The sequence below is a fragment of the Monodelphis domestica genome, chromosome 5 (assembly GCF_027887165.1).
Source record: "Monodelphis domestica isolate mMonDom1 chromosome 5, mMonDom1.pri, whole genome shotgun sequence".
NCBI lineage: Eukaryota > Metazoa > Chordata > Mammalia > Didelphimorphia > Didelphidae > Monodelphis > Monodelphis domestica.
The window spans coordinates 292,635,538-292,764,791 of NC_077231.1; the positions used below are offsets into that span (position 1 = coordinate 292,635,538).

The 129,254-nt window shown below is 38.4% G+C and overlaps 1 protein-coding gene, 1 long non-coding RNA gene and 1 other non-coding gene across 9 annotated transcripts; 2 read left to right on the forward strand and 1 right to left on the reverse strand.

The window, feature by feature from the left end:
* Positions 1 to 5,337: 5,337 nt before the first annotated feature.
* EFHB (EF-hand domain family member B) lies at positions 5,338 to 112,942 on the reverse strand. 7 transcript variants are annotated; one of them, XR_008912478.1, is made up of 15 exons: positions 112,073 to 112,942; positions 110,513 to 110,575; positions 105,597 to 105,737; positions 103,278 to 103,458; positions 102,272 to 102,382; positions 97,991 to 98,120; positions 86,596 to 86,679; positions 84,893 to 84,960; positions 82,848 to 83,002; positions 78,550 to 78,757; positions 77,197 to 77,412; positions 73,408 to 73,589; positions 7,845 to 7,986; positions 6,648 to 6,786; positions 5,338 to 5,565 (listed from the first exon to the last, which is right to left on the reverse strand). XR_008912478.1 is itself a non-coding variant. In XM_056800309.1 (14 exons), exons 1-13 carry the CDS (start codon positions 112,868 to 112,870, stop codon positions 7,876 to 7,878), a joined length of 2,448 nt encoding a protein of 815 aa, XP_056656287.1. In that variant the 5' UTR covers positions 112,871 to 112,942; the 3' UTR covers positions 5,338 to 5,565; positions 7,845 to 7,875. The 7 variants fall into 7 exon arrangements, 4 of the variants coding, with proteins under 4 accessions (XP_056656287.1, XP_007505212.1, XP_007505214.1 ...); XR_473577.3 differs by having other exon boundaries at positions 6,709 to 6,786; positions 7,845 to 7,990; XR_473576.3 differs by having other exon boundaries at positions 7,845 to 7,990.
* LOC103097932 (uncharacterized) lies at positions 8,390 to 28,717 on the forward strand. The gene is made up of 4 exons (XR_473578.3): positions 8,390 to 8,700; positions 9,304 to 9,462; positions 24,840 to 25,038; positions 28,237 to 28,717. It is a non-coding gene; the product is annotated as an uncharacterized LOC103097932 (long non-coding RNA).
* LOC130454812 (U6 spliceosomal RNA) lies at positions 45,913 to 46,016 on the forward strand. Its single transcript, XR_008912611.1, has one exon. It is a non-coding gene; the product is annotated as a U6 spliceosomal RNA (small nuclear RNA).
* Positions 112,943 to 129,254: the final 16,312 nt, after the last annotated feature.

Sequence of the window (129,254 nt, forward strand, 5' to 3'; positions counted from 1 at the left end):
ACTTCTTTCACTCAAAGATCATATTTTATGCTTCTGGTATATTCTCCTAAGTATATTCACTAACAATGAGAGATTGATGGACAGGTAATTATAACAACAATTATGACTCATGCTAACATTTAAATAGGGATTTGATGTTTGCAAAGCATTCTACATACTTTCTGATTTGATCTTCCCAACAAATCCTGGATGTAGGTATTTTTATTATCCTGATTTTTCAGATGAGGAAACTAAAACTGTGAAGAGCTAAATGATTTGTCCAGGGTCATATAACTCATAAGTTTCTGAGCAAGATTCCTCACTCTACCCCTAGTTCTTTGTCCCCAATACTATCTAGTCTTTTTAAATCAGGAGGCTTTGATCTGGGGGTTATACATTTGTAGATATATAGAAACATACATACATACATATACATAAATATATTTCAATATTAGTGTTTTTCTTTGTAATATTATGTATTTTAATTTATGCATTATTGTTGTTTAGTCATTTCAGTTGTGTCCAACTCTTTATGACCCCATTTGAGATTTTCTTGGCAAAGATACTAGAATAGTTTGTCATTTCCTTCTCCAGGTCATTTTACAGATGAAGAAACTGAGGCAACAGAATTAAGTGACTTGCCCAGGGTCATGCAGTTATGTGTCTGAGACCAGATTTGAACTTGGGAAGATGAATCTTTCTGACTTCTGGCTCAGCACTCTATCCAATGCACCAACTAGCTGCCCTGTTTTATGCTTTAAAAGACATTATCCTGAGAAGGGGTCTACAGGCCTCATTAAACTATGGTGAAGAAGCCCATAATATAAAAAAAGATCAAGAATCTCTGCTCTACGTGATGGTTATAGAGAGCATGAATTTACAAAGCACTTAATATGTTTTGATTCATCTGATCACAAGCAGCCTATTTGTAATTTAGGTATGATTATCTCCATTTACAGATGAGGAAACTGAGACTCAGAAAGATATTGTGACTTGTCCATAGTCACATAATTAGTAGAGGTAAAAAGCAGGATTCAAACCTAAGTGTTTCTTCACTCCAAATCAGTGAGCTTTCCACTCCACCCAATTGCCATACAAAGAGCAGGCATTTCATAAATACATTTGATTGTTATTAACCTCTCTTGATCCTATGTTTCCTACAAGAGATTGTTTTTGAAGCAGTGTGGAGTGTATGGTAGGATGAGCCTAATCCAAAGCTCATGAATCAGTGGATTTGGGTTTGAATCCTTCATCTTCCACTTCCTACTAGTGTGACTTTTGGCAAGTCATTTCAACTATCTGGGCGTTATAAAGTGTCAGGGTCAAACTAGATGCTAAAAGATCTCTGAGACCCTTCCCATCTCCAGACCTGAGATTCAATGCTCTTTTCTCTTTGAATTCAAGAAGCCCATTATCTTAGTCTATTGTTAAGTGCTTGTCAACTGACTGACTTTTATATTTGCCAACTTGTAGGGCAATTTGATCTTGACCATGTTGTTGCTAAAAGAAACATCAGGGGTTGGGGTTAGGGTCTACTGATAATCACAACATCGTTACATCTCCCTCAGGGGGCTTGATTAGGTTGGGCTGTGGTGACAGCTCACAGAATGTCATTTGACTCCAGGCTCACTGACAAGGCTGCTGCCAAAGGCCACTGCTGCCATACTGGCAGCACAAATGTTGACAAAGCCATGGAAATGAGATGGCAGCTGGAGGTACTCAGAGGTGACTCTCTAAATGATGGATAACCTATTTGCAAGGCTTCATTACAACAAGGTTTTGTTCATTACCTGAAGCAGATACCTTTGGGTGCTTATGATTTAATGCCAGAGAAAGATAATATACTTGAAAGGAAAAAAAAACTAAAGTATAATACATGAGACGTCTCTGCTTCCTTCAAGAGAGTTCCTGCATGGGAGAAAAAGTTATAGTTTCTCTTGATCTCATTTATCCAAGTTAAAATCTCTACAATTGAATTATGTAGCTGAACCTATGCAAAAGAAACTAATAATGGGCAACTAGGTAGCACAGTGGATAGAGCACCAGACAGCAAGTCAGGAGGACCTGGATTCATCTTTGACCTCAGACACTTCCCAGCTATGTGACTTTGAACAAGTAATTTAACTAACCCTTGCCACTCTCCTTTTTTATAATTCATACTAAGACAGAAATTAAGGATTTTTTAAAAGAAACTAAGAAATAATGTCCAGCTAAAATGTTAGTACTAACTGGAAAAGGACAGAAACTATGTAGCATTTACTCAAACTCTTCTTTTTCCATATGGTTCAAAGTGCTTATAAGGTGCTGAAGAACAGCTCCCTTCTTCATGTCTGATAATCCCTGCTTGTTTTATAGCTGGAAATACTAAAAAGATGGGTGACAAATCTGTGAGATCCTACTATCCATCATCAGCTATTCAACAAATTTTGTTATCCTGCATTCTGTGAACAATGGGTCCAGTGGCTAGAGTACTGACTCTGGAATCAGAAAAAAAAAATGAGTTTAAAGCCCACCTCTGAAGCTTACTTGCTGTATGACTCTAAGCAAATCCCTTAACCTCTCAGGTTCACTTTAGTAATTTATGAAATAGGAATAACAATTATACCTAAACCCCAGAGTTGTTGTGAGGACTAAGTAAGATAAAATATTTAAAGTATCTTGTAAACTTTAAAGCACTATTAATATGTTCTATGTCTTTAGTAAAATAGCATCTAGCATTCAGAGTGAAGCCCCACCTGAAGAATATCTGAAATTGTCAAATAAAGATTAATTATACCTAGTCATTGAACGTTGTATAGAAAGACAGATTTTGTTCTATGTGATAATCAACCTTGCTGACTTTTTCCTTTTGTTTCTTTGTTTTGGGGATTCTTTATTTTAAGGGATAGCTATCTGGGAGGGGCAAATCAAGGCAATGTGAAAACAAAAAATATCAATAAAGACATTTTAAAACAAATTTGAAAATAAATTATATTCCACATAATTTTACTATGATTGGGACTTTTAATGATGTTTTAATTCTTTAAAATATTTGCTAAAATTTTCTTCTGATGGCTCACCATTTAATCGGTCAGTAGGCATTTATAAAAACACTGACTGTGTGCTAAGCAGATAATGTAACTCTCCATTAACCAAAATAATGTTTTAATCTCATTCCATAACTACAGAAAATAATTTAATTTAAAAATTATTATAATGTATAAATGCAGAGGCATAGTGAATAAAGAGTTGGTCTATAAGTAAGACTTGACTTTAAGTCCCACCTCTGATACATTGTGATTGCATGATTCTAGGCAAGTCACTTACCCCCTTCAACATTCTTAGCAAATCTCTAACATCATAAGAACTGAGACAAGAGGGAATTAAAGGACTGATCCATGGTCATACAATTAGTTGATGTCAAATTCAAAATATACAATAGGATAATATATCAAGGCAAGAAGATATTCAAAGGATTAATTTGCTGAAAGATCACTTTAAAAAGGTACCATTGGGGGCAGCTGGGTGACTCAGTGGATTGAGTCAGTCCTAGAGATGGGAGGTCCTAGATTAAAATCTGACTTCAGACACTTCCCAGCTGTGTGGCCCTGAGCAAGTCACTTAACCCCCATTGCCAAGCCCTTACCACTCTTCTGCCTTGGAGCCAATACACAGTATTGACTCCAAGATGGAAAGTAAGGGTTGAAAAAAAAGGTACCATAGTGTTTGAAAAATGAAACATAAAAAACAATGGAAAACATTTGAAAGACAGATTCTGTTGAACATTTCCAAATCTGCAAAGTTAATAACAATGTGTTTAGAAATAAGGACTAGGGAGTCAAGAAGATCTGCTTCAAATTCCTCCTTTTGACATATAGTGACTGTAATTTTGAACCTTAACCCCTACTTGATGCAGTGGTTAGAGTGCTGAGCCTGGAGTCACATAGAACTATGTTCTAATTTGACCTCAGACAACTATTAACTGTGTGACCATAGGCAAGTCACTTAACATCTCTGTGCCTCAATTTTCTCATCTGTAAAATGGAAATAATACTAGTAGCTAGAGTTGTGAAGATCAAATGAGATAATATTTCAGAAGCATTAAACATAAGCAGCAGTTATTATAAAGACTATAAAGGTTCCCATATGCATTAGTAAGAGATAGTTTATTCACCAAGACCTCTGGGTGCAAATGAAATAAAGTATCTGGAACAAAATAATAATAGCAAACAACTACATAGCGTTTTAAGGTTCTTCATATACTTCTCATTTGACCCTCAACACAACCCTAGAAAGAAGATATGCCAAGTAGTACTGCCCTTATTGCTAAATAATCTTTATAGAGTAGGAAACTGGAACTCAAAGAGGTTAAATGACTTGCCTAGGATCATACAGCTGGTAACCGTCAGAAACTAGATTGAAATCCAGATGCTCCTGGGTTGTGTAGGTAAATGTCAAGTTCACTCCTCAGTACACAGTGTAGTACAGTACACAGAGGTAGCTCTGTGCCTTGGGGATCTAGAGTGAGAGAGGGGAAGTTCTAATATAGACAATGTGCCTTTTTCTAATCTAGGCTTTCCCACATCCTCATGCATCCAAGATTTGCAGTAAGAATATAATTGATCTATAATCTGCCTGAATGTCATCTGGCTGGATTCATTATTGTTGTTTCCTGGTTGATTCAGGTTGAAGAGTGTATCCTGTTAGGAGCTGGATGCTTGCAAAAGACAGGATAATTCAAATCTTAAGCAAATGTTTGGTTACTTCTGAATTCAGTATCTCAAGGATATACAGTATCGTTTGGACTGTGTGGGTACTCTCCAGAACATCGACTACAATCCATCTATAACTTAATAGATGCTCTTTAGGAGGGACTGAATTAGACTCCCTGAAGTTAATCAAGCTTTATTAAAAATTTGCAGCAATAGTTCACTAAGAGAGGAGCACAAGGCTGACCCCCATTTCTCAAAGGTTTCTACAGTCAAGTGCAATCATATCAAGCTGAAAAATGTATAAGAATGGACCTAGTTGGGGGGAGGGGGAGAGGGAGAGTGCAGCTAGGTGGCTCATTGAATTGAGAGTCAGGCCCAGAGAAAAGGGGGACAACTGGATGGTTCAGTGGATTGAGAGTCAGACTTAGAGATGGGAGGCCATGGTTCAAATATGACCTCAGACACTTCCTAACTGTATGACCCTGGGAAAGTCACTTTAATCCCCATTGCTTAGTCCTTTCTGCTTTTCTGCCTTGGAAACAATACACAGTATTGATTCTATTACAGAAGGTAAGGGTTTTAAAAAATGGGCCCAGGAAAGGACTGTAGCCTTGGTACCAAATTCATTTGCAAAGGTATGGTGAGCAAAAACTTGCACAATTCTTCATATCTTTATAAACATAAGTCTTTAATTCAAAAATTTTTAAAGTTCTTTTCCATTATACATGTAGAAAAAGATTTCTATGTGGAAATTATCTTAAGCTGGTTTACCACCATTAAAAACAACAAAGAAAAACTGTCATTCAAGGCTTCTTGCTATCTTCAGCTACATTTTTTTGAACGGAGTTGTAAGGATGTAACATAAAGGATTCTTTCCTGAGGAATTTTCTTCAGGCTTTCCATATTTTTAGTTGAAAATGAAAAAAAAAAGTATTATGGAATTATTTTAGAATTATGAAGAGAAATTTAATATAATAATACAATATACTATGTCTACCCAGTCCTTATTTACAAAAAAAAAAAGTATTTATAAAACTTGTGACATAGGAAGATTTGTTTTTAAAACTATCCACAACAATTATTACATGTGAATTAGACAGTTGGATGTTGTCAGATAAATTACTTGTGAAAAAGCCCAGACAAATATTTATTCAAATCTGAGAAGGAAATGAAGTGAACAACTTTATTAAGAAATGAAAAGAAATGTTTTCAGACAACTTAAGATCCTGTCTATCTTTTATATTTAAAATTCAAAGTCAGAAACAAAATTGAGGAGAGCATTATTTCCTGTATTTGACCAGGATAATCAAATAAACAACATATGCCAGTGATGGTGAGTGTTTTAGAGATGAGTGCCAGACCCCACCCTCATTACACACCACAGTTCTAGTGCTGTGCTAGCCCCACCCCAACCAAGTGCTATGCCCCTCCCTTCAACCAAGTACCAGGCATTCCCTGCCCTCCCCTTCCACCACTTGGGGCAGGGAGAAAGAGTTTCCATTGGGTTTCTGGGTAGAGGAGTGGGTGAAGTGAGGAATGTCCTCAACACATGTAAAAAGGGGGAGGGGAATGGCCCATACACTCCACTCCCTTCTAGCTCAGTCACCTGTGAGCCACCCACCTTACCCACCATGAGCTCCCATTGGACTGCTGGGCATATGGGGTGGGTGATGTTAAAAAATGTCGTCAGGCACAGTGGAGAGGGGGAGAGGAATAGGTCTGCCTGAATCCCTCTGCCTTTCTAGGAACAAACTCTGGAGTGGAGGGAGGGCAGTTTCATGCCCACAGGGAGCAATCGATGTGTCATCTCTGTCACTCCTACCATAAGTTCACCATCACTGGCATATGCTGAACTGAATTTTGGAAAAATTCTTTCAGATATTGAAGAACATAAAATACCTGACCCAGGAATGCTTGACAGAATGAAAGAAGGTAAGTCTTTTGCAATGTATAGCCTCTAACCCCTCTACTTCTTACCTGTTTCAGGTTCCTCTAACTTCTGTGAAAGAAATTGTCATATTATCATAAATATTCCTACCAGATCTGGAAACAGATTAATTGATGAAGGGGTAAAGAAGCTTGTTTCAATCTGTGCCAAACATGAGTTTTCAAAAGTCTGTAATGATCAAATTAAAGCTTCAAAGGGAGTGTAAATGGTTATGTTGAAAGACCAGAATGAGACTAACTATACAAAATTCCATATGGTAAAGCTATACTCAAGAAGGTGAAAGGGGGGGGGGGGAGATTAGTGACAGGAGTTCCCAAAATTTTTTCTCATCTACTTTTTTTTTAATTGAATGCTTTATAAATACAATTGATATTTTACAGGTCACTAAGACCAGATTATAATGTCTCTAGTTTCTTCTATTCCAAATTTTTGCCTATTGCTCATAAACTGGTGGGGAAAAGGGTAATATTAGATACAGTAGCTGGTAGCTTCAATTTTATTAAAAGTTAAAATACTTAAAAGCAAATTCAATGAGTAAACTTGGAATTATTAATTAAGCAAGCTACCTTTTAATGTAGAGGTTGATCTATGGATTCTTTCAATGTCTATTTTGCTATCTTGCTCAAGAATATCAGGGCAGTTTACTTGGATAATTTCTTGTAATATGATGTCAAGGCTTTTTTTTTTTTGTTCCAGGCTTTCAGGTAGATTGATAATTGTCAAATTGTCTCTCCTGGATCTGTTTTCCATGTCAGTTATCTTTTCAATGAGATATTTCATATTCTTTCTAATTTTTCATTCTTTTGATTTTGCTTTATTTAATTCTTGCTTTCTAGTGAGATCATTAGCTTCTACTTGCCCAATTCTAGGCTTTAAAGACTGATTTTCAGCTATGATCTTTTGATTTTCCTTTTCGGTTTGGTCTATCCTGCTTTTCATGGCTTCCAGCAGGTCAATCCTGGTCTCCAATTGCTTATTACTTCTTCATATATAATATATGCAATACTTATTGCTCTTCAGCCATGATTTTCATTGCCAAGGCCTTGTACTGCCCTCAGAGATAAGTCTGTGGTGCTTTCAGTCAGTCCCCAAGAATTTAGAGATTGCCTTGGCCCTCACTCTAAAACTCTGGTTTGGAAGGTGGTGTCAGGGAGGGGTGATCAGCTTGTATTTTAATTAATGCAGTTTTTCCCCTTATAACATGGAAATCCCCACTCACTGCCTACCTTTAACGTCGCATCCAGTTGATGAGTCCCTTTAATCTCTGGTTTTGATTTCTGCCTTTTTGAGACCCTTTGTAATACTCGATAGGAAGGAGATTGAGAAGGTTCCTGTTACCACCCCACTGTCTTGGCTCCTCTTTGCAAGCTACCTTTTAAATTAAATATATCAAACAATCATTTTATAAGCAAACCAAATAATGTGCCTAAAACTAAGTGAAGTAAGGACTGTGGAGTTTCATTCAAGAACCATTTCTTGAGTACCTACTGTGTACAGTAACCTATACTAGGTGAGAGAGAGAGAGAATATGGCTATCCTTTCTTATATGCATTATCTTCCCATATCAAAATGTAAGTTTGGTATGGGTAGAGACTATCTTTCTTGCTTGGATATATTTGTATTCCTATAGTTTATCATAGTACTTGACACTGTAAGAGAGAAGTTGCAAAAAAAGAAAAAAATCAGATCCAGCAAGGCAAAGGAACAGACCAAGCAGGGGAAGGGCAAGGAAGACTCAAGATTCCAGAAAGGAATAGAGAAGCTGAGAGGATTCAAAACTGTCAGTTCACTGCTGATCAGCTCTCTCCTGGAGTGAAGGGTCTGAGAGGAGGACCTCTGAGACGGAGGGTCTTTCTGGACATTAACTACCTTCCAGTGAACCCCTAAATCTCTCTGGTTACAACTGAAAACAAAAGTAGATTGGGACTTTATAGAAAGCCTTCTACTGGGAAGATTTCTCTTTTCCCAAATTGTCCTGAACTTCAATTCATAGTCAGATTAGCTTTGGAGGAAGGACAAACCCAACAACTGACCAAAGGAGGGACAGGCAAACAGTCTGAACCCCTCAGGATTTGGGGGAAGGTCAGTTGCTAATCTATAGGGATTTCTATCTCCCACTTTCCTCAACCAAACACCCTCATCCTCCCTTCCCTGTGTGTCCTCAAGAATAAAGTATTACCCTTTAGATAAGATCTGCCTGCTTTCTGATATCAAAGAAGGAGGCTGAAGATTTGGAGGAAATCATACCATTCTCTAAAAGGGAGAATTCAAGACCAGGGCTAAGGAATGAACTAGGTCTCAAAGGGAAAGGTGGCAGTTAGAATGTTGGGAGGATCCACAGGCAGGAAGTCTACCCTGTCTCTCAGCAACAGGTAAAATCAAGAAGGGAGGTAGTAGGTCATTTCTCTAAGACCTTCTCCTCCAATCCTTAACCTCTACCTCCCAAACCCACTCTCTGAGGAGACATATTCTGTCCCTCAGGAAGACAAATTGTGCTATCTTCCCCAAGGAGAAGAGAGGGGAGAATCAATCTCTTCCCTCTCTCCATTTCTTCGGTTCTTTCACCCTCTCTCTCCAGTTCCCCAGTGTATGAGTGTGTGACCTCCTTCTGGACATATATTACAACACATAATAATTGTTTAATATGTTTTTCATTCATTCATTCACTCTCTACTGAATTCATAGAATTTCAAGAGGCAGAGAAGAAGAAGAAGATGATTCCAGATGAAGGGTATAATCATGATGAATTGAACAAAATGGATGGAGATGCTGATGTAAGAAGGATTTGGCCCAGACTCTAACTCCAATTGACATAATTTAATAGGAAGTTCCATGCCTTGTCAGGTAAGATGGCAATCTCTTTGAGTTCTACAGTCAATTAATCAAAGTCATGGATTAGGTGTAAGCAATTCCTGTATACTTCTATTTTGCCAAATAATCAATGAGGTATAGGTGAGGTAAGATCACTGGAAATATATGGAATAATTGCTTAAGGGAAAAAGACACATCTTTACTCATAGGTATTGAGAGAAGGGGATGCAAGTAGAAGCATTCTCCACTACATCTTTTGCTCCTATATTAGAAAGCAGTAGAGAGAAGGGGAAAGATACAGATTCCCTTTCTTCCTCCCCACCAGTCCCACGAACATGTTATCACCCAGAGACTTAACCAAACATAAATAATGTATCTCACCATGATGTGCACAAAGTGCAGTTTCAGGACTCTCCAAGGGCCCTGACCCTTAGAACCCAACAGAGAACTACATATACTTCAGGGGGATATTATAAAGACTTCACAAAAGTCCTCTATTCAACTAAGAGCTTTGGGTTACCCCTTTGCTATGTGACTCTTTAAGCTTAAGCCCACTTCTCTCTGGGCACTATATGTATTTGTGGGAAATTGTTTCCTAAGTTTGTTTTTTGTCAGGGAGAATGATGAATAAGGTTGTAGGACTTAGGTCCTTCCTATACTTTTGCAGTAAATATCCTCATGATAAACTGTGGGAGTAAAAACACCGATGAAAAGCAACTGCTTGACTACAGGGGTTGAGGGGATATGACTGAGGAGAGACTCTAAATGAACACTCTAATGCAAATACCAACAACAGGGAAATGGGTTCTAATCAAGAACACATGTGATACCCAGAGGAATCACGCATAGGCTATGGGGGCTGGGGGGGTAGGGAAGAAAAGAAAATGATCTTTATTTCCAATGAATAATGTTTGGAAATGACCAAATAAAATAATGTTTAAAATAAATAAATAAATGAATGAAAAGAAAATATCTTTGTATAAAAGAGAATTTATATTAATTTACATATTGTTATTGAGGAAATAGTTAATGCTTAAATGACATTAAATAACTGATTGGAAGCATGTGAGCAATAACATTGGAAATCAACCTCCATCTCCTGCATTGTCCCCAAAACCTTGATCAAAAAAAGAAATGGCAAAGCAAAAGAAAATATTTATTAGAGACTGAAATCCAAGGTAAGATGATAGATAAAAGTTTCAATTTCTACAGTCATTGAAATAAATGAAAATAACAATATATGCATGAGAAATTAGTAAGTTGTTCAGTTGCGTCTGACTATTTGTGACCCCCAAAGACCATTGCATGATAACAAGATGGCCAGAAGTTTTTCCTTCCAAAAAGAACAACGCAGCATTTGTGGTTAAAATCCTATTAAAAGAAATCATACCTAGATTTGGAATTCCCTCAAAATTGGACTCAGACCGTGGAAGTCACTTTACTCAGTCAATATTAAATGAAATTTATAAAAATCTAGGAATACAAGCAACATACCACATACCACATCATCCCCAAAGTTCAGGGCAAGTGGAGAGATTAAATAAAGACATTAAAACATTGATAGGAAAATTTTGTGCAGAAACACCAAAAATGGACAAACATTCTGCCATTAGTTCTGTTCCATCTTAGAACACAACCCACAGCCATTGCAAAGTTTCATAGATGCTAAGCAGAAAATAAATATAATCTGGAATCATGACAAAAAAATGAGTTGTAAAGCATATACAAGAAATATGCAATCCAGGCTAGATAACCCATGGCAAGTAATTGTTTCTTTGCCGTCTTGGATCTTGAAAAGCCTTTTGCAACAGAAAAAATGTTTTTAAGTCTGGCCCTGTAAGAGTCCCCTCCTCCCTTCAGGAGGAATGGTTTATTTTGGGTGTGGTATCACTAGGCAGATTAGTTGCACTCAGCACTGCTCTCAAAATGGCTACTTTTCACAGTCACACAGGCTTTTGAAATGTATGCAGGCCCAACTTCTCTGACAACTCCAACTGACTGCTTTTTCCCAAATTCTTGACAAATGTTAGATTTAAAATGGTTGAAGGCCTTAAACTGTAACAGTTAAAAGAGTGATGTTGTAAACTGTAGTGAGTTAAAATGGTGGAAGATATAAATTGTGATAGATATAAGAGAGGGTGAGTAAATTGTGACCACAGAAAATATGTTTCACTAGAGTGTCTTGGTTTTTAAATAAAATATAAGGTGGTCGCCAGGGAAATATTCCCAATTATTCAAATACCCAAGTCAACTGGGTTTTATAGAGATTTTAATTAATACAAATGTGGAATTAAAGAAAAGAGAGAAAGAGAGAAAAAGGAAATAAGTATGAAGGGCCTTAAGCCAACATGGCCTAGACCTGAGTCTTAAGAGAGAGAGATCAGTCAGTCAGTCTTTTAACACTCACCACAAGGTCTGTCTAAGCAAGGATTCTAGTGACACCAGGCCAGCTCCATCTCAGCTGACTTCACCAGAGAGAGTTCCAGCCAGAGTTCGCCTTAAAGAGCCTTCCAGGCAGAGACTGTTCCAAAGGGCCTCTCTCCAGAGCCTCCAGAGGGACAGAGTCCCCTCAGAGGAGCTCCATCGAGACCTCCTTAGAGATTGTCCTCCAAGAGCTTCCCTTCTCCAGAGCCTCTCTCAAGAGATTCTTCCCAAGCAATCCTCATCAGAGATCCTCCAAAAGGATTTTTTTCTCAAGAGAGTCTGATTTTTCTTATATAGGGTTTTTTCCTATGTCACCTCCCCTAAGTCCTTACATCTACCAATCACTGTAGATGCTTTCCAAAGGACTGCCCATCTGAATTCCTGCTAAGTCGACTAATCTTCTCAGTAAGTCTGAACCAGAAAAAATGCTGCTGTGTCAACTAATCTCCTCAGTAAGTCTGAACCAGTGAAAACACAGCTGAGTCAACTAATCTCATTAAGAGAAAACTTGCCCGACCCTTTTAGGTACCTAGCATCTCATTGTATCAATTCTAAAAAACAGGCATGGCTCAAAGAACTCCTTGCCTTATTATAAGCATGGGTCCAAGTACTTTCATTGTTTAGCAAGGAGTTTTCTCCCCTAAAGCAGTCTTACCTACGGGTGGAGTAGAGGTCCTCCCATTTCTGATCCTGGCGAGTTCTCACATCAAAATGGGGAATGTTTCCCAGTAAGGAATTTGTTCCAATGGAGGATTCCTCAATGTGGAAATTTTTAACATTCACAAGTCTGAGAAATTTCAAGATTTACACAAAATAGGTTGGAAAACCTAGCTGGCTCTGCCAAAAACTGTAATATTTATTGGGAAAGGAAATGGGATTGGAAAAATGGGGGATAATGGGAGGCTGGTGTCCTGGTGTTGGAGGAGAGAGGAGCTTGTTCAGCCCAGTCTGGGGTGGCATGCTCTACTTGGTTCAGCCTAAAGATTCAGGCCCATTCATCTCTGAAGGTCAGACCTTGTTGCTTTCTGTGTACTGCTAAAATTCTGAATTAGAACAAGAGTAAACGGGAGTGGGACAAACTCTCCGCCAGCCTCTGGGGCCTGGCCTCAGGTCTGAAGCTGAGAAAAAACTCCAATCCCAACTAGTTATTAAACTTTATGTTATTTGAATTCGCAGTCAGATAAGTGGACTATCTTTTCTGGTCATAGAGGGAGCTGAACTTCAGTTCAGTCATCAAGGCAATAAAAGACCTTATCGGACCCCTGTTGTTTCCTCTCAGCAGGGGGCATCTCCCTCCCTTGCCTCACCAAACAGTGTTCCCTCTCTCCCCTTAACTCCTCCTTACCCCATACAAACCTCCCATTATCCCCCATTTTTCCAACCCATTTCCTTTCCCAATAAATATTACAATATCAGTACCGTCATTGAGGTTTTCCTGGCAATGATCTCGAAGTCTTTTGCCATTTTCTTCTCCAGTGGATTAAGGCGAACAGAGATTAAGTGATTTGCCCAGTGTTACACAGATAGTAAATGTCTGAGGCCTCCCATTATCCCCCATTTTTCCAATCCCATTTCCTTTCCCAATAAATATTACAGTTTTTGGCAGAGCCAGCTAGGTTTTCCAACCTATTTTGTGTAAATCTTGAAATTTCTCAGACTTGTGAATGTTAAAAATTTCCACATTGAGGAATCCTCCATTGGAACAAATTCCTTACTGGGAAACATTCCCCATTTTGATTGGAAGTCAGGTCTCCCTGACTCCAGGCTCAGCACTCCATTCCCTGAACCACTTGAAGTTTCTCACTGCTAATCTCTAAATTCATTGACCTTATTTCCATGTTTGTACTAAAGCACTTTTTTCTGCTCATACGATCATAGATCTAGAGTTGGAAGAAAATTTAGAAATCTTCTGATCCATACTCCTCATTTTAGAAATGAGGAAACTGAGACCCTCAGAAGCTAATATGATTTACTCAAGGTAACAGAGATTGTGGAAGCAACAGGATTTGAACTCAAAGTCATTGCTCTTTCCAATATACCAGACTGAATTTTCTCCACATTCTGGCCCTTCAAATATCCAATAGCAACTATGTCATTTTTCAGATTTCCTTTCTGCATTGTTGAAAGCTTCTATAAACACAACTTGATAGGAATAATGTCTTTGTGGGGAACACAAATGATCTAAATAGAGAACTGCAGAATTGGCAGGAAACTTACCTGACCATAGTCAGAGTTGACCCAGCTTTTCAATGAATACAATATTTAGAACATTCAAATGAAAAGCTCTAATCACAACTTATTCTTTTTTCTCTGACCTAAGCTGGCATACAAAATTCAGAATCATTCCATCTAAAAATAAAGTTTGATCAGTCATATTGCCCTCTTAAGCTCTTATCCCTTATCCTCAATATTCTTCTTACCTTTTCATAGTCACATTACTCAAAGGACTTAACACCTAAACCTGAACTTGGAATCAGAAGTCTTAGTTTCAATTCCTGGATCTGATAATTAGAAGCTATGTTACTCTGAGATATTATGTCTCAGAGACTCAATTTCATCATCCATAAAATGAGAATATTTATGCATGTATTCCCTACATCACAGGATCAATATTAAGGAAGCACATCATAAATGATAACATTGTTAGAAAAATGTAAATTGTTGTGGATTTCTGTGTCCTCACTTTTTAGTCTGTTGAAGTCTGGCTTCCATCCCTACCACTTTATTGAAATTGCTCTACTGAACATTCACAATCTTTTTAATGCCTGTCAATGGTATTTTCTACAGTCAAATTCTCCCAGACCAATCAAGTTTATTTGAGAGTCAACCAACTCTATCTTTGACACCAAAAGCCTCCTGAAACCAAATGCTCTTTTTATCTACTAAACTGGGTTTCTCTCTTCTTTTTCCAAAAATGTTGATGCCCCTCCATCATTTCATCTCAAACTAACATGTCCATAATTTAATCATTTTTCTACACCAAGCTCTGTTCATGTTTCTATTTCTATTAATGATACTACCTTTTTCCCAATTATTCTTGATCAGGATATAATATTAACATTGGATCATTTCCATCTTGCACTCTTCTACAACTATGCCAAAATCAGTTAGTCATTATGGTATAGAATTGAAGTTTAAATCCTCCAGTAAGAGGTAGCAAGCACTTCAACATCTCCTTTAGCAATAGAAATACCAAAAAGATGTAAACTACTAGATATCTTAAAAAACAAAACTATTTTAGGTTGGGTTAGGAAAAATGGAGAAAGAAACATGCTAAGAATTCCAGCAGAAGTATTAAGGGAAAAAATTCTAGGTTTCTTAGGACCCAGAGCCATCTTTTAGACTATAAATTCTATAAGTATAAAAGATGTAATTTAGTTAAGGGCATTTCCACCCCATCTAGTTTTGCGGAATTAAAACTTTTATTTTTTCAAAACCCTTACCTTCTATTTTAGACTTTAATGTTATGAATTGATTCTAAAGCACAAATGATAAAGGCTAGGTGAAGGGAGCAAGTGATTTGTCCAGGCTCACACAGCTAGAAATTGTCTGATGCCATATTTGAACCCAAGACCTCCCATCTCTAGACCTGCATTTCAATCTACTGAGTCACCTAGCTGCCCCCACAACTTTATTTTTGATAGCCATAACATTGAAGGGAGTATAGTACAATGGAAAAGAGCTAAATCTAGAATCACATGGGTCACATTTGAATTCTGGCCCTGCCACTTACTACTTGTATGACATTAGACATATCATTCAATCTGTCTGAGCTTTAGTCCTTCATCCATAAAATTAGTCTAGTTGACTGCCTAGGTTCCTTTTGTTTTAAATTTATGATTCTATGAGAGATACAATTCAATTATATCAATATGGTCAGATACTGACCAAGTGGCAACACTATTCCCAATCACTAGCAAAATGTTCTCTATATTGTAGGTAGGTATTCAATAATGGAATTGTAATGGAAGAAAATGAAATATAATAGAATGGAAAATAATTATGAACAGGGACCGTGACAAAGTTATCTTTGTATCTTCCTCATTACCAACACTTTATCTCAGAAACTGAAGACACCAATAAAAATTTATTAAATGATGGATAGCTGATTTCTAAGAATGCTATTTTTGTGAGTTGTGGTGGCTTCTCTTAGATGATTCTCTTTGTGTATGACATATCATTCTACATGCAATTTTTTTCTATGAATCTTTCCATTAAGATAAATCAGCAAGGGGCCTTGGTGCCTTTAAAGGCCAACTAGACAACATCTTTTCCTTACTTGATGAAATGATGTCCCTATGCCTACAGTAACCACAGTTATATTCAGGGCAGCCTCTTTTCCCTTCTGTGCTTCAGAAGATATCTGGGGTAAAAACACAGCTCTTCCAAGGATTGATTTCAAACCCTTGTCAAACCTTTGGTGTTTCAAAGGTTTTCTCTAGCAAAGAATCCCAGCAGGAACCAAGCTCAAGTTCTTAAATTCTGAAGAAATCCAATAAATCCTTTCTTTTTTACCCCTTCCTTAAATTATTTAAGACCTTTTTAGTGTAAAGGGCACTAAGCCTATACATCAAGCCACATATTATCTACAGCCAAATGAACACAGGCTAAGCATTAACAACTACAGAAAATATCCCATTTATGCGATCTTGATTGTCACTACTGGGCATTATGAGTGTTGATTTGGTACTCATACTATAAATATGAATAAGGGTGGTTTTTAGCCTTACTTTTCCTCTATGAAAAATTACTAATATTTTTATTAAAGTATCAACATGCTCACATTACTCTATACCTGATCAGAAGCCTCAACCATACTAAATATTTTTTCTGTTGTCTTATATTGGACATTAAAATGTAAGCATGTCAGGCTAGGTTGTAAATTATCCAAGGACATATGTCAAATGCTTAGATATACCCCTACCATATGATTTCACTTGTATTCTCATATTTTTAAATGCTATGCTTCACACTCAAAATATAATCAATAAAATCTTTTTGAAAAGATTGATATGTATATCAATCATATCATCATTAAAGTCTTCTTCATGATAGGGGGCATGATGGGTTCTCAGAGGCTGCACTAGAAGAGTACAACCTTGAAAGAATTCTACAAAGGTAGAAAGGTTTTAAGCTCTGTTCCTGAGATGAACTGTGTGTCTACTGTCCAAGAACCAATCTGGCTAAGTTTGGAGAGACCAATCAGTGGCATGGTCCCATAACAGTGACAGTGAAATTTTTTATCTATAGAACCTCTGAAATACTATTCATTGACTATTAAAGGGGTTATAATATGTGTCAGTAAAAGGAAATGATACAGATATAGTAAGTTTCATCCACTGCTACTACCCAGACAATTGGAATGATTGGTCAAAAATTATACAATGAAGAAAGCTAACTTTGCTTATAAAATGTTTCTCAAGATTTCTCTCTTCCTGTCTGTCAATCATGTTGGGACTCCTTGATCTCTCCCTTATATTTCCAGTGGCAGATTTCCAGGGACATAAGGAGATCTCATTCCTTTTACCTCAGCAGAAATAATAATGGCTTGCATATGGTACCAAACACAAGTGCTGGGTGAGATTAACCTGAGTCTGGGCCATAAGTCTCTGGTAGCCCCTTCTGCTATGTATTTTTTCCTCTGGGCACAGATGCCCAAATGTCAATTGTTTGCACCCTTGGCAGTCACCTCCTAGACCCAAAGAGTCTAGTCATTGTGGGGTCATAATGACTGACAGCACAAGATACTCTACAAATATACCCTTCTCAGAGAAGATTACCACTTCCAGGAGGATGATCCTAAGCCACGGTCAACCTTGCCCAAAAATATGAACCTTAAGCACCAGAACTGATTTCCAAAACTAACATCTCTAAGACAGAATGAGTTATTAGAGAATTAACACAGCAAAATTATTCAGTTCCCCAAGCTCCTGACTCTTTTTATCTACCTCAGTGTTCATCCCATTTCATAGGGTTGTATTCTGATGAACTAGTGTGTTCATGTGTCAACCTACCCAGATAAGAAATTGTATTTTTAGCAGGGTCTTGTAAAAAAATTCTTAACCCAATAAAAAGATTCTAATTATTAAATTGAAAGCTCTTTCAGAATTATACATCGGCTATGGGAAGGGGTGGGGGTAGGGGAGGGAGGGAAAGAATATGATTCTTGTAACCAAGGAATAATGTCCTAAATTGACTAAATAAAATTTCAAAAAAAAAAAAAAGAAAGAAAGCTTCAGGCCAAGGACAGGGTTTTGATTTTTTGCCTTTGAATTCCTAGTGTCTAGCTCAGTGTCAGTATGCATAGTAGGTGCTTATTTTTTTTGACTGAACCAAATTAATGGTGAATATTTTAAGCACTCTGGCAATCCATGAGATAGAATAAGGAGTAAGGGGGGTGGGAACCTAAAAGATGTCTCCATGTTTTTCAAATCCTGTGGCATCCTACACACTCTATACATAGGGCTGTCCATATCTTATATATTCTTTTGGCAATAAAATTATAGTCTTCTATAATAATTATGAAGCCATTCTTTAAAATTCTGCCTTCCAGAGTCCTAAAAGGAATTAAAAAATTAAATTAGAGAAGTGGAAGAAAAATGAGGAAAGGAAATTAAAGTAATGGAAAAAGAAAATGAGCTGAAAAAGCAAAATTGGTCAAGTGCAAAAGAAGCACAAAAATCCAATGGAAAAAAGAGTTTCTTTAAAAACGTGGGGTGGGGATGGGGCGGTTGGGGTGAGTGACACAGAAATCTAGTGTAGAAAAGAATTCCATGAAAAGTAGAATGGACCAAATGGAAAAGGAGGATGAATCATGGAAGAAAATAATTCTTTAAAAATTCGAATTGGGCAAATATAAGCTAATGACTTCATGAGACATTAAGAAACAACAAAATCAAACCAAAAGTATTTAAAAATAGAAGCAAATATGAAATATCTCAGTAAAAATAAAAGACTGACCTGGAAAAGAGATCCAAGAATGACAATCTAAGAATTACTGGAGTAACTAAAGTAATGATCAACAAAAGTCTAGATGTCACATTTTAAGAAATCATCAAATCAATGACACATGTAAAATCCAATGGAATTGCTTGTTGGATATGGGAGGGGGTGGAAAGAACAGGAAACATGTAATCATGGGGAAATATTCTAAATTAATTAAATAAAAATTTTCAAGTTAAAAAAAAAAAAGAAAAAATCTGCCTTCCATTGGTCAGCTAGGCAACACAGTGGATAGTCAGGCCTGGAGTCCAGGTTCAGATGTGACCTCAGACACTTCCTAGCTGTGTGGTCCTGGGCAAGTAGCTTAACCCCAATTGCCAACTTCTTGCTGTTCTGTCAGAGAATTGATACTAAGACAAAAAGTAAAGGTTTAAAAATAATCTACTTGCTATCAATGTGAAACTTTATACACACTCTTTTAACTGCATATGAAGAAGTCAACAGCTTAAAAAGGTTAGGAATATAAGAAGGTAATGTGTCATTATTCTGTACTTTATAGTGAATATGAAGACTAAAGAAAAGAAACCAAATTAGGAAATTGAGGCCTAGAGGAAAGAAGTGATATGCTCAAGGTCACACAAATTTGGACCTAGATCTTTTGAGTACAAAGCCACTGCTCTATAGGAAAAAGGAAAGGGAAGAAAGACAGGCAAGGTAAGGGAAAGAGTAGAAAACTTCTAATGGCTTCCACAGGAAAGAGAATTGGGCATTCTGTTTGGAGAATTTAAGAAACTGTTTCAGTATTCTTCTGACTGGGAAATAAACTCCCCCTTTCTACTCCCTCCCCATAAACTCTGTTCTAAACCATATGGGGAAAGGGCCTCCAATATTTTTCATCTCCACAAATACTGTATTTTAATGGATTTTATTATATCAATTCTTCAACATATTTATCCATCCATGGTCTTCTGCATATGGATATACTCTTCATGGTGCAGCTCAGAACCCATCCATTAATTTGTCATACTCTAGAATGTCTGCCCGTGTCTTTCTGTCCTCTTCCAGTTGTGGATACACCCAACCTCAAAGGAAAGAGGATGAGAGGGAAGGGAAGGGACAGGAAGGGAAGGGAAGGGGTTTTCACACATTTTGATGATCTCATTTAATGCTCAAAATAACTCTGAGAGATAGTGTTATTATTATCCCCAATTAAGGAAAATGAGACAGGGCTTGAATGATTTGTCTAGAGTTTCATAGCTAGTGCTTATGAGGCTAGATTTGAATTCAAGTCTTTACTCCAGACCTAGACATCTCTGAATTGTATCACCCAGCTGCCTCATTTGGAGTTCTTACCACAACTGGAAAAGTACACTGGCTTAAATCCACCCCTTTTAGGCTCAACTCATGCAGAAAAACCCATATCCAAAGAACTAAAAAGTACAACCCTGAGAAGAAATAGGAGTGGAAAAGGATTGGGAAAGCCTGTCTCAAACTTTCTTGATTATACTTATGTTGAGAGGAGACATGAAGGGGGAAGGAGGAAGCTCCAAAATGGAGCAATAATTACAGTAATAGTATTCTCTATAATTGCAATATCAAGTCATTCTTTCCTTCCTGTGCCAGAGATTTGACCTCTTCTGAGGAAGAGCAATTGTAAACATTAGGGAAGGAGGACAGATTTAAAGGTTATCTGTCTGGGGGTGGGGGAGAAAACACGTTTCATAGCTTTTCATGTCTTCATGAAAAGAGACATAAAAACACAGCTAGTGTCACCTGAAGAAATGTATGGGTGCTTACAGTTGGATGGAAGAAAAATAATTGTTTAATGTCAAGCTTCAAGTAAGATCTGAAACTTCTCTGTGGTAATAAGGTGGCATAAAAATGGCCCTATGTGTGTGCCAAAGTGCCTGATAGAAGTCAGAAGGTGATCTGAGAAATCTTCAGTGACAAAGCAGTGAAATCCAGCCCAGCACAAGGTGCCATGAACATAAAGGCAGTTTCCCCCTAAATATTAAATGAGGAGACTGGAACATCAGGGGACCTTCAAACTCCCTTTGTTCTTTGAGGAGTCTTTTTCTGATGAGATCTGGACACTAATAGTATATTTCTCTTTCTAGAGGCAGAAAGAGAAAAAAAAGCATTGCTATAGGCTCTCTTTCATGTAATATACTTGGTCATATTCTAAAAGCAATAAAAATAGGAGAAAAACTCCATTGCTATAACCCAAATGAACATATTCCCTTTCACCCCACCAAAGTCTTACCAAAGTAACGGAGAGCTAAAATGAAGCATCTGTAGCTTTAAAGGATTGGATAAACTAATTCTCTAACTCCTCCCCATCAGAATTCCAGCTAGGTTTCAGACAACTATGCAGATTTTAATAATCCAAACTTATCCACATGGCAAGGTTTCTTATATTAACCATAGATTACTGACACCTAACCCAACCAAAGTTCCAAGTGCACTGTTTTGATGAAAAATTAAATTGTGAAGCAGGATGAAATCAAGGTGAGCTTTTACAATTTTATATTTGTGTAAGTGCTTAAATGCATAGTATCATAGCCCCACAGCTAGAAGGAACCTTATAGATAACCTGGTCCATTGTCTCTTCTTTTACAAATAAGGAAACTAAGAACCAAGAGGGAGGGAGGAGGGAGGGACAGAGAGAGGGAGGAAGAGAGGAGAGGAAGGGAGAGAGAGAGAGAGAGAGACAGAGAGAGAGAGAGAGAGAGAGAGAGAGAGAGAGAGAGAGAGAGAGACAGAGAGACAGAGAGACAGAGAGAGAGAGAGACAGAGACAGAGAGACAGAGACAGAGAGAGACAGAGAGACAGAGACAGAGAGACAGAGAGAGACAGAGGGAGAGAGAAAGAGAGAGAGAGAGAGAGAGAGAGAGAGAGAGAGAGAGAGAGAGAGAGAGAGAGAGGGAGGGAGGTAGAGAGAGAGAGAGAGTTAGATAGGTAAGTGTGTGAGTAGGTAGTTTGGAGAATGAGCAATTTAAAAATATGTACAAAGTCCCAAGTACATTGATAGTAAGACAGTCCTTGTTTTCAAGTTTACATTTGAATAAAAGAAGACAGAATATAAAGTAGAACTGGAAAGATGGGAGCAATGGCCCTACCCAGAGGCATGCAAGATCAGAAGGTGACTCCAGAACCCTGTTCCATGTAAGGAAAGAGCCATAATTTAGCTCTTCTTCTACTAATCCAACTGAGAAAGAATAGTCTGATAGACCATGATGAGGTCCCCTTATCCCTAAAACTACATAAATAAGAGGTAGGACATGAAATGATTTTTTTATTCAACCTGTTTTAAAAGAACAGGAAATCTAAGTCATTGCAATTTACAGGAAATTCCATAATCAGAGTTCAATTTCAAGTTAGTCAAATTTTTTTTTTTAATGCGTTTTGCTGATGGCTTCTGTTTATATGTCACATTCATTTGTGGAAATATTCACTCTCTCCCTTTCTCTACTAACAAAAAAAAAAAAAAACACGAAAACCAAGCTTATCCTAACCAGTGACTATACCTAACAAAGTAGCCACTCTTTTGCCCAGTAGTCCCCCTGTTTCTCTGCTACAAGGGGGAAAACCTATTTCACCTTCTGTTCTCCTTGCCAGATATAGTTTTCTCTTTAAGTGCTTTATTAATGGTCTTTTTCTTTTTCTTTTTATTGATGAGCTTCCCAATTACCTGTCCCCCCCCCAACAACTCTCCTTTATAACAAATAAGTACTTTCAAAGAAAAAGCTTTATACCAGGTCTTTCAAATTTCCTGAGATTTCAATGGTGAGGTTATCCCTAGGACTCCTCCCTACCTCAGTATGGTCTCCTGAGTTGCTTCCTCAACACTTCAATGGATCCATAATCTCAAAAAGATGAGTATACTCTTCACAACCCATTCATGCTTCCTCACATTGTGCAGATCCCCCATAGAAGATCTCCTCAACACACAAAGGACTTTCATAAGTTATTTAATATTTCTTTAATACCAGTACAATGAACTAGCTATTCATCTGTCATCTCAAATTAGATAGTCATGAGATCATGAGATCAGAAATGTAAAATGTCCAACAGAGAATCTGACACATAGTGAGTGCTAGATAAATATTATTTGTCGTTGTTGTTGTTGTTCTCTCCCACTCTTACTACCTGACCAGGACGTTTCCTTTTCCAATTGGATAAATCCTTAGAGATGTCTTTCAAGACATTTCTTTCATGTAAATCATGGGGTTTTTCATGTGTCATTATTGATAGTATACTGAGGCCTGCCTACTCATACATTCTATGTCCTTATCCATTGCTTTTTGAGTTGTCTCCCATTTTTGTTCTTTACTTATCATAGTGTTCTCTGATCCAGCCACTTTGGAAAGCAATCTGGAATTATACACAAACAATTATAAAGCTGCAGATCTCTTGACCCACTGATACCAGTATTAAGTTTATTTCCTAAGGTGAACAAGGAAAAAGGAAAAGAAACTGCATGTTCTAAAATATTGATGGCAGCTCTGTTTGTGGTAGCAAAGAAATAGAAACTAAAGGAATCTCCATCAATAGGAAAGTGGCTGAACAAATTGTGGTATGTCATTTTAATGGGATACTATTATGCTATACAAAATGACAAAGAAGCTGATCACAAAAAACTCAGAAAGACTTAAATGAAGTGATCCTAAGTGAGATGAGCAGAACCAAGGATGTTGTACACAGAAACAATCATGTATCATGATCGACTGTGAAAGACTTAATTGCTATCAAAAAGGCAAGGATCCAAGATGACTCCAAGGGACTCATGATGAAAAAAGGCTATCTCCCATCACCATAGAACAGATGGAGTCTGAACATAGATTGAATCATACCATTCTTCACTTAATTACCTTCATGAATGTGTCTTCTTTCACAAAATGATGAACAGAGAAATATGTATTATATGATAATATTGTATAATTTCTGTCATATTGCCTGCCTCCTTGGAGGGAGGGAGGGGTGAGAGAACATGGATTGCAAGTATCAGAAATTTATTTAAAATATGATATCAATATGAAATCTGGAAAAATTAAAAATTTTTAAATGTTAATAACAATCATAGCATAGAGCAGCTAGGTAGTGCAGTGATTGGCCTAGAGTCAAGAAGATGTCTTCCTGCAAATCTGACCTCCAATACTTACTAGTCACATGAACCTGGGCAAGTCATTAAACCCTGTTTGCCTACATTATCTCAACTGTAAAATGAGCTGGAGAAAAAAAATAGCAAACTGCACAAGTCTCTTTGCCAAGAAAACCCAAAATAAGGTCACAAAAAGTTGGACATAACTGAAACAACCAAACAACAGAAAAATCTTAGTGTTCTTGATTCATATTTAGGTTCTAAGGAAACCTCCACAAAAGTCAATTTAACAAATATTTCAGAGGTCTAGAATTTATTTTAGAATGTGGTTATTTTTTCTCTTGACATAGATTAAAAGTCCTCCACACCTTAAAAAAATTAATCATTTCACAAGTTATTTTATGCATACAAACACACATCATCATCATCATCATCATCACAGGTGGCCAACTTTCTGAAATGATCTTCCCCGATTTAACTAGATTGGTCCATTAGATGACTAAAAGCCTGTTGCCAAAACCCATGCTCAATGCTTTTCAGATTGTTAGTATATGCCAATGTTTGGAATCTCCTGGCCTGGCTTTGAAAAACCAGTTATCTTCACAGCATGATGAGGAGAGGACTAGAGTAGAGGCTTTGGCACATAATGCAGATGTAATTGGGTAAATAGTATCCTTAAGCTCCATGTCCCCAAATCTGAATCCATTTGAGAGCCACGATGAGCACTGACTCTTGAATTTGACCCAGAACAGCAAAGAAGCAGTACTCATTTTCAACATCCAAAGCTGGGCAATCTTCCTCCTGAAAAAAATTCATGGACTAGACCCACAGATGGGAGGACAATAGACTAATAAAGATAAGCAAAGTACAAAAGTAATGTAACCAAAAGAAAGGCAAATGTGGATAACTTTTAATTTTCCAATTTTATTTCTTCTCATTTCAGCAATGTGTAGAAAATAGGGAGAAATCTGCTTGAAATAATTTTCAAAAAAAACCAGGGAGTTTCAATGTTATGGCTAAAAGATGTGGAACTTCTCTTTAAAATTCCAGGAATTCAGAAGCTTCTGGATAATATGTGTATCACAGGGACAGATAATGTCCTTTTTCAGCCCCCAAAGTTGATTCTTTAATAATGTTACAAGGTCAGTAAGTTCATAGATTTTCTATTACTTCAATATTTCAATCAGTCAATAAACATTAAGTGCCTGCTGTGGACCAGGTATTGTGCTAAGTGCTAGAAATAAAAAGAAAAGCAAAAGACAATCCTTGCTCTAAAGAAGCTCACAGTTTAATGTATAGCTATCACTTACATGATTCTTTAAGGATTAGAAAGTATTTATTACCTCATTTTTGTATTTGTGACAATACTGGGTAAGCATTATTACTGTCTGCATTCTATAGATAAGGAAACTGAGTCACTGAGTCAGATAGATGCTAGGTGACTTGCCCAGGGTCACAAAACTAGTATCTACAACCAAATTTGAACTCAATTCTTCATAACTCTAGATCTAGTGCTTTATCTACTTTACTACCTAGCTTCCAGCAATCCCCCTAGGGAGACTTCAGTGGATTTCTGGTTTCATCAGTGTTATTAATCCCTCTAAAAGTGCAGATTAAATCATAGGTCTAAAGATGGAAGTGACCTTCAAATCTATTTGTTCAAATGCTTTCATTTTAAAGATAAAGAAATTAAGATCCAATGAAGTTAAGTTCTTTCCCCAAAGTCACATCAGAAATGAGTTTGGGTTAGGTCCTCCTAGAATTGTACTCAATGCTTTAGGATTATTTTATATCCATATATATTGCCTTTTAATTCTGTGGGAATTTTGGCCTTGCCTTTCCACAGCTCCCCAAAGGACCTTCTGATTCTATAGATAGTTTATGGAATCAATGCTACACTGAGAGAGTCCATTTTTTATCCCTGACTCTTCCTAGACATTTATTTTATCTCCCTTTCTGGTCATGCAGAAGCTTGATGGAGTCTACTCCTATGCAAGTCACTATTGGTAATGTCTTTTTATTTAAACCCTTTCTTTCCATCTTAGAATCCATACTATATATTGGTTCTAAGACAAAAGAGCAGTAAGGATTAGGCAATGGGGGTTAAGTGACTTGCTCAAGATCACACAGCTAAGAGGTTTCTGGATCCAGATTTGAACCCAAGATTCCCCACCCATCTCTAGGCCTAGCTCTCAATTATTGGTGATATCTTGCACTTAACCTATGTCCATCACATTCCAGTTTTCCTTTGGAGCACTTTCAATTGTAATGGTGTTTCATAATTTGCACCTATCTACTCAGAGCACAATAATGTTATAAAAGATGGGCTTTCACCCGCCAGAAAAAAATCTTGAAATCACTGCAAATATTGCTCAACTTCCCAAATGAAATCTATCTCCTTCTATTCAGCTCTGAATGCAACTCATCTCTACAGTATCTATCCAAAACATATGTTCTAATAGGCTAATTCATTGGGCTGCCCATCTAACTATGTCACCACTTGTGTAATATACATTTTTCAGCATTTTTGTTTTTCCTGTTTGATTAACTAGATCAACCTCTAAAATGAATAGGAGTCCCAGGGAAGAGGTCCTACCTTAACCTGGCCCCTTTTAAATGATATAGTAAGTATTTCAAAGTGTTTTTAAAATTATTCTCTAGAAGCATCATTGATTGGTCAAGGAACAATCAATCTCTAACCCTTGGCTGAAAATTCTTAAATGTCAATCACTGTCTTATCTGCTCTGTTTCTGTGGAATGCTCCCAACTAAGGATCACACTAAAGTTTTCTTTTATTTCCAGTTTCTCTATTTGGCTGCTGCTTTTACTCAAGAGTCTGCTTCCACCCCAGGCATGCCTTTGTTTTCATGGCATCAGGATGTTTCATGAAGTCTCTGTTCAGATACACGAGAGGACATGTGGAAGCATCCCACAAGATGGTCAGGCTGTGATCTAGAACAAGGAGAGAGAACCTTCTAGAACTATAATTAGATAAGTTTGAATCCAGAACAAGCAGAATAACAGGTACCTATAGAGGGGAAAGGAGACAGACATCAAGACACAAGTCAAAGGAGAACCAATACACAGTATTGATTCTAAGATGGAAAGTAAGGATTTTTTTTAAAAAGAAAGAAAATTGGAATAAAAATTATAAAACCCAGTTTCTAATCCCAGTTCTGACACATACTAGCTATGAGACTTCAGGCATGTTCTTTGGCATCTTTTAGCCTCAGTTTCCTCATTAGTAAAATCGAGAAAATAATATGAGTTTTGCATACTTCATAAAGTTGTTGGACTGTTCAAATGAAGTAGTGTATGTGAAAAATGAAGAAGAGGGGACAGCTCCAGAGTGGAGTGGCTACAGAACCAGGTCTAGAGTTGGTAGGAACTGGGTTCAAATCTGGCCTCAGACACTTCCTAACTGTGAGACCTAGGCAATTGCTAGACCTTTTTGCCTAGCTCTTGGCTTCTGCCTTAGAGTTATTATTATGGCAGAAGGTGAAAATTTGAAGAAAAAAAAACAAAATTAAGGGGAGGGGAAAGAATTTTCTAGTGGAAAGAGAACTCAAGGTTGATACTAAGGAATATCCATATGATCTTGAGCAAGCTACTCAATTTTTAGAGTCTCAGCGAACTAAATTATCTCTAAGATTTCTTCCAACTCTGTATCTGTGAACCTTTAAAACACTCTATAAACTGTTAATCAGATACTTTATTCCACAGGAGAAATAGAGTTGCCTTCACTTGGTCACCCAAACAATTATTTTGTATTATAAACAGAAGAGCAAGTTTAGAAATGAAAGAAATGAAAAGCAACAAGTAAAGAGTCATTTAATGTGGGGACAAACATTTTATGCCTTGGTGGTTCCTGAAGTCATCATTATATTGCAGTCATAAAGATGACCCAGAGGCATAATTTAAATTAAATTCCACATAGTCTTTTTAAGAAGGCAGAGAAGGAGGCAGCTAGGTAGCACAGTGGATAGAGCACCAGGCCTAGAGCTGGGAAAGTCTGAGTTCAATTCAGATATTTTCTAGCTGTTTGACCCTGAGCAAGTCATTTAACCTCACTTGCCTAGCCCTTGCCACTCTTCTGGCTTATAATTGATACTAAGAAGTTAAGAGAAGAAGGAGGAGGAAGAAGAGGTGGTGGTACATGCTGTTGGTGCACAAAATACCCTTTCTATCAAACTGATCTCATTTCTGTGTCAAGACTCTGATAGGAGACACATTTCTTAGACTCTTTTATCAGTACCTATAAGAAATTAATAATTATTTTTGAGATCCTTGGTCTTTTGCAGGTGACACATTTATAGGGTAATGTTCTGGATATTTTACAGCTCCGGAGATTACAAAGTCATCACTGAAAGTGCCAAACCTAAGACTTTACTCTAAAGAAAATGAAATCTTACTACCTTGGAAGGCAAGTCACCACTAGGGAATGTGGGACACTGGAACCTATAACTCAGCTAAAAATGAAAAAATGGTAGAAAGGTTAACAGTAATTCAACTCAAATGTCACCCTGGCAAACTTGCAAACTTCAGTTGTGGTTCTTGCAGTCAGTCAGTATGAATTCAGAGATGCTAGAGTGTAAAGGACAGAGCTCTACTGTGAGAGACAAGAAAAAGCAGCAAGCATCTCAATCCTGACTATGATCAGGCATTCAAATGTCTGTGAGCCTCAGTTTCCTCTTCTGGAAAATGGAGACACTGATATTTATTGTACCTACCTTATAAAGGTTTTGGGAAGATCAAATAAAACCATAGATATAAAGCATTTGGTAAATCTTAAAGTGCCATAGGAATAGTAGCTGTTCTTATTTCAATGACCAAAGAAGCTTCAGATCATCATCAGATTAGCCACAGCTTCAAGGATGTAGGTCTAAAGTATAGGGAGAAAGGTTTGAATCCATTTCAGGGAAAATCTGAAATAGTCCTAAGAATCTTGAGCTGAACTACATGTCCAGACCCATTTTTGCATTTGGTTTTGGTCCAAATCAATTATCTCAGTATAAAGACCTCCTGGGAGAAGAAATTCCCTTCACTGATGCAGATCAACAACTTGCCTTTAATTTGTTGTTTTAGAAACTAGCCTGAGGTAGTAAGAGGTTCAGTGACTTGTCCATCATTCCTCCTAGTCAATCAATAAGCATTTATTAAGCACCTACCATGTACCAGGCATTTTGCTAAGTACTGGTGATACAAAGACAGGTAAAAGACAATCCCTGTTCTCAAGGAGCACACAATATAATAGAAGAGCAATATATAAACCACTATGTATAAACAAACCATACAGAATCCATTAGAAATAAGCACTAGAGGGGGCAGCTGGGTATCTCAGTGGATTGAAAGCCAGGCCTAGAGATGGGAGGTCCTAGGTTCAAATCTGGCCAGCTGTGTGACCCTGCCTGGGCAAGTCACTTAACCCCCATTGCCTAGCCCTTAGCACTCTTCTGTCTTGAAACCAATACACAGTATTGATTCCAAGATGGAAGGTAAGGGTTTTTAAAAAAGGAAGAAAGAAGCACTAAAGGGAAGGCACTAGAATTTAAAAGGATAAGGGGAAAGACTTTCTGTAGGTGGTGGGATTTTAGTTGGGGCTTGAAGGAAGCCAAAAAAATCAAGAGAATGAGATAGAAGGGAGAACATTCCAGCTTGAGCGACAACCAATGGTCATGCCTGGAGCTGAGAAGTGGAGTGTCTTGGTTGAGGAGGAACAAGGAGACCAGTATCACTAGATCATAGAATAAATAATGGCTAAGGTATAAGAAGACCCAAAAGGTAGGGGTCTGGCAAGGCTAGTTTAGGAGGGGTTTTAAATGCCAAATAGAGAACCTTGTACTTGCAGGTGATAGGGAGCCACTGGAGTTAGTAGAGATGGGATGAATGGTACCATGTCAGACCTGTGCTTTAGAAAAAGCCCTTTGATAGCTGAGTGGAAAATGGACTAGAATGAGAAGAGTCTTATGGCAGATTGACCCACAGAATATTAGAGTCATCTAGTTGTGAAGTGATGGAAGTCCATATGAAGGTAGGGGCAATGTCACGGGAGAGAAAGAGATATATTCTAGAGCTGTTACAGAGCTGAAATCAATGAACCTTGGTGACAGATTGAACATGATGAGCTGGAAGTCATAGTGAAGAGCTGAGGATGGCATGCATCTAGGTTGAGAAGTGAGGTGGTACCCTCAACAGTAACATGTAATTTTGGAAATCAGGAGAGTTTGGAGAGAGACATAATTCCATTTTGGACATGTTGACTTGAAGATGTCTACAGGACACCCAATTCAAAACACGACTTTAAACCGGGTCTTCCTGACTCTTGAGTCATCGCTCTATGTTGCCTCTCTATAAACATCCCTATATTAGACCTGAATATCAAGTGGGTCTATCGATAAGTCTTCCAAGTTAGGTCTAATTCTCCATTTTCTCATTCACATAAAAGTTTATGTAGAGTCTAGAACTTCAGACCTGTCATCTTCCCAACCCACTCACCCCCTAGTTCTCCTGGGAACTATTCCTTCCTTGAATTCCAGAATGGTTTCTGAATGGGCAAGGGCAAAACGTGGAAAGAGAAAGGAAGTGGGGATAGCAGGGAGTGAGAGGAGTGATTTGAACTGTGTAGCCATGGCATCTGAACACTTAATCCTTCCAATATTTCTCTCCAGGAATTTATATTTTCAATGATGCTAAAGATAATTTGACCAAATTATGATATAGCATAAACACCACTTTCAAAGTGGCAAGAGGGCCAAAAGTATTACATTCCATCAGCTCACACTTAAAGGGAATTAGCGGGATACTTGAACAGCGCTGAAATCAACTCCAGACATGCTTGATAGCAGCTGCTGGTAAATGGCTTATCACAGAAGGGCCACACTTGATCAGACCTTGTTAAGCATACTCATACCCCATCCTGAACCACTGAGATAGACTTTGCAGGCTTCTATCAGATTAAAACACGCAAAAACAAACCTCAGCCTTCCCTCCAGTCCCCTGGACCCATGTCAGAGTGAGCATAGGTGGCCAGACTGTACATTGAGAGAGTATTTGTGACTAGATTCCAGGCTCACTTTTTCAAATATATGGGAATTGGTATCATAGGATCATGGGATTTAAAGCTCGAATTTACCTTTAAAATCATCTGTTCCACTTTGCCCAAAGGGTAATAAAAGACTGGCTGCCCTTTGATCCAGCCATAGCACTGCTGGGTTTGTACCCCAAAGAGATAATAAAGAAAAAGACTTGTACAAGAATATTCATAGCTGCGCTCTTTGTGGTGGCCAAAAACTGGAAAACGAGGGGATGCCCATCAATTGGGGAATGGCTGAACAAATTGTGGTATATGTTGGTGATGGAATACTATTGTGCTCAAAGGAATAATAAAGTGGAGGAATTCCATGTGAGCTGGAACGACCTCCAGGAAGTGATGCAGAGTGAGAGGAGCAGAACCAGGAGAACATTGTACACAGAGACTGACACACTGTGGTACCATCGAGCGTAATGGACTTCTCCACTAGGGTCAATGCAATGTCTCTGAACAATCTGCAGGGACCTAAAAAACACTATCCACAAGCAGAGGATAAACTGTGGGAGTAAAAAGACATAGGCAAACATTGTAGAGTATGACAAATTAATGGATGGGTTCTGAGCTGCACCATGAAGAGTATATCCATGTGCAGAAGACCATGGATGGATAAATATGTTGAAGAATTGATATGAATAAAATCCATTAAAATACAGTATTTGTGGGATTTTTCGAAAAGCAACTGCTTGACTACAGGGGTTGAGGGGACATTACTGAGGAGAGACTCTAAATGAACACTCTAGTGCAAATACCAACAACATGGAAATGGGTTCGAATCAAGAACACATGTGATACCCAGTGGAATCGTGCATTGGCTATGGGAGGGGTGGTAAGAGAAAGGATCTTTGTTTCCAAGGAATAATGTTTGAAAATGACCAAATAAAATAATGTTTAAAAAAATCATCTGTTCCAAAACAATCAAGTCCAACAAGCATTTATTAAGTACTTATCACATGTAAAGCAACCAGGTGGTACAGTGGACAGGGCACTGACTCTGGAATCAGAAAGATCTAAATTCAAATCTGGCCTCAGACATTGTTAGCTGTGTAACCCTGAAAAAGGTCACTTAATATCTATTTGCCTCTGTTCCTCATTCTATAAAATGGGTGCCCAGTGAAGAAGGAAATGGCAAGCCACTCCAGTACTTTTGCCAAGAAAACCCCATAGACCTTGGGGTCATGTAGCGCATGCTTAAACAACAACAGCAACATGCAAGGTATTGTGCAGGCATACAAAAATAAAACAGAAAAGCAATCCTTACCCTCAAGGAGATGACATTGTTCTGGAGGAATACAAAAGGTAAACAGAGCATATTAACCTCTAGAGATAGCAGGAAAGACTAAAGAGGTTCTGCTCCTATACAACCTTTTCAGTCCTTTCTGATATCCTTCTACAGATGAGGAACTTAAGACTCAAAAGGGTCAATATTTTCTCAGTTAATACTATTCTTTCTCACTAGAACCATGACTTAATAAGAACTCCTAACAAAAAAAATTCCCTACATCCATATAAGTTAGTACCTCCTCTGTTATTCTCCTTAGAGGCCAGCCCAGGGAATATTCAGAGGTTAAATGACTTTCTTAGGGTCACACAAATAATGACATGTCAGAGGCAGGACTTGAAGCTTAGTCTCTGTTTCTCCAAGGCTAATTCCAAATCAACTAAACCCAATGCCCGTTTCTCATTGAGAACAAGGATTTTTATGACTGGAGGTGTCCCTAACACAGAGAATTCTCCTCCAAATCTATTAAGATGTACATATAGAATCCCTCGGTTTCTAGGCAGTAGCTTACTCACACTATTCCTTTTCTTGCTCAAAAACCTGAATCCACAGTCTTCTAAATAAAAAGTCTGAGGAAAATAACTAAGCTTGACTAAATTAAACTGATAAAGTAATTTCACATTTCCTAGGAAAGTTATACCAATCATCCATTCATCTGTACTGTGTTTGAAATAAGTAATGCAAGAGCCAAGTTAAAATGAAGAGTATTTTGAAGAGGTTAGAAAAGGAAGTCGCTTATATTTGTGGTGTTTGTTCATTTCTGATCTATGACTTAAAGGAAGAAAAGGTCGTTGGCTAAAATATCAGAGCTGGCTAAAGATCAAGTCCAATACACGCATCTCCCTGAGAAAAGTAAAAATCTCTCAGCCAGTCACCACCACAATATTGCAGATGCATTGTGAGTAAGATAATAAATAGCATGATAGTTGCCCTGCATCACTGGAATCATTGGCCAACTCTATCTGTGCTTCCATTATTCATTTAGATACTTTGATGGATCCATGGTAACTTTTATAGGAGGTGCTTACTTAATAATACAGATCATAAACTATTTATGTTCACTCCCCTTGGTCATTCTTACCTATTTTCTCCCATGAATGCTCCGACGCTTCCACCCTAATGTTCTTGGAACCTAGTTCCCTTGGCATGGCAAGGATGCCAATAAAGCACTGGGTGATCCCACTCTGACAATAACACCAAGAAATAATATGTGGAAAGTCATAGTCATTCATCTTCCTTGATAGCAAGATTATTAAGACTCATATCCTATAATGCTAAATTGAATTGACTCACGATCTCCCCTCCTTTTAGAACTGAATATAAATAGATTATCCACAAATCTATCTAATCCCCTTAAGAATAATTTGGATATTTTCATCCTCTCATGCCACAAGGCATGAGGAAGAAGTATAGAAAAGGGAAAAGATACATCCAGTGCTAAATCTCTAAAGAAACATCTTGGTTGTTGCTTATCTTGTACATCTTGTACAAACATTTTCTCTATTTCCCCTCTAAGAAGCCCCAAGGCTTGGCTTTCTGGCTTCCTCCTCTTTTCTTTCATTATAACAATTCTTTCTTCCTTCCTGATTTCTCCTAGCTCAACTCTCCTGCTGGAAGAGAAATAAGTTTCCAACTCCTCCATTCTGCAGTTTCAAAAATCAACTGATAGCATTCCATTATTTTCTTCTATACTTTGTAAAAGATTTTTGCTTTCACCCCTTGCCACTTTAGGCAACCATACAATTATTTAAAATCAGAAACAAAAAGGGGAAGTGACAACTCATAAGAAGTCTTACAACATAAAGTCTGGATCTACTAGATCTTCAAATTTAATGTAACTAAATCTAGGTAAGGAGTTCTTAACCTGGGAACCATAGTACTCAGATTTCAGTGAGTTCATAAACTTGGATGGGGGAAATGATATCTTTATTTTCACAATCCTCTAGCAGAAATTTAGCATCTCTTTCCATTACAAATGCAGACAATAAACCATTTTTCTGAGAAAATGATACAAAAAAGGTTAAGACCATGTGATCTGCAAAGAATGCTATCTTTCACATTCATTTAATTATTTTTTATTGGGGGTTGGGTTTTATATGAAAATTCTCTTATAAAAATGACCAATATGAAAGTATGTTTTGCATGATAGTATATGTATAACCCAAATCAAATTGCTTACCATTTCCAAGAGGGGGGAGGGATGGAAGAGAGGGAGACAATTTGCATCTTATAATTTAGAAAAACATGTTGCAAATTGATAGTACATATAATTGGGAAGATAAAATATCTTTTAAAAAAAATAAAAGCATAGTTAGAGAAAAAGACCATTTGATCTAGACCTGGATTTTGGTAGTCTTCTTTAAAATATATGTTTTATATGTTTTAATTACTGTCTGTGAACTACCACAAATGAAGCTGTGGGATAGAGGGGAAAGAAAGCATACATTTGGGGCAGCTAAGTGGATCAGTAGATAGAGAGCCTAGAGTTGAGAGATTCTGGGTTCAAATCTGATCTCAGACATTGCCTAGCTGTGTGACTCTAGGCAAGCCACTTAATGCCAATTGTCTAGCCCTTCCACACTTCTGCCTTGGAACTAACACATACTATCAATTGTAATATCAAAGGGGAAGGAAAGAAGGAAGGAAGGAAGGAAGGAAGGAAGGAAGGAAGAAAGGAAGGAAGGAAGGAAGGAAGGAAGGAAGGAAGGAAGGAAGGAAGGAAGGAAGGAAGGAAGGAAGGAAGGAAGGAAGGAAGGAAGGAAGGAAGGAAGGAAGGAAGGAAGGAAGGAAGGAAGGAAGGAAGGAAGGAAAGATCTGATGACATTCTCTGCACAAGTGTCATGTACCAAGCCATGATACAATCTCTGCAATGTAACTTTTCCCGGATTCTCAAGATCCCCAGGACCTATCTCTATCTATCTCTGTACTCATTGCTTCATCCTGAGAAAGAAATCAATAGGCTTTTTTCCTCTGTGCTACACAGTCTTAGAAACAAGGAAGGAAGGGAGGAAGGAAGGAAGGATGGATATGTATGGCATGAATCAAAGAATTATATAGCTGAACAGAACATTTGAAGGAATCTAGTCCCCTTAATTACTTTTTATTTTATTATAAACTTCATAACCATCAACAAAATCAAGCAAAAAGATATATCTGTACAAAATTAGTCATAGCAATTTCATGTTTAATAAAAGGAAGTATGAAAAATCATGGTTATCCATAGCACAATTTATTCAATCATTTGACATATATATACCTATTTTATATCCCTAGTATATGTCCAATGGATCTTTCTATTAGACTAACATATTCCTTTTACCCTCTCTAGAGTAAACCTACCAAAGATTATCTGGGTATGACATTATATCAAATGTTTATGCTACTTACATGATTCCAACCTACCAATATGTGCACAGATATATATGGTATATCTGGATAAGGAGTAAATAAAATGGATCCAGTTATTCATGTTGCTAGGCCCAGAAGTAGACTGATTATGTGGAGAGTTACAATCAAGAAGATCTAAGAATATTTTTTATAACACTAGCTTGTATCAGGAAATTGAGATAATAGAGAATGCAGAATGAGCTGATAAAAGTGAAGAGGCTGAAAAACTAGACACCTAGAAAAGCCTTAGAGAAAAGGGAAAAGTCAGGAGGTAGAATAGCTGTTGGATTCTACAGGACAGCACCCAGGGGAGAACAAGTCAATTTAGCAAGTCACCCTGGAATTTGGAGGACTGTTTTGGTGTGACAGTCTTGAGAGATCATCCAATCTAATTCATCTCATAGATAAAGGAACTGTCACCCTAAGGCAGTGGTTCTCCACCTTTCTAATGCCGTGACCCCACAATACAGTTCCTCATGTTGGGGTGACCCCAGACCAAAAATGATTTTAGTGGCTACTTCAAAACTGTAATTTTGCTACAGTTATGATTCAGAATGTAAATACCTGATATGCATTATGTATTCTCATTGCTACAAATTGAGAGGTTGAGAACCGCTGCCCTAAGGTAATAGCAGAGGATACAAGTAGCCTTTGATTCCTTTTCATACAACTTATCCAGTCATCAGCTCTAAACTTACTCATGAGATACTTCTCATGTAATAGAGAATAACAATCTAGCCTGCCAGTGTTGCATTCTTTTAACTTAACAACTTGAATGCTTACCAGGACATACTACATGAACTTGTTTAGCGGTCAGGTAGATATACAATCTAATCTCAATATAAAAGGGGAAAAAAGCATTAGAATTATTGTCTAGATATGCTTGGCAATCTGTATAGTACCTGTTCTTATCTAGAAATTCAATAAGACATTTATAATTGGCATGAGACATATATGCATCTAGAATTTAACACCATAATTACTCTGAGCAAGAAATCAATGAGACCATCCAATATCTGATCAGCTATATTCAATTTCAGCCTTTCTTTTTCTGGTGGCCTGGACTATCTCTATTATTTGCTCTCCCAGGCAGCCCCATTATTTTCCTCATACAGAGTATGTCAAGAAAAGCGACTCAGAACTGACATCACCTAGTACCATTATTTCCCACCCAAAGGAAGGTATAGTTTTAATGAATTTAACCAAGAATGGCCAGTGCATTGTTTATTTTATTTGCCCATTGTCATCCAATATCTACAGAAACCAAGTTGCCCATGTGGCAAGCTCTAAGACATTCATTTCCCCATTATTCTTTCCCTGAATTATGCATGCAAAGATGTCAACACCAAGAGGAGCAAAAGCAAAGGACAAAAGGAAGAGAGAAATTTTTGGAATCTCAAGTGAATTTGATTAATTCCCTAGTAGACTATTTTGAAAAGCCCTTTGGAGAAGATAAATTTGCTGTTGGGATAAGAATTGCAAGGCAGTGCAGGGCTGGCTTTATTTCCAGTCTTTTATTCTATCTAACAGCATTATTTCTAGAACAGAATCACTTTCAGGGAAGATTTCAGCCTTGTGATCCTTCCTCTCATTTTTATCATCCTTTTTATTTATGATGTATGCTAAGAAAAAACATAGACAATATCCCCCTGAAAGCTGTTTTTACCTTAAAGATACTTGTGTCATCTTAAAAGTGTCCTGAATATAGAAAATCAACATAATTAGCCTCAAGCTCAAAGTAAGAAGCCACACTTATTATTGTGGGTTTTTCCTATAAATGATTCAAGCCTAGAAGCATTTAATGTCCATACTCAGCATTGTGATAAACTTTGAATGCATATGTTATTGGACAGTAATTGGACTTGTTTCTCTTGAAAGTAACCAGATTAGGTAGGTAGGTAGAACAGTGGATAGAGTGCCAATCCTGGAGTCAGGAGAACCTGAGTTCAAATCTAGCCTCAGACACTTCCTAGTTATGTGATCCTGGGCAAGTCATTTAACTCTGATTGCCTAGTCCTTGCTGCTCTTCTGTCTCAGAACTGATGCCAGAGAGAAAGTAAGGGAATAAAAAGATGTTTAAAAGGAAAGTGCCCAGAGAATGCCCAGATACCCTGATTCTTTCAATAAATTCCAATGACATCAAAAATGAGTCACATAGAAATCAATGAACCCCATCATCTTAATATCTTCTTAATATCCGTATAGATAGTTGTCTCCTAATACTTAGTATTTAATAGAATTTAATTTATTATTGTCAATATGATATTATGTACCATAGTCAAAGACTACGAAAAATGGAAACTCAAATGATAAAACTGTCAATATGAGAAATTTTTTTCTCACTATAAATTGGAAAACTACAAGGCAATAAGTCACCTGTCATTCCTTCAGCTACTCACCAAATGGACTTTGGGTTCTTTCTAAGAAAGCAAAGTTTCAATGACTAAATAACCAAATTTCAAATTGATGAAGATTTTGGCTCCAACTTCCAGAAAGGTTCTCACTATTTTATGCACAATGAGGGTGTTTTGGTCCTGTCCAGTGTGCCTTAGATGAGGTATTGCACATTGAGAGAGTTCAACTACCACTAGATCTGATGGAGGAAGACAAGTTCTTTGCTGAAGGGAAAGCCTATGGTTTAGATGGTGAAAGAGAATTGAGAAAAAGAAATATTTGGAGATATCCATGGATTGATGTTCAGAAAGTTCAGATCAATTCAAATTAAGGTCCTTCTATGGGGACTCAAAGAAAAATAATGAAAGTCCATGCCCTTAAACACATACCACTTTATCCAGACCAATATAAAATATATACAAAATAATCTCCAAAGAAATTTCAGCTTAAGGGATGAGGGAAAGTATTTTGTTAAAAGTGGGCTAGGTCTTAAAAGAAGCTAGTGATTTGAATCAATCCATCAACAATTACTTATTAAATGCCTAGTATATTCCAGGTGTTATGTTCAAAGCTGGAGGACACAAATATATAGAGGAATACCATCCTAGCATGAAGAGCCACCTTGCAAAGGCAGAATTTCAGACACGCTCATTAGATTGCAAATAAGCTGAGGTAGCATTTATTAAGTGTCTACTGCATTTAATTGAATAATGCAATACATAAGAAACATGAACATTAGTCAGATTTTTGAAAATAGAAAAGCCTAGCAATGAATAATTCTCCTGGGCAATATTCATTTTTAATTCCCAAAAGAGAGTTTTTTCATACCATTCAAACCATTTCATAGTAACAATATGATCCTACCAAGCAACAGTGAAAGACTTCCTTGTGATTTTTCAGGAGAACTGAATGGTTTCCAATAGCAACCAGGGATTCTACTTGACATCAGGGACCACAAGAGCCCCAGAGTTCAGCCATATGATGAGATCAGGAGAGAAGCAGGGGTTTATAGCATTTTAATCATTTACATCTTTGGCAGTCCCCATGAGAAGACTTTTTAATGTGCGGAACTTGGCGAGGGTTCAGTACAGAACAGCCAGGATAATTAAAGCTGCATTGTGGATGGCTTTCAAAAATATGCCACTGTCAAGAAGCCTACCTGCATCCCTGACCCTGCCATTTACTAGTTATCTCTGTCTATCCATCCCACACTCTTAGCTCTCATTGAAAACATAAGCACGACAGTTACAAAAAATTATCAAGACATATGTCATTTAACAAACATTAATTAAGCGCCTGTTTGCCCAAGGCACTTTTCTGTGGTTCTCATTTCCACAGTCTTGATCTTTGCTTTCAAAATTGACAGTTCACTGATCCTAATCTCTGCCCAGGTCTCAATGACAGACAATACACTCTTTTTTAAAACCTTTACTTTTGGCCTTAGAAACAACTTCATGACAAAAGTGCAAGGACTAGGCAATTGAGGTTAAGTGACTCACCCAGGGTCACATAGGAAATTTCTGAGGCTGGGTTCAAGCCTAATTCCTACCAACTCCAGGCCTGGTGCTCAATGCACTGTGTTACCTAGTTGACCCTCAGACAGTATGCTCTTTTTGTTTTTTAAATCCTTACCTTCCATCTTAGAATCAATACTGTATGTTGGTTCTAAGGAAGAATGGTATGAGCTAGCCAATGAGGGTTAAGTGACTTGTCCAGGGTCACATAGCTAGGAAGTATCTGAGATCAGATTCAAACCCAGGACCTCCTATTTCTAGGCCTGCTCTCAGACCACTGAGCCACCTAGATGGCCCTGATAATATGTTCTTAATAAGCACTCTCTCCAAGGTATGAAAGGCAGTAGTTTAACTAAAGGGAGTGAATCTATAATAAATGAATGCAATACTATACAGTATTCCATACATAACATTCCATCTCCCTCCTCTACCTTCACAGGAGCTGTCCCCTATCCCTTGAATGATTTCCAACTTTGGGCTACTCCTTAGTATTCCTAGACCCTCAAAGCTCAGCTCAAGTGATACCACTTACAGAAGAGACTACTTGACCTCTCCATTTATTAGTGATCTCCTCTCTCCCAAAATTACTTTCTATTTACTTGAATTTTATTTTTACACTGTATAAATCGTATAGGCATACAATTATTTGCTTTTGGTCTCTCTATTAGAATTAGATCTTGAAATCAAGGACTGTATTTTTACATTTCTTTGTATTCCTGGTGCATACATATTAAGTATTTGCTGACATTCCTGTTTATATTGTTTCCTTCCAGGAAAATGTATGCTTCTTGAGGGCAGACTTTTTCTTTCTGTCCTTGTTTTTCTAGCACCTAGTACACTGCCCAGCCTATAGTATGTACTTGATAAATGCTTATCAAATTGAATTCAGTTAAATTCTGAATTGTATTTCATCTAAGTGAGACATACAGGAAAAATTTTTTTCTAGCATTACTCCCTTCATTTGTGCCAAATGAATGAACTCAGTTGACTTGACTGCCTGTCTGATATCTTTGATGCATCATTTAGTCTCCTTTCTATAAAGACTGATTTATGCAGGATGGCTTTTTGTCATCATAGATCAAAGAAAGTCTTCTCTCTTACAAGTTGTAAGGGATATAAAAAAAACACCTACCTTGACATTTACCAATTTTTTTGAATTTCAAGATATGCCTGTGGACCAGCCAGATTAAGAAAAACCAGAGCAGAAAAAAGCTCTTGCAGACAGACATGCAGAGAGAGAGTGAGTGAGAGAGAGAAAGAGAGAGAGAGAGAGAGAGAGGAGACAACCATCTGTCTAGCTGTCATCATCCCCACCCATCAAGACAGCTACTTCCAACTGCTAAAAGGAGCTGTCCAAGGCTGAAGTCCATTCAGAAGAACAGAGAATTCAGTTAGCAAAATTGGAGGTCCAAAGGTTCAAAGGTCCCCAACAAAACCACTGTACTAAATGAATCAGTATGGAAATAGATATCCATGAAAGCTCAATTTTTTATATAGCTAGATTCTTTATTTTATATCACATTTTCCTGTTTTTGTCTTTTAGATTTTGAAAATAAATACCATTTTTAGATTTTTGAGATCTGCAAAGAACTTTACATGTCTTCTTTTTTGATTCTCACAACAATCCTAATAGGACTGAGACATCATTCTCTAAACTATTTAGCCAGACTAGGTTAAGCCACTGATGGCATGGAAGATGTTCAACAATAGCCCTAGACAGTGCCGTAGGAAATGTTGTATGAACTGCTGCTCAGTAATTACACAGGAGTAATAAGAAAATCTCAAGTAGTGCTAAATTCTAAAATGTTACCACCACTTTCCCTAAGATATCTTTGGGAGTTATGAAAATGGTTTGTTTGACTGTGCAAGTATAATTTATAACAAGTTGCTTGCCTTCTCAAGAAGAGAGGAGAACAAGGAAAGAAGAGAATTTGAAACTCGATATTTTTTTTAATTGTTAAACATTTTGTTTATGTGTAATTGAGAAAAAATAAAATAAGGATGTCTTTGGGAAGAGCCCAAGTTTTTCTCTGGTTGAAAAAGATAATTCTAAAACAAAAATTTGGGAGAAAGTGACTAAGACTTTTCTTTCCCTTAGGGGTTTTATCTCCATAGAAGAAATCAAAACTGGCCCAGGGCCATTCATTTCAGTCCCAAGGCATAATATCTTGCCTAGACCTTACCTACTCACATTCATAGAAAATTTTCAAACCCTTATTAAATGGTCTTCAACTTCATTATCACATTAGAAACTATGAACACACTCATCTGTGTTTTACATGGCAAGGTATCTAGAAAGAGCTCATCAAATCAATTCCAAACAGGTGAGCATCCCAACAAAGAAGTGGTCAAGGAAATGATGAGCCATTATTTTCCCTGGTGGTTGCTAGATCAGAGATTGAACTTCTTCTGGGTCATGGAGCCCTTTGGTAGTCTGATATAGCTTATGGACCTCTGCTTAGAATAATATTTTGATGCATAAAATTAAATATATTGAATTACAAAAGACACAAAGTGGCTTGAAATAAAGATGTAAATTTCCCATCCTAATTCACTGACTTCCTTGGGTCATCTAAATAATAATAATATTTCTATAATGTCCACTATGTTCCATCCAATACTTAGCCAATGCTAAGTAATATTATCTCCTTTGTTCCTCACAACAATACTGGGAGGTAAGTGCTATTATTTTCATCCTCTTTTAACAATTGAGGAAACTGAGGCAAACAGAGGTTATGACTTGCCCAAGGTCACATAGCTAGAATATGTTTGAGAGAAGTTAAACTCAGGTATTCCTGCTCAAGGCCCAGTACTCTATCTACTACATTATCTACCTGCCTATATTAGATACTTATTTCATACAATGCTTACATAGCACCACTCAAAATATATATTTATTAAATGCCTTCAAGGATCATCTAAAATCCTTATGATTTATCCTATCCATCCCTAAATACCCACTACTGTAGTTAGTATTCATATTCTCTTCTTCTGACTTTAGGAAAAGTTATTTTTTTTTAAATCATGACCCATTTCATTAGAAAAGTCAGCAAAATTATATAGTGTAATGTCTTTTCATTTCTAAAAACTATGTGTGGGAACAGCTAGGTGGCTCAGTGGATAAAGATCCAGGCCTGGTGACAGGAGGTTCTGGTTCAAATCTGGCCCCAAACACTTCCCAACTGTGTGACCTGTCAAGATTGGATTTGGCTATCTCCTGATTCTAACAATGAAGGTACTTCATTTATTATTACTCTTCCTTTATTGGGAAGATTGAATTGTAATCCACAATCTATTTTTAGATTTTAATCCCCAAAAGGTGAAAACTCAGTATTTTAAGTAGATCTACCCATTTCAACTACAAAAAGGTGTTAACTACAAAAGGTATAACTAACCACAAAAAGGTGTGAACACCCATTTTATGCATTGAGTGGGAGGTCTGTGACCCATGTGTGAATGAGTGGGCAGTCCTGGAGAGGAGCGTCTGCTGTGATTGGTGGACATGAAATTTAGGGGAGGTGACACAAGACAAAAAGATCTTTAAATAGAGGACCACAAGAGAGATAGAGATATTAAAGATTCCAGATAGACAGAAGGACTCTGACTCAGAATTGGACTGGAGGATCAGTCTCTGGAGTTTGGAGTGAAGAAGAGTCACTTGAAGGAGAGACTGGAAGATGGGCACTTGGACTTAGCTGTGGAACTGGACCCCTCGAGGAGCTTGTGCAGGAGACCTCAGACTGCTTTCTTTTTAGACAGTCACCTTTGGTGAGTGAAAGACTGACTTAGTTACCCTGCCTTTCTGGAAGTGTAAACCTCCAGAAAGGCCCATCGTCTTGAAACTCTTTTCCCTGATTAGGACCTTAGAATTTCTACCTGGCTCTGAGGAAACCAGAACTCTCTCTCTCTTTATCTCATTCCTTAATATCTTCCCTCTATTGTAAAATAAACTACCATAAATTACATTTATAATTCATTTTGGGATTTAAAAATTAAATCCCTGGTGACCACCTATTAAATATTAAGTCCAACCACACAATAAATTTAACAGATCCCTGGCCAAGACACAACCCCCATTCCCCAACCCTTACCCTTTTCTACCTTGGAATTGATTATATCTATTCTAAGACAGAAGGTAAGGTTGTTGTTGTTGTTTTTAACTATGTGTGATGGTGATTTTGGCTTCATATTTATCAAGCACCCCCACTATCCTCAGTCTTGGCAGAGAACATTCCCCAAATTTCTCCTGGAATGACTACAACTCTTTCTGCTTTCTCCACTAACTCCAGGGGAAAAAACAACCTTGTGATCAGTCCTATTGTTCTCATAGCTAAACAACTCTACAGACAAAAACATTTCATCAACTCTGTTATCAGATTGTAAATCATGACTTCTAAAAGTCTGGGTTGCCTGCTATCAGGAAACTGAGACAGAAGAAAGTTCTGTAATTTATCCAAGGTCACACAGCAAATTAGTGACAGTGCTGAAATCCAAGCCCAGGTTTCTGACTTTCTAATTTAAATCTAGGAATCCTTGTGTAATATCATTAAGTGTTCCTTCCTTTTCTGGAGAGTAACCTTAGTTAGAAGAGATTTTCTCCCTGGGAGAAGTCAATAGTTGAACAACAAAGAACTGTTCTAACCATTCAGTCTTGCTCCAAATTTCAGCCATTAAAGGGTTTATTGCATTTCTTACAAGAACTACCCTTTGTGGGCAGAATCTGATCGTTTTAGTTTGAAGCATGCTATTAGGAAGTGTAATATGCATTCAAATGATCAAATGGAAATCCTTTTCATCTATATATAACTTAATCTAAAAAATACACATCATCTATTTCTCCAGCCATTATTTTATAGGTCATCTGTTTTTGAAAGCTTTCCAAAAAAATGCATACATCATTTCATGGGCTAAAATAACAGCTTTAGCTGACCAAAAACTCTCCTTTTTTCTCATTTTCTTTTATGCCTCCATTTTGTTGCTGAGCAATCAAAAAATTTACAAGCTGCTTTTTGCATGTGTTTTCCCCTCTTGATTTCTCACAACTCTTCTTCAGAACAAGCTTGCATTACTGTCCTTTGTTTTAAAGAAGAAAAAAATACTGCACCCCCTTCATAACTTATGTTGAAGTTCATTTTGGCTTTCTTCATTTTCTTTTTTAAAATGAGTGATCAAAAGAAAAAATGCAAAAACATTAACTGCCATGGGGGAAATGTCACTAATAATCAGAGAACAGTACATAAAAACAGTTCTGAAGTCTTGCCGCACATCCATCAAATTATCAAAGAGGATGATATGAAAATAGTTGATGTTGGAAAGACTATGGTAATTCAGACATTAATACAACACTGACTGAGCTATGAATTCCAATTCTCCTTTGATTATCCCTAATTCTTTCTATTAAACCAACTCATCTTATTCTTCTCTCATCTCTTTATGTAAATACTTTATATTACTTATTTCTGTGCAGTTGTCTCTTTTATATGTGCTATAATCCCACATTTTCTCTCAATTGTCAATTCTCTTCCAAAAGATCAGTTTTGAAGATGCCATAATCAAAAAACTCCTGTGGATCCTCATCACCCCCAAGAAAAGACTAATTTCTTTATGGTAATCCCCTTAACAATGTGAAGTGAAGCCTTTCCTCTATCTCCATAGTTACCACAGGTCCCAGGGGGACTTCAGAAACCATCTAGTCTACCTCTCCCCACTTACTTACATATGAGGAAACTGAGACTCACAGAAATGAAAGGATTAATGTAAGATTCCACAAGTAAATAAGCATGAAAGGACAAATTTGATAACAGGGCCTCTGACTCTAGAGCCCCCATTTTTCCCACCATTTGGTACCTTTAATCCCCAAGCACTCTCAGCATACTCTTTGAATACAAGGAACCTAGAATCATTGGGATCCTGCTGGAGAATAAGCAAGTTCCCAGAGAAAAGTAAACTGACATCATCACAGTGTCTTAAAGACACTGGACAGTGTACTGTCCAGTCAGAAATCATGTGAGCAAAAAAGTGACCTATAGGGAAAGTTCTTTTATTAACTAGTCATGAAAAGACCATTAAACAAGAATTTGAAATCAATCATTTAATTAAGGAAAGACAGTGGCTAGCACTTGCTTTGAGGAAAGAACAAATGGGTCCTATTACCACTTCCTATACATACTGTGTGACCCTGGACAAATTGCTTAAGTTACCACCACCCCAGGAAACTCTAAGACTATGATTCAAAGACAAGTTTCCCATCAGCATCAGCGGAGGGAATTTCCATACTGTGAATTTTCCATATTGAAAAACATCAGATACAGATTTAAATAATAAAATTTAACAAGCATTTTAATTCAATTCAGTACTCACTTCAGCAGCATGCATACAATATTGGAATCATACAATAAAAATTAGCATGGCCACTGTACAAAGATGACCCAAATTCATGAAGCATTACATTATTTTTTGGCTGAATATTTTTTTAAGATTTTGTTTCTCTTTATCTTCCACCATAAAGAAAGTAGAAGGGAAAAAAGATAAATGCCTGTTCATTGAAAAAATAAAATTTAATTTTAAAAAATCAATTCAAACATTTATTGAGTGCCTGCTATATGTCAGGTCGAGGGTAATTAGGTGTCACAGTAAATAGAATTCTGGGTCTGGAATCTGGAAGACTCGTCTTCCCAAATTCAAATATTGGCTTATTAGCTATATGACCCTGGGTATTTGACTCAATTTATTTGCCTCTAAAATGAGCTGGAGGAAGAAATGGCAAACCATTCTAGTATCTTTGCCACAAAAAAAAAAATTCCAAATGAGGTTGCTAATGAAAAATGACTGAACTACTAATTTTAAATGTCATGTGGTGTATTATGCTTTGGAGATAGAAAATCAAAAGGAAGGAAGGAAGGAAGGAAGGAAGGAAGGAAGGAAGGAAGGAAGGAAGGAAGGAAGGAAGGAAGGAAGGAAGGAAGGAAGGAAGGAAGGAAGGAAGGAAGGAAGGAAGGGAGAGAGGAAGTGAACCATGTTATCTGCTTTACAAATATCTTGTTTGATCTTGGGAGTTAGAAGCTATAATTATTATTCCATCATAAAATTGAGGAAACTGAGGCAGAAAAAAGCATGTTAATTAGGGTTATAGAATTCCATAGACCAAAACATCCATCCCTCATCACCATTTCCCTATATGTATTATTTCTCTTTTAGCACCAAAAAGCCCCTTTCTTGATCAAAACCTTTCAATAGCATCCTATTATTCCTAAGTAAGACCACCAAAATTCCTCAGCTTGGCATCTAAAGTTCTGCTCTCCAGTCAGGCTCACTGCATATGGCTCTCATTCAAGTAGTCTATATTTCATTCAAAATGGCCTGATTGTTGATCTGAAAATTTGACAATCCATCATGCCTTGCATGTGCTGACCCATCTCCTAGAAATGCATTCTATCCTCACTCTCACCCTCCTCCCTAAGTTCCTTCAAAGCTTATATAGCATAGGTAGACTCAAAACTGTCCAAGCTATATGACCCTGGGCAAGTCACTTAACCCCATATGCCTCTGTTTTCTCAATTATGAAATATATAGGGCTAATAATATTACCTATCCCCTATGTATAATTAGAATTTGAACCCCAGGACTCTAAATCCCAGCTTCCCATGTTCCTTCTCACATAAGATCTTTACTTTTTGTAGATAAAGTTTGTGTGTAACATTGCCCCTCTCTCTCTTTTCCCATGAATGCAGCTGGGAAAACTTTTCTTTACTCAGGTTTTTACTTTTATTCTTTTTATTATAAATCTTTTAAAATATAACACTTGGAGTTATTAGATATTAATCTTAATCTTACACCTTGCATTATTGTGAGGATCAAAGAGATATTTGTAAAATGCTGAGCACAGTGCACATAGTAGGTTTTTAATAAATGCTGGTTTCCTTTCTTCCTTTTTATCTTCATAAATGTCACCATGAAGACATGGTATGCTATAATCCTCTGCAACAGCCTACATGCTCCATTTTTAGGTTTTCATCATAGAGACCCTTGATACATGCATCTCCTATTCCCATAATGATTTTATAAAGTCAAATAAGAAGGCATATGAATCAGAGGTTGCTGTAATCTCCTCAGTCACCTTTTTATATTATCTATAATAGTTTCCATTTTTAATCTTCACTTTGAAATAGCTTGAAAATTGATCCCTATGAAACCTGAAATTATGTCACCCCTAGGACAGATTCCTTCTGTATGTACTCAATGGGGTATAGCAATTCTTCCTGACAGTCTTTTTAATTACTATTTCTACTTCCTCTCATGTTACATTAGGTACTGAGTTATTAGAATCCAAATATTGTGACTCTGTCATCACTGAAAATTGATCTCAAGAGAAATCTTGGCAAATCTGTTCTACTTAATGCCTATTTGTTGTCCATCCAAATTAATATATAAGTATTATTGAGGTGCACTAGCTTAATTGGAAATCATACTAGAATTTCTGAAAGCTGGTTTTCTCTTCCATTTCTTTTTTTTTATATATTTTTGAGAAGCTATTAATTGCAGTCTCCCATCATCGTCCTTTAAAATGTTTCCTAATTAAGCTTACACTATAAATGAGTGTTGCACTTGACTGCCAAGTCTCTCCAGTTGCAAGGAGAGCAAAGGTTTGCTATCTGAAGCAATTTCTGGGCTTTTTTTCTTGGCATCTTTGTCATGTCTATCTGGTTAACTTGGCATCAGTAAAAATTTTTTGATAAACGGTGATAAGTAAAGGTCTATGTGGGCTGCTAGATGGCACAGTGGATATAGTGCCAGGCCTGAAGCCAGGAAAACCCATCTTCCTGAGTTCAAATACAATCTCAGAAACTTACTGTTCTGTGGCCCTGGGCAAATCACTTTTAACCTGTTTTGCCTAGCTTCCTCATCTGTAAAATAAGCTGGAGAAAGAAAGGGCAAACCACTCCAGTATCTTTGCCAAGAAAACTCCAAAAGGGGTCACAAAGAGTCAGACATGAGCAAGCAGCAACAACCACAAAGGATCTATATGCCAGGCATTATGCTAGGTACTAAAGATATGAATACAAAAATGAGACAATCCCTACCCTCAAGAAGTTTACGTTCCTTTAAAAATTAAAGCAGGTATCATTTTTGTCCATTTGCCTATTTCCAGAGTAAGCATATTGCAAAAAAAAAAAAATGTAGTGTGGAGTAGAAAGTGAATATACAGTGGGTTCCTAAAAATGCTTGAACAATGCTTTTTTGTAAGTTAATTGCAATAAACATCACATGAACTTACTAAATTAATTGAGCAAATGATAGCGAAAAAGGCAATAAAGCCCAAAGAAATTCTATATCACTTTATCTTTCATACCAACCATTCATTACTAGTCTAAGATAATCCACACAGCTGCTCAAAGTTAATATATTCAGAGTTCCAACAAGGACACATACAATTTTCACATAAATGTGCTCCCATGTGCCAAGTCACATAAAACATACTAAGGGACCAACTACTGAGGGAATAGAAAAAGACAATATAATGGAATGGGAGAGAGGCTAAACTAGGAGTGAAGAAATCTAGGTTCTGCCACTAAGTGGCTGTGTGACTTTGGGCAAGTCAGTTAAAGGCCTTGACCTCCAAAAGAGTCCTGTCTTTTAGGAAGAAAGGCTCTCAACTCAGTAGCAAATTTTTATTAAGAGTAAATATATGAAGCAGGACCCAATACCCTTCTGGATGCTCTTTCCAGGCAAGGATTGACACAACAAACTAAAAGAGAAGAAACAAAACCCAAGTCTGAAATAACCTCTCTCTCTCTCTCTCTCTCTCTCTCTCTCTCTCTCTCTCTCTCTCTCTCTCTCTCTCTCTCTCTCTCTCTATCTCTATCTCTATCTCTCTCTCCATCTCTCTCTCTCCATCTCTCTCTCTCCATCTCTCTCTCTCCCTCTCTCCCTCTCTCTCTCCATATCTCTCTCTCTCCCTCTCTCTCTCCATCTCTCTCTCTCTCTCTCTCTCTCTCTCTCTCTCTCTCTCTATCTATCTATCTCTATCTCTATCTCTCTATCTCTCTCTCTCCCCCCTCTTTCTTTATATCTGTCCCTCTATGTCTCTAAATCGCTCTCTCTCTGTCTCCTCTCTCTCACACACATACACATACACACACCATTGACAAAATTATTTAACTTCAAGTGAGAATTTTACTAGTTAACCAGCCTTCTCTAAGATCATTCCAGTTCTACATTTTGATCTCTAACTCTAGACCCCAGTTTCCTTATCCATAAGATAAGAGTTATAAACTGACATGATAGCCAAGTTATAAGATTGTATAGTTCTAAAATTCTAAGAAAAAGAGAGGAGGAAGGAAAAGCAGAATCAGTGGAGAAAGAATGAATTCTGAGATCCAAGGAAAATTTGGGGGGAAATGGTAGTCCTATTCTCTAATTCATTGGAACATAAATCTAAAATGGCAAGCTGCTACATTGGTATAGTCATGCAGGTCTTCCTTGATAAGAAACCCTCTCTAAAGGGGCTTCATTCTTTCTCCATCTCCATCCCACCAGAATTTAGAACTCCACTCCTGACTGTCTCTCATCATAATAAGACATTTGCCTTGCTGAAAACAAAGCTTCCATGCCACTTCCTGCAGTGTCCTTGCAATGTCCCTGATGGAGTGTCCTTCACACCTGACCCTCCCTTTTTCCAATTCCTCTTTATGTATTTTCTTTTATTAGAATATTAACTCCTTGAGGAAAGATACTGACACATTTGCTTGTATAATATGTCCCTAATGCTTAACCCAGTGCTTGACATGTGGCAAATGCATAATAAATGTTTTATCCATCATCTACCTTCCTATCTATCCATCTCCTCATCCACCCATTTCTATCATCTATCCATCTATATCTATACCTATCATCCACCTATATCTACCCATTCATCCATCTATCATCCATCATCTGTCTATATCTATCCATCTATATCTCTCTAAATCCATCCATCCATCTCTCTGTCTATCTACAATACACACAAGTGGTCATCTAGCCTCTGGAGGGTGACGCCACACACATTTAAAGTAGTCAATTCCTCTTTTGGACAGCTTCAATTGTAGAAAAATTTTTCTCTTTACTACATAACTGTTTCTCCTACTCCCATCCTCTGGGGCCAACCAGAGATGGCCTAATTCTTTTTCACCATAACAGCCTTTTAGGGTATAGTTAAAGTCATGCAACCGATCGGTTTATAAGAACTCATTAGTCTTGAATCTTCAGTTTCAGGCTTTAATTATCATTAATACTCTATTATGAAAAGCTTTTGTGTTGCTTTTTTATATCAAAAAATTTATAAGAAATTTGAATATTGGGAGCAGCTGGGTGGCTCAGTGAACTGAGAGTCAGGCCCAGAGATGGGAATTGAAATCTGGGTTCAAATCTGGCCTCAGACACTTCCCAGCTGTGTGACCCTGGGCAAGTCACTTGACCCCCATTGCCTAGCCCTTACCACTCTTCTGCCTTAGAACCAATACACAGTATTAATTCTAAGATGGAAGGTAAGAGTTTAATTTTTTTTAAGAAATTTGAATATTTTACACCCACTTAGTGAATAAATTCAGAAAAAATACCCGTTATGTATGCCATTTTTAGTCCTTTAATCACATCTAGTGAGAAGTGATATCCAAACAGTTCTGATCATGGTAAGTCCACAGAAAGCCCCAAAACTCATTTTGGCCATTGGTTTCCATCTTTATTTTTTAATACAATGATAAATTAGTTCTTTTAGCTCTTTCCTCCAACCAAGTTGAGGTGCTCATGAAAAAAGAAATTTTCCAAAGGTTACCAGAAGGAATGGGGCAAGGCATAAACCCACTCTATCCTTAAGAACAATAACCAAGAAGTCATGGATCATGAGTTCATTTCCTGGCCTTGAGTCCTAGTTATGGTATTTCCTGGCTGTACTATGAGGAAGTCACTTAATCTCTGGCAGTATTTCTTCCTCATTTGTAAAAGTAGAAGAATACTTGCCTCACTGGGTTGTTGGGGAATCAAGTGAGACAATATTTATAAAGTATTTTGCAAGTTATACACATGGAAACTATTATTAAATTTTTTGTTCTAGACTAGATAACCTCCCTTTAACTCTAACGTTGATAGGATCAGAGAATCTTCGCATTAGAAGGAACCTCGCATGTCAATTAGCCCAACTTACCACCTCATACAAGATTTTCCTAGAAGTTATTTCTATTCTTAAATGTCTATGGGCTTCCCTAGAACAGAAGGTATCCATACATGACTATCAAAGGATCTCAGGAGTACTAACAGCTGAGCAAGGAGTTTAAATCTAAAAAGCCTTTACAGGAAGGCAAATAGACAGCTGGACCTAGGAGTTGTCAGCTTTAATCAAGATTCTGTCACTTTTATACCAGCTGGCTCTCCTCAGAAACAAAACCAAGAAAGTCCATGGAGTCTGGCTTGAAGAATATCTTTTAAAAATGGAAATGATTTTGGTAAGCCCAAGTAATTGATGAACCAGAGTTCAATTGTAGGAAGGAATGGGTTGGTTGGTTGTTGTCCTTCGTACTTGAAGAGGACCAAAATGACATCCTTGGTAATGAATGTCTTTCGACTCTCAATCAAATTGGATTCAAGTGAAGCAATGTTGCACAAGGTCATCAGTCTCAGTCAAGATGTCTGGTGATGACCCAAGATGCAGTAGATGACCTTGGCTTCTTCAGTGTGTAACCAAGCTCTAAGCAAAGCACAATTCCAGCTTCTACCTCCTTCATGGACCTTGGAACAAATTTTTCTCATCTGCCCATTAAGAGGGGAAGTCTTCACATCCTGGCGTATACACCAGTAGGTTTGTGGTCTGTCAGCTACCCCCAACTTTGTTTAGCCCACTTTCCAAGATGGTGCACCTGCGTGTAGCCATTGCACATATTATAGCTTCATGTAACCACAGGTGAGAGCTCAGTGTCAGGTGGGCACCAAAGGAGGAAAGCAGCCCTGAAAAGGGTTCAGCATGCCCTCACTGAACACCCCACACCCTGATACTAAAAAAGATAAGGCTCTTTTCCATTGCAAAGTGGAGCACCAGAGACATCAGCAGGAATGAAACAAAGATGACAATTCTAGGCACTTGAGAAGCAGCTCCGAGACTGGTGAGCTTTTTTCCGAGAGCAGGGTGATCCACTGCCAATTTCACAATAAGAAAACTCTTTGCTTTCCAAAGAAAATCCATTGCTGGCATACTTATTCATAGACTATGAAGATGAAACAACTATGACAAAAATAAGAATTTATGCTGTGGCAATTCCCAGCTCCATGACCAAGAGAAGCTTCTGTATATCAGTTTTCTCATCTGTAAAATGGCATGTAATTGGAAAACACTCATTATAAACCCAGTTCTGTGCAAAACATTAGATAGAAAACAAGACAGCTCCTGCTCTTAAGGAGTTCACAGGCTTATTAGGGGAGATAAAATAGAGAAGAGGGTTTACTCCAGGGCAGATGGAAAAGCCTAGGAGTGCAGAAGCCATCCCAGCAGAGCAGATGGTAAGGTCTATTGGATCTTGGGGAGAAATGGCAGAGCAGAAGATCCCCACCAATGACTGTTGGGGAGGCGGCAATGCCAAATGTCAGAAGAGAGCGTGGCTCTGGATTACCTAAAGGAGAGGTAGGGATAGTAAGAGTTCAGAATCTAGCCTGGAGAGGCTGTCTAGCACCTGGCAGAAACTGGCCCAGGAAGGGCTATAGCAAGAAAGGGAAAGGGCTTCTTGGGGTCCGCTCCAATTATGCTCTCAGTTGTACCTAAAGTAACAGATTGGGCTCGGTTGGGAAGGAGGTCTCCAGAGATAATAATCCTTATATTAACTACCTTATTGCATTCTTATTGTGGGTGAAGTAACAGCTATGTAGCATTTAAAATCATAATCAATGGAGACGAATCATGTAACCATGGAAAAATATTCTATATTAATTAATTAAATAAAATTCTTCAATATAATCAATGGAGATGGCTTAATGGAATAATGGCTAGAACACAGGACTTGGAATCAGGAAGCCCAGAGAACAAATCCTGCTTCAGACACTGACTAGCTCTATTCTTAGCCTCTGTTTTCTCATCTGTAAAATGGGTCTTATAGTAATAACACCTCCTTCAAAGGGTTGTTGTGAAGATCTTTGCAAAGCTTAAAGGGCTATAAAATGTGATCTATATATAATAATATATAAAAATAAAAATGTAAGGCATCATCATTTTGTCAGTACTAGTGTTATTAAAGCAGAATGACCCACTCATTTTCAACCAACGAAGTAGATGGCGCTTTTTGTTTTGGAGTATGTGTGTGTGTGTGTGTTAATCAAATGCACAGAAGTAGTTTATCCCTAGTATTCAAGGGGAAAATCTCAGCATTTTGAGTGATGGGAAATTGCCACTTAGCTAGTGAATGAATGAGCTTTAAATAGATCCCATTATTTTTACAAGGTTGTTATTGTAACAGTTTCATAATAAAAAATTTTTAAACCTTGCCCTTCAATTCTATCTTTATTGCAGGTTTCTGACCAGTCCATTAACCTCCAACCAGCCCCAGCTTTTCACTTCAAGACATGGTAAGTTTTCAGCTGTGGTTATGGCAAAGAATAAAATTATCCTTTATTGGCCCACATAATTTTTCTGACAAGTTCACTCTCTGAGTTTGTTAGGTAAGTCAAAGATAAAAAGCCGAAGCTGAGAAGCAAGAGCTTATTGGGATTCTTTAAGACCTTAACCTATTTCTATATGAATTCAGCCGAGTCTATGGCTATCATGGTTTAAAAATGGTCCCCATAATCAGGAAGACCTGGGTTTGAATTCTGACGCAGAGCCAGGCTGGCTATGTAACCTAGAGAAAGTCCTTTAATTTCTCCATGTTCCAGGCAACTCTCTCAGACTTTAAATTGCAGAAAATGTCTGGATCTCGACTGGTAGAAGGAATTTCCTTCCCAGGAGTTCCCTACATCAAAGAAACCACAAATCCTGGACATGAGTCAGGAAATTCTGATTCATGATTCAATAATTATATTTTAAAAGCTTAAAGAATTAAAGCTTTAAGAATTCGTGATTAATGATCTTGCTCACGGTAGGGATTTGTGACTGACAACACAGGGGTGTTTTTCTGTATCCTGCATCTCTAGTTCATTACATTCCCCTGGAGGACCTGGTATGGTGTCTGACGAATAGTAGGCACTTCATGTTTATTGACTGGTGCTTCATTCCCTATAGGCAGGGGCACAGGATCCAAACTAGTTTCTCCATTTTATTTTTCTTCTACTTAAAAGAATAATCTGAAGGTGGTTCTTTCCTTTTTTAATGATCTCCCACCAAACATTAGAAGAACAATATGTCTTTCTAGACTTCTTCATTCAGAAAAAAATGTCCCTCTAAGCACTGCATCCCCTCGGCAGAACAGCTTTAGTTCCTGTTAGGCAGCACTGGCTGGGGCAGACAATTCTTCCATATGTTTAGTCTCAGGATCTGAAAGTATTGGAGCGAGAGAAGCGAGGCTTTCTGACTATGGAAAGGCTAGGATGCCCCCTACTGTTGAAATAGGGGGAGATGGGGGGAAACGGATTTTATTTGCAGCTTCATAGATACAGTGACAGATGATCTCTCACTGCCCTCCAGGACCCCAAAGTAATATTCCAACAAAGCACAGAATGAGAGCTGGCTGCCCACATGAACCAATGAACACACACATATAGACATCGATGCACATAGAGACATAACGCCCCATCTGAATAGAATCTGAATTTTTTTTAAACCCTTACCTTCCATCTTGGAATCAATACTGTGTATTGGCTCCAAGGCAGAAGAGCGGTAAGGGCTAGGCAATGGGGGTTAAGTGACTTGCCCAGGGTCACACAGCTGGGAAGTGTCTGAGGTCAAATTTGAACTCAGGTCCTCCAGTCTCTAGGCCTGACTCTCCATCCACTGAGCTACTCAACTGCCCCCAGAATCCTAGAATTTCTTTTTAACCCTTACTTTCCATCTTGGAATCAATACTGTGTATTGGAGTGAAGGGCTAGGCAATGGGGGTTAAGTGACTTGCCCAGGGTCACACAGCTGGGAAGTGTCTGAGGCCAGATTTGAACTCAGGACCTCCGGTCTCTAGACCTGGCTCTCCATCCACTAAGCTACCCAGCTGTCCCCAGAATCATAGAATTTTAAAACCAAAATGGGCATGAGATGCGCACAGTGGAAAAAGCCCCAGACTTGGAGTGGAAGGAGCTAGGTCCAAACCCCAGCTCGGTCACAGCCTACACTTGTGTGACTTTGGTCTAGTGAGACTCTCCAGACTTTGGTTTTTTCATGTTTAAAAAAAAGGTTTATCCTAGAAGATCTCTGAAGTCCCCATGTTCACTAGTCCAGCCCTGAGAGAAGCAAGGCTATATCATAAGCTAGCATCGGAGCAGGGGCCAGCGCTACCTGGCCAGCCTGGATCCCCATCCAGGACTCTGGAGTTCCAACAAAAGAGACTGAGCTAAAGCGCAGACGTCTATTGGGAGTCAGCGAACAAAGGATGCTCCCTGATCAGATCTGAAAACTAGAAGACGCCCAAAGAGAACACTTCCTGCAACCCCCTTTGATGTACAGATGAGGAAAGTGAAATCATTTGTCCAAGATCTTACAGAAAGAGAGCGTCAAGGCAGGGAGAACCCAGGTCTTCGGGTTCCCCATCAAAGGCTCTTTTGACTGCTCCTCCCACAACTGAGTATTTATAGTAGCTGTTTAATGCAGACACTCATTCATTCAATATTTATTCTGGACCTACTAAGTTCCAGGCACAATTTCAGGTGTGAGTATGTCCTATCAAGCAGGGGGCATTTATGGAGCTCCTACTCTGTGCTGGGAATATGACCACGATGCGTGATACAATCCCAGCTTCCAAGCAGTTCACACTCCACCAGGGGAAACAAGAACATTTAGAATATGGAGCTGTAATCAATGCAAATACACAGAACTATGTAAAGAGAAAGGGAGAGAGGTCACCAGTGGCTGGGGAAACCAGGAAAGGTCTTCTTCTCTGCTAGGGGAAAAGAACATGTTCACAATTCAGCCAGTACAAAATGCATCCAAAGTAAACACAAAGCAATTTAGAAGGCAAAATGGTAGGAGGCAGCTGGGTGGCTCAGGGGATTGAGAGTCAGGCTCAGAAATGGGAGGTCCGGAGTTCAAATCTGGCCTCAGACACTTCCCAGCTGTGTGACCCTGGGCAAGTCACTTGATCCCCATTGCCTAGCCCTTACTTACCACTCTTCTGCCTTGCAACCAATTCACAATATTGATTCCAAGATGGAAGGTAAGGGTTAAGAAAATAAAAATAAAAAGAAGGCAAAATGGTGGGAGAGGGCTAAATGGGGGAATTAGAAAAGACCTTGGGTGGGTGGTGGCACCTGAGCTGACCCTTGAAGGAACCAAGGAATTTCAAGAGACAAAAAGGGAAAAAGGAAAGCCCTGGGAAACATCCTACACAAAAGCATGGGAATTGGGGATAGGGACTGCATAGAGAGGAACAAACAAATCAATCTGTGATGTAGAATAGAACATGGTAGGAAATAATGTGAGATCACGCTGGGTAGACAGAAGAGAGCCATACCAGGAGTACCTCAAAATGCCAGACAGAGCCATCTGTGGAATTCTGCCATTGGAATAATAGGGAGCCACGAAAAGTCTTTTAAGCAAGGGAATGTTTGTTTTCTTTGAGATGTCAATTTTTAGGTTTTTGAACCACATACTTGCAATAGAAGTTGACAACGATATATAGGATGGGGGCGGCTAGATGGCTTAGTGGATAGAAATCTGGGCCTGGAATTGGGAAGACTTGAATTCAAATCTGGCCTTAGATATTTCCTAGTTGTGTGACCCTGGGCAAGTCACTTAATCCCTGATTGCCTAGTCTTTATCCTTCTAGTCTTGAAGTTGTTACTAACATAGAAAGAAGGGACTCTAAAAAAATGTATATCTATGTATAGATATATAGTGTGATATCAAATAATGAAGTTCCCAGATTTTTTTTTAAAGGGAATGTTAAAGAAAATAAATGAAAATTTCTCCACAGTCTCTTCCACTATTGGTATTCATCTAAAAAAAATCACTGAATTCCTAATCCAGCCAGAAACTGGTTTTTGAATGCTCACCATGTATAAGGCACAGAGCACTGAAGGACATACTAAAACAGGGTTCCTACCCTAGAGGGATCTACAATCTCATGGATTAAACAATAAAAGACATCAATAATGTAGAAAAAATAATCTCTTCCTTTTCAGCCAAATTGATTAGAAATATATTTTTATTAAAGGTAAAAAAAAAGCATTCTTTTCGGAAAGGTCTTGTTCATTTTCTCCTTGATAGTTTCCAACACATATTTTAAAGTAATCATGAAACAAAAGATGAATAAATACAAAGGGGGGGGGGGGGACACCCTGCCTTCAAATTGCTTGCATTCTGATCATGGTTCCAGAAATTTTAGAAAGATTGTCTACATACTTTATTTCAGCCAGAGTATTATGGTAGGTGCCAATGATTAAAATAAATATGCATGGACTGAGTCAGAGTTTGATTATTAGGGCTTAGGGTTGAGTTTGCTGAATTTGGTCCATAGATCTTTCTTGTTTCCACTCCTTTCCCCTAACTGGCTCTCTCCCAAGGTTCTATCCTTGGCCATGATCTCTACTATTGATACCTTCTCCCTTGGCAATCTGATCTGCTATGATGTCAAATATCATTTTCATGTATATGATCTCTCTTCCTTAGATCTTATTTCTAATTTCTCTTAGACAAGTCAAGGTAAATGCCCCCCTACACTTAAGCTGAACATATCAAAATCACAATTAATCACTGCCCCTCCCAAAAAAAGTGCCCTTTCTCCTAATTTCTCTGTTGTTGTTGAGAGAATTACTATCATGTACCTTCTACTATCTTCATTTGGGCCAAACTGATCTACTTTCTGTTCCCTGTGTACAATATTACAGCTGCCATTTCTGTGTCTTAGAATAAGATGTCTCCCATGCCTGGACATTCCTTTCTCAATTCAGCCTCTTGGAATTCCTGGTACCAAAGGTCAAAACTTCAGAAGCATTACTCATCCTCCTGTCTCTCTCGTACATCCCCACCCAATCCAAAAAGTCACCAAGTTCTCTGTAATGTATCTTGTATCTATTCCCTCGATTACATTCCCATGACATCTCCCTTGAATAGTATTCTAATTGTTCTGGTCTTCAGTCTTAACCCTGAATAATATATTCTTTTTGTTGCTAGCAATGTAATTTTCCCAATGAATAGATCTGATCACATTATTTTCTTTCTTAAAAAACCTACTAATAGAACTGATTATTTGTTGGATAAAATATAAACATGGCAGCCTTGAGTCAAGACCTTCAATAATTTGTCTCTCTTACCTTTCAGTGTTTATTTCTCGCCACCACCACCCTCCTTCACAAGCACTATTTTCCAGAGTCTTAACTATGAATTCTTACACAGGGACAAATTTGATTTGTGGTATGGAATAGGGCATACAACTTAGAGGACAATCTGTTCACAGCATCCATTCTAAAAGGAGAAACTCTGTACCCCCCCCCCAATCTAAAACCAAGGCATGACAAAAAATTCTTGACCTTCTCCATTCCCAGAAGAAGGTAGAGTGGAAAGGGAAGGGAAGGTGCAACCCAGACAGACACCATGATAATGGACCCTATGCAGGTTAGAAACCCAGGACATGGAGGAGGATGGGAGTTGCAGCATATGACACAGGCTAATGGAACATTGCAAGACTTGGACCAGAAGAATGGCTCAGGGAGAAAGCATTTCCTCCATCTTCCAGTTTGCTGCACCATCAAGCAAAGCTCAGTTCGCTCCACCTTAAAATGGACTACAGCCAAACTGAATGACTCATCATTCCTTCTACCTCCCAATTCCACATATTCATCTTGCAGGACTGGAATGGACTTCCCCACCTCTGCCTGATGAAATCCTTCACTTCTTCCAAGCTCTAGCCAGATGCCACCTCTATGACAAAGCCTCCAGCCAAAATTAATCATCTTTGCCAGAAGATTAACTCCATTCTAGGTACACGAGAGATCCAACAATCATCTTCTAACATACACTATGTTTATTTTTGTATATGTCTCATAGCCCCCATACCAGATGGTAAGTTGCTTGAAGACATGGACTGCATCATACTAATTTTGGATGAATTGAGTTGTTTATTTCTTTGGTTGGACTAGTAGGTGCTCTTTTTACATACAAATAATATTTTATAACAACTTAAAATACATATTTTGAAACCTCAGCAGGAGCATCTCAATGGCACAGTGGATAGAGTGCCAAGCCTGGAGTTAGAACTTGGGTTCAAATCTGGTCTCATATACTTCCTAGGTCTTACACCCTAGGCAAGTCACTTAACTCCATTTGTAACCCTATTTGCCTAGGCCTTGCCCTTCGGTCTTAGAGTTGTTACTAAAACAGAAAAGGAAGGAAGGAAGGAAGGAAGGAAGGAAGGAAGGAAGGAAGGAAGGAAGGAAGGAAGGAAGGAAGGAAGGAAGGAAGGAAGGAAGGAAGGAAGGAAGGAAGGAAGGAAGGAAGGAAGGAAGGGAAAGAAGCATCATCTGGATGGTTCAGTGGATAGAGACCTATCCTAGAGATGAGAGGTCCTGGGTTCAAATCTAGCCTCAAACACTACCCCAATTGCCTAACCCTTACCACTCTTCTGTCTTAGACTGATACTTAGTATTGATTCTAAGACAGAAGGAAGGAGTTTTTAAAAAATAAAAAAGTAAAGGGAAAAAATATCAGCAAATCTATGATTTCATCAAAGTAGGTATTCCTTCCACTAGTATAGATCACAACCTCAGCATTCCTTTTCATAATCTGTAATTCTTGCACATATCTTCCCACCCACATATTCTCCATCAAGGATCTATATACAATGTCCTTGACCTGGAAAAACATGAATGCTTGTTTTTCAGGGTTTTTTAACCACTATTTTCTGTCCTAATAACAAGTGTAAGACAGAAAGGTCAGGGGAAACTAAGCAAGCAGGTTTAAGAATTGATCCAGAGTAGCACAACTAGGAAGTGTCTAAGATCAGATTTGAACTCAGATCTTCCCAGCACCAGACTTGGTGCACTACCTACTGCATTATCTAGCTGTCCCTGGACCTATACAATGTTCTACAAATGTTTCTATGGTTCTTTCTTTTTTTTTTTTTAGTAAAAATCAGTGCTACAATAGAACCAAACATCAGTTCTCTCTCATTTTCGTTACATGATGGTTCTATCACTTTTCCGTGTATATATTTTCTCAATATCTTTTATGCAACTTGTTGTATACACCATTTTAACTAATCCTAGCTAGGAATACAAATGTCTTGTCTCTCTCACCAAATGAATGAGTTTTTTTTTCTTTGAAATATATGTTAAAATGGGCTTCAATATGATTACCAGTATAGAAATGATTTTATAAGTCCAAAGCAAAAGCATATTTCTATCATAGTAAAACTGTTTCTACTTTACCAATTGTCACTATTTTGTTTCTCCATCAGATAACTCTCCTCCCAGCCATCTTCTAGTGAATAACATATTGCATATAACATGGCAGAAAGAGCAAGGAAATACTTCATGTAAAATGATTACAACCTCACCAGGAAAGTACATTATCATCCATCTTTTACTGTACTGCATGTAATCTAAGTCTATCTATTATTTTTCAGCTGTTTGAGGGACTTTCCTCCTTGTATAAAGTTGTACTCAATCACTGATATAGATAATAATCACATGCCATCAGCCACTCAAAGAGCTGATGACCCATGCCGTGAATGGACCAGGAGGCCAGACGCAGTGGACCAGAAGTCAATACACAAGTGGACATTTCTTTCTCCTTGGTCACAAAATGCTAGGAATATTTCCTTGCAGTTTTCATAGGTTTCTTTTTTTATTATGTCTTTTGAGCATTAGGAAATGGGCACAAGAAAAACAAATTAGTAGTGAGAAATAAGACTATAATAATGGTTTCCATGCTTCCTGATTTTATTATCAAACCAGTCATTTTATACTGAAACACAAACTCACTTGGGAAAAGTGGCTACTCAGGAGACAGTATGAAGATTACCTGATTTTTTTTTACCTAAAAAACATATAACTTGCCACATGGAAGACTGAATTCTTTATCAAAATAGCATGGAGAACAGAAGTCATAATCTAATTTGATTTTTTTAATTGACTGGATTTTAAATACCTGGCTAACTAAACAGATTTGAGGTTGGGTCCACTTTGCTTTGTATGCATAGGCAGTCTGACAAATGATTCCTAAAAAAATGTATATAATTATATATGCATATATTATATTTACATATTCATTCTTTGTTGATGCCTGTCTAAATGAAACATGTTCATTCCAGAGTATTGAGTCAATGATGTCAAATCATCCAAGGTGATAATTATCTTTCAAATGTGTGATCAAATTTTGACATATGTGCAATTTTGCCCTAAAATGTAGATAAGAATATGGTCATTAGATTGCATAATCACTCATTTAGAGGTGGAAAGAATCATAGAATCATTTAGTCTGGTAGCTAAGGATAAGTAATAGATAAGGAAACTGAGGCCAAGCATTAGCCAGTAGGGATCTGTACTATGTCCCCTTCTACTCTCCTTCCATACCATTTTAATCAAGGATCTCATTGATTTCCAAGGGTTCAATGTTCAGCTCTATGTAGATGATTCTGAGATTGGATAGATAGATAGATAGATAGATAGATAGATAGATAGATAGATAGATAGATAGATAGATTAGATAGATAGGCAGACACAGACAGACAGAGAGATGGATAGATAGATAGATAGATGATTGGATAGATAGACAGACAGACAGACAGACAGACAGACAGACAGATAGATAGATAGATAGATAGATAGATAGATAGATGGATAGATAGATAGATAAATAGATATAGATAGATAGATAGATAGATAGATAGATAGATAGATAGATAGATAGATAGAGATAGACAGATGGCTGGATAGATGGATCGATAGACATAGATAAATGGATGGAGAGAGAAAGAGAGAGAGAGAGAGAGAGAGAGAGAGAGAGAGAGAGAGAGAGAGAGAGAGGGAGGGAGGGAGGGAGGGAGGGAGGGAGGGAGAGGGAGAGATAGATGATTGGATAGATAGATAGATGATTAGATAGATGGATAGATAGATAGATAGATAGATAAATGTATAGATAGATGATTAGATAGATAGATAGATAGAGGTGGATAGATAGATGGATGGATGGATAGATAGATAGATAAATAGATATATAGACACAGACAGACAGATAGATAGATGGATAGATGGATGGATGGATAGATGGATAGATAGATGCAGATAGATAGATAGATAGATAGATAGATAGATAGATAGATAGATAGAGATAGGTAGGTAGATAGATAGATCGGTAGGTAGATAGATAGATAGATAGATAAATGTATAGATAGATGATTAGATAGAGAGATAGACACAGATAGATAGATAGATAGATAGATAGATAGACATAGATAGATAGGTAGATAGATAGATAGATAGATAGATAGATAGATAGATAGATAGATAGATAGATAGATAGATAGATAGATAGACAGACATAGATAGATACATAGATAGATACATAGATAGATAGATAGATAGATAGATGATTGATAGATAGATAGATGATTAGATAGATAGATGATTAGATATATAGATACAGATAGATCGATAGATAGATAGAGAGAGAGATGGATGGATAGACATAGATAGATAGATAGATAGATAGATAGATAGATAGATAGATAGATAGATAGATAGATAGATAGATACAGACAGACAGACAGACAGATAGAGAGAGATGGATAGATAGACATAGATAAATGGATGGATAGAGAGAGATAGACAGATGGCTGGATAGATGGATCAATAGACATAGATAAATGGATGGATAGATAGAGAGATAGAGATTGAGAGAGAGATAGATAGATAGAGAGATAGAGAGATATAGATAGATAGATGATTGGATGGATAGATAGATGGATGAATGGATAAATAGATGGATAAATTGATATAGATAATAGTTCTATGCAGATGACTAATAAATACCTATATTGATAGAGAGACGAATAGATAGGTAGAGATAATAGTTCTGGGCAGATGACTGATACTTATCAAAATTCTATGTACATGTGTATATACTCAGTCCTAATCCCTCTGCTGAACTAAGTTACCCACCTTCAACAGGCTCCTGACCATCTCGGACTGAATGTCCCATAAGCCTCTCAACATGTTCAAAATGGAATTCATTACCCCCCAAACTCTCCCCCTTTCTAAATTTCCTATTACTGTCAAAGGTACCACGATTCTCTAGTCTTCCAGACTTCCAAACTTGGTATAATGCTTGACATCCCATTCTCACTCACTCCAAATATGCAATCCCTCACCAAATCTCGGTGTGAAGGTTTCTGAGATTTCCCCTTCTCCCCACTCAGTGCCACAGATCTAGTTCAGGTCCTCATAACCTCTTGGCTGGACTATTGCCACAACCTTCTCTCATCTCTCTTCTCCAAAGCATTCTCTCCTCAGCTGCAGGGATAATTTTTCTAAAGTATAGGTCACCACCCTGTTCAATGAGCTCCAGTCTATCCACCTCCAGAACTGAACTGTATGGCTTCCATTCTACTAAAAGGCAGGTCTTTTATAGGTGCTTCTTCCTTAGACCTCTCTCCTCATCCTGTTTGGTGACTGGGAAATGGAATAGAATAAGAGGAACTATGGCACCAAAAGAGTTTATGTCTTGAAAACAGAGCTAGAACTAGGGGTTTAGTAGAATATAGTTCATTCAACATGCGATTCATACTTCAACTTTTGCTAAGCATCTAAGATGACAAGGCATAGGGGATAAAGCACTGGAGTTTGGGTTAAGAAGTCCTGGGTTTGTGAGGAAAGCTAATTGGCTCTGTAGATTGAGAGCCAGGCCTAGAGATGGGAGGTCCTGGGTTCAAATCTGCTCTAAGATATTTTTTAGGGGGCAGCTGGATAGCTCAGTGGATGGAGAGCCAGGCCTAGAGATGGGAGGTCCTAGGTTCAAATCTGGCCTCAGACACTTCCCAGCTGTGTGACCCTGGGCAAGTCACTTAACCCCCATTGCCTAGCCCTTACCACTCTTCTGCCTTGGAGCCAATATTGGCTCCAAGAGTTTTTTTTTTTTAAAGATATTTTTTAGCTGTGTGACCCTGGGCAAGTCACTTAACCCTCATTACATAGTCCTTACCACTTTTCTATCTTAAAACCAAGTTTTGATTTTAAGATGGAAGATAAGGATTTTTAATAAATTTTTTAAAATAAATCCTGCTTCAGAGACCAACTGTGTGAACAAGTCCTTATTAATCTCTCTGTCTCATTTTACTCATCTGTAAAATGAGGATAATAATAAATAGGACCAATTAAAAGAATTGTTGTACAAGTCAACAAGATATTTTTTAAAACCCTTACCTTCTGCCTTAGAATCAATACTGTGTATTGGTTCCAAGGCAGAAGAGTGGTAAGGGCTATGCAAGGGGGGTTAAGTGACTTGCCCAGGGTCATGAAGATAGGAAGTATCTGAGGCCAGCTTGAACCCAGGATCTCCCATCTCTGGGCCTGGCTCTCAATCCACTGAGTCACCCAGCTGCCCCCTCAACAAGATATTTTAAAGAATCAACAAGCATTTGAGTGCTTAGGAGCCAGGCACTGACTTAAGCCCTGGGGTTACAAAGAAAAAAAGCAAAAACCATCCCTGCCCTCCAGAAGCTTACATTGTAAAGGAGAGACAACACATGAATATAAAAAGGTACAAACAAGATAAGGAAAGTATGAAAGATAGATCTGAGTGGAGGAGAGATGTAGCAGTGAAATGAATTTGAGGGTAATTAGTGTCAACAAGCATTTATTAAGTTATTACCATCATCTCTACCCTCAAAAAACACTTCTAATGGGGGAAACAACTGCATACATACAAGATATATACAGAATGTATAATTGAAAATCTGTTACCCTAAAAAAGAACTACATTTCCCGGGAGCCCACTGAGTTCCATACTTCCTGTAGACAGGGGATATTAGGCAGGGAGGTGGAGGGTCCCAGTCTCTCTTTGGCTTGATGACAGCAAGCTTGGTGGTGGTAAGCAAGGGTTTGAACTGGCTGACCAGCCATGGGCACATGGTCTTTATTTTGTATCCCTTTTATTCCTTTATTTCTAATGATCATTAATAAATCTCCTAAAAATAATATTTTTATTATTGAGTTAAATTTTAATTCTTATAAGACTAACTGGGAGATAATCTTAGGGGAAGTACTAGCAGCAGGAAGAACTTAGAAAAACCACTTATGGATAGTAATATCTGAGCCAAGTCTTGATGGAAGCCTGGGAACCCAAAAAGGGAGGATCAGGGAAATCATTCTAGACATGGGAGAAAGTCAAGAGCAGTGATGGTGAACCTCTTAGAGACTGAGTGCCCAAACTGCAACCCTCACACCCCTCTCCTTATCCCAGACAGGGGAGGGAGAAAGCACTCCCATTGGGCTGCTGGGCAGAGTGGCAGGTGATGGGAGAAATGTGCTCAGGCACACTTGGAGAAGAGGAAGGGAGCAGCCCCCTCCGGCACACTGCCATAGGTTTGCCATCATGGGCCAAGGGGAAGACATAGAGTTGGGAAATGTTGGTGACTTGTAGAAGTAGAGACTATAAGATATGTCAACTGATTGAATATATGTGATGAGAATAAGAAGTTGAGGAGAATGAGACGTTCACTGAAATCATGAACTTGGGAACCTGGGAGGATGATGGTATTCTCAAAAGTAATAGAGATCAGGGCAGTGAGGTAACACAGTGGATGGAGCACCAGACCTAGAAATAGGAAAACCTGGGTTCAGATCTGGCCTCAGATACTTCCTAGTCATGAGACTCTGGGCAAGTCCCTTCATCCTGATTGCCTCACCTTTGCTACTCTTCTACCTTATAATTGATACTGAGGCAGAAGGCAAAGGTGGACACAAGGGACAAACCTGATGATTCAGGGGAATCCTAGGTCTGACACATGAATAAGCTGTGAGGAAATGTCATGAGTACCAGCCAAGACCAGAAGAGCTTCTAGACCTCCCCTATTAGTATCTAGAGTGTCCAGGGAGAACAGGGTATCCCTAATATCTCAGTAAGGACAGCAGCCAAGAGAAATAGAATAAGTTATCCATGAATGCCAGCATGGAGTGAGTATAACCAGTGTATTGATTTAGAATCTTGGAGGCACAGAGATAAAGAGCAGTCTGTTAGTCCCTGAATATCTCATGGGAGATACTGGGGCAGCAAGGCAGTACATTGGATAGAGCACCAGACTTGGCGGCAGGAAGACTCATCTTCCTGAGTTCAAATCTGTCCTCAGATCCTTACTAGCTATGTGACCCTAGGCAAGTCACTTAACATTGCCTCAGTTTCTTCATCTACAAGATAAGCTGGAGAAGGAAATGGAAAACCACTCCATTATCTTTACCAAGAAAACCCCAAATGGGGTCACAAAGAGTCAAACCCGACTGAAGCAACTGAAGAACCACAAATTTCATGGGGACAACCCATCACAGAGGACCAGGCAGGGTACCTGGGACTGGACTTCCTGGAAATAACAGCACACAGAAACTGTTTGATATAATCAATGTAGGTTTTCCCTAGTAGATTCCAAACAGGGAGGCAGTCTGGTTTAAGCTAAATTGTAAAGGAAGTCAGAGATTCTATGTTCAGGAAACCAAGACCCAGAGAATTATATAGTTAACTGACCAAGGTGGTGTGTAAAAATTAAATTAGTTTTCTACTAAAAGTATTATATTTTTAGAGGTTTATTAAAGATTATTAGAAATTATTATTAGAGAATTATCAGAGGTGGGAAGAGGAGAAAATAAGTGTATGTTAATTGAAAACAAAATATTTTTTTAATTATAGGTGAAAAGGCACATGCTTTTAAAATATATAATTTTAGAAATGTTAGTTTTAAGGAAAAATTTGGAGGGCAAAGGAATCTAATTTATTAGCCAATATATAGTAGATGAGAGATCTCTCGCAATGATTAGAGAATTCGAATATCTAGTTCCAGAATCAATCTGAATATATGTAAACGTAAATGTTTAAATCACACGTGAAGGCTCATTTTTTTCTAAGAGAATGAACTCCACAAAAACACAAGGCTCATTATATTTGATGCCTTCTGAATCTTTCAAAATGCTGCATTTCATCTAAGACGTTTCTCACAGACTCTATGCAAACTTCTCTCCTGTGATGTTTCTGAGCAGCCAAATTCCACACTTGTTCAAAGTTCTCATCAGTAAGGCTGACACCAATATTCCGTAATATCCGGGCAATCTATAAAGACATCATTTTTTAAAAAATAATAATAAAGTGTTAGGCCATGTCTATACACAATACAGAGAAAAATGGCAAGGACCCAAAGCTCAAAGACATAATGACTTTTGTGTAGGACAGTTTGAATTAATAATCATTCAGGGATAATAAGAGGGGAAAGGAAAAGTAAAAAAAGAGGGAAATAAAAAAGAAAAATGTAAGATTAAAGAAAAAGATGAGAAGCAAAATAAAAAGTCAAAGGAGGTCTACAATCCATGAAAGCATTAGGTGAAAAGAAAAAGAGCAGAGGCAAGGAACAGGGAAGAGGACAAGGAAGGGAGGACAAAAAGTTAGCAAAGGAAGGCAATCATAGACAGTATTCAAATCAATGTGAAACAAAACCAGAAAAATAAAAAGATGATTCTGGGTATCCTCTTTTTAACAAAAGGTTCATCACAAATCAGAGAAGCAGAGCAGTCTGCTTTTGCAGAACCCTACCTCACTTTCTTATTTACGCTCAGTAAGAGGTAAATAAGGTCATCATTGTTGTTGAGTCATGGACAACCCTTCATGATCCCATGGACCATAGCACATCAGGGAGGTCTGTCCAAGTTCTTGTTCATTGTTTCCATGACACCATCCATCTCATCCTCTGCCATCTCCTTCTCCTTCTGTCTTCAATCTTTCCCAACATCAGAGTCTTTCCAGTGAGTCTTGTCTTCTCATTATGTGGTCAAAGTTCAGCTTCAGGATTTGATCTTCCAGTGAATAATCTGAATTTATTTCATTAAGTATTGATTTATTTTACCTCCATAGTATCCAAAGGACTCTCAAAAGCCTTCTCCAGCTCTACATTTTGGAAGTGTTGATTCTGCAGTGCTCGGCTTTCCTTATCATCCAGCCCTCACCACCATACATTGCTAGGTCACACTGGTCAAAATAACAAAGTCTTTCAAAAAATGTATTCTATGTGCCAAGCTTCTTTTAGGACTTTCTCTCTCATCGATGGCAATCCATTCTAAAGTTTTCTATTTTTCATGTGCCAGCCTATCACTGTTGACACATTCTATGGAAATAAAATGGATTTGTACTTCAATCTCAGCTTTCCTTATCTTTTAAGGGGTGGATGTGGTACAATGAGGAAGAATTGGATTTAGAAACAGAGAACTCAGGTTCTAATTCTGATTTGCCAACCTTGGACAATCCATGTAACCTCAATATTGTCCCTTATTTATAAAGAGTAAAGATTCTCTTCCAAATCCATATGAATGCTCCTAATTATAAAATGGAAGGCTATTAGGTTATAGGAATTTTAGACATTACAAGCAGATGATATAATTGTTGTTTTAAAGATTCTCCTTGGAGTCATATTGGGTCTATTGGGATGTCACTTAAGGTAAATCTGATTAATTACTTTCAGAATAGATTGGAAAGGTTTCAGAAAGAGTGACCCATGGTCTTTTTCCTCTAGGCCAGAGATAGCTCGCACTAAGTTTCACTAACGTTCTGAGAGGCCCATTTCTGGGATATCCATGGGATTGAAGGAACCTGGATTCTTTTCCTTAACATGGATCTGTCAACAGAAAGTCTCCCTTCCCTCTCTTCCTATCCTGAGGAAACATGAACCTTCTTACTAGCTATCTTAAATATAACTTCATTCCTATCTCTTCCCCTCCAACCCCATCCTCTGAACTTATTAGGATTTCTAAATCTTACTTTACACTTGAAAATTATTTTAGTTATTATTTAACGCTAATAATAAATAGAATAATTTCCATATGTATAATTTTAATCTATAATAAATAAAATAATGAAATTATAGATATGAAGACTACAAAGAATAATGACAGTATATACGAGTTGTTGCATGAATGAAATAAATACATGTAGGAAAAAAAGGAAAACACTCATGAAATCAATCATTGTGATCAGTTTGATCCCAGTGATGTGCTCGTTTTGCTAATGCTGGTATTCGCAACTGATAAAGGCTGAGTAACAACTTGACCACTGTGGTTACCAACTGCACCAAACTTGCTATTTGCCATCAGATTTCAAACCTTATTTTGAATATAAATTTAATTATGTTTTAAGGGAATGTCCCGAATGTCTTCTCCTTTCTTTTTTAGTCTTCATTACAAAGAATAAATATTAGTGAGAATAAAGAGATATATTTGGAAATGAGTAATATCAAAACTAAATAAGTCAATATGAAATTTTTACTTTATGTTTAATGATTTTCCCAGTATAGTTCTATATACTGGGGCTCTTCTTACTGGATGACCTAGACTACATCCCCATGTTCCCTATGTTATTTATCTTTCAAATTATGAAATATCCAGATGAATGGCAATTCTGCTTTGATACCAATCACACTTCAAAATCAAAAGATATGTGATTGAGACTGCAGTTCGACCCCTGGTCTACCTTAGGAAATGATTTTGAGTTGCTGAACCCTTACACATTTAGTCTTGTAGAGGGCAGCTAGGTGGCTCAGTGGATTGAGAGCCAGGCCTAGAGATGGGAGGTCCTAGGTTCAAATCTGGTCTCAGACAACTTTCTAAGCTGAGTGACCCTGGGCAAGTCACTTAACCCCCACTGCCTAGCTCTTACTGTTCTTCTGCCTTGGAACCAACACACAATATTGGTTCTAAGATGGATGGTAAGAGTTAAAAAAAAAAATTAGTCCCTGATGGCCTCTGAACTGAGCCAGGCTGGTCCTTAGATGGAAAGGCATCATCAACTCTGTATTCCAAGCCTTTCCACCCTTGTAGAAATTGCCAGAGTATATTCCACTGGCCCAGCCCTGAGGAACCCATTGTCACCTCCACCGTTCCATGGAAAAGCATCATGGCGCACCTCAAGCAGAGGAACAGAGATTTCCTGGGACAAGAATGTAAACTTGTAAATTGTTGCTGCATTGCAGCTGGCTAAAAGCCCTAAGGAATAGGGCTTCCACACTGGAGAGAAAGCTTATAAATATAATGGATGTAGAAAGGTCTTTTGGTGGAGAAATGTCCTTGCACAACATAAAATATTCACAGTGGCGAGAAACCTAATAAATGTAATGACTGCGGAAAGGCTTTTAGCTGGACAAGTCATCTTCTTGATCATCGTAAAGTTCACCCTGGCCATAAGCATTACGAATGTTATCACTGTAGAAAAGACTATGTACAAATGTCATCTTATTGGTCACCAGAGAGCTCACACTGGAGAGAAACCTTATAAATGCAATGACCATGGAAAGATCATTAGCCAGAAAAGTAATCTAGTTCAACTTCAGAGAACTCACACCACGGAGACCTCTTATAAGTATGATGGCTGTGGAAAGGTCAATAGGCACAAAACTATGTGAATGTGATGACTGAGTAAATATTATTCCCTTTATTCTTTCTTAGTAGAAAGAGGAACCTTTGAAATAGGACAGATTTCATTTCTTTTAAAAGTATCAACACACTTTGTCCTAAGAACACATTTCCTTGTTTTTAAGTTTTCTACTTTTAATGAAAGTCACTAAATGAGCCTTTTAATATAACAAAGAATAAAAATGTTTTATATTGAAAATGTAAGAATGTCCCAAAATGTAACTTTTATTAATAAAAGGTGGAATATCCAAATTATTCTTAAAAAATACTTTGCCCAAAATGTCACATTCCTCTTCACCAACCTAACTCCCACAAGCAGAAAGAGTCTGAGCGGAAGAGAGCTGTTAAGACCACACATCACCCATGGGGATACACCCCAGTACCCCAACGAGGTAGCCACTCGGATCTTGAAGTTGCACCATACTACCTTGGGCAGAAATACCTATTCAACTAGCCATGGAGCCCCAGGTAAATTATGGAGTCTCTCTGTGCCATGGTTTCATAATCCATAAAACAGGGATAACTTCCCCCTTCCCCTTAGGGTTATTGGGAGGAAATTACTCCCTGGAGAACGGCGTTGCTTTCAAAACTGGCCAAGAAAGAGATCACACAAAGGAAAGAGCAAAGTTATTCCTCTCTTATCCAATCTGAAACTCCAAAGATGCCAGAGAAAGAGTCCTTAAGGAGAGGAATGTCTGCTCTTCTTTCTGTCTTTTTATTTTCCAGATTGTGCAGTGTTGGAAGAAGCAGAGAGCCAGGTTTAGAGATGGAAGGTCCTGGGTTCAAACCTGACCTCGAGCACTTCCTACCTGTATTATATGGCCCTGAGAAAGTCACTTAAGCCCCTCTTGCCTAGCCCTTTTAACCTCTTCTTTGAAATCAATGCAGTGTTAAAGTAAGGGTTGAACAAAAAAGAAAATAAACAAAAAAGAAAGATCATAGAACTCTGATCAACGCAATGACCTACCTAATCACAGCTTCAGAGAACTAACTATAAAGGGTGTCTCTTGCCTATAGCAGTGACCAACAAGTGTAGAATGTGGCCAACATTCTTCATAAATTGCTGGCGTGCTTGTTTGTTTTTACCTGATTGAACAATTCTCCTACAAGGCAGATGCAGTGTCCCCGGAAAGTGGTGATTTTTTTAAAGCTTCAACAAAACACTTTAAAAAAAAAGTGGAAGGAGGGAATGGCTAGATGGCTTGTTAGATAAAAAAAAAAGAAGAAGAAGAAGTGGAAGGGTCAGCTGGGTAGCACAGTGGATAGAGCACCAGGCCTGATTACTAAACCTGGATTGCCTAGCCCTTGCTATGTTTGTCTTATAATTGATACTAAAAAGGTAAGGTTTTTGGTTGTTTTTTTTTTTAACTGGATAAAAACGTTGAGCTCCATGGTGAATATGTGAGGAGAAAGAAATGTTTCCTGTCATAAGGTCAATTTGGTGTTTTTTTGTTTGTTTTTTAAAAAACCTTCACCTTCTAAGGCAGAAGAGCAGTAAGAACTAGGCAATGGGGGTTAAGTGACTTATCCAGGATCACACAACTAGGAAGTGTCTGAGTCCATATTTGAACCCAGGACCTCCCATCTCTAGACCTGGCTCTCCATCTACTGGGCCACCCAGCTGTCCCCTCAAAAGGTCAGCTTGACAAATTTGTGAATTTCTCTCTGTCAGATAACAAGAACCACATGGACACTATCCGTGACGTTGGACTTACCCATCAGTCTTATTGAAAGGACAGATGAACTATCTATGAAATGAAACCACATGCTGTTGTATCAGAAAGACCACGGCTGGATCTAGGGATCTAAGAGCTTTTCTTTCTCTTTCTGTTTTGTTTTGTTTTTACTTTTTTTTAGTTATCTTATTTAAGATACATTTTAGCTAAAAGCATGTACAAATGACTTGTAGATCCATACACATCCATTCCACATTTTTTTCTCCAACTGGGCAAAACCTTCATAACCAAATCAGTGATACTCTGCTTCAGATGTTCTGGTTAATTTTGGAGCAGAAGGTCTCAAACTTAGGGATTTTATAAACCTAAAAAGGAAGCTACATAGTGTTAATATTTACTTGATACTTTGAAGTCATATACTGTACCTCATCTTTTGATCTAGCCTTAAAGAAGTCTCTTTCAAACACTCCTTTTTCACTGAAGACAGATGGGTATAGCAATGAATAAGCATCGCCTGAATCACCATAATTGTTTCTATCACTGATGCGACGAAAACGAGGAGCACAGATGTCAGAACGAATTGTTGGGACACCACACATGGGGATACCTATAGAAAAAATTAATGAGAAAAAGAGACAAAGGTTCTTAAAATAGTAGGAAAAAAGCTAAGATCACAAGATGATAATATGTGAGTGGGGATCATTTAAATTATAATGGAAGAAGTTATGTGGAAGAATAGTACAGATTTCTTGGTCAAAAAGGAAAAAATGAATAATGAGTTTACAAAACAAATAACAAACTTGGCAAACAAGTACAATATCTTAATGATGGGGAACTTCAACTATCTGGACATATGATGGAGTGCTATCTACTCAAAGCAGAGTAGCTTATAATTTCTTGATTTGTCTTAATCTCATTCTTTTTTTTTACTTTATTTTTTAAGAATCCTTAGGACCTTCTGATTTAGAAACCAATACTGTGTATTGGTTGTAAGACAGAAGAATGCTAAGGGGTAGGCAATGGGAGGGAAGTGACTTGCCCAAGGTCACACAGCTAAAGAAGTGTTTGAGAACACATTTGAACCTAGGATTTCTCATCTCTAGGTTTGGCTCTCAATCCACTGAGCCACCCAGCTGTCCCTCATTTCATTCTTTAAGGGAAAAAAAAAGGAAACCAAAGGAAGAACAACTTTTTCATACATGATGACAAAGATGCTAATGAAGCAAAAATTCTAGCACAATCCTCCCATCTAATCTAATCTGTATCTAACCAAGAATCATTATCACTGACAACTGGTCAACCTTGGAAGCAAAAGTAAGTGGCAACTGTGGGAGAAAGAGACCCTAAGAGTTTGGGGTAGATAAGAAAGGAACCTTCTTGCCATAGGAGGATACATTCTATATTTTGAAAGAATAAATTTTGGGGAAGATTTTTCAGAGAAAGGATTGGTAGGATAATATAGCCTTAAGTTCCATAGGACATCCTAGCTCTAGAGAAGCTACAAAATACTCAGATGAAGACAAAAAAAGAAGGAACTGCATAAAGAGAGCAGGGTAAATAGAAAAATATCTCATTGGCTATGCTGGCAACCTCTTAGTGCCCCTATCAACTATCAAAGTCTTTAAGTTGAAGAGCAGGTAGAAATCTACCCTGGTGAGGCATATTTCCTGATTGAGAATTCCCTCTACTAATGAAATCATAAGCCTTACCACCATGAACAAGGAATTTGTCAAAAACAAGGGAGACCTGCAAAGTTGAAGAAAATGCTCCATTTGCCCCCTCCAGACAGATTTTCTTCAACTTTGCAGGTCTCCCTTGTTTTTGGCAAATTTCTTGTTCACACCACCACCACCACCCAAGAAAAAAAAAAACCTATTTCACTGGCCAATATAGATTTTTTAAAGTATATTTTTAAAATTGAAGTAAAGACAGCTAAGGCTGTAAACAATGGAATAATACAATCTTTGAGAGAGTAGTGTCAGGAGAAGTGCAGGTCAAAATGAGTTAGGGTTGGTGATAAACTAAAGACAAGAAGGGCAATTTTCAATGAAATCTGAGGATGTCAGAAGATGACTGAAGGGGATGGGGTGCCCCAAAAGTAACGGATGGTGGAAAGAGAAGAGAGGCTGGTAAATGGTATAGCAGAAAGCTAGACAGAATCTTCTGTCAAAGGATCTGGGTTTGAATCCTTGCACTGCTGCCTTCTTACTTGTGTGACTTGGGCCCCAGGTTCTTTACCTGTAAAATGGGAGGAGTAGAGTGGATCACCTTTAAGGTCCCTTTCAGGTCAAAATCTATAAACTATTCAACTCCTATTTTACTTGTATTGTTTCTGCTAAGGACTAGGAAGGACAATGAAAATGGTTAGCAGAGTTGGCACTAAAGATAAATGAAGAGATGATGAGAACACTTCTCTGTTCTCCAAAAGTCCCAGGCATCAGATCTATGTGAGCTTCATCCCAGAGTCTGGAAAGAACTTTTTAAAGTGATTACTGTGACACAATCAATGATCTTGATGGGATTTTTTTTCCAAGGGAGGAATTTCACCATCTCTTGTGTTATCTTTGTGCACTAGATGGAGATGTGGAGTCCAGATAGTAGTATAGTCAAATGGCTATGAAACTTGTAGAGGAAAGAGGAATGCCCTGGCATGACTGAATCTGAACATAAGTAGTTTGCCTGAAAGCCTCCATCACACAATGAAAATGAAGGATGGTGAACTCTGAAGATGTGATCCTGAGACCTCCCTGTCCACCAGAGGAGCTTCCCTGATGTCTAATCCCATCCTGCATCCTGACTCAGCAGCAAACCTCCAATGAACAGCCTGGACCGAAGAATCCTTCCCTTCCCCCGGCTTTTTTCTGGGGTCTGTTCCCCATCGCAGCCTTCTCCTTTTCCTAGCCTGTGCTTTCCCCAGGCATGGAAAGTCCTAGTTACCATTCTATGGATCTTCAAATATTAAGTATATTAATTTCATCCTAATCTGGATAGATTTAAGCTGAAGCACAGATCTGCTCCTTGTTCTTTACTCCTCGGTGGCTAGATGAGGACTTCTCCTGTCTAGGGATATGCATACATACACATACACACACATATGTGGCCATTTCAACACATTTTTGTGATAGCAAACATAGTGAGGACCATATGAAAGTCATAAAATCTTATTTAGGACATAACAAACAGCAAATATAAGGAACTCAGAAAAACAAAGAAATAATAATAATAGCTAGCAACCAAGTAACAATTTAAGGTTTACAAAAAAGAACATGCTAATGTATTCAATAACAATGACTGAGACAGATGCTCTTATTACCCCCATTTCCCAGATAATTAAACTGAGATGCAAAGAGGTCAAACAACTTGCCTAGAGCCACACAGCCACTAAAGATCTGGGACAACATTGGAACCCAAGGCTTCTTATGCTCTATCTACTGTTTCACTTGTTTATGTGGAGGGGAACTCACAGCTTCCTAAGATATCCGGTTCCACCTCTGGCTAGCTCTTAAATCAAACTTAAATTTACCTTTTCCCAACTCCTCTTCCTCCTTCCCACCTCCAATGCCACTATAATGGGGTATATGAACCAACAGAGAGAAGCAAACCAAGCCAGAAGCTCAAACTCTCCAAAGACTGCAACAATATAATTTTGAGGGCACCAGAACGAAGCCAAACTCCAAGCAATCATAAAGACCAATCTTGGGTCCAAAGTTGAGGAAATGCCCCTTTGTCCTATCAGGAAAGAACTGGTAAAGGACTATGAGTGTGTCATATTGCATATACTTCCAATTGTCAGCACTGTCAGCTGGCTTTTGAATGACTCATCATGAGTGACATATCTGTAAATTACTCTGATGTAATGAACAAAAGGAAAAAGAGAAGGAGGGAGGGAAGGAGGAGAGGGAGGAGGAGAGATTGAGGAAGGAGGAAGAGATGGAAAAAGGAGGAAGCTGAGATGCCACACATCTGGGAAGGAATATAAGAAGTCACTTAATCCTCCCCTTGCTGGAGTGATGTAGACTCTATTTAAAGAATTCTGGGATGGATGAGTATCCTAAGGAACTGATTGCAGTGGAAATTAAATTTTTGTGAAATGTTCATTGTGTTTAACTCTTGTTTTACCATTGTTTCTTTCAGTCTAGCTAAAATACAAAGAATGTTTTCTTGATGTCTCCACATGTTTCTCGGTTCTTTAAAAAAAAAAGTCTAATACTCACACATTGGAGAAATGCCTCCTACAACTGAATTAATCTGAGAAGAAGATGTTTTATAATCAGCAAATACTTTATCTGTTGGTCGTGAGAGAGTGTGAGGGCTCTTCATTTCACTTCCAGGTTCTTCTTTTACAATATCTTCCGGATTGATCAAAGGATTAGACTTGTCCCCTCCAGTAGCAATAGTGAGACATGGAGGATTTTCAGATACTTTTTTCCCTTTAAGAAATTAGCAAAAAAATATATACTGTGATCAGCACCAAGCACTTCCTGCTACCATAAACATAGAGTTGCATGATAAGCTTTCCTACTTATTGCCAAAGTCAGTAAGTCATTATTTATTAAGGCTTACTGTGTGCCAGGCACTGTGCTAATCTCTGACAAAAACATAGTCCCTGCCCTGAAACAGCTTACATCTTTATTTTTCTTGGGCTTTTTGGTTTTGTTTTTGAGACTGACTCTAACTTACCAGGATGGAAGTACAATGACTTCTCATGAGCAAATCCCAGTACTGGCCATCACAGAAGCTTTAGCTGGCTCCATTTTGCCAACTTGACCCATGTGCCTCCCCTAAGGCATCTTGGTAGCCCTCCAATCCTGAGCCATACTCAGTGTGGACACCCAATCAGCATAGCCCTCTATAGCTCCGAACTGCCAAACTCAAGTGATCCACCAACCCCAGCCTCCCCAGCAGCAGGAACTATGGCTGTGACCCATCACTCCTGGCTAAGTCCACTTTAATGACAACATGTAAATAACTTGGTACACATACATACAAGACATATACTGAGCAAAAATGAATAATATGGAAATAGGTATCAAGTGACAACATGTGTTTAACATAATGGAATTGCTTGTCAGTTCTAGGAGCAGGGAGGGAAGATGGGAGGGAAAGAGAATAAATGATGTAAATGTGGAAAAATATTTTTAATTTTTTTTATTTAAAAGACATATACTAAGTAGAGAGAAAGTAACCTCAGAAGGGAAGGCATGAGGCATGGGTTACTAGGATAGACCTCTTCTAGAAGGCATAACCTCCCCATCTTTGCCCAGGGTAGAACTCAGGGGCTACTATCCCTATCCCTATCGTATCACTGATCAACCCTGGGAGCTTTAATCTGCCTTGTTTCCAACCTTCTCTAGGGAACCAAAGGGCCCTCTGTTCCCAGGGGCTCACCACCCTGATGCTGTACTTAATGAAGACACCCAATTGACATAGCCCTCTTTAGTCCAGAGCTCTGGAGCTCAAAAGATGGACTAGACTCAGCCCTGTTAGAAATGGGGAGCACAGGCTCTCACCAACAAGCCAAGGTATACATATATTCATATGTCCAAACTATTTTAAAAATCACATACCTTTCTTAAGGATCTTTTCTTCAAATTCTTGAATGGGCATTTTGCCTTTCCAGTTCAGAAAATTGGTAAATTCTAGATAGTTAATCCTGCCATCCTCATCCAGATCACAGTAATCAAATAGTTCATCCAGGAGCATCTGGTCTAGTTGCAGGTTCATCTGGAAGCAGGCTCTCTGGAACTCTGGTTTGTCTATGAACCCATCTCCATTCTGTTAGAAGTAAGGATGAAGGGGGGAAAAAATAAAGATTGAAGGACAAAAGTGATGTAAGTCAATCTACTGAGCTACCCAGCTGCCCTCCCTGGGCAAGTCTCTTAACCCCCATTGCCAACCCTTTTTGTTCTCCTGCCTTGGAACCAATAGACAGTATTTATTCTAATCCAGAAGGTCAGAGTTTAAAAAACAAACAAACATTTTTTAATCTCCTACTGAACCATGTGCCAGAAACTAGGCTAGATACAAAGACAAAATGAAACAGTCCCTGCCCTCCAGAAGCTTACATTCAAATGGGGAGGAAGAACATCCATCCAGATAAGGCAACCCAAAATAACTCAAGGGGAAAAAAGAACACATCTAGGGGGAAAGAACACATCTGGGGGGAAAGAACACATCTAGGGGGAAAGAACACATCTGGGGGGAAAGAACACATCTAGGGGAAAAGAAAGACTTCCCAAGGAAGTGACACCTGAGTGGAGCCTTGGAAGAATATAAATATTCTAAAGTAGAAATTCCAAATCTTATGCAAGTGTCCTAAACCCCTTTGGATGTCTGTGGAAGCCTACCAAGCCCTTTTCAGAGTCAAGCATTTGTATGTCCAAAATGAAAGAGGATTACCAAGGAAACCCATTATATTGCAATGTCTTTATCAAAATTCTTATTTTGAGAAAAGTAAATGCACTGATCCCAGGTTAAAAAGCCCTGCTCTAAAGGGCAAGGAAGGAGAGTATTCATAGCATAGAGATGGCCCAGAGAGACAAAAGCCAGAGTACAGCTTTGCCACTCCCTAGGATCATGGACAAATCACTTCCCCTTCTCTCATCCTCAGTTTCCCCTTCTGTAAAATGAGATCACCACATCTGTTCTCCTGCCTGTTCTTTTTCAGATGACCTCAACAATCCCTTCACCTCTGTATCTATGACCAAGAAAATCATGAATGACTGCAATGATTGTGTCTATAGCTAAATAAACATTACTTAGCCAGGTTTTAGATATATCAGAATCACCACTTAGAATGGCAAGATATACAAAGTAGGTATTAAAAGACAACTAATAAAAAAGAGCCAGAAATTAAATAGATGGAGAAACTCCAGCCAAGGAATAGACATTCTTATTATGTCCCAATGTGCTTTGATGACCTGGTGATTATGGGTTGGGTTAGCTAGCTGAAAGGAACAAAAACTCAAAGGAAGACAACTAGATGAAGAGGGAAAAAAAAAGGCATCAAATTCTTTTTCTGTGTAGTCATTGTCTATGCCCAGTGAAATGCCCTAAGTAACATGACAAAAAGAAGTTATGTATGTAAGCAGATGTTTTCTGTTTGGGATCTGGGCTCTAACTTTATAACATTAAAGGAGTCCAAAACTATTCTGCAGCGATCTAGGTGATTTTAACCTCTCTTAAAAACTAAACAAGGGGACACAGCTACAACCCCAGGAACGGGAACCACTTGCCATAATAGCAAATGCTTTGTCATTGAAAGCCCTGCATAACCTAGAATCCTCCTATTCCTCCAGTCTTCACTCCCCAAAATAAAACTCTTTAATCCAATGATATTGGCTTCCTGGCTGCTCCATGAATAACATACTCCATCTCTTGACTCCAGGTATTTTATCTGGCTCCCAAGCCTGGAATCCTCTCACTCCTCCATTCAGACTACTGATTTCCCTAGCTTCCTTTAAGTCCCCACTAAAATCCAACTTTCTTCAGGAACCCTTCCTAACTCCTCTTAATTCCAGTGTTTCCCCTCATTTAATTATTTCCTATTTATTTGAATATAGCTTGCTTTGTATACATTGTTTTAGGTGTTCTTCTTTATTAGTTCCTTGAAGACAGAGATTGTCTTTAGTCTCTTTTTTGTATCTATCCTCCAGTACCTAGAACATAGACTCTCAATAAATGTTTATTGATTGATAAGAGAAATATAAATAGTAATTAATAAATGTGCACACTATCATTTCCATCAGAGTTTTACATTTCATCAATTCCCATATATATTTTTTCTGAATTAATCTTTGAAATTGAGCTAGATTTGAATAAGGAAAAAAATGTCCTTCTTTCGGGTGACATATCCAATTTTAGTTTGTTGCTAATTTTCAAAATAGCCAGCATCTAGTCTGTAATTTTATGTGCTCAAAATCACATATAAAATGTTTTGTGTCAGGCAAGATTCTATGCAAGCAAATTGGGTAGTTAGATATTCTCTAACCACTAATTTGTGAGAGAGTGGAGTTGTGCTTATAAAGATATTCTTATAAAATCAGTTCCATTTAAATAATATGTATTAAACTATTCCTAGAAAACAGGCACATTAATGTACAATTGGCGAAACCATGAATTGATCCAACCATTTTCAAAAGCAATTATGCCTCAAAAGTTGCTAAGATATCTATTTACTTTGACCCAGCAATATCACTACTAGCCCTATAACCCAAAGAGGTCAAAAAAGAGGCAAATGAACCAAATGCACAAATACTTATAAAAGTTCTTTTTACAGTGGAAAAGAACAGAAAGGTATTGGGTCATCCATTAATTGGAGGAGAACTAAACAAATTATAGTAAATGTCTGTAATAAAATACTAATTGCAACCTAAGAAATAACGGAGAAACCTGGAAAGACTTGAATGAACTAATGAACAGAGAAGTGAGAGAGAAAAACAAAACAATTAGAATAACAGCATTGTAGAGGCAAACAACTAGGAAAGACTTAAGGTCTCTGATTAATTCAATGACCAAAAATAGCAGTATATACAGTGCTTTATAGCTTGAAGGCCAATGATAAAGGATGCCATCCACCTCCTCTCAGACAGACAATAGATTCAAGATCTCATTCTGAGATACACATTTTTGGATGTGGCCAAAGCAAAATATTTGACTGTGTGTATTTGCACCAGGGATTTTTGCTTTGTTTTTTGTTGAGGTTGTGGTTGTCTTCTAATGGATGGGTGGAAGAGAAATTCTTGTTCATCAAAAAGAAAATAAGGTAATTTTAAAAATAAAACTATTGCTTTTTCATTCCAGTAGAGGTATATAGCCAGAGACCTCGAAAGGAAACAAAAAGGGCTGCAATAAAACAGGTAGTGGAAAATTTAAGATGATAATAAAAATAAGAAAAACAAATTTAAGCATTATATTCAACATTTGAAGGCAAGTGGGATGTCATTTTTACTTTTAGGAGAAATTGGAATTCTCTTCATATCAAGCACTGCAATATCGATCATCCCGGGTAAAAACAATGCATAAATCATTTTGTTTCTCTTTTTCCTCCCACCTTCAAATTGAATGACTAGTAGAATCTTAACTAAGAATGCTGATGCCTGAGGGAAAAAAAACTAATCAGGGAAAGAGCCTCCCTAGGATGTAGGGAAGACTTGAGTTCCAACACATATAGACATGGGAAATGAGAAGGTTAAACTAGAGAACTCTGCAGTCCCCTAAAGTTCATAATTCCATTTCATCCAGCCCAACTGTTTAACTGAAAATGAATTTTATTGCAGTAGAGAACTCATGGCAGAAACACTCTCTATAATTCACATAGGCACTTGTCTTATAGCCTGAGTCTCAAGTAATTCCCATCCATGAAAGGTCCCATAAGCCCAACATGCATTCCCATCAGGAAAAGACACGGTTTGTACCCCAGAAGCTGTAACCTTGTACTCCTTCCCCATGGCTGAGTCCCCAACCAGCACCAAGGATGACTGATAAGAAGAGAGACAGCAAACAAAAGGCACCAAAGGAGGTGATGGCAGAATCCAGGAGAAGAACCACAAAATCCTGTGGATGGTAGCACACAACTTCCCCCAGATGTCAGCAAAACCTGATGCAAAGCCCTAATCATCCCCGCCTCAATCATGGCTCTAATAATTAGTCAATCTCCAGAGTTTGGGATGAAGTCTTTTGGCCCAAGTCATGTAGTTTCTCCTCCACATTGCTTGAGTGCATCAGTAATTCTTTACCTCCCTATCTAGACCTACTCACACATTTTCTGGTTAAAAAAAAAAATCTATTTTACAGAATTCTTTGTGTTATCTCCACAAGATCGATTTGTTTGGAAAAACCAATAATGTGCTATTGCACCACTGACCCTGTCGAAATGCCTGAATGCTAACAGCAAAGAATCAAAGTTGTGGTAGTTCACTTTCTTCAGCTGCTGCCGGACAGCTGAAAGGACAGCCCACTCTCGATCTTTGCCACGACGGTACTCGCTTGGTAATCGGTTGTAGATTAAGTCAGCAGCCCCTGTTGGGAACCAAATAATAGCATCTTCTTGTCTTTGTGCTATGTACATAGAATATTGTAAAAAATTTTCATCCTCCCCCCCAAAAAAAATTTAATCCCATTTTCAATTACACAGTTGGGCTAAATGGAACAGAATTGTGGACTTTAGAGGACCGTAGAAGGCTCTAGTCTGACCTCATTTTCCAAGGTGGTGCCTAAAGCCCAAAGAAGCTATGGTTTGGCCAGGGTTGGCAGAATCAAAACTTGAATCCAGGCTCTCTAACTCCAAATGAAGCATTGTTTCCCCTGTGCCAAGAAGTCTTACACTGACAAATTATTTAATGTGTAAAGTAGAATTAATTCCCCAAAAGTCCCCCATTTTTAGTGAATGGGCTGATCATCTGTCTCCTGAAAGAAAGCTTTTTCTTTTCAATACTGAGAAGGTTCCTACTCATTCATTTGGATGATTAAGGAAGTATCTCATGTTTCCATTAATCAAATTAGTAGGTTCGAACCACTGATTGGCCAATTTGTGGTCAGAGCTAATTGTTGAATTATCTAATTTGCCATCATTTTGATGTATTTAAGAGCACCTAGAAGGGCAGAAACCCTCAGTTAAAGAAACAAACCATCAGGGTGAAAACAGAATTGTCAGTAAGGCATGGATTCGCCGCGAGCTGAAGAGACGGCATATCATAGTTCAAACCCAGCAAATTCCTCTTGATGTGATGAAATATAATTTCAAGCCTAATAAAACTCAGCATTTGTTTTCTTAAGGCACTCAGTATACAGGGTGTTTAGTGGACTAAGTGGAGAATGTGCGGATTGAAGAGTACTTGGAGGGGAGTAAGGCACAAGGAGGCTGGAAAGGTAGGAAGGCATCAGGTTCAGAAGGGATTGGAATGACAAACAGGATTTTATATTTCATTCCAGAGGTGATGCAAAGCCAACTCCTGAATGGAGTGAGAGTGACAGACATGGTCAGAGCTGGTCTTTACAAAGATCTCTTTGAAAGTTGAGTGGAGGATGAGCTGGAGGGGAGATTTAAGGTAGGGTTATAGCAGAACCTACCTAGTCCTGCCCATCCTGTTCTGTCCTAGTCCTCCATCCAATCCACTACAGGGCATCCACCCAACGTGCCAGGGGATTTCTTCACATCTTCTGTGGCATCTTGAGGATGGCCAGCAGACCAGACGAGCCATCCACTCTCCCCCTACCACCATCCTTTTGTTTTGAACACACACATTCTCCACATGTTCAACTTGACAGTCCCAGCATAAGGTACTAACTGTAATAATCTCCTAACTGTAGATCTTCACTCATTTCGACCTCCTGACTTCCCAGGCTTCTTTCTAGTGTCAGCCAAAATCCCAGCTTTCCAGGTTATCCTGAATGCTGGTGTCTTCCCTCTGCCAATCAACTCCCATTTATTCTATATATTCCTCATTGCATCCCCCAATAGATTGTGAGCTCCTTGAGAGCAAGAGCTATCTTTTACCTTTATTAAGTATCTGATCTATGCCAGGCACTGTGCTAGGGGAAGCAGATAACAACAAGAAAAAAATGCATGATTACATTTTCTCTTTTGGTTATATAAAGAGGTCGTATTTGTGTAATAAAATCCAATTTTTTCAATTTTAAAGGAATACACTGACCAAGGAATAAAGTTCCTTGGATATAATATATTCAATCTTCAATAATAATAAATAATTCAATATTTATTGAAATAAATAATAATAAAATTTAATCTTCAAATAAAATGACACAAAATGAATATCTTTTCTTCCCTTCGTTTTGTTTCAGTAACAAAAACACAACTTTATGGGGGGGAGTGAATGTAAGACTTGTAAAAGAAAGCAATATTTAATTGCATTCTATGGCTATTTACACTTTGGAAGAAAAAATATTTACCATAGTCTTCTGGTTCCAGTAATATCCCAAAGGTGTGGTCTGGTGGGACAGTCATTGTTTCTGCAATGCTATCATTGAAAACAAATGCTATCATTAAAATATTCATTGCATAGTAGCCCCAGAATTTTAAATATTTCCCTCCATATATTATTAGGTGAAGGATGAAGGAAAATGTGGGCAAGACACTCAAAGGGGAGTCTCTGTCTCTATTGAGAGGAAGGAATCCTCAAACCAATACATTAAGAATTCCAATAAGGGGGAAGAAAATGGAAATGGCAATAGTAATATTTTGAGAAATTTTATTTAAATCTCATCATTTGGTTGAACTAGGAGGTGCTGATGAAAAAGACGTTGATCTTGTAATTTATCAAAAAGAGATGATATATGTAAAGTGCCTTACAGACTATAGCCCTTAGTACAAGTATGAGCTATTACTATTCTTCTCCTCATTCTTCTCATTTAGTACCATGGAATTTATTTGTTCTTTTCTTTAAAAAAACCTCCTGGGGTAGATTCCCCTATCTTGCTATTATTTTTTCATGGTGAACATAGAATTCTTTTCCTTTTTCTAGTTTAAGGTAAAGAAAGTTATACTAAATACTGTCCCAGGGTCATGAACAAAGCAGGTAAAAAGAATAAAATAATACTTCCCAAAATTATGTAAAATGGCGTTTTACAGTTTATAAAGAACTTTACATATATCATCTCATTTGATAAATTGAAAGCTTGTCAAACACATCAGCTGTTTCTTTCTTTTAATAGCACGTCTCTTCTACTTAAACTGCAACCAAATAATTAAGTAAATCTACCTAAACTGAAACTTGTCCTCACATGCCCCTGGCTGTAATTAAGGGTGAGTAGCATAGTATACCAGATTTTAAAAACCAGAAATTCCAAATAGAAACCATTTCACATAGAACTGAGAAAGATCAATGTATTTGGGGGCCATGGAGATAAAGTTTTTGTTTTTGTTTTTCAGTTTGGTTTGGTTTGGTTTGAAACTAGCCTTCCCTATCTCTTTCTGGCAGGAAATGCAATCAATAACTACTCATAGGTCTAACTCATGAGCATCTTTGGAAACTTTGAAAGACCTGCTCTAATTCTGATCTAGGCTACTCTACCTCTCCTTAGGTAACTCATAACCCCCTCCCCCCCCCAAGGACTTGCCATATGGGTGGTGAACTGAGGACACTTGACCAGCTTTTAGCTACTGGAGTTCAAAAATGCAACACAAAAGCAACCCACCAGGTTCAGTCTTCCAAGTACCACGGAGTATTATTGCCTATGCCTGGCTGCAAGATGACTTCTTAAGGAATATAAACCATCCCTTTTGGAGCCATCAAAGAATTAAAATGTTGCCCAGGGCTGGGTAGCTCAGTGGATTGAGAATCAGGACTAGAGATGGGAGGTCCTAGGTTCAAATCTGACCTCAGATACTTCCCAGCTGTGGGACCCTGGGCAAGTCACTTAACTCCCATTGCCTAGCCCTTACCACTCTTCTGCCTTGGAGCCAATACACAGTATTGATTCCAAGACGGAAGGTAAGGATTTTAAAAAAAAAATGTTGCCCAGGGTCAAAAATTTAAAGAATTCTTCTTTAATTTAACAGAAAGCTATATATAAAAAGAAAATCAGGCTGAGCATGGTATTTTTCTAAAATAGTGAACAAAATCTATCAGTTGTAAGCTTTATCTTTAACTTACGGATCCCAGGGTTTTCCAAGTTGGTGCTGATGCTTTTCTTTGAAATCATTGACTCTTTTAGAAATTATTTTACTGCCCTTCTTCCTGTAAAATTAGGGGGAAAATCAGATATTCCTGTTACCAAAGTCTTTTTAACCTCCAACTATGCATATGGTAAAGAGTATAGTAGTACATTTTGGACATAAGAGAGAGAACCTATTTCAAAAGTAACACCATATCAAAAAGAAAATATTATTTGTTCATTTTAGGATTGTCTGATATCTGGTGGAATATCGTGCTAAACTATGACATAATTACTAAATAGAATAACCTTGTTTTATTATTAGATTTTTTTTTAACGCATCGGATATTTGAAGCTAGAGTTTGCTTAAAAAGAAAATGTGTGCATTTCCAGTCCTATACAGATATTGCCAAGCTGAATGAGTTTCTAGGGAAGAGTGACACTCTGTGGAGAAAGAAAAGAATAGACCAAAATTATAAATTATTTCCATTTTTTTATTTCTTCTTCTCCTTCCTAATCTTTGGGTTCTCCATAGTTTTTCTGAGTTCTCACATACAACAGCATCATAGAATCTTAGATTGAGATGGGTCCTCAAGGATAACCTATTCCAAAATTCATTTCTGTCTAAGAATTCCTCTGCTATATCCCTTGGAAGTATTCTTCTGGATTCTGAACAAAGACCTCCAAGGATAAGGGAACCCATTCTTTCCCAGGGAAATTCATTTCTCTTCGGGAAAGCTCTTGATGCTATACAATGTTTCTTTACTACCAAGCCTAAATCTGCCTCTACAATTTGTTCTTTAAGCTCTATTCCCTGTAGTTCAGCAGAGTAAATCTAACCCCCCTTCCCTATCATAGCTTTTCAAACATTTGAAGACAGATAGCTCACCTCTACCCCCTGAGCATCCCCAGTTTCTTCAAAGAAGCTTTGTATGTTCTCCAAGTCTTTTGCCAGTCTGACCTCTATCTTTTGAATACATTCTAACCTGTTTTTATCCTTCTTCCTAAAATATGGCTAGCAGAATTTAACCCAGTACCTCAGATGTGTTCTGCTGAGATGGTATATAAGGAGGGACTAGAAATGTAGCCTCTTTCATTTTTGCATTAAGTCAATATTTAAAATCTTGAGATCTTGCATCTTCTGCTTAGGTACCCAATCAGAATTTTCTAGCATCATTATCATTTAACCAAGTAGATTTTTTTTCCCAACATCTCTTTTTTTTCCACTTAATTCATAGACTTCTACCAGAATTCATTTTAAAATATCTCTACATTGGAGGATGGGATGTGTGAGAAGAGGGGAGAAAAAGCAACTCTTTTAGTCAGTTTATCCAGTGGTTGGAAAAGAAAACGGAAAACATATTACATAACATGAGGAATTCTATCAAGATGCTCCAATTTATCCATTTTATCCACAATCTTAAATGAGAACCACAGGATTTCCCCCTGAAATATTTCTATATCACTGAATCAATGCTTATGAAAATTATGCTTTTAGAACTTTATGAAGGTAGCAAGATGGCTCAGAAGATTGAGGTGGTCCTGGGTTCAAATCTGACCTCAGACATTTCCTAGCTGTGTGATCCTTGGCAAGTTAATTAATCCCCATTGCCTACTGCTCTTCTGCCTTGGAATAAATATACAATATTCGTTCTATGACAGAAGATAAGGGTTTAAAAAAAAAAAGAACTTTATATCCTGCATGAACTTTGGCTTCTCACTGCAAGCAAGAATACCATTAAGTGATTTGACTGTTCTGTTACACTGAGACTGACATGAAATTTGCTGTCTCCTATAACCCTCCAATCTTGTTTAGAGGGGACTGTTTGTCTAGCCGCAGTTCCCTTACTGTGTACTTAGTAAAGCAGATGTTCTGAACTCAAGCATAGAACATAATATTTATCCTATTAAATCCTGTCTTATTCATTTCAGCTCATCATCCCAGTTTGTCAGCTCTTTTGGGACCCAGACTCTGTCATCCAAAGCACTATCTATCCCTCTCCACTCTGTTTCATCTGCAAATTTGACAAGCATGTCTTCTATGGCTTCATTCAAGTCATTGATAAAAGTGTTGGTGAATCCCTGGGACTCCACTTTTTGTTTCAAACCAGACCAAAAGGAGATCTTATAATTTATGTTTCAAAGGTTACCTTCTAGGAGAAGCAGAACCAAAATAACAGAGGACAGGCTGAAACCCCACTGAATTCTCCAAACAACTTTAAAATAATGCCTCAGACTTGGAATTATGCCCAAAGGCTATAAAAGAAGGTATGTCCTTTGATCCAAAATACCACTACTAAGTTTGTATCTCAAAAAGATTAAAAAAAAGGGGGGGGGGTCTCTTTGTGTAAAAAACATTTATTACTGCACCTTTTGTGGTGGCAAAAAAAATTGGAAAACAAAAGGATGTCCCTCAATTGGGGAATGGCTGAACAAATTGTAGTAGATGATGGTGATGGAATACTATTGTGCTATAAGAAATGATTAACTGCCTGATTTCTATAAGAATTGGAAAGACCTCCATGAACTGATGCAGAGTGAAACAAGCAGAACCAGGAGCACTGTACACTGAGACTGAAACATTTTAAGACAATCAAATGTAATTGACTTTGCTGCTAAAAGCAATCAAAAACAATTCTGAGGGACTGATAAGAAAAAATGCTATCCACACTAAGAAAAAGAACTGTGGGAGTAGAAATGCAGAAGAAAACATGTGATTTATCGCTTGTTTATATGGATATAGAACTTAGGGTTTGGGTTTTAAAAGATGACTATTACAAAAATCAATAATACGGAAATAGTGATAATATATGTATAACCCACTGAAATTGCTCGTCCGTTCTGGGAGGGAGGTGGGAAGAGGGAAGGGAAACAACAAGAATCATTTAACCATGGAAAATTTTTTAAAAATAAATAAATAATACTTTAGGATGTCCATAAAATGGGAAATGGCTGAACAAATTGTGGTATGTGTTGGTAATGGGATACTATTGTTCTATAAGAAATGATAAGCAAGATGATTTCAGGAAAAAAAAAACTAGAAAGATATACAGGAACTGATGCAAAGCAAAATAAGCAGAACTGGGAGAACATTGTGCACAATAACAGAAATATTGTTGAAATATGTAACCTGAAATAATATTTATAAATATAACTAAAATAATAATCTTCTGCCTTGCAGGATCTCCTGTTCCTGCTTTCCTTATAATAGTGTACAGTGATTATCTGTGACAACTTGGCTACTCTCAGCAATGCAATAAGCTGGAGAAATCCTGAAAGACTTATGACAGGGAAAGCTATCCACCTTCAGAGAAAGAACTATTGGCATCTTCTTTCACATCAGTGTAATTACATTTTTATTTTGGAGTTTGGGTTATGTATGAGTGTACCTTATAACAATGACCAATATGGAAGTATGTTTTGCATGACATCAAAAATAAAATTTTAATAATTATTATACCTCAAATTAAATTTTAAAGTGACAGAGCCAACAATAGTCAAAGTGAAATATTTTTCCTGCCTAAAACAACTTAGGAGGTTGGCAGGAAATATCTGTAACACTGGGGTGGAGGCCTGTCTGCTGCACACACAACAGCACCTTAAGGACCTCTCAGTCCAGAGATGATAAGGGGATTGGGCACTTGGTCAAGAAAAGATTATAGGAGGGGGCAGCTGAGTAACTCAATGGATTGAAAGCCAGGCCTGGAGATGGGACGTCCTGGATTCAAATTTAACCTCAGATATTTCCTAGCTGGGAGGGAGGAAGAAAAAGAATGAGGAAGAGGGGAAGGAAGGAAGGAAGGAAGGAAGGAAGGAAGGAAGGAAGGAAGGAAGGAAGGAAGGAAGGAAGGAAGGAAGGAAGGAAGGAAGGAAGGAAGGAAGGAAGGAAGGAAGGAAGGAAGGAAGGAAGGAAGGAAGGAAGGAAGGAAGGAAGGAAGGAAGGAAGGAAGGAAAAAAAAGAAAAGATTATAGGAGACTCTTTATTGGCACTGGGTGTAACTCTATTAACCATACTTAGTTATGGGTCACAGTTCCAGGGCAAAGAAGAATGCTAGTAGTGACACAAGGGAGCAAGGGACCTGGTCACAGTTCTGAGACAGAGAGGAGTACTAGTCCTTGTGGCTACAGGAGAGCCAGTGGCCTAGTTACAGATCCAGGGACAAGAAAAACACTAGAGCTTATAGCTACAATGGAGGAGGAGTTTCCTGGGTAAAGACCAGAACACAGATGAAGAAAGCACTGTTTATACCCATCTGTGCATCACATCACCTTGAAAGTATCAAAAACTTGCTGACCCCCAGAACTAACTTTGGAAAAAGTATCATGAAAAGGCCAGAAGTTTGGAATGGTGTCTCCCCACCCCCAGGGGAGCAGAATCTAATTTTAACAGAAAGGTCAAACCCAAAAAATAGACTAGAAAAATGAGCATATACCAAAAATAAATAAATAAATAAAATAATAGACCATAAAAATACACTGTGAAGACAACATGAAAACAGATACCAAAAAAGTCTCCTAATTACCTATACCCAACAAGTCTTTCTGGAAGTGTTAAAGAGAGATAAAAGTAGGAGAGGAAAAATTGAGAACAGAAATGAGAGTGATGCAAGAAAATTAAGAAAAAATAATTAACATTTAGGTAAAAAAAGGCAAAATACTGAAGAAAATAATATTTAAAAAAACAAAATTGGACTAATGTTTTAAAAGGCACAAAAATTACTGAAGTAAGGAACTTGTTAAAAAGAAGTCCAATGGAAAAGGAAGTACAAAAATTAATTGAAGAAAAGAATCACTTAAAAAGACAATAAGCCAAGTGAAAAAAGTATTAAAGCTCACTGAAGAAAATAATTTCCTGAAGCTTATGGATGGACAAATAAGAGTTAATGATTCCACAAAATATCAAGAATCACACACATACAAAAAAATCAAATAGTGAAGAAAAAGTAGAAAATGTGAAATATCTCAGAAAAACAACTAGGAAAAGAGATCAAGGTAAGATAATTTAAGAATTATTGAACTGCCTAAAAGTCATAATCAAAGAAAGATATCACACTTCAAGAAATTACCAAAGGAAACTATCCCAATATCTTGGATTCAGAGAGAAAAATAGAAATTGAAAGAATCCATAGATCACCTCTTGAAAGATATCCCAAGATGAAAACTCTCAGGAACATTATATCCAAATTCCAGAGCTCCCAGGTCAAGGAAAAAATATTATTAAATAAATTAATAAAATAAATTAATCCAATATCATAGAACCATATTCAGTATTGCACAAGGTTCAGTAGCTTCCATATTATAGGACCAGATAGCTTAGAATATGATATTCCTGAAGACAAAGGAACTAGGATTCTTTTTTATAAGTTTTTAATTAATCATTTTGGCTTTTTTACATTGCCACATTTTTTCTTAGTATTCTTCCCTCTTCCCTTCTCAGGGACCCTTCTCATAGAACAAACAGTAGAGAACCAAAAAAAAAAAATTTGTAAATCAATAAAGTGAAAAAAATACAAAAATTCATGCAGTGTACAACCTTTGTGGACTTTCCACCTTTGCAAAAGTATAGGGTGATAGTAGTGTCTCCTCATATTTTTTCTTCTGAGTTTAGTTATAATTTTTCACCATTTACTTTTTTTAACATGAACTTTCTACCTTAAAAAATTACTTCAATTTTCTACTCGCTAGAAATCACTGTGCAGTTTAACAGAAAAAATTGAGGAGCTAAGATTTCTAATCAAGAATAACCTACCCTAAAAAACTGAGTATTGATTCCTCTGAAGAAAGGATGGATATTTAATCCAATAGAGGGTTTTTTCAAGAATTCCTGGTGAAAAGACCAGAGCCAAAAAGAAAATTTGACATAACAAACACAAGACTCAAAAGAGGCATAAAAAGGTAAACATGAAAGAAAAATCATAAGAGACTTAAAATGTGTAAACTGTTTATGTTTCTACATGGGAAGGGGATACTTGTAATTCCTAAGAACTATGTCATTATTAAGTGAGAAGGAGTCTACATAAACAGAAAGATGCACTGGAATAAGGAAAATTTTTCTCACTTCAAAAAGGACTGCAAAGAAGAGCTTCTATAGTGAAGGGAGAAATGGGAGGATGGGGCAGTGCTTGAACTTTACTCTCATCAGAATTGGTTCAAAGAGGGAGGAATATATAGTCACACTCAATTGGGTATAGAAATGTATCTGAATCAGTAGGGAAATAGGAAGGAAAGGGGATGAGATATAGGATTGATGATGAAAGGGAAGGTGGATTAAGGTAGACAATAGTTAGAAGAATGGAATTTTGAATAGGGACAAGATAAAAAGAGAGAAGGATAAACATAAGAAAATGGGATGGAGGGAAGCACTCAGTAATGACAAATGTGAATATGAATAGGATTAACTCATGAATAAAACAGAAGAGGGTGGCAGAAGAGACTGGAAACCTAAAATCAACAATATGACGTTTATAAATAGAGACACACTTGAAATAGAAAGATAGACACAGTTAAAATAAAGGGCTAGAGAAGAATCTATTATGCTTCAACCAAAGTGGGGGAAAAAAGTATGCATAGCACTCATAATTGCAGACAAAAATAAAGCAAAAATAATTAAATTAATTTTAAAAATTAAATTAATTTTTAAAAAATAATTAATTAATTAATTAAAAAATAAAACTAATTTAAAAAGATAATCAGGGAGACTATTTTTTGCTAAAAGGTACCATAGAGAATAAAGTCTGATCAAAAAATGTATACCAAATTTATCTGATAACAGTCTCATTTCTCAAATATATAGGGGATTGGATCAAATATAAAATTAGGAGCTATTCCACTTTTGATAAATGTTTAAAGGATGTGAAGAAATAAAAGCTAGGTAAAGTCATATAAAAAACAGTCTACATCACTATTGATTTTTGTTGTTCATCCAGTCATGTCCGATTCTATGATATTATCCATGGGTTTTTCCTGTTCAAAGATACTGGAGTGGTTTGCCATTTCCTTCTCCACTGAATAGAGAAAAGAAAATCAAGATAGCTCTGGGGTACCAATTCACACCTATCATAATGAAAGATGCTGAAAAGGGCAAGGGGAAAAATAAGTACATTAATGTACTGTTACAGGAGCAGTGTACTGATCCAACCATTCTAGAGAACAATTTGGAACTAAACCCAAAGGACTATAAAACTGTGGGTACTATTTAACCTAGAAATACCATGACTAGGTCTATACCCTAAAGAAATCCAAGAAAAAACAAGAGGACTTATATGTACAAAAATATTTAGAGCAGCAGTTTCTGTGGTGGTAAAGAATTAGAAATTAAAAATGAAGCCTCTGGAGCCACGGGCAGCACTGACGTCCAGGTGCCTCCAGATGTGCAGGATTTTCTCCACAGCCATTCCATGCTGCATTTGTGCTCTGGTGGGGCCAAGGTAAGGTGCAGGCTGACAAGCCATGAACTACCCAGCCAACTGACAGCCCTCCAGGTCTACACCAGTGGTAAGAAATAGCAGCTGATACACACCACCCAAAACTTTGACTACGAAGAGTTTGAGCCACACATTGTACCCAGCACCAAGAATCCACACCAGCTCTTCTGCAAACTCACCCTTCGGCATATCAACAGGCTTCCAGAGCATGTCCTACATCATGTCCAGGGCTGGCACTACCAAAGGGCTCTGCACAAATATGAAGAATGTCAGAAGCAGGGTGTGGAGTATGTTCCAGCCTGCTTACTGCAAAGAGAAGGAAATGGGAAGACTTGATTGATGGTGACCAGCAGACGCCAAAAAAAGGATTTCTGGCAACCCAAATCCAGTGATGAAGAAGACCAGAGTGATGAAGCATGACTGATTTATACCCACCGGAGCTGTTCTCTGAAAAGAGCCCAGGTAAAAATGGAGATGTCGCAGACATTGACAGACATTGAAGACAACAGCCTTCCAGGGAGAATGGTATCATGGGCAGAGGAGAGAAGATGGAGATGGGCAGGCCAACGTGTAATAAGAGGACAAAGCAGCCTGCTTCAGTGGAGTTCAAGAAACAAAATAACTTTTTCTATAATTGAAATAATAAAGTTGATGAATTAAGTAGTACCATCTTGAAGGCCAATGGAAAGGGGAGGGGAGCTTTGGGTCCATATCCTCTTTCTGCCCATTTCCAACTGCTTGTAGAGTGGTGGTTATGATATTAGTGTTCTCACTGGTCTCATTACACCTCTACACTTAGGTCTCCAAGCAAGTGATAATGCCCAGGGTATAGCTAAGGCTGAGAAGCAGATGAATGGATTCACATGAAAATTAACTACAAGGTACCATGTCTTCAAGTACCCATGTGGAAATCATCACAGCTGTTGTCTCTTTGTCCTCATATTCATTTCTAATCTCAGTTTGGACATTCCATTGACTATGTGGTCACACTAGATACCACAAATGCCATTATTTTATTTTGATGTTTGTCTCCATAAATCAAAACATTTTCAAATACAAGATATAAAATACAAAAAAAAGAAAAAGAAAAAAGAAATTGAAAATGCTCATTTGGATAATGGCTGAGCAAGCTGTGGGCATCTAATTATGACAGAGCACTATAGTGCTGTAAGAAATGATAATGAGGTGATTTCCGAAAAGATGTAAAGTCATCAATGAACTGATAAAAAGTGAAGTGAGAACAAAATGATTACCATACAAAGTAGCAGCAATGTTATAATAGTGAGCAACTATGAAAGACTTGACCACTCTTATTAATACAGTGAGCTAATATGATTCCAAATGACTCCTAATGAAAAAAATGCTATCCATCTCCAGAGAGAGAATGGATGGACTCTGAGTAGAAATTGAAGTATAATGGAGCAGCTAAGTGGCTCATGCAGATTTATTTTTCCATTAATGGATAAGGATTTCTATCCTAGGAGTTTCCCACATGAATAAAATCATAGATCCAGATGCCCCCCCAAAAAATCATCCTCAAAAATTCACACCTCATCTAATTTCCCAAATAGATAAAGAACTAAGTCAAATTTACAAAGAAATCAAGCTATTCCCCAAAATTGAAAAATGGTCAAGAGATGTGAATAGGCAGTTTTTAGGTAAAGATATCAAAACTATCTATAATCATAAGAAAAAGTGTTCTAAATCTTTCCTTATTAGAGAAACACAAATCAAAATAACTCAGAGGTATCACCTCACACCTAGCAGACTGGCCAATATGGCATTATAGGAAAATAATAAATGTTGGAGGGAATATAGACAAATTGGGACACTAATACATTGCTGGTGGAGTTGTGAATTGATCCAGCCATTCTAGAAGACAATTTGGAATTATGCCCAAAGGGCTTTAAAAGAGTGCCTGCCCTTTGATCCAACTATACCACTGCTGGGTTTGAACCCCAAAGATATAATTTTTAAAAGATTGTACAAAAAATTCATAGCCTCGCTTTTCATGATGGCAAAAAATTGAAAAATGGGGGGGGGGTGTTCCTCAATTGCAAAATGGCTGAATAAATTGTGGTATATGGCGGTGATGGAATACTATTGTGCTATAAGGAATGGTGAATGGCTTGATTCCTATATGAACTGGAAAGACCTCCATGAAATGATGAGGAGTGAAATAAGCAGAGCCTGGAGAACACTATATACAAAAACTGAAGCATTTGTGGGATAATCTAATGTAATAGACATTGCTACCAATCACAATACAATGATCCAGGAAAATCCCAAAGGTCTTTTTTTCTTTAAATCCTTACCTTCCATCTTGGAATCAATACTGGGTATTGGTTCCAAGGCAGAAGAGTGGTAAGGCTAGGCAATGAGGGTAAAGTGACTTGCCCAGGGTCACACAGCTAGGAAGTGTCTTAGACCAGATTTGAACCCAGGACCTCCTGTCTCTGGACCTGTCTCTCCATCCACTGAGTCACCCAACTGCCCACCCCACAAGGACTTATGAGAAAGAATGCTATCTAATAGAAACACATAAGAAAAAGATATGCTTTATCACTTGTGTATATGGATATGTGATTTGGGGTTTTGGTTTTAAAAGATGACTCTATTACAAAAATGAATAATATGTAAATGGAATTTGAGTGATAATATGTATAACCTGGTGGAATTGCTTGTCAGCTCTGGGAGGGGGGAAAGAAGATGGGAGGGAGAGAACATGAATCATGTAACCATGGAAAAATATTTAAAATAAATAAATAAATGTTTGAAAAAAATTCACACCTCAAATTTCTGGTGAAATCCCCTGGCATGCATATTATTCCTCCCACAATATGCCTCACTACATGCCTCAGAGTGATGTGGAAATGAGCTTTCTCCATTACTTTCTTTCCCACATCACCCAGCCCAGAGCCCTCCCAGAAACTATCCTTCTTAGTCCCAGAAATCATCTGGCTAGGAGGCAGAAAGACTCCCCAAATAATGGCAGAGCTCTCCCCCTCTTCCTTCCCCATGGTTTGAGCTTACCTTATTACTCACGGGTCTTCGGTGAGATGGGAGTCAACAACTCCATTCCTTCCAGCGAGCTGCAGAACCACTAGATCTCATCCTCTGTACTGCCACTGAACCCTACGGTCCTCCCAGCCAAACCACTTAACCTGTCTCTCTGCACTCCACTTCCCACAGCACTCTCACATGACCTGCATGGGTAGCCTAAAAATCTCTGGACTTCACGTACGAACCAATGGGCAGACCATACGTCGGGCAGCCAAGGACCATCTTATATCAGTTGAGAGGGTCTCCCTTGGGACGATGAATTGTTCACCACATAAATTCACTCCTGTGGTGACAGGAGCAATATACCAGCCCTCCCCTCTAGGCTAGGTAAGTTAAATTTTTCCCTCAAAGGTAACAAGGATTGAATTGACCCAGAGAATGAAGAGCCAAGCTCTCTGTACTGACATGGTTCCTGGTCACCTAAAGTCCATCTAGAGGATGTCAAAGCCCTTTAAGACTTGGTGAACATCCCAGAATTGTACAAGGTGCCTCACCCTGCCTTGTTACCCAGAAAAATGTCCATATGGAGAATGCAAGGGGAGAGGAGAGGGCTGAAATTACCCAAGCTAAGTGCTAAGATATCCCTGTTATAACCTGCCCTGGTAAAGTGAGGACTCCCACCAATGAATCCTATCTGGAAACTTCAATGAGATCAACCCATGAAGCTTGCCACGGTGTCACACTAACCAAAACCAACTAAGCCTAAAACAAGGCTAAATGGGAAATGCCAAGCTATCAGTCATCTGTTCTGTTCTTTCCATGGTCTTCTTAGCAGAGTCACGGAAAGCATATTGCCTCTAAGCCATTCGAATCCTTTGGAAATCACCAATTCAAAAGGTTCACTCCTCAAAGACCGGATTACAAGTCTAATAATTACTCTGAGAAAAAAAAATGAAATTTCACTTACATTTGTAGTTCATGGAGCCAACACAGAGATTTTGCTAAACTTCGGCCGTTGTTCGTGTGTGGCGTTTCCACTCCAAACGTTTTCAATTTATGAAAACTTGCTGGGTTATAGTTCCTATTCTTCACTTCCCCTGTAAAAGAAAAGAGGCTTCTTGTTCAGATCATGGGGATGATTTTGTCAGGGTCAAGCTCCTGAGAGCCCTGGGCAGCCCAGGCAGCCATGGTAACCATGGGCAAGTCACAAAGCCCAAGAGATATGACACTTCGAAGTGAATTAGTAAAGGTTATTGAGTTATAGGTAGTGAAACATGTCCCTCTCAGAGTTGCTGTGAAGATTAAATGAGATAATATATGTAAAGCACTTCAGGAATTCCACAATGCCAGCTATCGTTATCTTCTATTATCGCCAGCATGGTGATAATTATTATTAGCTTCACCGAGCCTCAGTTTCCTCATCTGTAAAGTGAAGGAGTTTGAGTAGATGACTGTGTAACTCTAAAATGCTGACTCTATAGTATATGAGCTCTGCGTTGACATTCATGATTAACTTGAAAAAAATATTCCATGAAGTTGTAATAAGAAGGAGAACTACATAGATATAATTTCACTTTGATGCAAACACTGGCTCCAGGTACTGAAAAAGGAGGGAAACTGAGGCATCCACAAAAGAACTTTAATAAATCAATAATATTAATAATTATATATATATATATATATATGGAGAGAGAGAGAGAGAGAGAGAGAGAGAGAGAGAGAGAGAGAGAGAGAGAGAGATATTGGGGCAGCTAGGTGGCTCCAGAGCCAGTTTTAGAGATGGGAAATTCTGGTCCAAATCTGACCTCAAATTCTCCCTAGCTTTGTGACCCTGCTCAAGTCACTTCACCCCAACTGCCTATAGCCCTTACCACTCTTCTGCCTTGGAACTGATACACAGTACTGATTCTAAGATGGAAGGCAAGGGTTCAGAACAAAAATCTACATAGTACTCCCAGTTGTAAAGAGCTGTATATGGATTAATTCATTTGATTCTCACAACAATCCTAAAATAAGCTATTATTATGCAGATTTGCTGAAGAGGAAACTAGAAGCAAAGCAAAGATTCACTGTCTAAGTCAGGTTTCGAGCTCAGGTCTTCCTGTGTTTTCTCTTTTCAACTGCACCACCTAACTTCAGTCCTTTATGTACAGAGAGATATTTGTGTTTAATGGGTTTCGCAAGCTGACTCCTCTTCCTTGGGAGAAAGTCAGGCAGTGAAGATGTCAAAGCTAAAAGGCCTGTAATTATCAGAGAAATCCCTGGATTGTTGGGCAGTAATGGGCAAGGCGGTTAGTTTGCCTGATCCTGGGGTGAAAGATTTCAATTAAGCCACCCTCACTAAAGACTCCAGGCAATAGCATCATCAGAATCCTGCATCCTTTGGACAGCCTTGACCCTTAAACTTAAACTAGGTGGCTCAGTAGATAGAAAGCCAGGCCAAGAGATAGGAGGTTCTGGATTCTAATCTGACCTCAGATGCTTCCTAGCTACATGAACCTGGACAAGTCACCTAACCCCCATTGCCTAGCCTTGAAACTGATAAGACAGTAAGGTAAGGGTTTAGAAGAAAAAAGCTTAAGTATATGTCCTCAATCCCTACCAGGCAAATGATATTTTTCCTACAAAAACCCCAAAGGGAAACTTATAAAAATAAAAATTCCATGCTCCTCCACCTCAAATGTGTTCTGGCTTGGGTCTGTATAGTTAAAAATCTGTTACCCTAAAGGGGAACTACATTTCCCAAGATCCCACTGACTTCCTGTCATTATGTACTTCCTGTAGACAGGGAATAAATATCCAGGGGCCAGTCCTGCTCCTCCTCTCTCTTTGGCTTGCAGCCAGTGGTGATGGTGATAAGGTGGGGATTTTGAAAATGGCTAACCAGTCATGAACACATGGTTTTTATTACTCCTTGAGTCCTAATGACCATTTAATAAATTCCTTTTAAAAATATAATATTTTATTATTTGAGATTTAATTTTAAATTTTACAGTCTGACTCAGGTCAGTCTCCTGATGGTTTTATGGTTAGGATATTGCTTCTGCCATAAAGGAGAACAAAGCCAGAAAGCAGAGGATTCAGAAAGTAATGAGTGAGAAAAAAAAATCCCAAAGTGATATTTAAGGCATGGCCAGACGAGCACAGGTGAAGCTGAGGAAGCAGCTAAGGAAGACTAATTTCCATATGATGGAAACATTGGTTGGATGGAACACTAGATAGAGCACCCAGCCTAGAGTCAGGAAGAATCATCTTCTTGAGTTCAATTCTGGTCTCAGACACTTAACAGATGTGTGACCCTGACCAAGCCACTTAATCCTATTTGCCTCAGTTTCCTTAACTGTAAAATGAGCTGAAGAAAGAGATGGCAAACCACTCCAGTATCTCTGCCAAGAAAATACCAAATGGGGTCAAAAATAGTCAGATGGATGAAAATAATGGACCGACAACAAAAGGAAGCATAGGAGACATACGGCTTCTGTGCTAAAGAGATAAGCAGAGAAGGTCATGGCTAACGGAGAACAGACATTGGAGGCAGATGCAAGAAAGGGAGGAGAGATAAGAGTTGGAAGGGAAAGGAGGGCAGTAAATGGAGTTCTAATTATGAAGAACAGGTATGGAGTCAAGGGTAATGAGGGATAAACTGGGGAACACCATGAACCTCTCTAGGCATCGATTAAAACTAACTGCACTCCTCAACTCTTGAAAGTGATACCTCCAGAGGACTTGGCATGCATGCACTCATCAGCCTCCCTACACCACCCCACATAAGCTATCCATTTACAAGCTTTACAGGGCATGGTTTATAACCATGGACTTTCCAACGTCATTAGGCAGCTTGGCAACAGGTTAAAAAATAAAGCCACCGAAGTGAGCCTCCCAGGCTTCTACTGTTTCTAGATTATACTTAACAACAAAACGACAAGGAGAATTCTATCAGAAAGTTCCAGTCCTATCTCCTATTGCCCAGGTTGGCCACAGTAATGCCTCATTATTAAATAAGAGCATTTGAAAAAGAATAAAAGTTCTTCCTGGTACAGAGACAAGAGCCCTGGAGTGGGAGCCTCCAGAAATCCAGGAATCCAGAAACACTGGATTCAAATGCCAGCTTTGTAACTGAATGTCTCCATAGCCCTGAGTAGTCACTCCAATTCTCTGGACCTCAGTTTCCCTAATTGTCAAATGAGAGATTTGGAGATGATCTCTAAGGTCTCTTCTATCTCTAAATCCAAGGTTCTCAAGACTTAAATAAGCTAAAATTATGCTGCTTTTAAAATCCCTTTGATGTTTTCATATTTATATATACATATAGATAGATAGATGATAGATAGATAGATAAATAATATATATATATATTTCTACTCATATACATACATATATGGGACAATTAGGCGGTACAGTGGATAGAGTGCTAGACTCAAGGACAAGAAGATGCATCATTCTGAGTTCAAATCTGGCCCCAGACACTGACTAGCTGTGTGACCCTAGACAAGCTATTTAATCCTGCTTGCCTCAGTTTCCTTATTTGTAAAATGAACTGGAGAAGGAAATGGCCAACCACTCCAGAATCCTTGCCCCAAAAAGCCCAAATGGAGTTGCCTGACCTGACTGAAACAACCGAGCAACAACAATGCATGTATAAGAACTCTGATATGTGCATCCATATGCATGCATGGGTGCATGGACTCTTCTGAGCTTCTCTGCCTCTGAGAAGGGATGTTCTGGGGAGTGAGCAGTATCAGTATCCAAAGCCTGAGCCCCACACTGCATGGTCTCAAGTCCATTCACCATCCTGATTACCAACCTCTGGAAATCCATCTGTGAGCTTTTCAATGGTCTCCTAAATTGTGGGGTCCAGAACTGAACAAACACTTCAGATGGAATCAGAGCAAAACAGAGTCTAGATCGACTGCCTCTCTTTCTGTAAGCTATCCCTCTTCTAAGGCAGCCCAGGAGCTTATCAGCCTCTTTTGGGCTGCTCCATCACCCATCACAGTACTGTTCTACTGAATGGGAAATCCTCTCCAGTCCCTGGTGGAGGAAGGATTTGAACCCCAAACTGAGAAATCACAGGTTCTTCATACAAAGAGTCCTCATGCAAGATTGTAAGCTCCTTAAGGAGAGGACCTATGAGCTTGTTCATCTCTTCTGATGTGCTACACCTGTCAGGCATCTAATAAATGGTTGATGAATGAATGTGATTTATAAACAGTATCTATGTATATGTTCCTAATTATTATCATCTTACCTACTTGATAATCATTGTGTGATACAACGTACAGGTCATGTCCTCGCGCTGCTTCTTCTTGTACTTGTTCAAAGGATTTGGGGGGATTCACGATCTCTCTGGCAGTAATCTCTGAAAGAAGAAAAAATAAAATGAAAAAGTAAAGTCCATCTGTATTGTTAATGTATGAGAAGAGAGAAGGAAGAAAAAGAAAAGAAGAAAAAGAGACAGAGACAGAGAGAGAAACAGTGATAGAGAGAATGAGGGAGAGAGAGAGGAAGAGACAGAGAGAGACAGGATAAGAGAGAGATAGAGAAGGAGAAGAAGAGAGAGAGGGAAAGGAAGAAAGACAGAAAGACAGAGACAGGGGAACGGAGACAGAGGGAGATGAGATGGGGAGAGAGAGGGAAAGGGAGAGGAAGAGAGAGGGAGAAGGAAAAGGGAAGGAGGAGGGAAAGAGAGAAGAGGGAAAAAGAAAGGGAGAGGAAGAGAGAGGGAGGGATAGGGAAAGGAAGAGGGAGAGAAAGAGGAGAGGAAGAAAGAGAGAGACTCACAGAGAGAGAGAGGGAAGAAGGGAGGAAAACAGGGAGAAAGGAGAGGAGAAAAGAAAAATGGGACGTGGGCAGGGCAAAAGGAGACTAGAGAAAGAGGGAAATAATAGAAGGTACAGTTCAGAGGTTTTTCAGTTTGTACAACTAGCACGATAATTAACTGCCTGTGAAGGCCAGAAGGAATATCAATTGGTTCTTTTAAGTTAAAAACTGGGCCACAATCTGATCCACACCCCAGAATACTGAGGAATCTCCAGACTAAGGAAGGCTAGGGAGGGGTCTGCCACAACTCTTACCAAGCTATAGGGGCCAGACACAGAAGGCTGACCTCCTCCAATCTATCCCATGATATCAATCTTCTCCTTCTCTCCTTCTTAATAATCACATACATTGTTTCTATACTTCCCACACATCCCAAATACTTAACATTTCATCATACTTTTGAAGAGGATTTATATCACTATTGTTTTTGTTACCTCTGAAAATTGGGACTCCGAATGTTGTACCGTAGATATCAATGCATTCAGGTAAATTTTGCATTTGATCATGGGACTTCCCTAATGGTGCTCTCCGATTACTGAGATAGAGGGATTCTTTCTTGTCCTTAATCGTTTGTTGAAATATAGAAAGAGGAGGTGGATTGATCACTGGGCCCGCCTTAAAGAAACCATACACAAAGATTTTAAAATACATGCATACACACACAAAGCAAAGATGACATCTAAAATGTAATATTATTTTAATTAATTTTAATTAATAAGCACATTAATAAATTTTAATTAATAAGAACATAAAAATGTTCTAAATCTTTTATAATTAGAGAAATGCAAATCAAAATAACTGAGGTATCACCTCACACCTAGCAGATTGGCTAACATGACAGCTATGGAAAGTAATGAATGCTGGAGGGGATGTGGCAAAGTTGGGACACTGATGCATTGCTTGCTGATGGAGTTGTGAATTGATCCAACCATTCTGGAGGACAATTTGGAACTATGCCCAAAGGGCGATAAAAGACTGTCTGCCCTTTGATCCAACCAACCACTGCTGGATTTGTACCCCAAAGAGATAATAAGGAAAAAGACCTGTACAAAAATATTTATAGCCTCGCTCTTCGTGGTGACAAAAAAATTGGAAAATGAGGGGATGCCCTTTGATTGGGGAATGGCTGAACAAATTGTGGTATATGTTGGTGATGGAATACTATTGTGCTAAAAGGAATAATAAAGTGGAAGAATTCCATGGAGACTGGAACAACCTCCAGGAAGTGATGCAGAGCGAAAGGAGCAGAACCAGGAAAACATTGTACACAGAGATGGATACACTGTGGTACAATCGAAGGTAATGGGCTTCTCTACTAGCAGCAATGCAGTGAGGCAGGACAATTCTGAGGGACTTATGAGAAAGATGCTATCCACATCCAGAGAAAGAACTGTGGGAGTAGAAAGGCAGAAGAAAAACAAGTGCTTGATCACATGAGTCGAGGGGGATATGATTGGGGATGTAGACTCTAATCAATCACCCTAGTGCAAATATCAACAACATGGAAATAGGTCTTGATCAATGACACATGTAAAACCCCGTGGAATTGTGCATCAGATACGGAAAGGGTGTGGGGGAGGGGAGGGAAAGAACATGAGTCTTGTTAACGGTGGAAAAGTATTCCAAATCATCTAATTAAATAAAAATTTTAAATAATTTTAAATAAAATGTAAAATTATTTTAAAATCTCAGTCTGTGAGGAAAAGATATTTGGTAGTAGAGGTTATTAAAAAGCAACAGGGGCAAATCTGGCCTCAGACACTTCCTAGCTGGGTGACTTTGGGCAAGTCACTTAACCCCCAATGCTTAACCCTTACTGCTCTTCTGCCTTGGAACCAATACATAGTATCAATTCTAAGACAGAAAGTAAAGGCTTATTAGGAAAAAAATGGAAAAAGAAAAAGAAAAAATAGAGAGGAGTAGATCTAGGAGCCCTTTTCCCTGTTGATTTTATTTTTATAACCCTCACCTTCTGTCTTAGAATTGATACTAGGTATTGTTTCCAAAGCAGAAGAGTGGTAAGGGCTAGGCAATAGGAATTAAGTGACTTGCCCAAGGTCACCCAGCTAGGAAGTGTCTGAGGTCAATTTTGAACCCAGGACTTCCCATCTCCAGACCTGGTTCTCTATCCATTGAGTCATATAGCTGCCCCTTCTCTTATCTTTAGTGACACATACCAGTGTTGAGACACAACAAGCAGAACTATCTTCCTGAATCTGGGCTATCAGTGAGCCCAATATCCCCAGGAGAGATTATCTAGGACAGCTCTCCAAATCACTATCTCAGACATGCCAGGACACCAGGTCCTATGGCAGTGGTGGCAAAAACAGCCTGAGACATTCCCAGAGCTTCTCAGACTCTTTCCAAAGACACTGTCATGACCTCTAATGCTTCATGGTAATTACATAACAAATAGTAAGCCTGCTTTCATCAACACATTTATGTCCTGAGAAGGTTGATAGTTCCTTTCCTGCCCCAAAAAATTTTTGAGAAAATCTTTTGTATTTCCTAGAAGGAAACACAATGGATGCAGCCTCCTAGTCTGGGAACAAGGTATCGAATCTATGAATAAGTTCTAAACACATTTCTCCGTAATCCTTTGTGTGCTTGCTTTGGGCATTTTTACTGTTCAAAACTAACATCCTCTTCAGAGGATGAATGGAAAATACTAACAGAGAAGTCAAATCATTACCTTTGATATTATCTATATTTTCTACATTCTAAATAAAATTTAAAAGTTTTCTACAAATTACCCGGATCGACTTCTCACTTTGTTTACCATGTTTCAAGTGAGAAACATCTGGATCATTGGCTCTGCCATAAAATACTCGTCTGGTACCAGGCTCTGGATATCTGGCTTTGTAAAACTTCCTCTCATTGGGTGGAGTCACTGGCTTTGAAAAAGAAAGACAGAAACAGAGACAGAGAGGATTATGTACTATACAATGCCCCATAACAAATAAGTACAAGTGAAATTAATCTATGATGAAAAAAGTCATCTTTAAAATGGAAAAAAACTTATCATTCATCGTCATCGAATTCTATGACTACAGTATCTGCGTAGAAAACCTAAATGAAAGTAAGAGTTGCCTCTTCTATCTCTTTTCCTTCACTGATTTCTTCTCTCTATCAATAACATGTTCAGGTCTCCCTTAGCCTAAAAAGAAAACTAACTGGATCTTTGACCTTCTATGCTCTCTCCCATTATTGTTTTGCCACAAAATTCCTTGAAAGAATTGTAGATTATATGAGCTCTCTCATCTTTTCACCAATCAACTTACTTCTTAGTCTTTTAGATTTACTCTTCAACGTCACTGTTCTGTTGAAACTTTCTCAAGTCTGTAAAATTGTTAGGGGCATAACAATGGCCAAATCCAACAGCTTTCCCCTCATCTTCATCATCCTTGACTTCCTGTAGTGTGAAACTTCTGACTATACTCTTCTCCTTGAAACAATAAGCTCTAGGAAAGCAAGGTAGTCCTTTGTCTACTGAATCATTCCTACTGATCACTTTAAAGGTTTACAAAATGCCATTGTGAAGGTAATGGCAGTGAAGGAGTTTATCTATGTATTTTTTTAATTAGTCCAGTGGATTTTGTGGATAAAGGGAATTCCCTGTTGAAGAAATTCCCTTAAATAAATGCTACTCAAACATGCTCCACAACTTATAGTCTAAGTCCAATACAAGTATTGTTAGATCCATTTTACAGATGATGAAATTGAAACTTGACAAGGTTCAATGGCCTTGCCACCAAACAAATAAATCCCAGAGTCAAGGCATGACCATGAATCCTTCTGATGCTAGGTCAGGCACTTCTTTTCCTTTTACCATGCTTCCTCTTTTCCAGTATCATGTTTGGCATCCTCAAATATCATTAGTTTGTTTGAACTGTGACATCTGCTGTCTCCCCTGAACCCCACTTTGTAGAATGGGGGTCTCCTCTCTTTCCCTGTCTCCATACTGAAAGTCTTAATTCTTTAATGCAGAACTAAACAGAAAATTCTTTGCTTGGCTACTCAACCCTACATTAGCTGAGTTCTTCCTCTACTTCTCTGGTTTGATCTGCTCTTTAATTCCTCTCTGTTGGCCCTTCTTTCTCTCCCACTTCTTAGAGATGAGCATTTCCCCCATCTCTGATGGCTCTCATCTTCATCTTTACCTGAATGTCAAACTCAGTTGAAAGAAAACTTCTTGTCGTCTTTCCCCAAATAAATTCCTCTCTTGTCAGGTGGTTTTCCTTAGGTGTTTTAATTTGTCACAAAGGGGACAGGGGGATGGAGGAAAAGTATTTGAAAACCAACAGCATTCACACAACTTTTTATAACATTAATATACCTTTTCATCCCCTTTTAATCTACTTAAATAAACATGATATAGGCATAAAACATTAACTATTCTATAGGTATGTATATGTATCTATGTTTATGAGAAAAATGTATAGAATTAATCATTTTTTGTGTTCCCTCTTTCTGTTAAATATCAATCCATAGGAGGGACTTCCGGTTAAGATGGCGGCTTAGAGAAAGCTAAAGCTCAGATCTCCGGAAAACCCTTCCCGACCGATCTCAAACCAAAAGCTCCTAAGGCGCCGAAATTCAAAACAATCAACAGCACAGACCCTGGGAACCCTCCTCCTGGACCTGGACCCGGTTCAAAAGGTACGGCTCCCCTCAAAAGCCAGAACCCGAGATCACTCGGACCTCAGGGGTAGGAGCGCAGAGTCCAAGGCTCCCGGAAGCCGCAGCCCGGCCGGGCTCAGAGAGCAGAGTCCTCCGAACCACAACCCTCAGGGCCTTCTACCCGAGTCCGGGTGAAAGTTACTGCCTGGGGCTTCCGCTGCAGAGAGCTGGTCGAAACAACAGCAACCCTCAGGGCGGGCAAGACAGCCTCAAGGGCTGGATCCTGCTATCCAAGTCTCAGTGAAAGTCCTTGCCCAGAGCTTGGGGAAGCTGCAGCCCATCCCCCCCGCAGGCCGAGGAAACAGCCTCACGGCCAGCGATTCTGAAGGCAACTTCCGGAAAGCGAGCCGGGGGGAGAGTGTGGCCTCGTGGTCCGACCCTTCCATTCCAGTTCCAGTGAGGCATATTCAGTTTAACCCAGGGAACGCTCATAGAAGGGACAATCTGCCCCGGACTAAAGCCTCTGATCACCAGACAGAGATAAGAAAAGCTAATCCTCCACATTCAGAGATGGCAGCAAACTCCACAGAAGCACAGAAGCCCCAAAATACCAAGAAAAATAAGAAGAAAGGGGCGACTTTGGACACATTCTATGGAGCCAAAATACAAAATACAGAGCAGATAGAAGAAGATATACAAGAAAATTCTCCAAAATCTTCCAAAGGAAATAGAAACTCTCCACAAACCCATGAAGAATTTGAATCAGAAATGACCAAAAAGATGGAAGCCCTCTGGGAGGAAAAGTGGGAAATAATGCAAAAGAAATTCACGCATCTACAAAACCAGTTTGACCAAACTGTAAAAGAAAACCAGGCTTTAAAGCAAGAACTAATAAAGCAAAGCCAAAACACCAAGAAATTAGAAGAGAACATAAAATATCTCACCGACAAGGTGATAGATCTGGAAAATAGAGGGAGAAGAGAAAATTTAAGAATAATTGGACTCCCAGAAAAGCCAGAAATAAACACCAAACTGGACATGGTGATACAAGATATAATCAAAGAAAATTGCCCAGAGATTCTAGAACAAGGGGGCAATACAGCCACTGACAGAGCTCACAGAACACCTTCTACACTAAACCCCCAAAAGACAACTCCCAGGAATGTAATTGCCAAATTCCAAAGCTATCAAACAAAAGAAAAAATCCTACAGGAAGCCAGAAAAAGACAATTTAGATATAAAGGAATGCCAATCAGGGTCACACAAGACCTTGCAAGTTCTACTCTGAATGATCGTAATGCATGGAACATGATCTTCAGAAAGGCAAGAGAGCTGGGTCTCCAACCAAGAATCAGCTACCCAGCAAAACTGACTATATACTTCCAAGGGAAAGTATGGGCATTCAACAAAATAGAAGACTTCCAGCTTTTTGCAAAGAAAAGACCAGAGCTCTATGGAAAGTTTGATACCGAAAATCAAAGAGCAAGGAATACCTGAAAAGGTAAATATTAAGGAAAGGGGAAAAATGTTATCTTCTTTTACTCAAACTCTCTTCTATAAGGACTACATTTATATCAATCTATGTATACTAATATGTGGGGAAAATGTAATGTATAAATAGGGGGTAAAGAAAGACCAAATAGAATAATCGTTCTCACACAAAGATTCACATGGGAAGGGGAGGGGAAGAAAACTCCTATAAGAAGGAGAGGAAGAGAGGGTTTTTTTTTTTTTACTTAAACCTCAATCTCAGGGAAATCAACTCTGAGAGGGAAAAACATCCAGATCCATTGGGATCTTGAATTCTATCTTACCCAACAAGGGTAAGGAGAAGGGAAAACCGAGGGGGGGAGGGGGAGAGGGAGAACAAAAAGGGAGGGAAAGAGAGGGGGGAGGGGGAGAGGGAGAACAAAAAGGGAGGGAAAGAGAGGGGGGAGGGGGAGGGAAGAAAAAGGGAGGGACTAAAAAGGGAAACATCAAGGGAGGGGACAAGGGGACTGATTCAAAGTAAATCACTGGACTAAAAGGTAGAGCCGAAGAAGAAAAGGTTAGAATTAGGGAAGGCAATCAAAATGCCAGGGAGTCCACAAATGACAATCATAACTTTGAACGTGAATGGGATGAACTCACCCATAAAACGTAGACGAATAGCAGAATGGATTAGAATCCAAAACCCTACCATATGTTGTCTTCAAGAAACACACATGAGGCGGGTTGACACCCACAAGGTCAGAATTAAAGGATGGAGTAAATATCAATCCATAGGAGCTGAGAGGTCATATAATACAACCCCAGGAGTATTTCTAAGGTCAAGAGAGTGAAGTACAAGGATATACAGCTATGTGAGTCAAGGATTCAAGCAGTAAAGCTTACCATCAGGGTCAGAGGCAATATCTGAATTCAGATCTTCCTGAGACCAAGGCTAGCTCTTTTTCTAAGTCACATTACCAAAGAAATCCTGGGATCATACAATCACAGATCCCGCTGAGAAAGGAACCTCAGAGCACATCTAGCTCCATCCCTTTATTTTTTTAGAGGATTACACTGAGACCACCGAGTAATGATTTTTCTAGTCAATTGTGTAGCTACCATTACTGATTCCAGAGCCAAAGTTGTTTCTGATAGACCCTCCTAACCTCTAAAAACAGAACAAATCAATCATAGTTAATCTTAAAAAAACTCTACTGAAAATCAGTAACAATTTGTCTTCTCTTTACCTTTTATGTAAATAAATTATCATAGTAACATTTAGAAAATCAATATTCAGGGGGCAGCTGGGTGAATCAGTGTATTGGGAACCAGGCCCAGAGATGGGAGGCCCTGGGTTCAAATATGAACTCAGACACTTCCTAGCTGGGTGACCTTGGGCAAGTCACTTAACCCCCATTGCCTAGCCCTTACCACTCTTCTGCCTTGGAACTGATTCATAGTATCAATTCTAAGGCAGAAAGTAAGGGTTAAAAAAAAGGGGGGGGGGTAACTAAGTTTTCTTGGAGATCATATCTATGGCAAAAAAAAATAAACATATGGATTTATTGACAACACTCACCGGAGGCCATTTTTCAGTCAAACAGGTTCCAACTCTGTATCCAATTGGAATAATCTTCCCTGCCTGAAAAAGGAAGAGAAAGAGAGAGAGAATGAAAGAAAGAATAAGAGAGAAGAAAAAATGAGAGAGAAAAAGAAGAAAGAAAGAAAGAAAGAAAGAAAGAAAGAAAGAAAGAAAGAAAGAAAGAAAGAAAGAAAGAAAGAAAGAAAGAAAGAAAGAAAGAAAGAAAGAAAGAAAGAAAGAAAGAAAGAAAGAAAGAAAGAAAGAAAGAAAGAAAGAAAGAAAGAAAGGAAGCAAGGAAGCAAGGAAGCAAGGAAGCAAGGAAGCAAGGAAGCAAGGAAGCAAGGAAGCAAGGAAAAGAAAAATAGAAGGATTCGCACTGCTGGGTAGGAAAGTGGCTTTGGAACCTGTCTGGTCTTGTGTTTTCAACTGAGTTACAATCCCAAGTGAAATAAAAATATAAAATGAAACATACTAGGTTCATAAAGTATCCAATGATACCACACCCTTCCCTTAAGGAGAATATGGTGTTACTAATAATCATCTCAAAGTAAAAAAAAAATGGAAAAGTAGTTTCTTCAATTATTTTCTGGGATCTGGAAGAATTTTTTCCCTACAATCATAATCTAGAGCTGGAAGGGACCTCAGAGACCATTTAGTCTAACTTCCTCAATTTTACAGAGGAAGAGACTGAGGCCAGGGAAATTTCTTAATTCCACCGAGGTCACACTGAAGGTGGGCATTACGGATGGTATTTGAACCCAGTGCTTATCTTCCTCTATTGCCATTGCCTTAACAGGAAGAAGAAGAAGAGTAAAAAAAGTAGCATGTGAACACCATTTTTCCATTGGTTAGCCATAATTGTGACCTGTTACATACCGGTGGATCTGAAAGAAAGGGAAAACATTAGCAAGGTAAATTGAAAGGGCAAATGAGAAATATGAGCAAATCCTAGGGAAATGAGGAATGGGAAAGGAAATAACCAATATAGTGATATTGGAGAGAAAAGAACCCCTGGTGGGCATTAAAAGGAAAATAAGACATTCAAGGCAGGAGTGGAAGGGTGATCTTCAGAAGAAAGTACTCAGAATAACATCCAGAAGGTGCAACAAGGAACATAAAGTATATCATCAAAAAGTATATGATTGGAAGAAGAGACAGATCCTTATTGTTGCCAGAGTGAGGAGTTGTACTAACTCATTCAAAAGGCTAAAAGACATAGAGAAAGAACTCTAACATACCCAGTAAGTCCTCCATGGAAGCGTTATGAGAGGACATAGACAAAAATACTGAATAGGACAAGAAGACCTGGAGGAAATCATGGATCATTTTAGTATCCAAGGAAACAGAGGTTCAATATGGGGGAGGATATTGGGAGGCCAAAGAATAACATATAAAATTACTACAAATTAATAACTGGTGTCCTAACCCACAATGGAGAACCAGTGTTCTGATTTAATAGTAACACAAAGTACAGTGGTGGTCCCAAAGGAAGTTCGAGAAAAGGAGAGAAGAAGAAATAGAGAAAGGAGTGGGTGTGAAAGAGAACTCAGAACTTACACTTCGCCAGCAAGGGGTGCGGTCAAAATATTTCCCGAGATAAATGGGTCGGACATTATCTGGATGCTCCACTCCAGGTTCCAAACATTTCTCAGGCTTTGGAAGTTCTTCTGGCTTCAAGTTATAGTCATATCCTGGTGGCTCTATCACCAGCCCTACAGGACCCTCAATAGCGGGTTCCAACTTGGGCATCACCCTACTGGGCAGTCCAACCTCTAACTGGCATGAAGGCTCCGTCTCCACCTCCAAGGTAGGTCCAGGGGAAAAGATCTCTTCTGAGAGCTCTCTTATTGACCTCTCGTTGGTCTTCGGACTATAGGAGATGTGCATGGCCAGCTTCTCCTGCATTTTCTGCCGATTCTCCGGGTCCTTGTCCCTGATGTCCATGGCCGAAGGGGGATGGGTTTCTAATCCCAAACCAGGCTTCATGCCCAAGTCAGGGTTTGTCTCAGTGGGTGACATGTCCTTAAGAAGGCTCGTGGCCTCCGGGCAGGGCATCTCGGCAGGGCGCACCATCATGCCCGGTGTCCCTTCATTCTCTATGCACACCAAGCGACCTTCGCTCCCAGAGCTGCTCCTCAAAGATGGCTCAAACCTGGGCTCGGAGCCTGGGGGAGGTACGAGGTTCACTGGCCTCCGCCGCGGGGAACTTCTCAAGCCCAAGACCGAGTATTTCTCTAAGCAAGGACGTGCCCTGAGCCCTGGGATGGTTTTCAGGAGCTCCGAGACCTCCGAGAACTCCGCGGTCCTGGAAGTCCCCATCCCCGGCGAGGGCCCCGAGGCCACTTCGGAGTCCATGACCACCGCCGCCCGCCTGAGGAGTTAGACTCGCTCCACTCCAATCCTGGGGCACACCGAACTGCCCAGGGAATAAGGGAGTGTCACTGTTTAAACTGGTTGCCGAGGGAACGGGGGAGGAGCTTGGTGTGCACCCACGAGCCGGCTCCACTTTCTCTGCTTGCTCCTGGCCTTTCATGGTGGAAAAAGGCTACTGGGAACAGGATGTCCCAGAACTGCTCTTTCTCTCCTCTGAAAGCGTCAGCTTCTGGGAAGTATGGGCTCATTAGGAAGTTCATAAAATCGTGGTTTTAGAACTGGGCTTTGAAGGAGATCAGGCTCAACCCCTTTATTTTACAGATGAGACAACTGAGGCACGAAGTGACTAAGAGACTTGGGCTAATAAGCATCTTAAGCTAAATTTAAAACCAGGTCTTTCTGACTTGGAGGGCAGTGCTTTATCCCATAGTAGTTATGGGATAAATATCTCAATTCTCCTGGTGAGAGGGGTAAGGGCTGCACTCAGGATCCTAGGTTTAGAGTTGGAAGGGACTGTAAAGCGAATGCATTCCAACAACCTTATTTTACAAATGAGGAAACTGAGATCCAGAGAATTTAACTGACTTGCCCAAGACCACCCAGGCAGTGAGGTGACAGTTGGAATTTTTAACCAGCTCTTCTAACTCCAAATGTAGCACTCTTTCCAGGGAAAGTAGACCTTTAAGGTCTAGAATCCTTGAGGTAAAAGGTATAATTCCTTTATGTGTCACTGATAAGAATGTTAAACAATATGGAACTAAGAGCAGACCCCTGAGGCACTCCACTGTAGACTCCCTTACAAATAGACATCAAACCATTGAAACCTCCCTCCTCTTTCCCAGGTGCAGTTCAACCAGTTTCAAATCCATCTAAACATGCAATGATCTAGCCCACATTTCTCATTATCTCATCCATAAGAATAGTATAAGAATACTGTCAGATATTTTCTCAAAATCAAAGTAAATTATCCTCAGAACTAACAACTGAGTAATTCTGCTTTAAAAAAAAAAGGTAAGGATGTTCTTGATGAAATGTTCACTGTTTCCTTTTCTAAAAATCCCCTGATCATGAGAGCTCATAGAATTCTAGACTTAGAACTAGGAGAGATTTTTAACAACTATTGGCTAAATGACTGTGGTCTCATGTAATTAGTCAGTACTCTAGGAAACTCTCTAAGACTATAAATTGCATGAATATTGACCTGCATTAATGTAAGGAATTTCCTAACCTACAACTTGCCAAAGAAAACATAGGTTCAGTCCCCATTCATATAGATTTAAAAACTAAAGGCATAGAACAAATGGGTGGCCCTCTGGATAGAGATTTAGGCCTGGAGTTGGAAGGGACTGCATTCAAATGTGGCCTCAGATACTTCCTAGCTTTGTGACTTTGGACAAGTCACTTAACTCTGATTGCCTAGCCTTTGTCCTTGGGCCTTGGGATCAATGCTTTTAGTATTGATTCTAAGACAAAAAAGTAAGGTTTTTAGAAGAAAACAAAAGCACAACTTTTTTGTTGTCTTCTCTTTTTTGACAGCCTCAACCTACTCTGGGTTCTAGCATACCTAATACTATTTTTACAAGATGGACAGATACCACAATTCTTTGGTATTCATTCTGTTACCTTCTCTTGCTTCCATCTTCTATAAATGTCTTTAAATTTAAATCTTCATCTTTTTTAAAAATAAAAGTTCTCTTTCCTCTTAATTGAAATTCTTTGCATCTCATTCTTGAGATCTTCCCATCTCTTCTGGGCTAAATTCACCTGTAGAATTTTAATTCATAGGATCCTACCTATTATTCTTTGTCTGAACTCACTGAAATTTGCATTCCCAAAATCTGAGGCACATGTCAGACTATACCCAAATCACTTCTCCTGATATTACATATTCATAGATGCCTCCATCATCATTACCCCAATCATCAGATTTCCTTATTGATGAAGGTTAATTCTTTATTTTTTCAGATATAGAAGGGGAGAAATCATGGGATAGAATGCTAAATTCGCATCAACATTTTTATACAGCAAGTTTAAATTTCCTTTACATTAAGGATTTCAGACTTGAAAGAATAGTATACCCAGCACCCCAATCCCATGAAAAAGTATGAGATATGTGAGATTTAAAATGGTTGAGGTCTTAAACTGTAGTGAGTTAAAATGGTGGAAGATATAAATTGTGATAGATATAAGAGAGGGTGAGTAAATTTGACCGCAGAAATATGTTTCACTACAGTGTCTTGGTTTTTAAATCAAATATAAGGTGGTCGCCAGGGAAATATTCCCAATTATTCAAATATCCAAGTCATTTTGGTTTTATAGAGATTTTAATTAACAATACAATGAGTAATCAAAGAAGGAGAGAGAGAGAGTAAGAAAGGAATAAGTATGAAGGGCCTCAAGCCAATATGGCCTAGACCTGAGTCTTAAGAGAGAAATCAGTCAGTTTTTTAACACTCACCACAAGGTCTGACTAAACAAGGATTCTAGTGACATCAGGCCAGCTCCATCTCAGCTGACTTCACCAGAGAGCCTTCCAGCCAGAGACTGTTCCAAAAGGCCTCTCTCAAGAGATTCTTCCCAAGCGGTCCTCCTCAGAGATCCTCCAAAAGGCTTTTTCCAAAAGGATATCCTCAAGAGATTCTGCCTTTTCTTATATAGGGGTTTTTCTCCCATGTCACCTCCCCTAAGTCCCTACATCTACCAATCACTGTAGATGCTTTCCAAAGGACTGCCCATCTGAATTCCTTGCTAAGTCAACAAGTCTCCTCAGTAAGTCTGAACCAGTGAAAACACAGCTGAGTCAACTAATCTCATTAAGAGAAAACTTGCCGGACCCTTTTAGGTACCTAGCATCCCATTGTATCAATTCTAAAAACAGGCCTGGCTCAAAGAACTCCTTGCCCCACCATAAGCATGGATCCAAGTACTTTCTTTGTTTAGCAAGGAGTTTTTTCCCCTAAAGCAGTCTTAAGTACCGTTGGAGTAGAGGTCCTCCCATTTCTGATCCTGGAGAGTTCTCACATCAAAATGGGGAATGTTTCTCAGTAGGGAATTTGTTCCAATTAAGAATTCCCTGATGGGGAAATTTTTAACATTCACAAGTCTGAGAGATTTCAAGATTTACAGATATGAAGTGAAAAAAGATTGTCTGAGAGGATGATGGTACCAGTGATAGAAAAATGAGAAAAGAATTTGAGGGAAAAGACAAGTTCTATTCAGACACATTGATTTTGAAAAGTCTACTGCACATCCCATTTGGTATGTCCAACAGGGTGTTGGTGATTCAGAGCTGGTGCTCGGGAGACTAGGACTAGACAAATAGATCTGAGAATCATCTGCAAGGAGATAAATTGAACCCATGGAAGTTGATGAGACCAACAAAAGAGAGACTATAGAGAGAAAAAAAGGATGGAGAACAGAGACTTGTGACATGCCTTCAGTTAGTGTGAATGGCATAAATGAAAACCCATCAAAAGACCTAGAACTAGCAGCCAGATAGGTAGGAAGAAACCAAAAGAGGAAAAAATGAGAATAAAAATAAACACTGTGATTAGACCTATTCTTGCAAAGAGATCAAAGAAATAAAAAAATATATATGTGTTCAAAAATTATTAGATCAGCTCTTTTAGTTATATTGAAAGACTGGAAACTTCAGGGATACCTATCAACTGAGGAAAAACAAGACAAATTATGGTACATGAATATAATGAAAAAGCTCCATAAGAAATGATCAGGGACAGGTTTCATGGAAACCTAGAAGACTTGAATGATTCAGAGTGAAGTAAGTAGAACCTCAATTTCAATTTATATAAAAACAAAAATATTGTAAAGAAAAACAATTTTGAAAAACACAGAAACTTTGGTCAATGCAATAACTGCAATAACGGATATTCAGAGAGCCTATGATGAAACATATTACCCACCTTCCAATAGAAAGGTGAGATACTCAAGATACAGGAAGACAAATTGGACAAGGCCTATTACAGAGAAATTTGTTTTGACTGACTGCATAAGTAGAGTTTTACTTTTATTTAGTTGTGGTTTTTTTTTTTTCTATTTGGGGGGATGGGTGGAAGGGAGTAAGAAAATAAGGATAGGCTAGCACCCTCTCTCCCCCCACAAAAAAATGAGAAAAGCAGATTACTGAAGCATTTTTTTAAATGTACAAAAGAGGACAGACAGAATTACACTGCTGCAGTAAACCTTTAAAAGTTACTTGTTGAATTAAATATTGAAAAGAACTTTGGACATAACATATTTGAAGTTTGAAATAAATCCTCTTGTTCTATATAGAATTGCCCATTTTATTTGTTGTTTAACTTCAGAATAGAAAATGTATACATTTTAAGAGAAGAAAATCATGGAAGATAAAAGATTATCATCAGAAAAAAAAAACACATTCATAATTGTCAAACACAGAAGTAGAATACCTGTGGGTAATAGCAAGGTCCAAATTATGACCACCTCTATGTGTAGCTAGGGTAAAATGGAAGAGCAGATGATGGAAGATGACTAGATTGAGGAACTGGTTACTTTAAGGTGAAAGTAAGTTTGCTGATTACAGAGCAGGTATTCCAGAGGGGAAAGAGGAAAGGATAGACAGATCTAGAGGAGATACTGGGAGGGAGAGAGAGAGACAGACAGAGAGAGGGAGACAGAGAGACAGAGAGAGACAGAGAGACAGAGAGAGACAGAGACAGAGACAGAGAGAGACAGAGACAGAGACAGAGAGACAGAGACAGAGAGACAGAGAGAGACAGAGAGAGAGACAGAGACAGAGAGAGAGACAGAGACAGAGAGACAGAGAGAGACAGAGATAGAGAGACAGAGAGAGAGAGAGAAACTTCTAAAACAGAAGGGTACTTAAGATTTGATTATATCTACTAATTCTATCTAAGCTGAGATCATTGGGTACAATAAATTTTTGTTTTGTTTTTATCAGTCCAAGACTGTGATAGAAATCTTTTAGAGACCTTGTACATCTCCTACCCCACCCCAGAAACATCTCTCCCCCTCCCCTCCTTACTCCAGATAGGTGATGGAGAAAGCACTTGGGGGCTGCTAGGCATAGGGGTGGGTAAAGTGAAAAAATGTACTCATTGTTAGGGTTAGGCTTAGGCTTAGGGCTAGAAAAAAATTTAGAGTTAGGGAAGGCCATGGTCAGAGCACTCCATTCCCCTCCAGCTCTGTAAGGAATAAGATTTGTCATTTAAGGTAAAACACTTTTGGGATCTCAACTGAGACTGTTATGTGAAGTACAATTAAATGATCTTTTCCCTGGCCTTTTCCTTTTATGCTAAATTCCCATAATCAGCCCATAATGCAAATTTTAAAATGAAAGTTTCAACCAAATACTTCAGTAGTTGAAGATTAGGATTTCAAACTGCTAACCCCAGCTAAATGGGGTTTGTTAACCAATGACCTGTATTTGCAGCCTTGATTTACCACAGTTGAAGCTTGAATCTTGGATTTTATTTTTTTAAGTTTATTTATTTAATTTAGAATAATTTTCCATAGTTACATGAATCATGTTCTTGCCCTCCCCTCCTCCACCCCCCTTCCATAGTCAATGAGCAATTCCACTTGGTTTTACATGTGTCACTGATCAAGACCTATTTCCACATGAAGTTTGATTCTTGGGCTTAGAAATATGACCTAGAGTTTTCTGGATTTCCTACACAACCTGAAATAGAGAAGCCTATCTTTCTATCTGTTGTACCAGTATTAAAGGGCTGGTTTGGGTATAATGGAGAAAGAGTAGATGTTCCCAGAAAGTAGGAGGGTGAGATGGATTCTCCCTTCAGTCTTCTTCAAATATGTCTCCACTAACCCTGCCTTTACTCCCCTCTAATAACTGATTAATGGGTGAACCTTTTCCCTTGGGGAAAGAGAGAGAAATCAACTCTCTCCCTCTTCAGTATGACAAGGAAGTCACTTTAAGATAACTGACACTTTATTCTAACGAATGGTGGTTAAGGGTAAGATAAACAAGATGTCTGCAGGCTGGAGTTTATAGGAAAGAGGGTAAGGAAAGTCTAAAAATATCTTTCTCTCCCCCTCCAAAGTTGAGAGACCCAGGCTTGTCAGCCTGGTCTCTAAGAGGCTCAGGGTTTGGTGACCCCTGGTCTTAGCACAGCAGAGCCAATGTCCAGACTCAGGGTATCATAGGAGCTGTGTGAGATCTTCTGAGCTGTTCTTCTTCTCAGGGTTTGCCACAACTCTTGGTGTCTTTGGGGGGAAATGGTGATTAGGATCAATGAGGGATTTTGTATGGCTCAGGAAATGAATCTCTGATCAGCCTTTTACCCTTGACTTTCTCAGGCAAGAGAGAGATCAACTGTTTTTTTCTTGGAATCTCCTCTTCCCTCCAGATTCCAAACCTCCTTCACCATCCCCCACTGTGGATGCAAACCTCAGCATGTTCTCCAGGCTCTGTCCCTCAGAGTCTCTGGATCATTCCTCTGTCACAAGCCCTAGCTTCTCAGAAGGATATCCAGCAATGAGCTCTTCAGAATTTGCTCCCATTATCTTTGTGTTTTGCTTGCTTTTCCTCCTTTTTATTATAGTCTTAGCATCTTACTGTTACAGTCCTCCTGTCTCTCTGTACCAGAATTTAGACATTCAAGAGTATCGGTGGGCACTCTTTGGACTGATACCCTCTTCCAGCCACCATGGACTCAAATGAGAAGTAGATGACATCTGAGGTAGACAGCTTAACCCAAGAACTGTAAAAATAAAAATTAGTCTCAATAAATAAAAATATTATATTTTAAGGGATTTATTAGTGATCATTAGAATAAAGGAATAAAAGAGGAAACAAAATAAAGACCACATACCCATGGCTGATTAGCCATTTCAAAATCCCCTCACTTAGCTTACCACTGTCACAATGCTGGCTGCAAGCCCAAGAAAGAGCCCCAAGAAGACTGCCCACTTGCTAATATCCTCTGTCTATAGGAAGTACATAATGACAGAAAGTCAGTGGGCTTCCAGGGATTGTAGTTCTTTTTTAGGGTAACAGGTTTTCAATTATACATTCCCCCCCTGAGATCCATGGAAGACTGGTCTCTCCAATGCATCTTGTAAACATAACCAACTTTAAAATTATAATAATTTGGGGATAAAAGGAAAAGAGAATAAAACCAATGATCACTAGGCACATTGACAAAAAGTCAATTAGGGGGCAGTCCCCTTCAGCATAAGAGTATACATACAAAACAAATGCTTTCAACCCCACACAGTTCAAATCACCACATCCTAAAGTTCAGCTCAGTGGCTGGAAGGAGCTGAATCAGAAACAGCTGTGCAAATACTATGTATTGGCTCTAAGGCAGTAGAGTGGTAAGGGCTAGGCAATGGGGGTCAAGTGACTTGCCCAGGGTCACACAGTGGGACCTTCAGCTTTTGAGACTGACATGCTGCCTACTGCACTAAAGAGTCACTCAGTTTGGGCTTAGCCTCCACCTCAAGTGGATTGTCATTAACCCCAGAATAGCCTCCTCAGAACCAATTGGAACTTTAGCTTCATACACCACCCAACCTGTTTAAGGTTATCCCAGGTAGGACAGGAAGATGAAGTCCATAAATTGTCAGTGGCCCAATATATGTTCTTGCAATGACTACAGCCAACCCACCACCCAAGACCACCGGAAGCAGTTTCATGTCATCAACATTGATTGTCAGGCCAGGACATAGGTACATGGGGGTATTTCTCCACTGCCTAGCATGGTCTGGACAGGGAAGGATCTCACATGCATCAAACTGTACAATAGTACATCTGATGGGGTCACAAGTAGATTCAGCTCCTTCCAGCCACCCTCTTGATTCAGATCGCTCACCTGGTCTCAATTCTGCCCTCCCGGACACTGCTGCCTGCTTCTGCACTCCTGCAATCCAGACCTACTTGACCCAGATCACTCTCCCAGCCCTAGCCCCAGCAACTCTGGCTTCTGACCCAGATGGTTCATCACCCCAGGCCCAGCCCCAGGACCCAGGCTGCTGGTAGCTGCCCCAATTTCTTCAGGACTCACAAACACCAGCTGGTAAAAACGGGGGTGATCTTTCCTTAGGCTACAATTAATCTCCACATGGTGGCAGGAGACCAAAGGGGGGTGCAATGAGGAGAAGGAAGAGACTTTTCCAAATGGGAAGTTACAAGCATGGATTATTTCACAGGATATATTTTGAGTGCACTGATTCTGTTACTTATCTCATCTGAGATTCAGGGGAGAAATTCATCTCCCTGCAACTCTTTGGCCCAATTTGAGATTCCTAAAACCCACCCTCACCTGGGAGGGGGGGGGAAGCTCAGTGGCTCAATGGATTGAGAGCCAGGCCTAGAGACGGGAGTTCCTGGTTTCTAATCTGGCCTCAGACACTTCCTGGCTGTGTGACCCTAAGCAAGTCACTTGAACCCCATTGCCTACCCCTTACCAATCTTCTGCCTTCTGACAATAGGCATCTAAATGGATTTTTTAAAAATGAACTTTAAAGAGACTGGAGGTTATAATTTTAAGGTTTTTCAGAAGCCAATATTTTATAAAAATCTCTGTATTTTATTGCATTTTGCTGATTGTTTTGTTTAAGATTTAATTTTGTTGGTTTTAAGTTCATATATTAATGTATTCAATACTATTCTGTTATACTGAATCATTTTAATGTACTGGCTTTTAACTGTTTTATTCTGTTGCATTTCCCCTATAACTACACTGAACAAATATTATTGAATAAGCCTATATGAAAACAGCCTTTTTCTGTTTTGAATTTGAAAATTGTCAGCTAAAGGATGGATAGAGTTCATAAAAACTGGTTACAATTGTATAACAACCTTTGGAAATTCTAATTTAGCTATATATCTCAAATTGATTTTAAGGAGTTTTTTAGACATGATTTTTATTTTTTTTCCCCAAAAACTCTGGTCATTTTGCCTGTTTCTAACAGGAGGTAAGGTCCATTTTAGTAGCTGAAGTGAAATACAATTTTAATCCCCACCTCTCACATTTATAAAAATGTGAATGGATTTGACATCACAATCTCATACCAAAGGAGCTGGGAAATTAATCCCAGGGCATAGTACCCGTGGATGACTCTACTAAAGAGGAGCATCTCTCATTTATAACTCTTCAGCTCACTTTACTTATACCAGAATGATATCTAGATTCCTTGATGATGTTCTAGACCCAAATAAGTTTTACTTTGTTTAAAAATATGTTTGCCAAGGTTGAAACATTGCTACACTTGAAAAACCTGTGACAAGTATCCATTTTTCTTTAAATGTCATACAGCAGACTCATGTAAAAAATGATAGTCATTTTTGTTTGCTATTGTAATTAATTGGGCTATTGAGAATTTTGAGGATATTAATACCTACATATTTGTACTACTGTTCTTTATTAAAAAAAACTATTACTTTGTGAAATTCATTTGCTTGTACTCATAGCAGAACATGGCCAGATATGAAGAGGAAATGGATCTCATTTTTGGTGAGAAACCTTGTATTCTACATTTCCTTAGCTGACACAGTGTGTCAAAGATTATAAGCTATATTTTTGAATTTTAAAACTCTTTTATTATATTTTTCTTGCATGTGCAAGTCTTTTATTTTCTCTCTCTTTTTTTTATTTTTGAAGCACATGTCACCAGTATTAAGAAGATTTTAACTTTGTTGATTTAGCAGTAATATAAGTTTAAAATACATTTGCTATAATGTCAATGCATGCCCCCAAAAGCCTGAGACTGTAAAAATGATGCCACTAATTAAAAAAAAATTATGGGACTTTGCTTAATGATTCTGTCTGATTCCAGGACAAGATATACAAAAGAGCCATTGCACAGGGCCAAAGAAGCACAAAGCTAAACCTGAATTGTGCCAAAAGAGCACACAGGTCAAAAAAGAAGAAACCAATCCAGGTAGGATTGATGCACTTCTAAGCCAATTTTGGACTTGAACCTAGTGTAAAGATTCGAGGTTGTGATGCTTAACATACATAAAGATGTAGGCCTTCCTGGTATCCACACTCTTCTTGAAAATACTTACAGACAAGTATCTCAAATTTGGCTTGTACCTGGCTCCTATAATCTAGTGCCTTTTCTGTCTTTCATAGAGTGGCAACTTTCTGTAGTCCTGGCTACTGACTGGGTAAATGCTTAATTGCTTATATCATTTTAATTGGTCCCTGATTCAAGGACCTGTTATAGATTTATTTTTCCTTTACTTGGAATTTTTACACATAAGACTTTGATAGTCTATATTTCATCCAGAAATTATCTTTTTTATTTGGATTTTTTTCAAGGTTTTTGATTTCTTTTGGCAATTGATTCATATACCTCATAACTCAGTAATCCCTGTGTTTTTCAATCACCCTCTTCAGGGGGGAATGTAAAATTATTATTATTTTAAATTTGTAAAGTTTAAATTCCTTTTGAGAGTAATTTCAGGATAAGAAATGTGATACCTCTTTAAATCCAGAAGCTGAACTGTTTGAAGAAGACACCATGAAGATGCCTCCACAGACCACAAGCTGCACAGGAAAGATCAAGAAAGAACTTTGGGTGCGGTTGTTTGAACATTTATTTGTATGTATACTGTAACATTTAAAATAGTTGATGTCATAAACTGTAATATTTAAAATAGTTAGAGACATAAACTGTAGTGAGTTAAAATGGTGGAAGATATAAATTGTGATAGATATAAGAGAGGGTGAGTAAATTTGACCACAGAAAATATGTTTCACTACAGTGTCTTGGGTTTTAAATCAAATATAAGGTGGTCGCCAGGGAATATATTCCCAAATTATGAATATGCCCAAGTCAACTGGGTTTTATAGAGAATTTAATTAATAATACAATGAAGAGTGGGGGCAGCTGGATAGCTCAGTGGATTGAGAACCAGGCCTAGAGATGGGAGGTCCTAGATTCAAATCTGGCCTCAGCCACTTCCTAGCTGTGTGACCCTGGGCAAGTCACTTGACCCCCATTGCCTAGCCCTTACCACTCTTCTGCCTTGGAGCCAATACACAGTAATGACTCCAAGACAGAAGGTAAGGGTTTTAAAAAAATAACAATAATAATAATACAATGCAGAATTAAAGAAAAGGAGGAGAGAGAAAAGGTATTAATGAGAAAAGAATAGGTCGGCCCAGGGCAGGCCTGGCCAACCCAGGCCTAAGCCTTAAGAGAGAAACCAGTCAGTTATCACTCACCACAAGATTTGTCTTAAGCAAGGATGTCTGGGGAACAGAGTCTCCCCAGAGGGAGTTCCAGCCAGAGTCAGCCTCCCAAGGGACTTCTTCTCAAGAGATCTTCAAAGGGCCTCCTCCAAAAGGATCCATCTCCAAGGACCCAAGGATCCTATCTCCAAGCCTCCAAGGATCCCTTGCTCAAGAGATTCCTTTTCTTATATAGGAGGTTTTTTCCTATGTCATCTCCCCTAAGTTCTTCCATCTACCAATCACCGTAGATGTTTTCTAAAAGATAGTCCATCTGAATTCCTGCTAAGTCGACTAATCTCCTCAGTAAGTCTGAACCAGAGAAAACACAGCTGAGTTGACTAATCTCATTAAGAGAAAGCTTGCCCGACCCTTTTAGGTACCTAGCATCCCATTGTATCAATTCTAAAAAACAGGCATGGCTCAAAGAATTCCTTGCCTTATTATAAGCATGGGTCCAAGTACTTTCATTGTTTAGCAAGGAGTTTTCTCCCCTAAAGCAGTCTTAAGTACGGATGGAGTAGAGGTCCTCCCATAGCAAGTTTTCTTCCTTAAAGCAGTCTTAAGTACAGGTGGAGTAGAGGTCCTCCCATTTCTGATCCTGGCGAGTTCTCACATCAAGATGGGGAATGTTTCCAGTAGGGAATTTGTTCCAATGGAGGATTCCTCAATGTGGAAATTTTTAACATTCAAGTCTAAGAAATTTCAAGACTTACAATACTTTCATGCCAAAGGGGACTTCCCCCAACTGGCTTTTTGTCAATGCGTCTAGCAATTATTGGTTTTGTTCTCTTTTTCTCTTATCCTCAAATTGTTGTAATTTCAAAGTTGGTAAGTTTACAAGACCCAGCAGAGAGACTAGTCTTCCTCGGGCCTTGGGGGGGTATGTAAAATGGAGATTTGAACCCTAGACTTCAATCCCCAGAATTCCTTGGTATTTCCCAAAATTCCCTATAATTTCACCTGAGTCTCCACCCAGGCGAGATCACAATGAGTATTTAACTAGCTCTCTTCCTCTGCTCTGCTCTACTCAGCCATTGCAAGAGGTAGTAAATGAACTCTGAATGGGCTAATCAGCCCTAGGCACATGGTTTTCTTATTTTGTATTTCTTATTCCTTGATTTCTAACAATCTTTAATAAACCTCATAAAATATAATATTTCTATTACTAGACTAAATTTAATTTTACAAACAGAACTAGGTGTCCATGAGGATGGAAGAGAGTGGAGATTGGGTTTAGGAGAGTAGCCTCACACTAAGAGGAGGACAGGATTATTTATTAGATTTGAGCTCCTCAGGTGCACAAGAAAAATCTCTTCTTTGAAACTATACTTAAACACCTGCCTTAAACTCAGCAGGTGCCTCCTAATGGAATTACATCTATGTTGTGATGCCCTCTTTCAGAAGAAAAATAAAACCGGTTTGTTGCTTTGTAATCTCAAATTCTTGTTTTTGGGTTTTTTTTTTTTTAGTAAGTGGGCTCAAGTTTCACATACTACTGATCTAATAACATCTATGGAGCCACATCATTAATCTTTTTTTTTTTAAACCTTACCTTCTGTCTTCGAATTAATAACGTGTATTGGTTCCAAGGTAGAAGAGTTATGGGTAAGGGATAGGCAAAGGGGGATAGGTGACTTGTCCAGTGTCATACAGTTGGAAATTAAGTGTCTGAGTTCAGATGTAAACCCAGGACCTCCTATCTCCAGGTCTGGCTCTCTAGCCACTGAGCCATCTATCTGCCCCCAAATCATTCATCTTTAGAAGACATTTTTGCCAACATTTCTGTCCACTCGCATGGTTATTACTCTAGTTCATTGCAAGAAGCCTGGAAAATCACAATAATTTTCAAATTCATGAGATCTCAGCTTTTTTGAGTCATGGATCCCTTTGGCACACCAGTGAAGCCTATGGATTGTCAAATATCAAATATTTTTTTAAATTTAACATTATTTTATTTGGTCATTTCCAAACATTATTCATTGGAAACAAAGATCATTTTCTTTTCTTCCCTCCCCCCCAACCTCTCCCATAGCTGATGCGCAATTCCTCTGGGTATCACATGTGTTCTTGATTCGAACCCATTTCCATGTTGTTGGTATTTGCATTAGAGTGTTCATTTAGAGTCTCTCCTCAGTCATATCCCCTCCACCCTGTAGTCAAGCAGTTGTTTTTCATCGATGTTTTTACATCAAATATTTTTAAAGTAATTTAGGGAATTAAATTTTTAAATTTGGGCTAGAAGTTAGTATAAATAAAGATATAATTTTCTCCCATTCAAGTTCATACTCTCCCTGAAATATATCCATGGCAATAGCTTTGGAAAGAGGGAAAGGTGTCAAATTTACTCAACTATCTATAGAAAGGAAGTAGAAATCAGAGGACCCTGTGTCCTCTGTGAAAACTATATATAAACAGAATCATTGTGATTATTTCCACTTGTTTGAAAATGTACACTGAATACTAAAGGTGCTCGTCAAAGGGCAGTACTCATCCCAGGCAAGTCTTTTGTATGTTGTACTAAATTACATTACGAAATGTGTCTATGGAGGAGAGAAGTTAATGGACCCAAATGAATTAGGGTTATCTGGGTGGATAGAAATAAAAAATGGTATCAGTGGTAATATTCTAAATGGAAAGATTTTACTTTTTTATTTTTTTCAGTTCTCTTAGTCTTGTCTCACTTCATTGTTAGAATTAGTACATATGTTTTTGCAAATATATCATATTCATCTGTTACATTCATGTCAAGCACATTTATAATAAAAATGGTTCCAAAATTACTAGTTCATAAATTTAAATATTCATTGTGTTACTTGTGAGTTTTCTTTTCCCCAAACATCGTCACATTTACTTTTAAGAAATTGCTGACAGTGTTTGCCTTGACAAAACTGACCTGACACACCCAACTTCCTGATTCTTGGTGGAGTTCAAAATGTATTACCATGACTAATACATGTCATATTAGAACGATTCAAAAGAAGTCACAAGGTTTAGTTTACCTATGACATGGCAAACATATGAGAATAAGTGAACTTTAGAATCCAAAAAAATGCTGTCATAAACTGAACATCCACCATTGTAGCATTAGAGATTTACCCAACATGTGTTCCTGATAGAGACAACTAGTAGTCATACATCTACTCCCTACTCACAAAGACATATTTTAGCTCAGGTCTTTCTCTCTCCCCTACACTATTACAGTTTACTAACTGCCACAAAATTCTCTCCATTCCCATTGATAGTCTACCAGTGATGGTGAACCTTTCAGAGACCAAGTGACCAAACTACAACCCTGTTGCCACATGTAAATCCATCTGTACTTGGGGCTTTTCTTCTTAGGGAGTTCATTGTTCAATATCTTCTTCTGAGATGAGATCATTTAAGTATTTGATTTTCTTTTCTGTTAATCTGAGCAATTTACATATCCCTAAATAATCATCTATTTCATTTAGATTATCAGATTTATTGACATATAGTTGGGCAAAATAACTCCTAATGATTGCTTTAATTTCTCTTCATTGGTTTTAATATCACCCTTTTCATTTTTATATTGGCAATTTGGTTTTCTCTTTCTTTTTTTATCAAATTAATCAATGGTTTATCTATTTAATTGATTTTTTCATAAACCAATTCCTTATTTATTACTTCAATGGTTTTCTTACTTTCAATTGTATTAATCTCTCCTTTAATTTTCAAGATTTATAATTTGGTGTTTAGTTGGGGCATTTTAATTTTATCTTTTTCTAGTTTTTTAGTTGCATACTCGATTCATTGATCTGCTGTCTCTGTGTTTTATTGATGTAAGTATCTAAAGATATTAACTGTCCCCTAATCCCAACTGTAATTTTCTCTGATCTCCATGTGTTTGTACTGACTGACCCCCATGCCTGGAATGACCTTCTTCCTCATGTCTACTTTGTAGAAATTCTTCCTTCCAGACTCATTTTCTAAAAAAAAATTTGGTTTCCAGAATCTAATGGCCAGTACCCACTTTTCCAACTTTCTGTTCATCTTTATTCTATACATATACATATGTTAACCTGGAAAAACACAGAACCATTAAAGTAGTTAAAAAGAATAAGCCTTTAGTCAGGACAAGGGAAACAAAAGTTCTTATGGCCACCATAGGGAGCTAGGCTCTCAGACTCTGGGAACAATGAGTTCAAGAGGAATGGGAATATCCATCCTGGGAATTGCCATGAAACTAAAGAACTTAGGGTTTATATACATTTTGGGGAAAAAAGAAAGGAAGGCCAACTGATTGGCTTACATGGAGACAAGAGAAGGAATTGCCTGGGAAAGGCCTAGATACAATGGGAGAAACTTCTAAGACAAAAAGATATTAAAATTAGATTATATCTACTATCCTATTTAGGCTGAGATCATTGGGTACTTGAAAGTTTATTGTTCAGTCTAGGACAAATGTACTAATCCTATCTAGGATGATTCAGGGATGTCTGAGAGTTTCATAAAACAAAGTTGCCACATATATGTTTATATTGTCTCCCCATTAGAATCACCCCATTAGAATGTAAGCTCCTTGAGGGTAGGGACTATTCCATGCTTTATCTCTGCATCCACAGCACTTAATCTTGTGCTTGGTATACATTAGAGGTGACAACTTGCTTTATGAAATCCCAAATAAACCCTTGTCCCATGGGAACTTGCCTTCAAGAATCTCCCAGACCGATCTTTGTTCTAGAATAAAAAATGAGTGATGGATATAGTAAAGTCTTAAGTACCTTTTTGTCTTCTGAATTTCTCTTTTTGTATCTAGGTCTCTTCCAGGTATTCTAGCCTCTGCCTAGAATTCTCTTTCCATAGTTTCCATGTAAGCCAATCAATTGTTCTTCCTTTCCTATACTTCTCTAAAGTATATACAGTTGTTCTTCACTTATTGCAGCTTCACTGTATCATGGGTTTTTAAAAGTATATATAACTAATTCTGTATCGTGGAGTTTTTGTTGTAGCGCAGGATTTTGCAGATAAATACCATACTGTACACAATGGAAATGCAGTACACCACTACTGCTTGTGCAAGTTTGCCAACATGAAATTGTACCCGGCATATTATTGACTGATGGAATGAAACGACGCGCTGTGGAGGTGGGGTAAGGTGAGAGTCAGGATAATTTTACTCTGGTGTTTTTTACTCA

What these genes read in the sequence shown, in the direction of transcription:
- EFHB (XM_007505149.3), bottom strand. Translation starts at nt 112,870, where the DNA reads ATGGACTCCGAAGTGGCCTCGGGGCCCTCGCCGGGGATGGGGACTTCC. An exon ending in GCACCCCTTGCTGGCGAAGT is followed by an intron (nt 110,576 to 112,072) that starts GTAAGTTCTGAG and finishes TTCCTTTTTCAG; the next exon opens with GCAGGGAAGATTATTCCAAT. An exon ending in CTTGGAAAACCCTGGGATCC is followed by an intron (nt 84,961 to 86,595) that starts GTAAGTTAAAGA and finishes TTTCAATGATAG; the next exon opens with CATTGCAGAAACAATGACTG.